Source organism: Talpa occidentalis, unplaced genomic scaffold (assembly GCF_014898055.3).
Source record: "Talpa occidentalis isolate TD23 unplaced genomic scaffold, MPIMG_talOcc4v2.1 talOcc4.8, whole genome shotgun sequence".
Classification (NCBI taxonomy): Eukaryota; Metazoa; Chordata; class Mammalia; order Eulipotyphla; family Talpidae; genus Talpa; species Talpa occidentalis.
Window position 1 is genome coordinate 82,939,174 of NW_023605194.1, and position 144,179 is coordinate 83,083,352.

Genomic DNA, 144,179 nt, shown 5'->3' on the forward strand with positions numbered 1-144,179 from the left:
TTTTAAATAAACACATTAACCCTGTATCAGCTAAATGATTTGCAAATATTTTCTCCAGTTCAGAAGGTTGCCTTTTCATTTTGTCAGTAGTTTCACTCACTGTACAGAACTACTTTAGTTTGATTTAGTCCCATTGTTCATTTGGCTTCTTTTGCCCTCCCCTTGTTTTATTTTTTTCAATTAAAATATGGAATGACTTCAAATTACTGTTTCTTATACCCATGAATATACACCAGAGTAACTTTTAAAATATGGAGGTTTTAAAATATGCTTAAGTCCAGGTTTCACTCTCAAAGAAAGTTGCAAGGGGGTCAAGACTTGGCTATTTTTTAAAAGCTCTTCAGTAACTCTAGTGGCTGAGCCACTGACTTGCACTCCACTGGGGGACTTGGGCTCTTGGGAGATGATTTGGGGGGTTGAGAAGGATTTTTGCAGATTTACTAGAAGAAGTGAAAATTTTGGCCCCTGGACTTTTGGGGGTCTGTCTTGGGTCTTTTTTTTTTTCTCTCTCTATCAAAGTTTCTTTCTCTGCTTTTTCTTTAATTCTTAACTTCTTCTCTGGACCTGTACCTGGGGTTCTGAGCTCTGCAGCTTTTGGGGTCTCCAAAGCATGCCCTTGTCTTTAGAGTCAAATGCAGAAACATAACTAAGAACTACCTCAGAGTTTCCACCTACGTTTTCTTCTAAGAGCTTTATTGTATGGTTTCAGGTCTTATATTAAAGTCTTTAATCCATTTTGCATTAGTTTTTGTGTATAATGTAAGCTAAAGGTCCAGTTTGATTTATTTACATGTGACTGCCCAGTTTTTGCAACACTAGCTGAAAGGAATGTCTTTTACCACACTGTACTTTCTTACCTTCTTTGTCATAAATTGACTATTTATGATTAGGTTTATTTCTGGGCTCTCTAGTCTGTTTTACTAATTAATATCTCCATTCTTATGCAAACACCATATTGCTTTGAATACTACAGCTTTGTAATAAAATTTGAAATCAGGAAGGGTGATGCCTCTAACTTTGTTCTCCTTTCTCAAGATTACTTTATCTATTTAGGATTTTTGGTGGTTCCAGACAAATTTAAATTGCTTTTATTCTATTTATGTGAAAAATGTCATTGGAATTTTGATAGGTTTTGAATCTGTATATTTCCTTGGGTATCATGGACATTTTAAAAATATTAATTCTTCCATTCCATAAGTATGAAATCTTTCCATTCTTTGTGTCTGCTTTGATTTCTTTCATCAAAGTCTCATACTTTTCATTGTGTACGTCTTATGCTAACTTAGCTATTCCTAGGTATTACAGTCTTTTTCATGTGATTGTATGTGGTGTTATTTTAATTTCTCTTTCAGATAGTTTGTTGTTGGTATATTAAATGCAAGTGATTTTTTAATATGGATTTTGTATTCTGTAACTTTACTGAATAAATTAGTTGTAAGAGTTTTGGGTTGGTATACTCAGGGTTTCTATATATAAAATCATGTTGCATGATAAAGAATTAATATCCAAAATACACAAAGAACTCATAGAGCTCCCCCAAAACAAATCCAATTTAAAAGTGGGTAGTGGAAACGAAAAGACATTTTTCAAGAAAAGACACACAGATGGTCAACAAGTACATGGAAAGATGTGCACCATCACTCATCATCAGGGAAATGCTATCAAACCCACAATGAGATCACCTCACTCCTGTCAAAATGGCTCTGATCGAAAGAGACAAGAAACAACAGATGTCGGCAAGAATGTAGAGAAACAGTAACCCTCGTGCATTATTGGAGAGTAAAAGGGTGAAGCCACTAAAGAAAATGGTATGTAGTTCTCACAAACTGAAAATTTGAATTACCATAGGAACCAGCTATTCCACTTCTGAGTATTTACACAAAGAAAGTGAAAACACCAATTTGAAAATATCTATGCACCTTTGAGTTCACTGAAGCTTTACAATAGCCAAAATATGGAAACAACCTAATTGCCTACTGATGGATAAAGATGTGTATTTACATACAAAAGAATACAACTCATCCACGAAAAATGAAGTCTTGCTATTTGTGACAACACGAATGGACCTAGATGTTATCCTGCTAAGTGACATAAATCAAAGTCAGACAAGTATCATGATTTCGCTTACATGTGAATCTAAAAACAAACCAAAAAAAGCAACCAAACACCACAAAATCAGAAAGACATAAAACAATTAATGGCGATCAGAGGGGTATAGGAGTAGAAGGATAGGCAAGATGGAAAAAAGGGATCACCAGTTAAGAAATAAGTTAAAGAGGTATAGTGTACCTGGGAACTTAACCAATAACATGGTATTGCAAATTTAAAATTTGCTAAGATGGTCAACATGTTTTATAATGATTATATATATATATATATATATATACACAGAATTGTATCATATACCTGAAATTTTTATGTCAACTATATTTAGAACCAAAAACACATTAAGAATATATCATAAAAGCCATCTTTACTGAGAAGTGCTGGCTAGTCTTATGGAAGAAACTCTAGAGGCAGAAAAATTTGAGGATCCCTCAAAAATCATGCTTTATCATACAGTTTTGAGAAAGGTACTTGTGCCTTTGTTGAAGTAAAACTATTTTTTTCTTAAGCAGGCTGAAGAGTAGGATTTTGGGAAAGAGGACAAAGGAGCAGAGGGGATGACTTTCATAAAACATACCATTCAGGAGAAAAGGTCAAGATATGAAAATATTTGCTCCATTCTCTGGACTCTGGAGGCATTTGTGATTATGTGCAATAGATTTTTCTTTTGGTTATTTGTTTCATGTTTTTTGTTTTGGGGTTGCTGTTGATGGAAATCTTTTCTGACCTCCACGGGTCTTAATAATAGTGTTATACCCGATTATTACCTATCTCTTCAGCATGTAAGTACTCCGAGGAAATGTTCACTGTCAATATCACACAGCATTTTACCTTAATACATAGCACTATGCCTGGCATATATTAAGCACAAACATATTAAATAATCATTTCATATTGGACAAGGAGATAATGACATTTAGTTATCAAAAAATAAAAGCAAAATATAATTACATGCAGATTAATGCAAAACCCCTTCTACCACCAAGCAATTAATGTTTTACAGTTTTCCTCTATTTTTGAAATGTTAGGTCCTTCCTTCTTACAAGAATACCATGCAGTGAATTTAAAACTGATATATGCATTAGAAATAAGCACAAAAATATCTTTTTAGAGTCTCCCTGGTGGCACAAGGGGTTAAGCACAGCATTGTGAAGCTATCCGCAGCCACTGAAGCTCAAGTTCGATTCCCTGGCCAGCCAGGGAGATACCCACATGGCACAGCAGACCTCTCCTGTCTCACCCACTGCTCTCCTGAGGTCCCCTCAGCAGTGTATTTCAGTCCATCTGTTCTGTTCCTTACTCTGTCTCTGGTGAATCCTCTCACCCCCCGCACCTCTGTCGTGTACCCAGTTCTTGTATGCATAAATAAATAAATCTTAAAAAAAATCTTTTTAGAACAGAATGGTATCATTTTAAGCTGAAAGAGTTTAGAAATCATCTATATGGGTGCTCTAAATTATAGAAGAAATTACCGAAACCCAAACTGGTTTCACCTATTTTGACCAAATTGCATAACTTGTTATTGCAAAAGCAATATAAGCACACAATGTTCCTCATTAACCAGCCAGAGATTTAGGGATAGGGGAATGCTGTGTTTCTGATAAAGATACAGAAAGTATGTATTTGTAATTAATGAGTGTTTTAAACATTAAGAAATGGTTTCTGAACACACTGGACAATTTGAGAAAAACAATTCTACATCGAGTTTGGGCTACAGATTGGAAATTTTTCTTCTAAAGTGTCAATTCTTTAAAAAAACAAACCAAAAGAGGGTGCTCTGTTATTAATTTGAGCCTATTTAATTAGGTCACTTTTACTCTGTATTGTAAAGGTAATACAGTTTACCTTCCAACAGTGTTTTCCATAAACACAAGATTTTGGGGGAAGGAACAAATTGGTAATTATCTTCACTAATGAAATGTGCAATCATTTCAGATTTTAAATGGGGCACTACTTGCATTCATAAGGCCCATTGAATAAATGCCTATTAGGTAGAGTTTAATGGCTTAATGCTTGATTCATGTCTTTTCTCTGTGGTGGATTCTTATTGCATATTCAGGGCAATTATGAAATTTGGTTTCCCTTCCTGAATCCCTGTATTCAGAAATCTTGTTTCAGCAAAATAATGTAAAAGTCAAAATTCCACCTAAAAAAAGGAAACAGCATCTCTGTTGATGATGTTATTCAAGATTTTGGCTAAAATAATTCTTTTTAGAAAGTAAACTCTTATTTAGCATTAACAAGTAACAAATCGTGATTACCATGTGCCTCCAAAGATGATTAGTGCAACACTTCAAACAGCACAGCAATTCTTTTCTATATTTAAGCCCAAACTCAAATTGGCAAACTGTGTTGATAAATTAATGGAGAAAAGCTTCCACTGAGAATAAATTAAAAGTAACCTTGAAAATATTTCATTACATATTCTTCTACAACAAGAAACAGCATATATCAATGTACTAGTATATGCTTCTTGTTCATTTTTCCAATTTATGCACATTGTGTTAGGCTATGAATGCTGATAATGATCAAACCAGTCTACTTTCATAGCATTTGATATTTTTCTTAGTATCAGTTAATAACTTCCAAGAGGGAGAATAAGCTAGTGTACATATGAAATTTTTGTATGAAATTTTCTTATATTTACAAAGTTGGGTTAACACCCTTTGTACATATTCTAAGTTTTACTGTATTTTCCTTTATGATTCAGAAGTTATCAAGTGAAAGAACAATATTGTTTGAATATCTGGCAAGTGAATATTTTTCCCACTACTATATTTACTTATGCATTTTTTCTTTTCTTCTCTGATAATTCCTTGTCTTTCAGGCAGAGACTAAGTGTATCACATGAGTCTGTAACTCAGGTTCACACTTGAAAATCTCACTTCAACTTTCATAAGAAGAGCAACTCAAACCATTTGTAACATTAATCAAAATGTATGTTTGTGAATGTTGTTCTCTTCCTTCAGAAATTTTCCATATTCCTAAAAAGTACCTCCTAGAGTGAAATAACACTTTAAATGAGCATGCCTGTTTATGTGTTAAAGACAGATGGGGAAGGGAAAAGAAGAGGGATAATTAAAAGGAGATGGAAAATATATTGACATTTAAATGTTCTTTTCTTTTCAAATGTTCATCCTACATTGCTTTCACATGTGCTAAGATGAAGGCATCAGTGGAGATATTGCTAATTCATAGCTGATATTGCTAATGGACTCACTAAGAGGTTGATCATTTGCTTCCCTATATGGGACTAAGAAAAAAAAAAATTAAATGGTGTCCAAGGTAAAAAGGGAAACTAAGCAGACACAGCAAAGGAGTTAGTATTGATTCTTGTCTCTCATAGTTAAGAGCAAAAAAGCACTTAACTAGTCATTTATTGTCTCATATATAAGTAGAGCACATTCTACTACCAGAGCCTGGATTAGTGTGATGTTCTGTGTGTGTGTCTACCATCATATTGCAGTACATGGTACCATAGGGAGAAATGATGAGAAGGTGTGTAGGCAGGTCTATGTCAGTAGTTAAGCATTAGAGAGACAGGACACACAGCCCTATAGATAAGATGGAAAGGGAGATAGACACTTAAGCAAAGATATGTTTGAGTAAGAGGGAAACCTGTAAAGAAATAGATTCTGTGATAAGATTTGGAAATAGACTAACATCTGAATTTAATAGTAGGGTAAGATTTTCATCTTCAATGCACATTTTAGAGTTTGTTACCAGATGAAGAAAGAACAGTGTGTGAAAGTACAATGGAAGTACTATGAACTGAGAGAGAAAGAGAGAGAAGATAAAAGAAGGGGAGAAAAGAGTTTTGCGACTGTTTGTATAAAGAAATTGTAGTTTAGGACCAGGTCATGGTCATTGTTTTTTGTTTATTTATGTGCTTTTCTTTTTTTTTTCCAAAAGAACACATTAGGCAATTATATCATATAAATTGCTGTGAGGAATTCTAGAAACCAACTGGAAGCAATGCAAGAATTGACTGGGCTCCTTTCTTCCTCCTGAGCTCTACTGCTCAAGCAACTGCAACCCATTAGGTTTTTGCTAACTATTTTAGCTTATGTAGAAATGAAACCCTGTGGTTTGGGAGTCATTAGCTCAAAAATACAACACTGAATAAAATACAATCATCAGATTGTTATCGCTGAAGAACACTTCGTTGAAGAGTAATAGGTCACTTTCCCATTCATGTCCAGAGTGCGAAAGCCTGGTGCATGTCATCCCCTAATGATGTTAGAAACAAAACACAAGTCAGCAGAGAAAATTCTGCTCACCCTCCAAACTCACTCCCCATCAAACACTGACCACCCCCTTTCAAGATTCTTTATCACCACCCTGGGTCAGGGACACGTTTTTAATCCTTCCACAGATGTCTCTGGCATGATTCCTCATGGCAGAGTCCAGCCATGGACTAATTCAACTGCAGTCTGTCTTGTGATTTCAGTGATTTATACCAATAACTTGCATCATATTCACTAGCCATAAAGTCGAAACAAAGCAGGGTACAGGACAGAATCAGTTGTAAGTCTCTGCTCCTGGTCCCTCTTGCTGTGAACTAGGTATTTTAGGAGGCTAGACCCCACAGCACCAGACAGCAAGCCATGCTTGCAGTCCATGTTGATGGTGAACATACCTGGCCGAGTTATTTGCTGGGAAGCATTCAATGTCCCTTTGCCAGAAATAAAGACTAAAGTGATCATTGCATAAAAATCAAAAGTTGGTGAGAAGGTAGAGAGTGAGTAGATGCCAGAGGACTAGAGCACAAGCAGCAATTCTACATAAACTCTACATAAACTCATTTGCTCTCTGACCTGTCTCACATTCTGGAAGTCAAATTTTGACGAAAGATGGTAAGAGAAGCAGTCAGACTCCAGGCTCCCAGCCCTGTCAGAGGTCCTGAGGAACAATGCCTGGGAAAAAAAAATCTAACACCCACCCAACCCAAGCCCACACCCTACAGCTGTAATACCAGCCATTTACTTTCAAACAATGACAGGCTCCGTGAACTCAAGTAAATCATACTCCTAACAAAAGCTCACATTTATTTCCATGACAACTTTTATTTCAAGTTAAATAAATCTAATTTTTCTTCATGAATTTCCATTTTGGTTTGATCAATACATTACTTCAGTATATCGGGGTATCAGTATATTGGGGTTATCAAGAGATTCCCTTGACCAAACTGCTCTCTGCAAGTGAAACTTTAAAATTCCATTTAGGGCCTCCCCAGTGGTGCAGCAGTTTGAGCGCAGTGCTATGAAGCTGCCCGCAGCCTCTGCAGCACAGGTTCAGTCCCCTAACGGCCAGGGAGATTCCCACATTGCACAGCAGACCTCTCCTTCCGCACCCACTGCTTCCCTCAGCAGTGTATTTTGGTCTGTCTGCCTGTTCTGCTCCCCGCTCTATCTCTGGTGAATCCTCTCACACCCCCATGCCTCTGGCCTATACCCCAGCTCTTATATAAAAATAAATCTAAAAAAATTAATTAAAAAAAATTCCATTTAGAAATTGAAACTAAAAAAACAATCCAAAAGATCAATGAAACCAAGAGCTGGTTCTTCGAAAAAATCAATAAAATAGACAAACCCCTAGCCAGGCTCACAAAGGAAAAAAGGGAGAAAGCACAAATAAACAGGATCATAAATGAAAGAGGAGAAATCACAACGGACACAGCAGAAATCAAAAGAATAATCAGTAACTACTATGAACAGTTATATGGAAACAAGTTCAACAATATAGAGGAGATGGACAAATTCCTACAACTCTACAATCACCCAAAGCTAGATAAAGAAGAAATAGAACACCTAAACAGACCAATTACAAGCAGCGAAATTGAAATGGTAATCAAAAACCTCCCCAAAAACAAAAGCCCAGGACCTGATGGATTTACAAATGAATTCTACCAAACATTCAGAGACAAATTAGTGCCTATCCTTCACAAACTCTTCCAAAAAAATTGAGAAGGAAGGAACAATACCAAACACGTTCTATGAATGCTGTTTTTTTTTTTTTTTTCTTTTTTTTTATAGAGGCATGTTTTTTATTTATTTATTTGTTTGTTTGTTTGTTCTGTTTACACATGCACTGGGTACAGTCAGAAGCGCTGGAGGGTGAGAGAATTCACCAGAGCCAGAGTGGGGAGCAGAGCAGGCAGAAGGACCGAAGTACACTGCTGAGGGGAGCAGCGGGCAGCAGGAGAGGTCTGCGCGCCATGTGGGACCCTCCTCCGGTGGCCGGGGAGCAGCCGGGGATCGAACCGGCGCCGCAGAGGCCGCGGGCAGCTTCGCAACCCAGCGCTCAACCGCTGCGCCACCGGGGAGGCCCCCAAACACGTTCTATGAAGCCAACATTACACTAATACCAAAACCGAACAAGGACAACACAAAAAAGGAAAACTACAGGCCAATCTCCCTAATGAACACTGATGCAAAAATCCTCAATAAAATTTTAGCTATCAGAATTCAACAATGTATCCATAAGATAATTCACCACGACCAAGTAGGATTCATTCCAGGGACACAAGGATGGTTCAACATCCGAAAATCAATCAACGTTATCCAACACATCAACAAAAAGAAATATAAAAACCATATGATAATATCAATAGATGCCGAGAAAGCTTTCGACAAAGTGCAACACCCATTCATGATAAAAGCCCTTGAAATTCTTGGGATACAAGGAACGTACCTCAACATCATAAAGGCCATCTATGACAAGCCAGTATCATTCTCAATGGTGAAAAGCTGAAAGCAATTCCATTAAGATCTGGAACAAGACAAGGATGCCCACTCTCAACACTGCTTTTCAATATAATACTGGAAGTCCTAGCCAGAGCAATAAGACAAGAGAAAGACATACAAGGAATCCAAATAGGAAAAGAAGAAGTCAAACTATCACTATTTGCAGATGATATAATATACATAGACAATCCCAAAAACTCCACAGAAAAACTAATTCAACTCATCAATCAGTTCAGCAAAGTGGCAGGATACAAAATCAACACGCAAAAGTCAGTAGCCTTCCTATACACAAACAATAAATCTGAAGAAGAAGAAATAAAAAAAAAATCCCTTTTATTATTGAAACAAAAAAAATCAAATATTTGGGAATAAATCTAACAAAAGAGGTAAAGGACCTATACAAAGAAAACTATAAAACACTGTTAAAAGAAATAGAAGAAGACACAAAGAAATGGAAAGACATCCCCTGCTCATGGATTGGGAGAATAAACATTATTAAAATGGCCATCCTACCAAAAGCAATATACAGATTCAATGCTATTCCAATCAAAATTTCAATGTCATTCTTCAAAGAAATAGAACAATTATTGATGAAATTCATATGGAATCACAAAAAACCCCGAATAGCCAAAGCTCTCCTGAAAAAAAAAGAAGGGAATGGAGGCATCACACTCCCAGACTTCAAACTCTACTACAAAGCCATAATCATCAAAACTGCATGGTATTGGAACAAGAACAGACATACAGACCAATGGAATCGAATAGAAAATCCAGAAATAAACCCACAGATTTATGGTCAACTAATCTTTGACAAAGGAGCAAAGACTATGCATTGGAGCAAAGAAAGTTTGTTCAATAAATGGTGCTGGGAAAACTGGGTCGCTACATGCAAAAGAATGAAGCTTGACCACTACCTCACACCATACACAAAAATCAACTCAAAATGGATTAAAGAACTAGACATAAGACCTGAAACCATAAAATACATAGAAGGAAATATAGGCGAAACACTATGTGATTTGCACATCAAAGACATCTTTACAGACACATCACCCAAAGCAGTGATAGTGAAGGCAAAGATAAACAGCTCGGACTACATCAAATTAAAGAGCTTCTGCACAGCAAAAGAGACAATAACCAAAACAAAGAGAAACCCCACCAACTGGGAGAACATTTTTGCACCCAACACTAATGATAAAGGACTGATCACAAAAATCTGCAAAGAGCTGATGAGACTCAACAACAACAAAGAAAATAATCCAGTCAAAAAATGGGCAGAAGAGCTAAAAAGAAACTTCTCCAAAGAGGAAATGCAAATGGCCAACAGGCAAATGAAAAAATGTTCAACGTCACTTATAATCAGGGAAATGCAAATCATAACTACCATGAGATACCATCTTACACCAGTGAGAATGGCACATATTAAAAAAACTAGCAACAACAAATGTTGGCGAGGGTGTGGAGAAAAAGGAACTCTCCTGCACTACTGGTGGGAGTGCAAACTGGTCCAACCACTATGGAGAGCTGTGTGGAGATTTCTGGACCTACTAAACATAGAGCTTCCATATGATCCAGCAATTCCACTCCTAGGTATTTACCCAAAGGACACAGAAACATCAATTCCAAAGAGCACCTGCACCCCTATGTTTATAGCAGCACTCTTTACAATAGCTAAGCTTTGGAAACAGCCCAAATGCCCAAAAATAGATGACTGGATCAAGAAGATGTGGTACATATACACCATGGAATATTACTCAGCATTCAAAAAAGATAAACACATGCAATTTGCAGCAACATGGATGGAGCTGGAAGGAATCATGCTCAGCGAAATAAGCCAGAAAGAAAAAGAAAAATACCGAATGGTCTCACTCATAGCAGGGATCTAGAAAACTTAAATAAGGGACCAGGAAAATGAATAACTATAAGAAAGTGAAAATCAAAATCAACAAAAAACTATGAGCCAGAGACACTTTTTGGAGGGTGGGGGGTGGGAGGGGAGGGATTGGGGTCAAAATGGGGGGGTTGCAATTGTATGGGGAATATAAAAATAAAATCTATTATTTAAAAAAAAAAATTCCATTTAGATGGTGCTCTGCGGGTGGGCTTTGGTGTGGTAACATGCACTTCTAGAGGCATCAACCTCCCCCCTCCAAAACATATACAGTGTTGTAAAGCACATGACCTTTAAGAAATAATTTCATAAAATATAATCAAGAAAGATGTGTTACTTTTGAACTTACACATTTACTCTTCTGTTTTAAACAACTACAAAATGTAAATTTTGTTAATTCATAGCTATTGACATAGCTATTCATAGCTATTCATAGCTATTGACAAAATGAAATTGCTTTGAAACCAAAAAATAATATTCCATTTAGATTTCAGTGGAGTGACACATACATGAAGCCCTTTATATTACACAATGTCCTGCACTTGAGATGTCTCAAAATATTTAAAATAGATCTACCATATGACTTAACAACCCCATTCTTAAGTATCTAGCTGAAGAAATAAAAAAACACTAATTCTAGCAGATACATGCACGCCTATGTTCACTGTAGCACTATTACAATAGTCAAGCTATGGAAACAATAAGAGTCCAATAACAGATGAGTGGATTAGGAAGATGTGGTATAAATACACAGTGGGATACTACTCAGCCGTAAGAAATTATAAACTCTCATCATTTGCGGTAACATGGATGGAATAGAAATTATGCTAAATGGTATAAGAAAAAAGAAAGATAAATAATGGATCATATCACTTATATGTGGAATATAAAGAAACAAAAAACAAAGGTCAGATAAAACCAGTCCAAGAACAAACCCTACAAATGTGAGTGTTGAACTGAGACTCCCAAAAGGGGAGCAAGAGCAGGCCTGATGAACGGGAGGACTGGGTGCCTCAGCGGTAGCTGTGGTATGGTGACATACATTTGAAAGGTGTGATCCTGTATTTCTAAATCATATACCCAGTTGAAAACCATTGTTGCCTCATGAAAAATATTTTTAAAAAATTCTGCCAGTTGCAACAACATGGATGGGCTAGAAGGTACTATGCTTACTAAAGTCAGACAGAGAAAGATGAACATTTTATTCATATGTAGTAAAGAAAAAAGTGAACCAACAAGATAAAATAAAATCAAACTCAGACAATAATTACAAAACAGCAGTTACCAGGTGGGAAGGGAAAAGGAGAGGTGGATAAGTAGGGCCAAAGGGGTAAATTATACAGTGATGAATGAAAACTAGATTTTTGGTGATAAGCATGTGTGATATGCAGATGTTGATGTATATCTGCACACCTGAAACATAATGTAAATCAGTTTGTTAAAACAGGAAAACAGCATAGGCCTACCAACAGACATGTGAAGAGGAGCTATGAAGATACACCAAGCACCAAAGAATACCAGGTTTATATTACTCACAATAGCACTACAATAAAAATAGAGAAATGCATAAAAAGATCTAAAAACATCCTTGGCTGAAGGAATGAAAAGACTGCAAACCCCCTTGTTTTCTGCGTGCTTGGAAGCAGCCAGAAAGTTTGGAAGAAGTCTCCTCTTCCACACATCCTACCACACCAAATCTTGTGAATTCTGCCTATAAATCTCCCTTAATCTGTTTCCTCATTTCTGTCATAACCACTTGGCACGGACTCCTGTTATTTGCTTTCTCGGTCACAGCAACGACCTAGTCAACTCCCTCCAGGCCACTCTCCACATGGTAACCGAAATGACAGTCTAAATAAAAATTCAGGCACACCACACCCCCTGGTTAAATCCCTTTGTTAGCTCCCCAGGGCCTTTGGGATAAAATCCAAACCTCGTACTGGGACCTCAGCTACTCAGCCCGCTTCTATTGCCTCTCCTACTATTTCCTGAGTGGGGTAAATGCCAACAACTCTGAGCAAACCATTTCCCTGCTCCCAAATTTAACACATGCTCAACAGGAACTTTCCTCTTACACCTCACTAAGAAAACATCCTTCTTCATTCAGCTGAAATAGCACTTCCTCATGGAGGCTTGCTCTGTATTCCGAAGGGCTTCTGAACTGCCCACTAAATGCTGGGGTTACACCCTGTACCTCAACACTCCATCAAACAAATGTGGCTAACTTTGTCTTGAGTCAGTTCCTTGACCAGGTGTGCCTTATTTATATGTCATTAAGTGTTCTCCACGTCATGCATGTAACTTGAAGAATGACACTTCAGACTTTGATAGATTTTAATCTTTTCAGCACTTTTGAGGGAAAAAAATTAAAAATCACTTCTAATGTCTTTCCCAAGAAAGAAAGAAGGTAAAAAAATAAAAAGGTTAAATTTGAGAATCATTTTCTTTCCTTCCCCTTAAAACACAAATTCCACACTTTCATGGTTTCGCACAGCAGTAGCAACTCTGGACTTAAAGCAAAGATTTACACACACACATACAATGTGCAACTTTTTAAAAACTGGTAATGAAAAACAAATACAAAAAGAGATGTCTCAGGTACAAACTCATAACCACTGGCATCAGCAGCTAGTGGGAATGGAACACCCAGCCCTTCCCCACAATGCCCAGAGCCAAATAAAGCCTTTCCACCAGCACCTGGAGCAAAGCATTCCCAGGACAGTGGCAGGAGAAGAGAGCCAAGGACTTGAGGCAGCCATCTGCGTCACCCCAGCTAAAATTCACCACTGGAAAATACACAAAAACATTCCCTTAGAGAAATATTAGATCCACCTCACTGCTCTTTCTGGCGTATCTTACCTTATTCTTTCCCCTCACCCCTAAATGCTCAAAAACCTCCTGTCTCAGAGGAAAAGCATGCCAAGTCAAATACCATCACAATCACTTTTTGTTTCCCTGCAGAGGGGAGGGAGGACTCATTGCCTGTGGAAATCTCACCTGTTCTTAATGGAATGGAGTGACTTTCCAAAGATCGAAGGAGGCACGCCATTAGAGGCACTGATGAGTAGCTAACAAAACTGTGCAAGAGAACAGCCTGGGTGAAGCCCTTGCTTTGCCTCCAGCTGACCTGCATAGGTGACACTCTCCAGAGGCTCACCCAGCTCTCTGCCATGAGCCTGGCCATCATGCACCAGCCTTGGGCAGTCTCTACTGCCTCTGTATCCAGAAACATCAGCGTTTCCCACAGTTTAAGGTCTTTGTTTTAAAAGCCTGAGGAATAAAAGACATTCAGTCTGAAGTAAAGCAGTGACAAGACTCTAATTGCAAAGAATCTGCATGCTGAATTCCCAGCCTCCCCTCACCTCTGAGAGGAACCACATGCACATCGTGTGGCTCTGTCTCTAAAGACCCACTAGGAGAAGAAAATGTTTTTTTTTTAATGATGTCAATGGTGAAAACTGAGGTGAGAAAATTTAGAAAATTCTGGCAGTTATTCACATTTACTTCACAAAGAGATAAATCCAAACTCTCTCCATCAGCAAAAAGCAGCATTATGTGAAAAATTATGTGTTGGTACCAAGAACATTAAATTTCTATTTTTAAACTAGTCATGTTTGTTAGATATGTTTCCCACTGCTCTGTGTTATTAATTTATACTTTATCATTTCTCAGGTTACTATGCTTATGTTTTTCTTTATGGATTTTTAAAGAGCTGATTATATAGTTCTTTAGTTAATTAGGTCAGTTTGTGACAGAATATAAGAGGCATTTGAAAACAATAAAGGAAAACATTTCTTATGCAAGGTGACAATCAAGTAAATCATGTGAAGAATTTGTTGGAAAGAATGCAAAGCATCATCAGTTACTTTTCATAGTTGGATAGGTTGCTAAATATAGAAAGAAATGCTACACATTTAATCCAATAATGTCTTCTGAGGGAAAAACTTACGATTTTAATTATTTCAATAAGAGTGTATCATTTAGCTAAAATCTTTAGTGAACACATGGCCCCTACTCTAGAAACTGCTCCCACCCATACACCTCCCTAAAATGTGAGCTTGGGTACTTGAATCAGTATCACAAGACCCCCATTCTGGTGGCCAGAACATGTAACCAGGTGTGGGTATCTAACTCAAGGTCATAGCCACAAGCTAACTCACTTGAGTGAAGCAGTCCTCTTGCAAGAATTTTGACACATTTATGACACAGAAGACAGGGCAGTTTCTGACAGACCACTCATAGGTAGAAATTGTAAAGTTATTTTGGGTCATGTGACTCCTCATGAGTGAACAAAAGAGCCAATCTACAAAAACATAAAGAAGCAGAGACTGTAAAACACATCCTTTGAAAGAAAATGTGAAATGGCAGAACGACTTCCCAACCTCCAGCTCAAGGGATAAGAGGTATAAATTTTGGTACACATATATATGTAATTTCCTAGACGTTTCCCTTTTATTTTTCCAATGGATTTTCTTTTCATTAAAATTAGACACCATGAGTTCATCTTGCAGGCAAACAATCCCTGGTTAAAAGAGCACATGCACACACAAATCCCTGCCTATTAGGATAGTAAACCTTTGCCTTAATGAAGACGTTCTTTAAAAAAAAAAAAATCAATGGCATTAAAAGAAAAATTCAAGTTAGATCCAAATTGGTACTTGGCAGTTACAACACTGCCATAAACAGTAAAAAAAAAAAAAATTGAGTCAATTTTCTTTTATTTGTTTTACTGCATATGAGTTAAACATTGATGAGTAGATCACATGATGCAAAGGTGGATCCATTTGTTGGGATATAAACCAATTCAATGGGTAGGGGGAGAAACCAATATGTGGCATTTGATGATTTCTGTGGTGTAAATATTGCCACTGTGCCTAATTTCAAACTACCGACATGACTTCACTGAGCATGTAGCTCAGTGGAGATGTTCATCAGCTCTCACAAGTCAATGCAAGCCAGCACTGGCAAGCACAGATGGACTTAAGTGAAGAACAGAGCAAGTCAAAATAAACTAACATTACTGGTTAGTTCAATATGCCTCTCAGAGAAGTTCAGTCACCAGCTCCTGGTTACATAATAAGTGGCAGAGTCTAAATTCTCCTCTTGTGGCCCAATTTATAAAACGGAGTGAGAATACTGAATACACCCTAGTCATCAGGGTGCATAAGTCTTTAAGAAAACCAGTATCTTCTACTAGGAAGGCCCCACCCCCAAATTTGCAAACCAAGCAGCAGCAAAATAAACCAGATTGATTTTTTTTTTTAGTCTCTAGATCAAAGTCTAAAACAAACACTAACATCTACTGGTTTTAATGGAATCAAGATACTAAACCTAAATATGTGGATGCTTATTCATTGCTAGTTAATTAATATTAACTATAGTTTTGAGCATAATTAAGTTGTCACAAAGCTTGATATTAAGGATTAAATTCACTCAATGCTTTAAAATAACACTCAACCAAAAAATAACACTCAACCAAAAAAATCACTGTTTAATAATAGCTACTTTTCTAGAATTACAAAAGCTAATTTTTCTAATAACTTCTTTGAAAGGTTTGTGTGTGTGAGAGAGAAGAGGGACAGATTGTGGAGAGGAAAAAGTAAATGAAAGGATAAAATTATGAACAGGAAGTTATTATTGTCTGTTGCCCTTTTTTACAGGCACAAACTCAGGGGGGATTAAAAACAAAAACAAAAACACGTGTCTCAGAAAAACTAACCTGCTTGAGCCAACTCTGAACCTGGCCCCTAATCATCCTGCAGTCTTGCAGTCTTTGAACAATTTTCTACAGGCCATGCCTTACTGCCTTCTGCTCCTGTCCTTTCTTAACCTTAGATGAGTCTAAAGCCCTCAAAATGCACAGGTGGCAGGAGCTATCCAAGGATGTGATGATGGATATACTGCCAGCCAAAGAGGAGGCTTATTCTAGCTGTCAGAGTTATTCCTGACCTTGACAAAACCAATTTACTCTGGCCATCAACTGACCAAAGTTGAAACAGGAATTGTTACTGGAACATCTTTATTAATGAGTTCAAGTAAAAGAAAGAAAGAAGCATCATGTGTGAAAGTTTGATTTTAGCCCAAAATGGATGCTAGGAACTAGAAGTGTTTCTCACTTAAAGTGATCTAGGAGTTCTGAGTTAGCATGTAATCTTGTTAACACAGCATCTAGAATCAGGGATGGAGGATTGTCATAGACATAAATAAATGAACTTTTAATTCCCAGTTTGTAACTAAATGTTATAAACTAAATATTTACAACTAAATTCTGTATTTACAATCTAAATTATAATATTGAGAACAAACTAAATTGACATTCCTAATGTCTTCAACTTACTGAATGCAGAGTTCCACCAGTTTACATATTCCTGATCTGAGCAAAAAAAAAAAAAAAAACAGCCAAGCCTCAGAAAGGAAAAAGGTGTTCTGTGAAAAAGCAGATATGGAATGTTCTCATTCTTATAAATGGCTTGCCTGCACAGCTCCCTATTATTCATTAAATAGCTCCTCTGATTTGAAGAACTTTCAAGCCAAACCTACAAGCCTGCAGTATTGCCCAATAAAAACAGTCATTTGACAGGATGAAAAAAAGTCATTCCATCTTCTCTTTAATCTTGATGCTTCCTTCTCTGCCCCCTTTTCATTTACAACAGAGAACGGACTCTGGACTATCAGTCATAGCTCTTCTGTAATGCAGTCCTGCTTCCAGGCAATCCGCACATAGTAAATAAGAGGAAGTGAAAATGTGTACCATCAGCTGATTAGCCACGTATCAATAGATTTAGACTGGCCTAATGTTTCCAAAAGAATTCAGGAAAATTGAAAATGCCCTCCAGTGATGCTCCGAACATGAATGCTTCAAAGGAGCCTGGAGAAACACCTTCCTATTAATTCTTCCAATTTCATAAGGCAAAACCACCCCCAATTCAAGCTAATAAAAATGTTGCAAGTATGTGGGAAGCCAGAAGATGAGAAAACTCAGTCAAGCAAGTTTGATTTTTAAGGCTGCAGAAAATCTGAAGAACTTAGTGGCCTAATAAAGTATCTGCCATCAGGACTGATGTGTTTATGTCCTTGAAAATGCATTTTGTGATGACACAGATAGTTTTCTCTATGTGAGTAACTGTATCTATGCCATCACCTAGCTTTGGCAAGGAATTTTTTTATTCCCAAACACCGCTTGGATCAATAGCAGCTGAATATCATTCAGGATTAGTACATAGAGTTTCCTTCACTTTAGTTTTATATATAAAACTGACATATACAAGGATGGCTTTAACCCTATTAACAGACTAAGGGGTTAAAAGAAAATTTTACACTGCAGATTCAGGCTATCCAGTTGTAGCTGGGTTCTTCACACCAGTCTTTCAATTTTTCCTCCCTCGTTGCCTCTCTGTTATGTTTCTATGTTCTAAAATTTCTCCATTCATCAGACCTTTAGCTCATGACTTCATCATGAACTCTTTATCAAGTAAATTGTCCTGAGCAATCTCAATTTTTCATCTATCCATGTAAATACCTTTATATATTTAGTCACCCTATTTTTTTCTTTCCACTTCTAAAGAACATTCCTTCCTTTCTAGAGTTAAACTCAGTCTGATCCCTTTTCTCAGAATATTCCCTCATCAAGTGATTTCTCCCTTGGTTTTTTTCATTGTTTCCTTACATTTCTTTATCCTCACTAGTCTCAGGCCCAACTCTATACATACAAATCTTCTCCTCGAACTTGAACTCATTTAAAGTCACAATTTTTATTCTCTTCAAGTTCTTATATTCATTCCCACTTTTGTTACAAAAATAGTAACCATTTTTACTTAAAAATTGCAACATACAAAAAAAGTTAGAAAAATTTTGATTTATCTCATTACCCGACATTGGCAAGTGCAATTACGAAAAAGTATTCACAAGTCTATAAGGAAATGTATGTAATAAACTTGATAATACACTATAAGCTTATACTTCATTGACCTATGTTTGACAAATTGCTTTCTATATCAATAAAAATAAATTTATACTCTCACTAAAACAATTGCATTTTATTTGATTACATGGAGTATTTAACCAAATCTCTAATAATGGTTAACTACTCAACTTTCTTCTATTAAAAAAAATGCTGCAGTAGTATTTATATTGCACACTTGTATGATAATAACCCTAAAGTATATCCGTGAATAAGAATCCTAGGAAATAATTCAAAAGAATAGCACCAGACAGGGTGGGGGAGTCACTGCCTCACTATCTACTTGGCTCTTCCACTGTTTACGATAAGGGTTTGGTCAAACTTAGTGAAACTCTCAAAATGAACTGCAAACTTCTCAATATCAAAAGCAGTTGTCATCCTACTTTTCATCATTCCTGATGTCTGTACTCAAGTGGATAATGAGCTTTCCTTTCTTCTTGAAATTCTCTCCCCTAATAATTTCCATGGCCTTACTAGCTCTTTTTACCACCACTACTATTCTGACTTTTCTGCCCATGTATCTGCCTCATTTTGCCACACAGCTCACAGTCCATTATTTCACTCCTAGGTTTTTATTCTAAGTTGATAGCCTCACTGCTCTCTGTTACTGTGGTCACCCCTATTTTTCCCATATCTGTATCTTCAACATACCTTCTCCGAGCATTACCTGCTCCTTCCTAGACACACATTTACTCTTACATACCATTGATAACAAAAATTAGCAGGTTTAAATTCAGTTGTGCCTTTTTGCTCCTCTTGTTGAATTTCCATCAACTTAAATGAGGAATTTCAATTTGAGCTTAAAAATTTCCCAAACCTCTCCCAAGAAACAATAACAACGCATTATTAGCTTTGCCTAACTGCACTGCCCCTGATCCCCTGCTGGGCTGAGTGAGGACAGCTACCCTTTGGGGTTCTGGGTTTTTTTTCTCTGTACCTTTGTCAATGGAAGGGACATTAAGAACTGTTTTCCTAATCAGTAACCCGGCCTTCAAGCTGATTTGATAACAATTACATTCAGCTGATTGACAGTAAATTGTCCCTCTCTGTCTCTCCTCTGTCTTACCCTCCTCAATTTTTCCCAAGTCAGTGAAAAAGCATAACTGAAGCCCACTGAGAGGGTTATGGAAGATCTGAGCCCCCCCAGTGCTCCAAATTCTTAGAAGCCAGCTTAAGAAAACAGGAAGGATATTCACAGGACTATGTGGATCCTGGTGCAATAATTTTATTCTAGTTTTTCATTTTTTTACTTTGCTTTAGCATTTCTGCTGAAGCTCAAAACAGAGAAGAAAGGCCCCTCTGTCTGAGCAGAGAACAGCAGCACTGAAGCCTATGGCAGCGTTGGCAACTTGCTAGTGAAGGCAGCTGGCAGGGGTGGTCGGGGATGTGACAGCATCGGGAAATGCTGTGACAGCACTGCTAGAAGTGGCAGTACTGGCACGGGTGGCAGTGGTATTGGCAAAGCAAAAGTGTGAAGTGAGCAGGAGGCTATGCAGACATGGCAGTAGCCTCAGCAGAAGCAGAGGTGGTGGCAGAGAGAATGCAATAAAATGAAATTCTGAACAATGGCAAGGTCTGTAAGAGGTGCAGACCCACCAGCCCAGAATGACAGATTCTGAGGTGCAGCCATTCACCCATTTTGGGTGTCCCCTAGGATACAAGTGGCACCTTTCCTAGTCCAAGACAGCACATGAGAACATTAGACATGGAAAAGCATTTCTAGGACATAGAAATTTCTTCAGAAGTATTAGTCAATTAAGATATTGACAGGAAAGCACCATTTAGCGTGAGGGAGATATAGCTTGCTTCCATTACAATGCAGGTAGTGGATTTTATTGTTTGAGTCAATAGCTGGCAAGTGTGAGCTAGAACAACATGCACTCTTTCCATTCAACTGACTACAAGAAAATCATTTGCTAGGCTCTGTTTTTCTGAAACTAACTTATTCTTTACAAATCTTTCAATAAATATTCAGGAGATGGAGTTCACTGACACCCCCGCCCAGATGGGAAGCTAATTAGCTGCTGATACCTAAGCTTAGCATTTAGCTCTCTAGTACCAAAAAGGATTTTTTTTAAAGGTGTTTATTTTGAATGTAAAAGATAAACTGGAAAGAAGTATGGATTAAGACCTCAAAACTGTCCTCTCAAAGGGTTCGCTTCTTTTTTTTAATCAAAAGACAAAGGAGATAAATACAAAAATCAAACTATTTGAGGGTTGGTGGGGTGGTGAATTAAGGAGTCCTTGAGGAATCAAGTTATTTTTCACTGTGTTTTTATACTGTCAGCATTTTAAGCTGCTAATTTTCCCCCCATAGATTTTAAATAAGCTCATCAAAAACCTTGGAGCCTAAAAACTAATAACTTAGAGAAAAGATTACTTTTCCAAAAGAAGGATTTCATCCCACTCACTCAGCTTTATTTCCCTACCGTGTATTATTTCAACACAAAATTTGGTCCCTGTGGGCACTAGACTTTGGTTGCAGGTTTGCACCGCTGTTTGCACTTAATCTCCAAAATAAACTACTCAAGATATTGCTGTAAGATAGCAAGGTTGTACTGCAATGGGAAAAGCCATCCATGCTGGGTACAATTTTTCCATAAACATCCTACATTTAAAACATGATTTTGTTCCTGTGGCCACTGTCGCCTCCTCCACACCTGCCAGGCAGCATCAACCAGAACCCATATTCACTTTTCCCTAATGCAGATATGCTTTCCTTTTATTTCAGGTGGAATTTGAAAAATGATTTGTTTTCGTTTGAGCTTGCTCATTTGAGAAGATCCTGCAATGAACACCATACAGATTGAAATTGTCTGAAAACTCAAACAATAAGGTTTGTGTTTAAGGAAACAGAAGTGCCAGCACCTCTCCAACAGGTCTGAAGCAAGTGAGAGGTTTTAAGTATTACTAAGCCACCAGGGCATTTCTTACTGCCAAGGCTTCATATCAAGGAAATACACCTGTGATTCTCTGCACCCCGTGATATGCAATGGTCATCTTACAAGCACTGCAGTTCCAATGCTAATCAATGCAACTGGTTAATAGTTTTAAAGGTCAGAAACAAAATATAAGAACTATTTAGTCTATAGCAAATAACCAGTTAACTGATTTTTCTTCATTATCACATATTCAGTGCCACATAGCTGTAGCCTCAGGAAGACCATCAGTTCCCTAAAAATGAATAGAAAAATTCATCTCTCTCTCTCTCTCTCTCACACACACACACACACACACACACACAGAGAGAGAGAGAGAGAGAGAGAGAGAGAGATTGAGAGAACATTCCTATGTCGTGGCAATTCAATTTGCAAGTTTATCATTTTACATCAAGAGAGTTTTGCTTTGATAGGGCCATTCTCCCAATTGAACACTCAGCTGCAGAGTGCCACTAGAAAACTAAAATTTTTTCTGGCAGCTACCAGGATCTTCTCACATCAGTGCGGGTTTTCTAGAAGTCAGCAAAAATAAGTTTATAAGAACTTTACTTATGCAAATATTTTATCCTTTCAGTTTCCTTCCTTTAGGTGACTGAACTGGGTCTTACCAAAAATCTGTGTACTACATATATAATCTGTAATCTATGTACTATATATATATATATTACTATATAAAATGTAAAAGTTAACTTTAAGCATGTCTTCTGCTGTCATTAAGTCCATCCTCAGAAATAATTTTGATTCATTTGAATAAATGATTCATTCATTCAAACTCGTAAGAGTTTGGGATCCTGTGTGAGTTACTGAAACAGATATTTCAAAATAAATTTGAAAATGCTTACAGTGCACTAGATAGGTGGGAAAGATTGTATCCTCAACTCAAACTGGAATTAAGAATTAATGATGCACAACTTGTTGGATGAATGTACATTGTCACTAGTTTCTAGTCTTCATGTAGTAACATGCTGCAGCTGTGCCTGTCTTAACCACAACCCTGCCTTCTCAAATTCTGTAGGGGATATCATACCTGTTCAAATGCAGGATATAAGCACCTCTACTAGCAGTAGAAGAGAGATTTCTATACAGGAGGGGGGAAAAGGAAAAAAAGAGAGTGGACAAAAGACCAATGGGAAAAAGAATAGAAACAGCTTCAGAATGCATGGCTAAGTCTCTGATGACAACATCAGGGAAACCCATGGTTTTTACTATATCATAATTCATAGATTTTTAAATAATTTAAATGACTCTTTTCTCCCCAGTTGGCCTCATTCTATTGGAATCTTACATTATCACAGTTTTCCAATTACACTTTAGGCTTCGATGTTGGTACAATTATTTTTAAAAAGACAAACGGTAAAACATAAAATGTTTTTTAGCAAACATACACTCAAATGTTTGCTTCTTCAAATTGGTCAGCTGGGAGAGATACTAGGTTTCTTATAACAATATGAGTGGTGTTCAAAATTCTTTAGAATCATCCTTTGGCACGGCCTTTAAAGCGTACAGCATATTCCATATAATAGCCTCAGTGGGAGCAAATTTTCATTTTTTCAAGTTATTCTGTGAATAAATTTGAGATCCTGTTGGTGATAATATTTGGAGTCTTTTATAAGATTCAATTTAGAGCTATTTAAGAAATTACATATTTAGCTCTCTTTGGAGCATACACTGTGTGAAAGGCTGGATATACCAAAATGAATAATAGAGGATTCTTTTGCCAGAATAGTGTGTCATTTGGAGGGAAAGAAAGATATACTAATAGATCATCTTGAAATTCTGCATACCGTGCAGCCTGCTCCTAGGGCACAGGGGTATTTAGCTAAATGTGAAGTGTGGAGCCTCCAAGTGAGGGTTTCTTGGGAATAAAGACAATTAAACAGAGACTTAAGGAACAAGCAGTCATTTAATAAATGGAAAAGAGCAAAAAGAACATTCCAAACAGAAAAGAATGATGTGATTAAAGGCAACTTGATCTGAAAGGAAACCTGAACTCCCAGGTTTACTGCGGCACTATTTACAATAGGCAAATTATGGAAATAAACTAAATGCCCCAACAACAGATGAGTAGATCAAGAAGATGTAATTCATACACACAATGGAGTATTACTCAAAAATCAGAAAAGGGCCTCCCTGGTGGCGCAAGGGGTTAAGACACAACCTATGAAGCTAGCGGCAGCCACTGCCGCACGAGTTTGATCCCCGGCCAGGGAGCTACCCACACAACACAGCACACCTGTCCTGACTCACCTGCTGTTCCCTCAGCAGTGTATTTCAGTCAACCCGCCTGTTCTGCTCCCCACTCTGTCTCTGGTGAACCCCCTCACCCCCACAACACTGGCCTATACCCCAATTCTGGTATGTATAAATAAATCTTTTTTAAAAATCAGAAAAGATAAACTCATGACATTTGTAGCAAGATGAATGGAACTGGAGGGATAATGTTAAGTGAAATAAGTCAGAAGGAGAAAGACAATTACCAGATGCTGCCACTAATGTGTGGAATATAGACAAACTAAACTCAGGGTCACATAAAGACACATAACCCTTAAGTGGCACATAAGGTCATATAACCCTTGAAAGCTGACTATAGGAAAGGCTAATCCAGGGAGTTGAGAGAGTAGGAGAGGGGTGAGAATAAAAAGGGATTTGATGGAGAATGCACCACAGCGGCAATACCTGATAGGGGTATCCAAATATTACTCTCAATTTTTTAAAATAAGGCAAATCTATAGCATAAAACTAAATGCCTAATAGTTTACCCAAGTTAATACATTTTTTTAAAATAAGGGCAGCTTGAGAGGTGGTAAAAAACCATTTCAGGAGCAACTACAGCAGGAAATGCAGAAATTGGTGAGGATAGCAAAGGAGAAAAGACCAGAGAAATAAGCAGAAATTGAGTCAAGGTGGTGGTGGTGGTTTTTTTTTTTTTTTAATATCTCTTTATAGGGGCCTCCCTGGTGGCGCAGTGGTTGAGCGCTGGGTTGCGAAGCTGCCCGCGGCCTCTTCAGCACCGGTTCGATCCCCGGCTGCTCCCCGGCCACTGGAGGAGGGTCCCACATGGCGCGCAGACCTCTCCTGCCGCCCTCTGCTCCCCTCAGCAGTGTACTTCGGTCCTTCTGCCTGCTCTGCTCCCCGCTCTGGCCCTGGTGAATTCTCTCACCCTCCCGCGCTTCTGACTGTACCCAGTGCATGTATAAAACAAAAACAAACAAACAAATAAATAAAACATGCCTCTATTAAAAAAAATTTAAAAAAAAAATAAAAAAAAAAATATCTCTTTATAAGGAGGTGTTTCTAAGGTAAATCAATGAATAAGGTCAGTATTGTGTTTTTAATAATTTGCTCTGAAATGATTCCTTGTGCATCTAGTTGCAGAGAAGAATCCCACTGAGAAATAGAAAAAAAAATGCTATAATAGTACAAATACAAGTGGATAAATTAAAAATCACTGAAGGTCTAAAGTTAGCAGGGTATAATCACCAACTTTATTTCATGGTAAGGAGGTAAACGTAGAGCTTCCATGTTTATGTCATGGAGACTGAACACCAAGAATTCTTGGTAGGGTATTGCAAAAGACAAGAAGGGGGATGTTGAGAAGGGAGTTCTCAGTGGCAAGTTTGGGCCCTCAACACAAAGAAAACTACCACCAGCCACACAGCGTAAGCTACCCAGAAAAACACAGAACGGCCATTCTGCACAGCACAGAATTCAGAAATACAAAGACACTATCCTCATAGAATTTGATTTCAGCAAATTCAGCAGAGAACAAAAAAGTAGCTGCTAATAATATTAAACAGTCACATTGTTTCAGCCACACTTGGAGCAGAAGCTAATACAGAGTGAAGTTGAAGTTAAAAAAGACTATGAGCTGGACCAGAATAAAGACATCTCCCTGAGGCATATCTGCCTAAGGATATCACCAATTCCCAGGTATTATTAATATCAGCAATACCTTTTACATCATTCAAGTTGTTGATTTCCTATCTGTGCCTATGTGTATGTGTCCCTCCTTCAACAATGTATCAAATGTATGAGTTAACATTCAAGTAGTATTTTGTTATCTTTGCTCTCTTTACACAGTCACAACTTCTTTCCATGTCAGTGTGTATAGATACATGGAAACATTTCCACTCTGTTCTTTGTGCTACAGACATTTGGCTGGAGTACTGTTGGAATATGTAGGTCTCCTGGGCAGATGTGATAACTGTTTATAGCCAGTGTCGCAACAGACACAGATATTTTGACAGCAAGCACACTCACCTGGTTTGCCTCTGTCTACCAGATCTCAAAATTTTGTTTTAGGTATCAAATCTGGCTAATCGACCTACAGATTGCAACAGTCCTCCAACAGTGTCTAAAGCACGAAGATAAAAATGTAGATATACCCATAATATCTCAATTATAAGCACTTACTGTTTTTTTTGGGGGGTTGATGTTTTTGACTTTTACTTTTCCAATTTTATTTTTCTATTATTTGATCATTTTAACAGGACTTTTGCATAAAAACACATCCAAAGCTTTAAAAGCTTGAATGTCATAGGTATTACAAAGCTTTAGAGCTCGTAGGTATATTTAGCCTTTAGCTAAATATACAGAATTATTTAGCCTTTAGCTAAATATACAGAATTATTTAGCCTTTAGCTAAATATAAATTTAGAATAATTCTGTATTTCTTCTGTTACTTAAGCTTATCATACATGTTGTGAGAGGTTATGAAACACTTCAGACATTTCTCAGATATACCATGAATAATTATGTCATAAGAAAAATGTTTTTAGGAAATTAAGGAAAGAGTACAATGGTTACACACTTTGGACCGAGAAATATTTAATGTAGTATTTAAGCCATTGCCAACTCAGCTCTATTGCAACTTTAAGGAAAATGAATTTTAAAAAGTATTTTTTTCTTTGGGAAGAAGAAAATATGTACACAAGTAAGCAACACACACACTAAAAGTTTAGGATTATGGATTCAGTTTAACCAACCATTTGAGAACAAAATCTTAGCAGAAACAAGAAGGCCACCCAGGATCTAAGCAGCAGCAGATTTCAGCACATGGTCTTGAAAAGCATCACTACCAATAGAATCTTTCTAAAATACATCTCACAAGCAGCAAGGAAACAATACATGAGGTCTGAAATGTAAGAGAAATGACAGGAGAACAAATAAATGAGTAGATTGTCTGGAAAACACAATTGTAACAATACCTAATAAGTGGGGTTAACAGAAAAGACAAAGAGAAGTAAAATAGACCAAAATGTCAGGTGCAGGGAGATCTGCGTAAATATGGTATACATATCCCCTATACTGGGGATGAGGGGAGGTAAGGTTAGCCATATTGATTCAATTTGACTTTGATTAGTACTTTGTTCTATAGTAAATAATATAAAAATAGCTAAATTAGTAATACTAAATGAGAAAAGGAATGCAGAACTATAATCTATCTAAATGTGGTTTAAAAAGCAATCATTGAAAATGAAAGACAAACTGCTAGAATATAAAGACTAGAAATGTTAACCATAAAAAGCTCATTTGTGTAAATAGCAGACAAAATATCCTTAAAAATAACCATTACTAGATGCAAAAGATGCATGTATAATGATAACTATTCAAACTCTGGAATATACAATTCTAAAGATATATAAACCCATTTACATATTATGAAATTATACAAAGCAATACTTCAAAAAATCACATGCGAAAAAGACAAATTATCCTTTATAATAAGAGCTATAAACCCAATGATAAGCACAATGACAAGTGAGACAAGGAAGAAAAGATATAAATCAACTGAACAATTTATAAACTTTATGAAATTTATCAACATGCATATAGAATACACATAAGTAGAGCCATATTATGTATACAGCCATACAAACAAAAATAAGATTTTCAATATATTTCAAGCACAAAACTACATAAAATATTACTAAAAATATTTGAATATTCAATTAAAAAGTCAGACAATTCTTAATTTTTTAAAAAATATCACGCATATCAAATTCTTTGATATCAAGGTAATTCTGTAAGAAATAAAAAAAACTTAAAATATATATAAATTAATCACAGGACAAAAAGAATTTATAAGGATAAGACTATGAATTAAACTGTCTTCCCCTACTGGCCCTGCCCAAAATCTATGTTCAGTATCTAACCCTCAATGTGGTGGCATTAGAGATGAGGTCCTTGGAAGTAGTAAGGTTAAGATTAGATAATAAGGGTAGAACTCATAATAGGATTAGCATCCTCATTAGAAGAAACAAGAAAGCTTCCCTTTTTCTCTGTTAGGAGAGAAAACTGAGGTTACAACTTCAAGTAGGGAGTGCACTCTTACTAGAAACTGAAGATGCTTAAAGCCTGAGCTCCAACATCCACAACTAAGAAAACAAATTTTTGTTGTCTGAGCCACCCAGACTATGGTTTTTTGCTATGGCAACCCAAGCAAACTAAAACAGACATTTAAAATGCATTTAGAACAGAGTGATAAAAGTCTATGTATCAAATTTATATTCTTAAATGTTTATATTCTGTAATTTAAAAGACTATAAGATTCAAACTGAGACTGAGACACAGTCAAAGAATCTTTCAAAAAAGGTACTCACAGGGCTTCCCTGGTGGTGCAAGGGGTTGAGCACAGCACTGTGAAGCTATCCGCAGCCACTGCAGCACAAGTTCGACCCCAGCCAGGGAGCTACCCACACAGCTCAGCAGACCTCTCCTGCCTTACCTGCTGTTCACCTCAGCAGTGTATTTCAGTCAGTCTGCCCATTCTGTTCCCTACTCTTTTCCTGGTGAATCCTCACCCCCAGCACTTCTGGCCTGTACCCAAAAATCTGATGAGGATTGAGATAGTGATTTATAGTATACTTTCCTAAGTTAAGGCTAGCAGATTTAACTTTTAAGAGTGAATGCCAACTATAAAATGACTTCCAAACCACTAGGAGAGGTGAATATGGAAAGGAGGTCAATGAAAAACTTAGTCCACTAGAAGGCAGAAAAGGATTTACAAAATAAAAACAGAAAGCAGCAGCAACCAAAGTGTGGTAAAAAGATTATAAAATGGAATATCAAAATCTATCTGTAAACACAGTAAAGTTAAATAAATTTCCATTTAAATGGAATGTCATTCAATTTCCTTTTGAATGACAGAGGTTATGACTAGATAATAAGCAATCCATACACATATCATATTACACACACACACACACACACACACACATGTGCATGCGCAACACGTAAAAAAAAAAAAAGGTCCAAAAATCGAAAGTGAAAGGATGAGAAAAGAGATACATGTATTTGTATCTATTCTTTATGCATCTATTAAAATAGCCTCAAACCATATAAAACATGAAGTTAAAGAGTTTTGAGAAAATCTGACAATTCCACCATCATTTGAAATGTTAGCCTTCCTTTTCAGAACAAATGAAGCAAACAAAAAACAATCACAGTAAGAATAAAGATTATCTGAACAACACAATTCATAAATTTGATCATTTGCAGATTGTGTGTGTGTTCATGTTACATACTTAAAAATATATAGTATGAATTGTCTTCAAAATAATGGAAGTTACAAAATTTTATCATAAACTTAACCAGAGTCTCAACAAAAATACAAGTAATCACATAACATATGTTCATATCATAGCCTCTGAATAAAATGCAAAATTAAATCAAGATTACAAAATGAAGGCTAAATAATGCCAGAGACTGCAAGTATTACAAGGTTTGAAAACTTACATGTTGAAGAAAAAACTGAAAACTATGAAAATTTAAAACTGAGTGATAACCAAAACTCTAAAATTAAAAATACATGCTTTGTAAAGGTAAATTTATAGCCTTAAATACAGACATAAAATTAGAAAGACTGGGAAAAAGGAGCGAGGTGTTAAACTTCAAAATTTTAGAAGAAAATAAATCTAAACAAAGTAGAGGGAGAAGAGTGACATTAAACAAAGAACTGTTTGAAATAAGGAAACAAAATGACCTGTAAAATCAAAAATTAGTTTTTCAAAATGATTAATAGACAAGTCTTTAGATACCTAATACTGATTACCTGCAATCAATAGGAATTCAATAATTTAATATATTAGCATACTATGCTAATATATTTGAAAACTGTCAATTCAGTATATTTAGATAAACCTAGTATGTACTTAAGATTCACTTGATAATGAACATATTATTTATGCCACAACATCAATAATAACCAAGACTGAGGAGCTGTCCAGCTCTCACACATGGTTGCTTTGTGTGACCAGATATCAAAAGCCTACAAGAAAGCAGAGATCCCTAAAACAATCCTTCTGAATTGAGGTCAAAAGTGAGTATTTAGAGGTTTCTCCCATCTCTGGCCACCTCCTGATCTTTGCGTTGTTTTTGATGAGAGAATTTGACTCACTAAAGGATGCTACGTAAGAATAGCCAATAAATTACATACATATCCATCTCTTGTATCCAACATTTTGTCCCCAAGATGGAAGACTGAATATGAGGTAATATTTACATGCATAATTCCATTTAATTCTCAGAGAAACTGTCAAATTTCCTCCCTTTACAACTGAGTAAAGAACCACAAAAAGATTCAGTTGCTCAACTAGTAATGGTTAAATCAGATCTCAAAATTAGTCCTGATTACAACCCCAGATTTTTGGTGCCTTGTCCCAAAGATAGTGTACCAAAACTAAGGTCAGGGAAGCCACAGCTGATCAGGATCACTGGGAATGCCTATCCCTGCTCTTATTATGATCATCCCCTATGCCAGTGCCCTGTCACATAGAAAAGTGGCATGGCACAGACTAGTCATTCAACTCACACTAGTTTTCATCTTCCCCTTTTTAGGTGAAAAAATAGAACAGAAATTAGTTTTTCCATCCATGAAAGGTGACTGATAGAGAGCCCTACCACAATTTCATGATAAAGTTAGACTGAACTCCTTTTATATACTTGGAGGAGTCAGAGATGAAGGACCACCCACTTTGAAAAGCTAAAATCATAATGCATATGCTTTAACAGTCTGCTTTCTTATTGTAAAGACAGTCTGGACCATTAGCCACAGACTCTGGGCCAGTACACCTCAAGGGGTACAGGAATACAGACACAACCAGCACCCAAGATGTTTCCAATGTAAGTTGGCTCCAGACATTGAGAAGCACTAAACTAAAAGACTGAGCCTGGACACAGACCAGGCTGTGGTGTGAATGTCTCAATTCTCACATGTTTACATAGACAGAAAGGGTAAATGAGCACTATGCTGACAAATTATGCCAGACTTCAAGGGTGTGGAGTATCCCTGACCTCAAATTACTATGCGGTATTGATGCGCGAAGTAAAAACTTGAAAACCATTTCAAAGGGGTTTCTCAAAGAAATGGGTCTTGTGTATCTACATAGGCATATAAATGAAAAACAGAAAAATAATTACATTTGACACAATACAAAAGCTTCCTGCAGTTTTACCTTGACTCAGGAGTAGTTATAAAAATGATGTCCCAACCTGTTTGCTTCCATCTTTTCTTAAAATTGCCATATGGCCCTAAATAAGATCGTGCAGGAAGCATGTAACACAAAAGTTTCCTGTCACAACAAATACTGCTGTTCTCCTCACATCTTAACTTCCCTTCGGAGGAAATTATTTCATAAAAAAGAAGGTATTTAATCGGAAACAGTCTAAATTACCAAGTCTGAAGTTGTACACATTGAAACTGAACCCTGTATCAATGATATCAAGAAAATAACAGACATTAAAATATAGCTTTTACAGCTATAGATTCACCATTTGGTAATTAAATGGATATCATTTTGAATTCTGATAAAACAATGCACACAAAGCCAACATCTAAATCTTAAGGTGGAAACCCACCTAGGGGTTGGAATGGTACTGAAGGAAAAAACACCAGGGCTTATACATCAACGCCTTGGCTATATCATTTTCAAATGAGAAAATTGAATTGAGAACTTCTAAAATGTTGGCTAGTCTTGGCTCTATCTGAAAAGAGAAAGAGAAATATTCCAGACACTAAGGAAAAGTAGAAAGCATGAGGAAGTATCCAAAAAAAGAAAAAAAAAATATGAGTAAGGAGTCCTTGGATCCTGAGGGAAGTGACTACAGAACACATGAAATCTTATTCAACCACTGTAAGAGATGACAGCCGTGTGCACCAAAGATGGAAGTAGTAACCCGTGAGTATCAGGTTATCCTTCTGGACTAGGAGATAACCTTTTGTGAAATCTCCACTCCAGGTGTTATAGAGCAACCCCGATATTAAACGGGTTCCTGGCTGTGGGTCCTCATCCGCGCGCTTTAAAGGGACTTATGAATACTCTACTACAGACACACGCAAAAGGGTTAATAAAAGGTTTATTTACAAGAGAAAAAGAAATAAGGAAAATGTACAACTCAGGGAGAAAATAGGGAAATAAAGTCTTTAATGCGTCCTACCCGATCCGACGACCTGGAAACCCCAAAGTCACTCTCAGAGCTAGACGGACGCCGCGAGCTGGCCGAGGGCCCCAAAATGGAGAGAGCCCCCAAAGCCCACGTGTCTGCCTTTTGTATCCACCTGGCTGCTTAACCCCACCCTCAGGTCCCAGCCACCTTCCCTTTGGTGGTGATGGGATTTGGAGTTCCCAGTGTCTTTGGCTTTGACCTGGGGTGGGGGTGGAGTCCACAAAGCCTGTATGGAATTTGCTTTGGGGCAGCCTTTTCCCCCTAACACTGGGGTGGGGGTGGAGTCCACAAAGCCTGTATGGAATTAGCTTTGGGACTGCCTTTTCCCCCTAACACAGGGACTTCAAATTTTATTATTTATGCAAATTCTTTGACTTTTCATATAAAACTCAAGTTTCAAATTTAATGAGTTGACTATTCCTTTCTTCTATGTTTAGGATAAGATCTTACAAGACCCATGAGAATTTAACTGAATCAAAATCCCAAAAGAGATATATAAGATCTTATATTGTAATGGCACCGCTGACTCTACAGACGACAACTGAACAAAAAAAATAGAGTAATTCTAGAAAATTCAATCTAGGAAGTAGAAAGGTTACTAGACAATACCTAATAAAGTACAAGAGATAGAATTCAGGTTAATGTTTTGATGAAACCCTGTTAAAGAGCTCAAAGCATTCCCTTAAGAAGCAGACTGTTGAACCTTGTCTTGACAGCAATTTTATTTGACATCACACAGAGCACAGAGGTAAATGACTATTAAAATCACATACCAACTAAAGGTTGCAGTTGATCACATTTTTTTAAGCAATATCCTATAACATTAAGTAGATTTCAGAAGTGCATCATTAAAAATAAATGTGTATATAATACATTGCGCCCCAACTTCAACTCAACAAACTATGGTCTTTTAGCCATAATCACCACCTTCCAGTGAGTCAATGTAATGGCCAACACAAAGGGGAGAAGAGAGGCACCCACTGTATCTCTAGGCCTTTTAGAAACTATGGAATTGTTCCTTTGGCCACATCCAGGCAAATCAGCAAGAAGGGTGATAATGTAGACATCGAGGGGATGTATTCAAAAGGAAGTGCCCCACACATTACCATGGCAAAACCAGACAAGTCTGTAATGTTACCTACATGCTGTTGACATTATTGTAAACAAGTAACTGGAGGTAAGAATCTTGCCAAGAGAATTCATGTTCATGTTGAGTATATTAAGCACTCTAAGAGCTGAGATAAAGTGCTGAGACCCATAGAAAAAAATTATCAAAATAAAAGAAAGCCAAGAGAAAGGTATTCAGATTCAACTGAAATGCCGCCTGCCTGCTCCACCCAGAGAAGCATACCTTGTGAGAACCAGTGGGGGAGCCTGAGGTGCTGGAACCCATTTCTTATGATATCATGGCATGATAGGTGTGCAGGGCAGGAAGGAAGACCTCTGGACTGCGTAAAAACAAATTATATATTTGTAAAATGGTAGCAGTCACTAAGGCAGATAATAGAGAGCAGCAGTGGGAATAGATGAATAAACAAGTAATAACACAGATATAGAAAGGCAAGAATGACACAAGAACAGAGGCTAAAAAGGTGAAGATGACAATGTTCGTGCAAGAAAGAATCCAAGAATGTACCCAGAAAATAGTTCAACTCAGACCTCAAAGACTGAAAAAGGCAATTTTATAGTAGGCAATGAAAAGGGGAAAGGAAAACTAGCAACTAGATAGAGGACAACAAGAGAAGCCGTGGAAGCAGAAAGTAACTCTAAAAGAGGTTGAAACCACGGTGGGACAGGGGTTAAAGTCACAGCACTATCAAGCTATGATCAGCCATGGCAGCATGAGTTGGATCCCCGGCCAGGGAGCTGAGACACACGGCGCAGTAGATCTCCCTGTCTCACCCACTGCTCCCCTCAGCAGTGTATTCTGGTAGATTCACCTGTTCTGCTCCCCACTCTGTCTCTAGTGAATCCTCTCACCTCTGCCCCTCTGGCCTAGACCCCAGTTCTTGTTTGCATAAGTAAAAAATAAATCTTTAAAAAAAAAAAAAAGATTGAAACCAAATGGTGGCAGCCTTCTGTACCAAAGTGGGGTAGATGCACGGAACAAAGACTATTAAATTTCAAGAACATTAAGTTGTATCTGTAAGGCATATTGGCATGGGAAAAGAAGTAATTATGGAGAGAAGGCTATTCCAGTTGTGCAGGAACAGAGATCAAATAAGAAAAGTCAGGTTAAAATGAATATTGGTTAGGTTTATTCAGTAAAGTACCTTTAAAGAGTCAGAAAAAGATTCTTTAATGCACTAAATTATGAAAAGAAAATGAAAAATGAAAGCACACCTGTTGCAGGAATCTTCAAAGATGATCCATTAATTTTAAGACCTTGAATCTGTAATGACAATCAGTCAGTAGCTGAAGGTAATGCATGCTTCGAAGTAACAAAGACATTGTCATGCGTACTCCAGCCTCACACCTGGCCTTGGTACTATTTCTGTGTAGATTTTTCAGGCAACACATAAAAGGACTGCAGCCAGTACTTTTCATTTCACTTAAAATTCATAGCCATACCTTTGAGCAATCACTAAGTTGGAAAGTATTAGGCACTAACTGTATGATGCATCCTGGGATATAGTGGTTTTTTGTTTGTTTTAAAGATTTTAATTTATTTTTGCATAGATCTGGGGTGTAGGCCAGAGGTGGTGGCAGAGATGAGAGGATTTACCAGAGACAGTGGGGAGCAGAACAGGCAGAACTACTGAAATACACTGCTAAGGGAAGCAGTGGGCAAGACAAGAGAGGTCTGCTGCACCATATGTGGATCAACTTCCTGCCCAGGGATGGAACTCAGGCCATAGTGGTGATAGTGCTTAGACTTAACACCTAAGCCAACAGGGAGGCCCTTTGGATGAAGTGTTTTTAAAACAGCAGGCCCCCACCTAGGAAGAACACTGGTCAAAATGCGCATTGTAAACTGTAGCTTCCTGTGGGCTGAACTGTTAACTATCAGAGCAAGGGTCAGTAGGCAGGCAAGGCAGGTTGCTGTCCATGTAGGAGAGATGCCCTAGATGGACAAGTGACATAAACCTCTGAAGCCGCTCTCCAGGGGGAGGTATGAAAAAGGGTTTACACCTAAGTATTGTGTTGTCAAAGAACCAGCTGTTAAAATGATGGCTCATAGATGAGGTTTCTGTCCTCATCTGAATATACTATGACCTAACTTGTATGGAAATGTCCTTGTTTATTTGCTAGGATTCTCTGACTTGTTATGGTGCTGACTTGTAGTGTTATTAACTGCTAAGATAGTGCAATCTCTTTTTTTTGATATTTTATGTTTTATTTATTTTTAATTTAACTTTTATTATTTTTTTAATTTTATATATTTCTTACCTCATTTTTCATTTTTGCACAATGTATGCATTTTCATCTTGGTTATAGTCCCCATACAATTCCCTCTCCCCTTCTTGTTTTGATCCTACTCCTTCTTCCCCCACCCCTGTAGTGTGTCTATGGTTTATAGTTGCTTGTTGATTTTGATTTTTACTTTATTACAATTAGTCTTTTTCCTGGTCTCTTATTTAGGTTTTCTTTTTAACAAAAGACCAAAACAGCACTACAAATTAAGAACATAAAGTAATGTAGAAAAGACATGTACATTACTTTGGAATATAAGCACACAGAAGCTCAGTTTCTCTTTTAAAAGACAGGTAAAGGCCTCCCTGGCAGCGCAGTGGTTGAGCGGTGGGATGCGAAGCTGCCACAGTCTCTACAGAACCAGTTGGATCCCCGGCCACTGGCAAGAGTCCCATATGGTGGGCAGACCTCTCCTGCTGCACCCGCTGCTCCCCTCAGCAGTGTACTTCGTCAGTCTGCCTGTTCTGCTCCCTGCTCTGGTGAATTCTCTCACCCTCCCGCACTTCTGATTGTACCCAGTGCTTGTATAAATAAATAAATAAATCTTTAAAAAAAAATAAAAGACAGGTAAGATGACTGTAAAAAAAAAAAAATAACAGTGACACAAGCAGCTATTTAAGAGAGAAATATGCAGAAAATGAAAAGTGACAAGAAAGTCAAAGATTTAGCAGAAGGAGTAAAAAGAGTATGACAGAATCTCTATCAGGAAATATCAAATTCATGGCAAAGGTATCCTGTGTCAAAGGGTTGTTTTATATTAATAAAAGTGCAATCTACAAAAATATGTCCCGAGAGTCTATATCAGATATCACAACATTAAAACATAACAAGCAAACTTTAAAAAGTTGAAAGAAACATTGTAACACAAGACACACCATCCTCAAGTCAAAACCAAATGGCCAAATAAAAACTAGGATGAAGAGGATTAATAAAATACAAATTAATAAAATACAAATTTTACATTTTTAAAATATTTTAGAGTACCAAAAAATACTCAAGAAAATAGATAATATAATAAAGACCTAGTAAGAATCAATTCTAGTATATTAAAGAAGTTGTTAGAGGACATTTCAGCATAAAAGTGATATTACATATCTGAATGAATTAATGAATGCACATTTAGTTATGTGGGGAAAATGAACTAGATCTTTAGTTAAGCACACATAATATAAAAACAAATGAGAAATTAATAAAAAATTATACCTATAAACACTAGTAATAAAAACAAATGAATATTTACATTATGTGGGCTTGAAAATTTCTGCATAAAATTACCAAGTCTTTAAAAGCAAGATGATATATTTGGCTGCATAAGGTTTGAGAGCTTTAGGGGCCTCCCTGGAGGCGCAAGGGGTTAAGTACCGCACTATGAAGCAATCCGCAGCCTCTGCAGCACGAGTTCAATCCCTGGCCAGCCAGGAAGCAACCCACATGGCGAGGCAGACCTCTCCTGCTTCACCCGCTGCTCCCCTCAGCAGTATGTTTTGGTCAGTCTGTCTGTTCTGTTCCCCACTCTGTCTCTGGTGAATCTTCTCACCTCCCACACCCCTGGCCTGTACTCCAGCTCTTGTATGCATAAATAAATAAATCTTTAAAAAAAAGATTTGAAAGCTTTACTTTCAAAAAGTCATAAAATTAAAAGGTGTGAGACAAATGGCACAAAATATATATTTGAAAAAAATTAATCTAGTATACAAAAAACTCTATTGTGTCACTGTTAATAACTATCCCATCATAAAATGGACAACACACGAAAGACCAAACCAAAATACAATATTTTCAGTAAAACAAATTAAAACACATCAAATAGATGGTAATGAGTCTGTGTTCCTAAATAATCAGAGTGCAAAGCAGTTCAAGGTTTTGAGAAGTATTTCCTAAATATGAGTCCAAGGGCATGAACTACAACTATCCCTTTTACATATAAATTTCACTTTTTCTAAGTTTATAAAAAAATGATTAAAATGCAAATAAAATTTGTTTGCATAACAAATTATTTCTAAAAATAAAATTGTCAATAAGCTAAATAGCAAATAACAGTAGATGGGTCGTTATAGTACATTAATAGAAGGAATATTGAGTAGCCACAAAAAATCTTGCAGAAAAATATTTGATCCCACAAAATTTATGTTCTGTAATTAAATGGCTCTAGATGATACAGCTACACATATAAACATATATGCATGTGTATTTATATTGTGTGTATTAACATACAAATTTTTGATGAATATAAAATGAGATGCTAGTGTTACTTTTGGTTTGACTTTGAAAGTATTCTTAATATCTTTTTATTTATACGAAATTATGTACAATAAACATGCAATCAAAAAACTGAAAAAAACTAAATATTTCAAAATACTGTTATGCTGTTTCTATGTCATGAAATATTCTATAGGCACTGAAAGTATGCTACAAAGAATTGTTTAATATGAAAATACTTGTGTTGAAAAAATATCAGGTAAAATCATACAGTATTATGTAATTTTGCAGAAAAACAATGTACATATTCATATAGTCTTTTTTTTCAAAGATGTACAGGTATACACAAAAATATTGTCAGTGGCTCTGTTTGAATAGGTAGAGGTTTTGTCATTGCAAGAAGGTCATTAATGTTGGGTAGTTTGGTTTCCTGATGAAAAAAGGATTTTATGAAAGTAACTTTTATAACACCCAATTTGCTTAGTAAGACTAAAATAGACTTAAAGTCTGCAATAACTAGTTCTATTATTTTCTCTAAGAATTATACTTTTTCACCTAAAATATCCAGAAATAAATGGAAAATGAGACTGATTAGTATCAGAAAAAGTCTGTAAAGACTCCTTGAGGAACATTTCCATTTTGTTAGCATGTTCATCTCTAGTACATGTAATAATTTCTATCATTTTGCAAAATTTGAACAGGTACTTTTTGAGTTCATGAACCAATAGGCACTGAGTATTTATAGTCATCATGGTAAACAGAGTAATTGTCCCAAGATGTACATCTCCTAAATCCTGGGACATGAGAATATGTTACCTTATGTAATAAAAGAGAAGTAAGGTAGATGACGGAATTATTTCCATTTTTTTTCCTGTATGCATGATACAGAGAAAAATCTTGATTCTTCTATTTTTAAAGATTTATTTTTATTTTTATACAAGAACTGGGGTACAGGCCAGATGCACAGGAGGGTGAGAGGACTCACCAGCGACAGAGCAGGGAACAGAACAGGTAGAGTGACGAAATGCACTGCTGAGGAGAGCAGCAGGTGAGACAGGAGAGGTCTGCCGCACCATGCGGGACCCCCACCGGCTGGCATGGACTGAACCGGTGCTGCAGAGGCTGCGGACAGTCCCAGAGTGGGCTCTCAACCGCCTGCACCACCAAAAAATCTTGATGCTTACAGGTAAATTGTTACAATCACAAAATTTAGTCATTTGTTCAAAAAATATTAATTAAATATCCATTCAGGATCAAGAACCATGCTACACCGGGAGGTAACAAGCCACAAAGAATCAGTTCACACGCAGTAATTTAAACTGTGCACAGTTATGACTGAGATGACAGTGATTTGTTTCAAGTTCTGACAAGAGACGGTGTAATGGCTACATTATACATACATGTATATATGTATACATAACACCAGCTAAGCAATGTCTTATTCCAAAATACCTACTCTGTACCATTTGGTAGTATTTTAAGGATTACACTGAAAGTGTGAGGACCGTTAGTAAAGATTTTTTAATTTTATATACACACACAAACATCTACACATGTATATAAATATATTTTCCATAGTGTTTGTTGAAAGCAGAATCAACCTCCTGAAAATGTCCATTAAAACTTTGCTATGGGAGGAATTCACTCTGAAAACCACAATTTCAATTAGCTGGAATGGGCTCATCCTAATCTTAAAAGGAGAGTTTAGTGTTGATCATCATACGGTGCTGATGGTTGCTTTCATGCTTTTTACTTTTTCTAAATGTGAGCTATTCACCAGAGTTGGTGCCAGATACCCGCCTTCTGGAAGGAAGACTGAAAGTTCTGGGAGAATGAGATAGCTTCTAACATTTAGAAACTGGATTTAGAAGCAATTCTTGAAGAAGATTTGCTATATTCCTTCAGGTTCCTCATGAGAGTATCATTAACAAGGTAGAAATTGACTCAAGAGTCCCACGTGTAGAGAAAATATTCCAATTTACTATTAATTACTCAATAGGTTACAGTTAAGAAAGGAGACTGACTGACTCATCTCAGGCTCTGAGGCCTTGTTTTAACACTCAGCATCTTACATCTAGGGAAACCCCTCAGTCCCTAGCAAATCAGGTCACTAATTCTGTCCTTGGGAATTAGAAGGCAGGGGAGAGAGAAGGAAGAGGTGAAATGGACACAGCGTTCACAAAGGAAAGGAGGGGACATGGAACAGAGCAGCACTTCCTTCCTAACCTTGAGTCAAATGTGATGTTTCACTGGTGATTCAGTGAGGGCAATTTCATTGGAATAACACCTGAGAGGAAAAATCAAACATTATACAAAAATGAACAATCATGTAATATCTATATATCTATGTAGCTATTTAAATAAATATATTTAATTTTTAAAAAGGACAAAACAACACATCTGAGTAATCATATTGGGTTATGTGGTCACACAGCTAGAAACACTGAGGGTGGCTTTCTCCAGTGCCCTGCATGGTGGGGGGATCTGAGTTGAAAAAGGAGCAGTCCGGAAGAAGGGACCCTCCCTGCAGGGAATGGGATGGACAGTCAGAGTGGGGAGGGCAGTGGCTGCAGGACATTCCAGACATTGACACACCTGTAACCAGCAGAAGCCAGCTTGAAAGAGACTTAACCAGTGTTTACATCAGGCTTCCGTTTCATCTGTAATGTCTGCCGAGAAAAGAAGGTAGTACCCCAGATATCAGAGGAGACCAATTTACCTACCCATAGACCCCAATGTTCTGCTTCATCGAGAATATTACATAGTCATATATGCTCCCCCATAGATCCAGCCTGAAACTGACAGAACTCTCTTATGCAATAAAGGCTGGCTATTATCTAGAAGAACTGCTTCCATTAGTAAATTGCACTAGGCTTTAAATCAGATTGTTTACAGAGAAAACAAGCAGGACTACACATTTTCTGCATGTCCAAGTTACATTATGAGTTTCATAGAGTTCATGTGTGCACCTACTAAAATGACACAGCTACACAACGCTAAGAGCTGACCCCAGCAGCTGGTAACATGGAAAGCTGCTTACCACCCAAGTGAGTGACTACAGCTTGTCTCCACTTCCCAACAGTAGCAAAGTTCTCTGGTATTTTCAGTCATCAAACATTTGCATGCCTTAAGGGTACTTACCAAGCACTGTACTTGATTCTTGCTTTACATAGCAAAGGAAAAAAGCTAACAGCTCTTGCCCTCAATTATTTTTTTGACTAAAATAGAGTTCATCTCCTATTTCCTACTCCCCTTGGATTCATGTGAGCAAGGCTTTTTACCCACAGCACTGAAACTAAAAGAAAAAATCATCTAGTGATTTGCATACCCACTCAAGGCCCCAGCATTCTGGCTTAGCTCTTTAATAGCTCAAACCCCCTTTGAAATAGCACTGAATCTCTTTAAATCTAAAGGATTATGTTTTTGAAAGACTAGGATGGGAAAAATCCTTTTTAAAAAAAAATCCTTTTAAGACATAAATCCTATAGTATTTTTGCTTCATTTACTAGAGTTAAGCTGTTTTATATTACTTACTCAAAATACATGTTTACCTATTTTTATAAAATATTCTAGAGACCCAGGTATCAAGTTATATTTTATCAAAATTATAAATTAATTTTAAATAACCTTTTGAAAGCATACTGATTACAGAGCAATAACTGTTCCTATAATGCAACCAAGTTTTTGTAGCCTTCCTTTCATCCATTCTGCACAGCTTGAGTAAGATGACAATTGCAGGCAGTCAGATCATTTTTGTCACAAAGAAGAAAAATGGTTACTTTCATGAGAGAGAGAAAAAAAAAAATGAAAAGGAATCAGTATCCAGCTATTCCATGCAGAGAAATCATACTTTTCGTCACACTCACCAGAAAGTCAATAATTGCTGACACATTGAGAAGGCTGAGAAAAAGCAAGGAGTAATGACGGAGGGGGATCTGCAAGGGATACGCATAAAGAAGACCAAAGCCTTGCACTGATAATGGATTCTCACAAGGCAAGGAAACATTTGTTGATGGTGATACCAAGGTCGGGATAAGATAGCTAAACGTACATTTGTGTGACCCAGACAATTAAGTTATGATCATGCCGTATTCCAGCAGCTAGTCCAGATGCCCTGTGAGGCTGGCAGATGTTAGGACAGTAGGGGTATTTTAAGGTTGGGATCTATTCAACCAGTGGTTGAACAGAATTAGAAAAGCTGTGACTAAACCATTTCTGTAAGATTATGAAAGAGTCATTTCTTTTTCATCTTCACTTTTTAACTCAACAGGCATTGGTATTATAACAGGAAATTTGAATGTAAGCTTAAGTTATTCAGTGAGTCATTCCAACAGTGAGCCAACTTAAGAAGTATTCTTTAAAATGTAAAAGAGTATGTAGGTACCTACAAAACATATTATGTTTGGGACATATTTGAGAAAAAGAACAGCGTCATTTTATTTACTGTCATATTTGAAATTCAACATAAATCAACTAGCTTTTTTTTTAACAAAAGCAGATTCTTATAAGACAAACTATTATTTAAAGAAATATTGTGTTGAGCCCTTTTACAAAAATGAAGACATTACATTAAAGAAAGTAGCACACATTTTCCCTCTGCATATTTGTACTTCAAATATTATGCTGTCTTGCTGTAGAACACAATTATCCAGGCAGATAGATTGATGAACAAAGTTCCCAAATCTTGTCTGTTCTAAACAAGAATAATACAAAAGCATTTGAGAAACACTATTTTTGGTTCCTCTATATTCCTGCTATAAGTGAAACCATCCAATATTTTTCTTTTTCCTTCTGGCTTATTTCACTGAGCATAATTCCTTCTATCTTCATGCACATTGTTGTGAATGGCATGAGTTTATCTTTTTTGATTGCTGAATAATATTTCATTGTGTGTATATACCACATTATCCTGATCCAGTCTTCTATTTTTGGGCATTTGGGTTTTGCCTATTGTAAATAGTGCTGCAATAAACATAGGGGTACAGCTATTCTTTTGGATCATCAGTGTAAAAATAATAATAATAGTACAAAACAACAAAGCAAAAACAGACAATTACAAATCAGAGATATATTGCAGGGGAGGAGGAGGGAGAGCAATCAGAGGGAAGGAGGGAGGCGCACAGGGGACTGTGGTGATGGTGCACAGGTGCTTTGGTAAGGGAAATTCTATGGCGACCACACCTGAGGGGGTGGGGGGAAGCAAATATTGTTTAAAAATGAACAATGGTATAAAAAATAAATAAATAAAAGACTAGAAACACTTTTTTCTGTTCTCTTCATAGCCTCCAAAATGGTTAAAAAGAGTCATTTCCCCCAGTTTTTATAATGTATTAATTTATTTAGGGGCTTCCATGAAATACCAAATAGAAAGTGCATAGATTACAAGGCCCAGGGTATTCATACTCTGAATCGGCATTGAATCCCTTTACTCATATACAGACACAAGAAAGCCCAATTTTTTCTTAGCAAAGTTTACACACATGGGGTTAAAATTTCTAAGGGTCTATAATCTGGTGTCCATTTGTTTTTTTTAAGCTTTATTTATTTATTTATTTATAGATGCGCGGGAGGATGAGAGGATCCACCACAGACAGAGCAGGGAACAGAACAGGCAGACTGACTGAAATACACTGCTGAGGGGAGCAGCGGGTGAGACAGGAGAGGTCTGCCGCACCATGTGGGACCCTCGCCGGCTGGCCGGGATCAAACCAGCACTGCAGAGTCTGTGGGCAGCTTCACAGCGTGGTGCTCAACCACCTGCACCACCAGGGGAGGCCCTGCTGTCCATTTTAGAAAAGAGGGTTCTCTTCAGGCATGGAGTGGCAGCCTTGAGCATTTTATTTACAACTTGCATTAATATAAGAAAATTTTGGGTTTTGTTATTAAAACCCAGAGTGTCCTATCTACCAACACATGGGTCAAGCATGATACAGTAAGCAGAAACTCACTGAGACTCTTAGGCACAGCAGGAAATACAAAAGTCCAAGCCAAAGGGGGCCACAGGGAGAGCCAGGATGAGGTCCTGAAGCAAAATCTCCTAGACCTATGTTAGCCAGAAGCCCAGAATAAGGGTGAGTTTTGGACCTGTGACTCAGAGGCAGAGCCAGAAAAGTTTTCCTATGCCATCAGTTCGGATGAAAAAGATTATTGAAAAGACATGTTGTTTTGCCCTTCAGCAGGATTTGCTAAGGGAGCTGGCCTGGTCATATAGGTTTAAACCAGTGACCAGCTTTCACAGGTTCAAGTTAGCTCGTCCTGCTTTCTTAGACGGTAAACTCCTTCAACCATTGCCATCCATTTTCTCTCCTTTGCAGAGTTGAGTATCATTTTCTGAGTTCATGGCACCCCACATCATGGGTCCAGAACAAGTCCTCGCTTGTGTTCTGTTTCCTTAGATCCCCATTCTCTGTTGTGGGTGTCCGTAGGAACCATTCTAGTGTGTTTAGATGAAGCATTTATATGTGTTCCTGAAATTCTGTATTTTTGCCTGTGTACATATAGATGTGATTTACAAAAACATGAAGTTCTGCTTTGTATTTCCATCTATTTTTACCTTCTCAATCCCAACAGTGTTCTGTCCACCTAAATGTCATATTTGAGCTCCATCCATGTAATTTTCATGTAGCCCACAGATCAAAATTCCTGCTTGATTCTCCAAAAAGCATATCTACATTTTAGCTATCCAATCTCCCATGAGTGACTCATCTCCACTTCACATCATCACAATCAAGGCTGTAATTAATGGTCTCAGACATGTCTCCTATGAATCTAAGGAATGATGGGAATATTTATACAGAAGCAGAGAACTGAGTTATAGATTACTTAATGAGATATAACATTTATTAGGGCAAGGCAAAGCCTGGATACCTAATCAGTATGTACTCCTACATAGCATGAAAAGGTTTCAGTATCTCTGCCTCCCTGAAAAACATGTCATGGTCCATCTTTTGAAATGCTGGCAGTAAAGGGAGTGTGGCTATGCTTAATGGGCTAGCATCAATTTTGTTTTGTTGGGACACAGCCCTGCCCACATGTGCATGGAATTATCTGTGGTTGCTTCATACTTTAACAGACAAAAGTAATTATGACAGAGGTGGTATGACCAGCCAGGCCTAAACTACTTATCATGTAACCCTTTAAGAAAAAGTTTAATGATCCCTAAGAAGTGATATTTTATTGTTGTTTTAATAGTCATCTCTTTGATTAGTTGAATTCAAGTTTTTCTATATAGATGGATTATTCCATTTTCCTTTTTTTTTTAAAGATTTATTTATTTATTTATGCAAGCACTGGGTACAGTCAGAAGCGCGGGACGGTGAGAGAATTCACCAGAGCCAGAGCGGGGAGCAGAACAGGCAGACCAATGAAATACACTGCTGAGGGGAGCAGTGGGCGAGACAGGAAAGTCTGTCACACCATGTGGGACCCTTGCCGGTGGCCAGGGATCAAACTGGCACTGCAGAGGCTGCGGGCAGCTTCCCAGCCCAGCGCTCAACCACTGCGCCACTGGGGGAGGCCCTCCATTTTCCTTTCTTATAACATATATACCCCTTTGAATTTTATTCTGTTAGTATGCAAGAATTAGTTACATTCTACAGAGTAGTTCCTTATCAATACCAGACATTGCAATTATCTTCACTACTCTATCAGCTACCTACAAACGGTGTACATGGTAACCTTCATGATAGGAAAGTCTGAATTTTGGTCTCAAAGTAACCACTGTGGCCTTATTGCTGGTGCCTGACATTTAAGAAGTCCTTTCCCACACAGTATAGATTGGTACCAAGTGTTTTGGGTTTTTTATTGAGCAAAATCCATTAACGCAATAAAGCACATCAGTCAATTTCCTAAATTTCTCAGTTCCTAAGGCTCTTGTTATTTGAACTAATTAAAATGGTTCATATTTGTTTTCAATTATTAACATGTATATGTGTATCTTAGCCTTGGTTGCAAACTACAACGGCATTCTGTATTGCAGTGGTCCAATACTATCTGTTAAAATTATAAAATTAAATGAAAGATTATTGTGGCCACCACAAAGGGGACCCCATGTATTCTATTATACCAACTCCTTAAATCAATTATTAGTATCCTGAGGACCAACTCTATACCAAGCTCAGATTTTCATAGAAAAGGCTGTCAAAAACATTGCTTATAATTTTAGAGAGTACCAAGTTCCATTAGTCATCAAAATTTTAATTCAATAATCAGAAGTGAAATTATCCTCTTGATACATATAGACTTAGCACTTCAAAATTCAAAGCATACTTAAATTATGTTTTCCTCACTAGTTTTGCCATTTCTCTTCAACCAACATGAAAAACAATGATCCATTAAAATGCCTTTATCCAAAAACTTGGGTGGTCACAACTCATATGTAAATTTCTAAATGTTTTTATCTTGCATCAATTAGAGCTCTTTCACTCCTCTTTTATAATGAGAATGTGAAAGAGAAGTTTGAATGTCCCTTTTTCATGTTTTTATACCCATTTGATAGTGGGTAAACTCAAATACACAGTTTTCCCTTGTTTCCAGTCTACCACAGCAGGCTGAGTTTATGACAGCAACAGCAATGGACATATGATGATATTAGTGATTCTAAAACAATCTGCCCTTTCCTTGCTCCACAATAATTCTTGCATTCCTTATGTTTTGAATACATTACACACCAACCTGATAATAATTAGCTAAGTTACAGATTCCTTTTAACTTGGTGTCAAAGTTTTATGGGAGCTTCATTTTGAAACATGCTAATAAAATGCAAGTGTAAGAAACTTTAGCAAACAAGTTTTGGCATTCAGATATGAAACAGCCAAAAAATGAAGAATTGTAGAAAATCTGAACTATGAAAGTTCAAGCGTTAACTGTCTAAATTCTTTTTTATTTAATCAGAAATCATCTATTCTTCAATTAAGCATGTATGTTTTAAACTATGAGGTCTAAGAAAAAAGATAATTACATGAAATACGCCAACATTCATTCTCTGGTAGAGATTCTCTAAGAAGTAACCATGTGGAGTTTTGCAGAATCCACAGGCCCACATAAGATTTACAAAATTTAAAAGAAGTACTTCTCCTTATCGTCATTACTGTTCTAGGAGCTGACTAGCATAAGCTTGTGCTACTCCAAATCAGTCTCACATAACTTCTTGTCTCCAATTACTCCACATATTTTAGAAAAAGCATGCCTTTTGCTCTCCTACAGATTGTGCTGGGGGCACCAAAACTCAAAACCGCAATAGCTCTTTTCTCAGCCCATCACTCAGGGCATATCAGCAATGAGGCAACTAACTGCTGCACCTGCACAAAAGAAAAGTTTTGTTTACTTCTTGGTAGAAAAGGCAGTGAACCCCTGGTAACTTAGTTTTCTCCAGCCATGATGCAAACTTGCTGTATGTCCAACATCTTCCTGGGCCATACCAGGCAGGTCACTTCTGTAAAACCTGGGGCCGTGGAGGCCCAACTGAATATCCTGCTGCTCCTTCTGCTCATTGTATCATGAGCGAGAAAGCCCTTGGTCTCTGACCTGTTTTATTCTGTTTTACTAGCATCCATGAAATAATACCAGACTAGTTTATTAACACATAATAGGTAAAATCAAAGCACCTATCTGACATCTATGACAATTACATTTTTATTTTACTTTGAATTTTGGGCCAACTAATAAAATGTCTGTTTAAAAGCTTGAAAATCTGGAATCCAAAGCATTATGGAAAATCCTACATTTCTAGAAATGTTTTCATTCTATGCTCAATTTTTTAACTTAAAAAAAATTGCATACAGGTACAGGTTTATAAAGCACCTATTTTAAACCACATTCTAAATTTCTTTTCACCCACTTCCTCAAGAGAAAAGTTCAACTTTAACTGGCTTTTTAAAATCAAAGTGAAACCTAAATCAGAACACTGAAGAATTTCTTTTCTCTGAATTTATGTGAGTCACAGAGGTACATACTAGAGTTCCAAGGTTCAACATTCTGCACTGGAGATACCATTTAAGCCAGGAACATGATTCTTGGGGCAACAGTACAAGCTTAGAAGGTGGAAATGTCAGTGAAGGAAATCGATAAAAGACTGTTCATAAAAAAAGATGGGCTTTAAGACAGGCTAGGAAAACAAGAGAAAGGACACTTATGGAAGGTAAATAGGAAGCAACTCCAACCTTCGCAGGTGTCCACAAGGCTAAATGTTACATAAATGAAGTCTTGCAGAGCAGAATGTGTCAGGGAGCAATATGTCTTTCATAGAGGGAGCTTCAGCCAAGAGGGTGCTAAAGATGCATGGAAATGCATTAGAATTCCCAAATATTTTTTGTATTTTATACATGGTTACTATTTTAGCTCATTAATCAATAAATAGCTATTAAACTGCTACGATAAGGCAGGACCTGCTTTAGACTGGAGGTTAGCAAACTTTGAACTGCTGGCCAATTCCAGGCCATCACTCGCCTTTGTAAACAATGCTTTGCTGGAGCACAACCACCCTGAAGGGCCAGGCCACGGCTGTGCTTGCTTATAGGCTACAACATCAAAGTTGAGTGGAGACCACATGGCCCACCAAGCCTAAAATAGGTATTATCTAACCTTTATGAAAGCATCTTCCTGACCTGTGCCCTTGACAACAGATGTACTGTGTGAGCAAAATAAGCCACAATCTGGTCGGAACTTCCATTCTAGTGAGCAGCAGACAATGAAGGAGGATATGAAGGAGGATACAGATAACTTGGGAGCAAGTGGTCAGGTGCTGAGCGGTGCCATGAAGAAAAACTGAAAACAGGAGAAGGGAGATGGAGTTTTTTCTATTAATATGAGGGTATCTGCTTTTTTGTGCAAATATTTTAGGTAATTTAAAAATATCACTCGTAAAGGTTGTTTCAAGTACAAAGTAGTGCTTTTTCTTTCTATTTGAGATTATAATTTGCCTTGATAGAACCAAACTTTGATGTTGTGCTTTCACTGAGAAAAACCTTTTACAGTAAAAAAAAAAAACAAAAAAAACACAAAAACAGCTAATATTGAATCACTATTTAAGTAAAATTACCCTAACAAATATTGAGGTCCTTTTTTACAAAAAGGGTTGACTTGTGACAGGTGAGGATCTAATGGAAGAGATCTAAAAAAAAAAAAAACAAAAAACCAGAAAAACTAAATTTGTAATATAGAATCAGAGGAGGCAGGTGGGAAATTTCCTCTCAATTTTGTTGCGAATCCTCTAAGGAAAAAAAAAAAACTATTGAAAAATTAACATCTTAACTAAACAGCATTTTCTCTGACATTCTGGTCCACAGAGGAAGTCCATCAATCCCAGGAAGTTAGCAGAATTCCTAGCCATCAAACTGGATAGTGGCACAAGCAGGCTCAGTACACAGGGGTTGAGTTTGCAACCACAAAGTGTCATAGTGGAGAGTCCCACTGTCAGCCTCTATCGCCCCCTCACCTCCCCATCCTCCCCACCCCTGTGCACTGCCTAAAGTTTCAGAACCTGAAGCCGTTCTCTGATCATGACACAAACTAGTGTTATGAGCTTGCATTTTTTTAATCAACTAATTAGGAGTTTCCTCATTTGTTCTGAACTTCAAAGGGTCCTGCTGTCGGACACAGGGTTAGCAGTGGCGACAACTGCTCGATTTCAAATCCTCACTTGCAAATACATCTGAAACCTAATCATGGGCATGGGTGAGGTCGTGTGCCATGGTGCCCCACTTCCTTCTCCACGTAAAGCAGTGTAGGTTATTTAAAAAAACTCTTTCATAGGAATGATATAAGAACTAAGCTAATTAGTCTATATAAGTGCACAGACAAGCGCTTGGCATGCATTCATGCTAAAAATATCGTCAGCACTCAAATTCTACTTTTGAAATATGACATTGAAAACATGTAAGAGGGCCTCCCCAGGGGCACAGTGGTTGAAGCTGCCCACAGTCTCTGCAGTGCCGGTTCAATCCCGGGCCACTGGGAGAGGGTCGCACATGGCTCGCAGACCTCTCCTGCCACACCCGCTGCTCCCCTCAGCAGTGTACTTTGTCAGTCTGCCTGTTCTGCTCTCCACTCTGGCTCTGGTGAATTTTCTCACCCTCCCGTGCTTCTGACTGTACCCAGTGCTTGTATAAATAAATAAATCTTAAAAAAAAATAAAAGCAAGCACATAAGATAACGAAGTCATGAAAAATGCAGTGTTCTAGCCTCTGCCACTCGGCTGCCAGCTCTCATCTTCCTGTTCCGCTACCTTTCTTAAGTGCAGAGCCTGACACAGGAACTCCTCACACTCTTCTCTGAGTAAATATTTAGCTTGCTACAAGGCCCATTAATTATAAACAAGGTTCAAATTCACTCAAAGGAAATTCAGTAATTAATAAACAAAGGTTTTCTTTGAAAGTCTGCTCTGTGCTCAGTGTTCTGGGTCAGCTAGTGATCACCCCTGTCAGGCTAGTCGAGCTAGGGGATGGTGAGAGCCATTAGACTATCAGTGTAGAAGGCAGATAATGCAATGAAATGAAGTCCTTCACCATCACACTAAAATCCCACCTGAAAAGATAAAACCAATTTTTTAAATATCCAACAATGAAAATGTTGATCCTTTTTATTAAAAAAAAAAAAAAGAAAAAGCTTTGATGAGATCAAGTTAAGTGTGTAAAAGAGCAGACACCAAGAATTATTGTCTTGGAAAATACAACATAATATGTGAAGTTGTTTGTCCTTCTTTGTAGTTATGTTGATTTTCTTTGTCAGGTATAAGATCAACAGATTTCAAACACAACAACTGAAAGGCTCTATTTATTCACTGACCTCTGGGACCCATGCTTCTCCATAAAAACAGATGAGCAACTCACCTAAAATGAGAACACTTTAACATAGCAAAGTTTTGGGGGAAAGAAATTCAGTATTAGGATATTCGGGATATGATGCCCAGGTTGGGTCACCACCTATGTGCTTCTAGCTTATGGGGAAGTTCATGCGTACCACAAAGAGTTACATATTCCCCTCCCTGCTCTCAAAACCGCTTATAGTTTAGATCCATGACTTTTCACTATGGCTATTTTGCAGGAAAACATTAGCAACATTTGTTATCAATAGCAATTCCAAGCCCTATATGTCTGAAAATCTCTTTAATAATGCATTGCTTCCTAATGATTTTACCAACAAGACAGACATTGATGAATTTCAATTCAGGTCTAGAACAGCACAGTCCACGAGACAGTATTGAACACCAGGCTGGAGAATGGCTGGATTCATTAAGAGTCCAGGAAAGTCTCTCATTAGGTGAAGAATAATGGCGTTGGAAGCAATTTTTATAGCAAATTGAGAATATCACTTCCAAAAGCAAACTTTTCTACCAAAATGGTACCCAGTTTTCTCTATTAATGATTCCACCCCAACATTAACTATCCAATGCACTGATTTATGATCACAGAAACTGTCAATTGTTACTTTCACAATAAACATTAGCTACAGAATATCATAACCACTTAAGGAAACATGATATTCCAGTGCTATAAAGTGACACCAATTGTGAAATACATCAGCAGCGAAAAGATATTAGGAAATAGATCAGTATTTTCACTACTAAACATTTTGAAAGAAAGGTAGAAGAAACACCTTCATGTGTACCAGTTTCCATTTGAAGACCCTATTAAAAACAAAACTGAAAATTTTTCCATTATCCTGGTATTTTTCAGATCATTTTTCAATGATCCCGGTTACTTTTTTGAAATTGCTATTTTCTACTTATGGAAACAGCTTTACATAGTCACTCAGATGGGAAAGTTTGTGATACACCTAATCACTAAACTCACTTTCTTTTTAACAATTCACAGTAATGATGATGAAAATTATTAGTTTCAAGTCATATTTCCAGTCTCTACACAGTAATCATGTGTTGCGTTTTCCTTAAGCACTAATAAGAGCTCGAGAGATAAAGAAAAGGAATTTCTGTATATTTATGCATTGTATATCCCTGTATCAACACTTCTGAATAAAAATAATTACACATGTAAAAGCTATTATTGCATACTACATATTTACTACTTAAGCACAGTTGAGTTAATACGCATTTTATTCCCATTATTCATTCTTTCTGGAGCCTGGCTGCTCAGTAAGTCTTTCTTTTCTTTCTCCCAGCTCTCTCCCTGCCCTATGAGATATCAAAGACAGAGGAATACCACAGAGTATAGCAAGAATACAAATGTATCCTTTTCAGCCCAAAGCAAGGGTTGGCAACTCAATAGATGGTAAATAATTTCTACTGTTCCAAATTCCATGGAGTTCAGCTTGAACTTGCTAAGAATGAGCCTCAGCAGCCGCCGTCTCTAAAACTATAACATATTTTGTAATTTAGGCCACAGTATCTTCAAGTACAGATTAAGTCTGAAAGTGAGGGTATGTATCATTAAAGTGTGTTTTTAATCCTCCTTACTCCTCACTCTTTGCAGATAAGGAATGCAAAGTGTGTCTTGTGGCACCTGTGAAAGACCTTGAGGAAACAACAATAATGTCGAGCTCTTGAATACCAATATAATGTTAAATGGACTGGGAGGAAAAGCAAATGGAGGAGGGAAGGAGACTAGAGTACGTAAGAAGAAAAAAAAAAACAAAAGCCTGACTCAAAATAAGGAACCCAAATGAGGACTAAAAGCTTTAAGCTGTTTTCATAATTAACACAGCTGTGCTATAATTTGATTTTTATTCTAATGACGCCATTTAGCTATGCCTCGAATATTAAAAATGAGCAAAGTATAAAATTATCGATCACTTACATCATTTCTATCTGGGATTTATTTCTTGACTTTCTTTTAAAATAGGTTTTCACTAAGTCATGCATAGTTCTAGGAGTGAAGAGAGAATGGTGAGAGGAAAACAAAATCCTTTTACACCCTAGTCCAACAGTAGTCAACATATTATAGACCCTGTGGTATTCATAAAAATTTCTGATGTTAGAACGCTACCCCAGACCAATGAAATCAGAAACTCTGTGGAAGTACCCAGGCAATGATGCTTCCATTCTTCAGGTGACTGAAATATGTAACCAGGGTGGAGTTAAAACTGCTGTCAAACAATGGTGTCACATGATGCCTGTCAGGCAAAAAAAAAGGACGTCAAGGGAGCTTCTTCCAAAAAATCTCTCATACATATCTTCATGTTTCTTTTTTTTTTTCCTGGAAAATAGCTGATTGTGCCAGAAAGGGCCACCATTGGAATCAACCAGTGCCTCTGAACTTTGACCTCATGGATTCCTATGTTAGTAGAAATGCTAGCAATTGCTTCATAACATCTGAGAAATAGTGATTTCAGAAGTTTTACTGAGAATTCAGAACTAGGTGTTTTACAGTTAATGAATTACCTTTGAATACTAAACTTTCCATCTGGCTTATATGTCACTAATAGTAATTATTTTTAGAAAGGCAGATAATGAATTGAGGATTATATGAAGTACTTTAGTTCTGCATAAAGCATCCTCTGGAGCAAGCTCCCCTGCTTTTACCTTTAAGGTGTTATTGCAGATGTATTTCATCTTTTCCTGACTCCTGCTCCCCCTCCCAAGAAATGACTTTGAAATAATTAGTCTTATAAAAGCAGAGAATCACAGAAGTGAGTTCCATTTTATCTTTGGAAGACGGTGTTACTCCAAGAGGAGAAGTGGAAAGTGCAGGCAGCCCTGGAGGCAGACTCCCAGCCCTTCCTGGGAAGAGCACTGACTGTGGGACCTTGAAAAAGTGGTGTCATGTTCCCCCCTGTTAACTCATCTAGAAAATTAGGGTATAGTTCCTGTCTCATAGAGTCATTATGAAAGTAAAATGACCTTATAATACAAGTAAAAGCCTAGAACAGTCTGGGTTGTGCTGAGTGCTCAGAAAGTGTGAACTCATTATTACTGCCTGGTCATTACACAGGAATTGAATGAATGGATGGATGGATCAAAGAAAGATTATTTTTTACTATTTTTTTTTTAGTTTTATAGGATTCTCATCGCCCCCCCCAAAAAAAAAAAACCACCTCATTCCTTCAAGGTCTCATTCACTTACCCCTAATGGGCACGATGGACAATTTAGAAATGGCAGGATAATCCGTGAAGGTTGAGGCACAGCAAGAAACCAGGGACACATAACAGGAAGTGCCAAAGATAAATCGCCTGCATTTCTCTGTTTTGCATGAGCCAGCCCTGCAGGTGCCTGGAATGAAGCCCAGACTTTCCCAAAGAGCTGCTCAAGAAGCAAAATATTCAGTGGCTAAAACCATAGAGCCCAGAGACCTTAAGAAACCAGAAAAACACTTTAACAGAAATTTGAGTCTTATTCCCAACTACTTCTTCCATGCTTAAGAAATACCCAAAAACATTACACAATTCAGAGTGTACAAATAAGATGCTGACAATATATGAAACAACTATCTTGAACCCTCTTCTCACTTCCCAACAAATAATTTCACAAGCCAAATTCATTTCATCTCATTTAATTGTGCTTGTGGGGGCACCCCTGGTGGCCTACAGGTTAAGTCTCAGCACTATCACCTCTATGGCCTGAGTTTGATCCTCAGCCATGGAGCTAAGCCACATGGCACAGCAGACCTCCTCTGTCTGGCCCGCTGCTCCCCTCAGCAGTGTATTTCAGGAAATCCACCTGTTCTGTTCACACTCTGTCTCTTGTGAATCCTCTCACCCCCAGCACCTCTGACCTACACCTCTGACCTACACCCCAGTTTTCAAAAAAAATAAATTATGCTTATGGCCAGGAGAACGATGAGGAAAAAAGCAATCATTTCAAATTATCATTGACCATTCAGAGTATGTAACTAATTTAATGATGAATGTTTCCCTAAGTGGTGACAGACCTATCAAAGACCCTCACTATGAGAGCCCACAATGAGAATTAATACCAAGCACAGGGGTGGGCTCCAGGGAGCTTGGTGGCCACTGTACAACAAGCAGACTAGCCACAAAGTACATGGAGAATGGATTTCAGTTCTTATGTTCTGAAAAGTACTTCAAGGAGAAATCAATTTTCGACTCACAGTCACCCTTTTGAAATTTGCCTCCTTTGCTCTACTATTCTCACAGCCTAAGACTCCTCTGTCCCTACTTCCCACTCCTGCTCTGACCATACAGAATTCTGTTCCCTTATTCCCTATCACTGATGTAGATGGTCCCAGTACCCTCAGGATTCATTTAGTTTTCTCTTTATTTTGCCTGTCATCAAGCCAGTTCTTTAGAATAAAAGAGAACCTAGTAGGTGACAATTTCACCAGAATTCTTTCCTTTCCCTTAAGTGATTTGGAAAGCTGGGAGAGACAAGTTTTTTCAAGGATTCAGATAAACAATTGCTCTCAGAGCAATAATACAGCCTCCCAATTATTGATAAGAGTTTCAAGTTTCACAATTTAACTTCAAATTTATCAATTGAATTGTTCAATAGGTTTGAATGAATATAAATCAAGTTTAATACTGATGGTCATAAGCTGAATGAATTTACTCTGTTTCAGCTTAGTATTTTAGAATTTTATTTTCCAGGAAGTTTCTTTTTTTTTTTTTTTTAAGTGGCACCTCAAACAGTCTTAAGTTTCAGATGATTGGGACATTTATATATAGTACATTCTCTCACTTGTCTTCCTGGAATTCTTCTCAATTTTGCTGTATTTTAATCTCATCAACAGTCTCCCTTCAGTTGAAATAATTTATTCAAGCCTTAACATCTTAGTTTTTCAAGTAATCCCTTACTTTTCTCTCAGCATTTTGGAAATAAGGGGTATGGGGAAGTGTGAATTTCTTATTTCTTCTCTCCTCCTCCCCCAGAGTTTATTTTAGGTGTTTTTTCTTCATTGCATCTTCAAGAATAGATGGTCTATTTGTGCTCATTAGCTAACTTCTGATTGCTTAGCAATTCCCTTAGGCTGAGTAAAGATCAGCCTTTTTTTTTTTTTGTGCAAATCTAGTTATGCACTTTGCCTACCTGCCATCTTTTCAGTATCATGGGTCCAAGAGGACAGGAGGAAGATGCCAGTAAGGGGGTGGATCCAAAAGAAAAGCAAGAAATCATCAAGACGGGCCCTGCCCTTTTCCTCCCGACAATGTCTGGGACTACCCTATCTCCAGGTTGACGTTCCTGGTATCATAAAATTCTCAGCATGCTTCTGACCTTACAAAAGCCCAAGAGGGGCTGAAGTTTATGAACAGATCCAGGGGAATCTTAAGGACAGGGTGCAGAAAAACAGAATACAGTCTCTGAATCCCAAATAATCTGTTTTTTATCTTTCAAAGTTAAAGTTTAGTTCCATGTAGGGCCCAATTTTTCATCTTATCTAAAACAGCTCTGCTTTCACTTCAAAGCCATGCTTCCAGGCAACTTGTCACAGCCGCTTGTCTATCTGCTCCACATGTTGGATGCCTGTCGTTGGCTGCATTCAGAACAAATGATGCATCTATACACAGGCTACATTATATTATATTAATCACGACATGGGATGTTTATCCAAACACCCTTATTATTTTCCTTCTTTCCCAGTGCAATACAAATAGTTCCTTGGTACATTATTGCCAAGTAGAAATAGTTACAGTAAATACTTCCTATTATCACCATAAAATATCATTAAGTATAAGGTCATCCGGGCTGGGTAAAAGCACAAGCTCAGATATTCTTGCACTTCGAACTAGAACTCTTTCATAAGGAACTGGATGTTTTGTTTTGTTCTGCTCTGTGTTTATCCACACTGCTTCACATGGAGAAGTAGGATGCCATGGGGCAAGATTTTAACCATGCCTACGATTAGGTTTCAGAGATGTTTCAAGAATTGGAGCAGGGTTTGAAGCTCTGAGAGACATGAGCCACCTTGGAAACAGGTTCTGGAGAAAAAAGGACTCTGGGGTCCCAAGCCCGAATGACAATGTGGCCAAAGGAGAGGAGAATACTGAATTCCAGGCACAGAGCATGAGCTGGAAATGGATACTGTGAGCCAATGGTGCTCACACAGGAGGGATGCACCCAGGAAAATAAAAAAGATGTGAAGCAGAAGTGCCCTACTAAATACAAGCTCTCTGGCAATATAGACAGCCCTGCTGAGGGATCACATGACACATAGGAAGTCCATGTTTATCTTGCTTCAGAGAAGACTGCTGAGCATTCCTGGCACCAAAGGAGTTGAGAGCAAAAGTGACTGGGATAAAACAGCAGATTTTTTTTTTCTGAAGGTGAAAGGAGAAGAGGTTACAGAGTACTGTGAAAAATCTTTGGGTCAGAGAAGACAGTATGACTGACAGACTAATTCATGAGTTTCATATAACATCTCTCACATCTAAGGAAGCCCCAGAAAGATTGTCTTTTACTGCAGGGACTCCCAGATTGCAGAAAGCCATTCATGGACCTGATGGAGGAGTCTGAATATCACAGAGGGAGCCTAAACTTTGAGGTGAATGTGTTAATTGGAGGATTTCAGGTTTGCTCCTTCAGGGAATGGTAAATGTGATTTTGTATAGGAGGGATGGTATATATTGATACTTAGTGAAGAGAGAAGAGCACCGTAATAAGGACAGACTATGTACTAAAAACTGAGGCTCCCATCCCAAGGTTCATACCCACCTAAGGACTGTATTTTCAGCCCTTGGAAGACAGGTCCTGTAGCTGAGTATTAGGCAATGGTGTAAACGTCTTCTTTATGTATAGAGAGCCCAGAAATAAAGCCACACTTATTTGAACAACTAATCTTTGACAAAGAAGCAAAGAATATGCAATGGAACACAGATAGTTTGCTCAATAAATGGTGCTGGGGGGCCTCCCTGGTGGCGCAGCAGTTGAGCGTTGGGCTGCAAAGCTGCCCGCAGCCTCCACAGCACGGTTCGATCCCCAGCCAGCCAGTGAGGGTCCCACATGGCACGCAGACCTCTCCTGCCATGCCCGCTGCTCCCCTCAGCAGTGTACTTTGTCAGTCTGCCTGTTCTGTTCCCCGCTCTGGCTCTGGTGAATTCTCTCATCCTCCCACGCTTCTGACTATACCCAGTGCTTGTATAAATAAATAAATGAATAAATCTTTAAAAAAATAAAAAATCAGTGGTGCTGGGAAAACTGGACCTCCACATGCAAAAAAAAAATGAAACTAGGCCACTACCTCTCACCGTGCACAAAAATCAACTCAAAATGGATAAAAGAATTGGATATAAGAATATATATAGAAGAATATATATATAGAAGAAAATAGAGGTAAAACACTAGGTAAATATATATAGAAGAATATATATAGGAAAAATATGTATAGGTAATATACACATATAAATATAAATATATATAGGCAAATATATAATAGAAGAAAATATAGGTAAAACACTGTAAGACATACATCTCAGAAACATCTTTAAAGACTCATCACCCAAAGCAGTGGTAGTGAAGGCAAAGATAAACACCTGGGATTACATCAAACTGAAAAGATTCTGCACAGCCAAAGAGACATTAACCAAAACAGGGAGATACCCCACTGATTGGGAAAAAATCTTTGCACTCTATTCAACTGATAAGGGACTGATCACAAAGATATACAAAGAACTCACACAGTTCAACAAAATAAACAATCCAGTCAAGAAATGGGCAGAAGAACTCAAAAGACATTTCTCCAAAGAGGAAATGCAAATGGACAACAGGCATATGAAAAAATGTTCAACATCCCTTATTATCAGGGAAATGCAAATCAAAACCACACTGAGATACCACCTTATACCAGTAAGAATGGCACTTATCAAAAAAAAAAAAACAAGCAACAACAAATGTTGGCGAGGATGTGGTGAAAAAGGAACTCTCCTACATTGCTGGTGGGAGTGCAAACTGGTCCAACCACTGCAGAAAGCTGTCTGGAGGTTCCTCAGTCTGCTAAAAATGGAGCTACCATACGATCTGGCAATTCCACTCCTAGGGATCTACCCAAAGGACACAAAAACAGTGATTCCAAAGAGCACCTGTACACCTATGTTTATTGCAGCACTATTTACAATAGGTAAAACCTGGAAACAACCCAAATGCCCAAAAAAAGATGACTAGATCAAGAAGATGTAGTATATATACACAATGGAACATTATTCAGCAATCAAAAAGATAAACTCATGTAATTCACAGCAACGTGGATGAAGCTAGAAGGAATTATGTTCAGTGAAATAAGCCAGAAGGTAAAAAAAAATATCAGATGGTTTCACTTATAACAGAAATATAGGGGAACCAAATAAGTCATCAGTGTAAAAAAAAAATAGTAACAGTACAAAACACAACAAAGCAAAAACAGACAATAAACATACTGCAGGGCCGAGGAGGAGGGAGAGGGGATGAGAGGGACGGAGGGAGGAGCACAGGGGACTGTGGTGATGGTGCATGGGTGCCTTGGGGAAGGAAATTCTATGGGGACTCAATCTGAGGGGTTGGGCGGAAGCAAATATTGTCTAAAAAATGTAAAAAATGATAAATGTTAAAAGAAAAAAGAAAAAAGTTTTATATTATTTTAAAAAAGCTGATGTTGTTTCCATCAGCATGTGTTGCTGAATCCTTCATGAAAGAATTAATATCCTATTTCTACCTCCATGGAAAATTACATGAACAAGAAATAAATGTCACCTGTCTTAAGATAATGAAATATTAGGGTTCATCTTATTTAGCAGCTAATATGAATTTAATAAAAGAGTTCATAAAACTGATTTTTTTAGTTACCTGCTTAATCTAAAATATAAGCATGCAGGGAGGCAATATTATTTTTTGCAATTTAATCTGAATAAATACATTACATTAAGACATAAATGATTATAATCATAGAATCTCAAAAATACTTAAGCTTCAAATATATAAGCCAGGTAAGGATTCTTACAGAATTATAGCAGGCTAGGTTTCTTCCACATACCTTTAATATGCTAAGTTTTGAAATATATTTTTAAAATTCATCAGATCTGGCAAGAAAATGAGAAAATCTTCAGATGCCAACAGTGAAATATGCCTAGAGAGTAAACCAAGTATGGAAACCAATGGGTCCCCCAAAGCATATGCAGGATATTTGTTTTTAACCAGCTGAATGTGAAAAAACAAAGCTGTAGGTAAACAAAAGATTACAAGTCAGACAACAACCCTCCAAAACATTAGTGCCCAAAAAAGGTGACACATCATTTGAAGAGTGAACTATTTAAATAAAAATAACCAGGAAGACTATGAAGAAAATTGCTAAGAAGCAAAGGCAGTGGGTAGAAAAAAAAAGTCTCATATGAGAGTTCCTAACGATAACACAAACTTCATAAGAGGTGTAGGATAGGAATTTATATCACTTTTATGACTTATAAGAAACCTCAAGTGGAGAATTAGGATAAATAGTCCAAATTGTGGTACCCTAGATGCCTGAAAGAGACAATCTCTCTGGAAAAATGACCAACTCCAGACCTCAAAGAATTCCCACCAAGGCTTAGTCATCATAAGCTCATAATAAAATGTAAAATCACAATAGAAAACGATGTTGAGACTCATAAGAAAAAAAATCAGACCTATAGGTGTTTAAATGACCAAACACACACTATAAAATTTTAATAACCAATAATTTTAAAGCAAAAGCCAGTAAAAGAATATGTCAAAGGAATAACAAACTATCTAAATTGTGAAGCAGTCAATTTGAAAAGCTATATATGAAGAAGTGAACAATATAATATTGTTGGTAACTAATGGCTAGGTTAAAGAACTTATTTGACAGAGCAGAAAAGAAAGTTAATGAACAAGAAGATGAAGCTGAAAATTAATTCAGAATGTAACACAAAGATACAAAGACATGAAAAATAAGGAGCCAAAGAGGTTAGCAAACATGAAACCCACACTGTGAAGATGTAATAGACCTATTCAGATTTTCAGAAAAAATACTAAAAAGAATAAAGCAAAAACACTAATTCACACAAGAGACTCATAACTGATGGACATAAAATAAAAAACCTCTATCTAAATATCTCAAGCCAATTTCAGCCAAAAAAGTTAATGACAAAAAAAGGACATTTTATAATGATCAAGGGGACAATTCATCAACTGTACTTGATCTTAGCCAAAAGGCCAAGAAAGAATGTTCTCAAATATATGAAAACAATTACCAGAGATAAAGCAAGACATTAACAACAACATACTAATAGTAGGGGATCTCCACAACATCAATGGACAGATTATACACACCATAAAGTAAATAATGAATTAACAGCCTTAAATAATATCACATGGTCTTATTAGACAGTGTCTTCCATCCCAGAAGAAATACATACTCCTTTCAAATGCACACAGAATATTCCCTAGGGTAGACCATACACTGGAACACAAAAAGTCTCAAAAAAAAAAAAGAAAATTGAAATTACATCACGCATCTATTCTAATCACAATGGTAAGAAGCTAGTAATTGACCACAAAAAGAAACCTGGTTTTTGAAGGAAAAAAAAAAAACAGATTTAAAAAAATTCATTTGAATAATTCTTTGTCAACAGAGAAATCAAGTGAGGTATTCAAAATACAGCAACAAGCTAGCAGATCCTATAGGAGATAGCAAGAATGGTATTAAGAGGGAAATACATAGAAATGCAGGCCCATGTCAATTAAAAAAAAACAACAACATCTTAAATAAGCAAGAACTAGAAAAAGATTAAACATCAGCACAAAAATTAAAATTAGAGAAGAAATAAATACAATAAAAACTAAAGACAGAAACGACCAATGTAGCCAACAGTTAATTCTTTGAAAGGATAAGCAAAATTGATAAACCAATAGCTAGGCTCACTAGTAAAAGAGGAAGAACACAAAAATATCAGAAATAAGAAATTACAATAGCTATTACAGCAGATACCATATAAATACAAAGATAAGAAATTACTATGAACATCGATGTGCAAACAAACTGGAGTACCTAGAATGTCAATAGACAATTTTTTAGAATCATACAACCTTTCAAATTTCAAACCAGGAGAAAATAGACAGCTTGAACAGGCTAATCACTAGTACAAAAATTTAAGAATTTATCTAAATTCTCCCAAAGAACAAAAGCACAGGACCAGATGGTTTCACTAATATAATCTACCAAATCTCCAAAGAAGATCTATTACCTATCCTTCACAAGGTCTTCAAAAAAGCTCCCAACACATTATACAAGGTCTACATCACCTTGTCACCTAAATCCCAAAACCAAACAGAGGCAGCATAAAAAAACAATACAGACATATCCCTCATGAACACAGACACAAAAATCCTCAAAAAAAATCCTGACATGTCAAAACCAGCAATATTTAAAGCACCAAAATGGTTATATTACCATTAATTTACAGCAATTTACAGATTCAATGGTGTATCTTTCAAAATCCCAAAGACATTCTTTGAGGAAATACAACAATTTTAAGCTGTATTGGAACCACAAAAGACTGAATTGCCAAACCAATCATAAGAGTAAAGAAAAATGGAGGCATCATGTTCCCGGACTTCTTTCTAACTATACAACAAAATGAAAACAATATGGTACTGCAAAAAAATCCTTCCACACACCAACGGAAGAGAGAGCACAGAATTAAACCCACATAAATCTATCCAGTTAACTTTGACAAATGAGCCAAGATTATAGTGAAGAAAGGAAAGCCTTTGCAACAAAAGGTCTTGAGAAACTTCAGCAACCATATGAAAAAAAAAATAGTACTACATTATCATTTAATTCTGTATACAAAAATTAATCCAAAGTGGATTAAAATCTTGGCTATAAGACCTGCAACCACATATTACATTTTTTAAAAGCATAGCTGATTATACTACTGGATATCAATTCAGAGATGTTTTTAGGAACAAAATTCCTATGCCAAGGGAAATAAAAGCAAAAATAAACAAGTAGGATTACAACAAACTTGGAAGTTTCTGCACCACAAAAGAAACCACCATAAAACTAAAAGGAAATTTATGACCATCACAAATCTAACTACTGGTTAATTTCTAAAACATATACAAAAATCATACAACTCAACCAAGGAAAGGTGAAAAAAATCATCAAAAAATGGGCAAAAGACTAAATATACAATTCAGCAAAGGTCTACGTTCACATGAAACTATGGACATCAGTACTTACTGCAAAAGAAATGCATATCAAAAGCACAATGAGTTGTCCTTTCACCTCTGTGAAAATGGCCCATATCAAAAAGACCAGAAACAACAGATGTTGGCAAGGATGTGGGGGAAAAGAAATATCTACTGTTGGTGGGAATCTAAATCGGGTTAGCTTCTAGACGGAAAGTGGTATGGAGAGTTCTCAAACTAAAAAATGAATCCAGTAATACCTCTTTATTTACCCAGGGAAAAAAAGCACAGCACAAAAAGATTTATGCACTCACATATATTATAGCTAAGTCTTAGAACCAACCTAAATGCCCATGGAAGGTGACTGGATGAACATATTCTAGTATATATGCGCAATCAACTGCTACTCACCATCTGAAAAGATGAAAATGCCCTTGGGACAAAGTGGCAAGGGCACTTTGCCCTTGAAGTGATTATGGTAAGTGAAATAAGCCGGAAAGTGATTGACAGTTACAGATCATTCCACACACTTGTAGGATATAAAACCACCAAAAAAATAAAACTGGCAAAACACAAGAAAGTTTAGACTCTGTGGAAACTGTAGTACTTACCAGAGAAGACAAAAAGAGGGGAGGGAGGGGAGGTGATGAGGTATTAGCACTGGAGCTTTGGTGGTGTAAGAACGAAATACGTGCACCTATGGAGACATGAAGTTGTAATCCCAAAATCATATGATGCAAAGGACTGGCAAATCAGTGAAATTTAAGAAAAACAGATAGACTACCATTAATTACTTTGAAGGGCCCTAGTTTCTCTTGTTTGATTGCATCTATCTCTACCTTTTCCTTTAGAGGTAGCCACTATTTTTATTTTAATGTTACTGCTTTATGCTTTTTATAGTTAAATTCACATTTTTATCAACACAATGTTCAGTATTGACTGTTTTCTCAATTTTGTGAAAATGAAATTCTCTATGTATTTTTCAGAAAATGCTTTCTTGCTTAATCCTCACAGACGCATGTTGTTATAGTTCATCTGTTTTCACACTGTGTCTTACCCCATTGTATTCTTCTAACTCAAATTATCCCTTGTAACTACATATGTGCCTTTGGCTTGTTTCCACTTTTGTTTTAAAGATAATGTCACTTGAACATGATGTAATGTTTCCTGATACCTGTGTTGAGTTTCACCAAGCTGTAAGAGCTGTCTTAGGGTGATTACTTAATATTTGCGGGAAATATAAAGCTACTTTCTAAAAAGGTTTTATCAACTGACACATCAAGCAATAGTATGTAAGTTCTTAATTTTTTAATTAACATTTTTTTAAACTCTTTTCTAAAACCTGGTGATTCTTCCCATAGTGTGCTAGGTCTATGTTGTATGGCCACAAATAATTCAGTTGGTATATTTCCTTGCTAGTTAACATTGAATTTTTATTAACAAATAGCCCTGCTCTCTATATATTCAATCCCCTGCATGTGCAAAGTTTCACAATATCCTTTTTGCTTGACACGTTGTAAGTACTGTGAACACATCTTCCTGTAATATTTTAAACAAGAATTTGTTTGGTTCAAAAGTTTTATGGTTCAAGGCTTCAAACCAGCTCTTGTAATGAATGCTCACTATCTTCTGAGAAAAAGAAAATCATACAATAGCACCATGCCATTTTCACCCAGTTTTAAAGTGCCTGTTTATGCCCTGCCTCTATTCCCCAGTCCGTCTTTGGCTTCATCAGCCAACAAGCCCAACAGAGCTTAACACAGAAGACACATGGTATTTGACTGCTAGTCCCAACTGTGCCTCTAAGAACCTCTGTGACTTTAGGAAAGGTCAAGAGACTTCACTTCCATTCTTTTATTGACAAATGGAGAATTAACAAAATCTCAAAGGTCACTTCCATCTGCAAAAGTCTATTGTTCTATGATATTGTGTCACTAGGTGGATGTTAGCAAAATCCATCCATGCCACGAAGGTATTTTGGGGGAGGGGAAGCTTTATGTTGCTCCTTTATGCTAGTGTTTGTGAAGTCTATGGAAGGGTGCAATCCTCGGTTTTCTAGACTTGTTATAACCTCACCCAAACATTCACGTTGCCTTCCTGACCTTGAAACATCTGAGTTTTTAACCCCTGTTCTACAGTAAATGTTCTTATCCACTGAGATGCTCATTTATCACAGTAACAACTAATTCTTTAGAGAGTGCCTGAAGGTTGACAAGTTGTTTTCAAGTGCATTATTTCATCCCGTCAGTCATCCTGATGTTCATTTTGACTAGGGAGTATTTAGGGCATCTCTCCATTGTCTAAATATCAGTAACACAAGTCATCTTCCATAATAAGCACATGCATGTATGAAAACACATACAATAATTGGTGCCAGTCCTCATGGAGAAGATCAAAGCTCAAGTCACCAGCTTCACACTGGTGACTTGCGCATAAAGGCAAACTACAGGGAAACGCAGTGGGATCAGGTGCTTTTCGGCAAATGTCTAGCTCTGCCCAGAACCACTCTGGAAGCCTCCTCCAGACAATATGGAGGAGCCAAGCTGAACATATGCTCACAGAGGGGGAGTCAGGAAACAACTAGGACATCAACATTCACATCTTGGCATGAGCTACTAACCCTTGCAAACATTTCCAAGTTCTCTCCATAGGGAAGAGAAAAGCAAGCCCCACATTTCAGTGAACTTAGTAACATCTCCCAAAACATACCTTTTCCAAATTCACAACTCCTGAGAGGAATCCACACATGTTATTTCCCAGTTGGCACATTCTCAAAACATTGCTTGTCTTGTGCTAATGTGTTTATTTGCTTTTAAAGGATCGTCTTGCTCACCCACAGGCAGTCAAAAAAACACAGCATTTTCATCCAGCTTGGCTGTAACCATTATCATAACCTTTACTATATCTGCTGACATTCTGTTTTTGTTCCCAGTCCAGATGTCACGTACAATGGAGTATATTCTCATTATGTGCATTAGTGTCCAGGAATGCCAACACAATGCAATGAACTGCTTGATATTTGGAAAAAGGAGGTGATTTTTGTAAATTATTCAAATTTTCCATCAGCCACCTACAAACCAGGGCATTTGCTGTCTACTTAATCTCTCCTGAGCTTGCCCTAGATGTAGTGTACAATTATGCTAAAATTTAGTATAGCTTTTTATTAATCAAATCACCTGAAATGTACCAGAAGGTAATAGTATTAGGCTGTTTTACTACTAGGAGTAGCAATGGTTTTTACCATGCAAATTCTATGCAAAATGTGTAATTCAAGATGTATTCAAAGACAAAACTATATGATCTCACTTATATGTGGAATATTAAAAAAAAAAAAAACTAACTCATGGACAAAGAGACCAGACTTGTGCTTACTAGAAGCAGAGGATGAGGGCAGGGGGAACTTGAGAAGGTGGTACCAACTTCCAGTTGTAGTAAGTACTAGGGACACAATGTACAACACGACAATAGCCAATTCTGACATATGATTCAATGATTTTAGAGGAAATCCTAAATTTTCATCACCAAGAGAAACTTTTCCTCTTTTTTCTTTTTAGTGTATCTACATGAGAAGATATTAGCTGAGCACACTGAAGATATTAGCTGAGATAGTTATTTCACAATATATGTCAATCAAACCATCATGTTCTACACCTTAAACATACAGTGAGGTATGTCAATTCTTTCTCACTAAAACTAGGGGGAAAAGACACGGGGAGATTATAGAGTAGCCAGAAACCATGTAAACATAGGCTTGGAGACCTAAAGCTAGAGCCACAAATTTCTGACCTCATTAAGGAACCTCTGCTTATATTTTTGGGCTTGCTGAAGTGGAGCAGCAGCACATCAGAGAGGGAAATACACATTTTGCACTTCCTGCACAATTTATGCGAACTGAGTTTTTGCCCACACCATTGTTTGAAAATCAATTTTATCCAACTTTATTGATATAACTGACAAAATTTGATAGTATTTATAAGAGGATACATCATGATTCAATATTGTACAATGTGGATTCTTCCCTTCTTGTTATTTAACACATCCATCAATTCACATGCTTATTTTATATATTTATATATTACATAAACAAATTGTTATTAAAAAACAACTTTTTGAGCACATTTAAGATTTAAGTCCTGCCCTTAACATTATGCTGTAAAATTGAAATTGGATATTAACAATGGACACCATATTATACACAAGATCCTTGGACCTCATCCAGATTATAGCTAAAAGTCTACTCACTTGTAGCACCCTCTCCTTATTTTTCCCACCAGCGATTGGCAACAGTTTTCCTACTTTTTTTGAGTCTGACTTCTTAATGTGATTTTTTATTTAAATACTGAACATATAAATGAGAACATATAGTATTTGTCTCTGACTTCTAAGGCATTCAAGATTCATCATGTTGTTGCAAATGGCAGGTTTTCTCTTTCTGAAGAATGAATGCTTCCAATTTTTACCCTTTGATACTCCGTTTTCATTTCCTTTGGATATGTGCCCAGAAGCGGGATTGTTGTGGGATCATATTTTTTTTTGTTTAATTTTTAATTGAACCACCTTCCATTTTTCATGTCGTTGCACAGCTTTATTCTTTTGTTTTATTCCAAGAGTCTTAAGATTTCAGATCTTAAGATCAATTCTTTAATTGATTTTGTGTGGAATTTGTGTATAATGCAAGATAGTGGCCCAGTTTTCATTCTTCAGTTTGTGCCTATCCAGATTTATCAACACCAATTATTGGAGGTACCATCCCTTCCCCATTTATTCTTGGCTCCTGTGTTATAAAATTGACGATTTATGCATGGGATTGTCTCTGGGCTCTATTTTGTTCTGTTTTAGCAATATACTCTTGATGATAGCTTTGTAATTACCATTTGAAATCATGAAATATGATGCCTCCAGCTTCATTTTCTAAAGATTGCTTTGGCTATTTAAAGGAAGTGCTTCTTCTGTTTCTTTGAATGATGTCATCAGAATTTTGATAGGGATTACACTGAACATGCAGAGCCACTATTAATTCTTTCAATCTACTAGATAAGAATCTTCCCATTCATTTGTGTCCTCAATTTCTTTCATAAACATCTTAGTTTTCAGTGTATAAAGTGTTCACCATCTCACTTAAATTCATAAGTATTTCATTAATTTATGAAATTACAAATAGAATTGTTTTTCTCCTTGTGATAGTTCATTGTTATAAAAAAATCAAGTGATTTTTTTTATATTGATTTAGTATTCTGTGACTATACTCAAGTCTTTTCATTTCTAACAGATTTTTGGTGGAATCTTTAGGGATTTCTACATGTAATACCTTGTCCACTGCAAATAAAGACAAGTATACTGCAATTTCTGATTTGGGCATCTTGGATTTGGATTTCTTGCCTTAATGCTCTCTCTAGGACTTCTGGTACTGTGTTGAATGACTGTGGCACAAGTGGGCATTCTAGACTTGTTCCAAATTTTGGGAATAAAAGCTTCCAGTTTTTCACTACTAAGTATAGGTTTATCAGTGGGCTCTTCAATTTTTTGGAAGGTTTTGAGTAGGATTAATGTTCTTTATGCATGAAGCCTCCTGGTCCCTAGCTATGGTTTATTTGGAATGGATAGGGGGGTTAAGTAACTCAATTTACTTACTAGTAATCAGTTCATTCACCTTCTATTTACCCATACTTCAGTCTTGATAAATTTCCATAAACATATAACCCTTTTTTTTCTGATGTGCTGGCATATTATTGTTCATAGTAGTCTCATGATTCTCACATTTCTGTGCTATCAGCTGTACTGTTCCTTATTTTATTTCTGACTTATTTGAATCCTCTTTTCATGAGTCTAGTTAATTATCTATCTTTTCCAGCTCTTAGTTTCACTCATTTTTTTTTTCCTATTGTCTTTAGTCTTTCACCTAGTTCCACTCTGATTGGTTCTTTTTTTCTCTCCTATTAAATTTGACATTAGTTGGTTCTTTTCTGTTCTTTAAGGTGTAATGAGGTGGTCTTTTTGAGATCTTTGTTGCGTCAGGTAGGCATTTCTTGCTACAAATTTCCTTGTTAGAGCTCTTTTGTTGTATCCCTCAGATCTTGTTATGTTATATATTTACATTTTCATTTGTCTCAAGATAGTTTTCAGTTACTAAAAACTACTTTATGGGACAAAACTACTTTATCCCACTGAGTACTGCCTCAAGATGCTTAGTATCTACATATTTCTGAATTTTCTATTTCTATTCCTGGATTTCTATAGAAGTTCCATGTATTTTGATCAGAAAAATTGCTTTGTAGGATTTCAATCTGAAGTGTATTAAGACTTGTTATGCGTCCTAACATGATCTATTCTGGAGAATTTTCCATGTTCACAACATCATTATATGTTCTACTGTTAATGTATGGAGTATTCTGAAAATGTTAAATCCATCTGATATAACATGTAGTTTAATATGGGATTGTTTTCTCTTTATCTTTTGAGTATTTTACTAAAGATGCTCGATTTGTGGTTACCATGTAGCTTATATAAAACATCTTGGTAACAGTCTATATTAAGCTGGTAACAACTAAACTTCTAACGCATACTGAGGTTTCAAATTTCTAAATCTCCCACTCATACATTTTATATTTTTCATGTCAAAATTTGTATGGTATTACCTTGTGTATCAATTAACAAATGATCAACACTATTTTTAATACTTATGTCCTGTAACTTTCTAAGTAGTAATGGGAGACCAACAGAATACTATGTCACTTCCACCCAAAAATAAATAAGTAAAAACCAATCTAGGGCCTCCCCGGTGGCGCAGCAGTTGAGCGCAGGGTTGCGAAGCTGCCCGCAGCCTCTGCAGCACCGGTTGAATCCCCGGCTGCTCCCCTCCCACCAGAGGAGGGTCCCACATAGCACGCAGACCTCTCCTGCCGCCCGCTGCTCCCCTCAGCAGTGTACTTCGGTCCTTCTGCCTGCTCTGCTCCCTGCTCTGGCTCTGGTGAATTCTCTCGCCCTCCTGCAGTTCTGACTGTACCCAGTGCTTGTATAAATAAAAAAAAATCTTTAAATAAAAAAATAAAATAAAATAAAAATAAAAACCAATCTAACCAATTATCACCATCTCCACTGCTACAAACTGAAGACACCATCATTTCTCAGCGGAACTGCTTCCTAGTGAGTTCTATTTTGACTCACATTGCAAAAGTCTACTCTACTCTCCATACAATAGCCAAATAATATTTATATAACAAGAATGGGATTATACCAATCCCCTACTACAAACAAATTCAATGATCTGAGCCTAACTCACCAACTTCAATCCCAACACTTACCACATCATTCACTACACTGGTCACTAAAATTCTTTCTTGCCCTCAAATACACCACAGTCCTCTACATCTCTATCCTCTGCATTTCTTTTTAATCTGCTTATATAAGTTCCCCAAGATCTCTCCCTCATCATTCTGATCTCAAGTCAAATGTCACTTCCTAAAAAAGCCTTCTAGCACCAGCCGCGCTAAAGTAACCCCTTACTTTCTATTATCAATTTTATCTTTGGTTTTTCTTAGTTGTTCTTAAATCTTTAAAGTATGTTGTTTGTTCATTTACAAATGTATTACCTGTCCTCCCCCTAAGACTATCATTAGTTGTGTCTTGCATTTTTTTCTACCTCTGCATTACCAACTCAAAGAACACTAATGAACACATATGTGCTCAAAAAATAAAGCAATTAGTGAAGAAACATCTAAAATGTTTCCAAAAGTCCATGTTCAATTAATTTCATCTGTAAAACATTACCAAATTATCTTCTAGACTTCTAGGAAACAGAATTATATTAGAACATTAGTAAAATTCAAAAGAAACAATTGCTTTGTGCAAGAAAATATACTTGAATGCACAGTAATGAGTGATCATCATTCTGTATTAGCTGTCACATCTTCAGTAAATAATCTCTGCTCATTACGGTAAGGATCCAAAAAGATCTAGTTAGGGCCTCCCTGATGGCACAAGGGGTTAAGCACAGCATTATGAAGCTATCCGCAGCCTCTGTAGCATGAGCTCGATCCTCCAGCCAGCCCCACATGATACAGCAGACCTCTCCTGAATCGCCCGCCTCTCCCTCAGCAGTGTATTTCAGTCAATCTGCCTGTTCTGTTCCCCACTCTATGAATATTCTCCACTCTGGTGAATATTCTCACTGACACCCACCTCTGGCCTGTACCTCAGCTCTTGTATGCATAATCAAATCTTTTTTTAAAAAAAAAAAAAAAGATCTAGTTGGTCACGACACTAGATACAAACATTGTTTATGCCTTTTATATTATCCCCACCCTATCACCACACCCACAAGAAACACTTTATTTAGTAGGGCAGTTTGTAGCTGTCTTCTTTGATTAAAATCCTCAAGAACTTCAACATTTTCACTAAAAAACATGTCTACTTGTCAAGTCATCTGGTGAGATGTGTAAAGCTGAATTGACTGGGGCTCATTTCTGTAACCTCTATACTATATGACTACACACACACACACACACACCCCTAATACACGTAACCATGTAGTCAATCCCAGAATCTAGAGTTAGAGTGCCTAGACTTAGAACTTGGTAGAACCAGTTTAGTTTGGGCAAGTCACATAACTATCATCAAATTCCTTCTCAAAATTGTGGATAAGAATAGTAAGGCAGCTCAGAGAGACTATTGTCATGATTAATCAGACAATACATCTGGGGCAAAACAAAACTGGCCAAGAGGCTGAAGTTGTTAGGGCAGGCACAGGCTAGGAGAGGTCGACCAGATACAACTGATGGGCACTTGGCATCCATTCCTGCCTACCGGCACTCCTATCCTGCCAAGGCTGAAAAGTGCATGCTACATTCCCCAGACACTTCTGTAGTCAGAGTTGTAGATGTAAATTAAACTCAACCAACATGAATTACTCATGAAATTTAGAATGCCTGAGTCAGATTGTATGTCTTCCAGAGGCTCCTTCGGCTAGTAGCAAGTTCATGGAGACATTCCAAACCCAACTTACTGTGTGAAGAAGTGATCTCAGTGTGAGCATGTGACAGAGGCCTCCTGACATCTGCAACTACCAGTGTCTTGAGCCAGTATTCCAAAGCTGACCCTTACTTTAAAAACTCTTCCCCATGTTTCATAAATAGCTAATTTTTTGTATTAAATTCTTCTGTGTGAAATATCTCGCCTGTTTGCTGTATCCTGTAATGAAATCTGATCAATATACATTTAACAATAACAGTGACATGAAATGTCAATACATAACAGGCATTGTTCTCAAACTGCTCCTGTATTACAGTCCTGTGGAGTAATCCTATTAATCTGGTTTTACAAGTGAAGTAATTGTAGAATGAAGCAATTAATTTGCTCCAAATTAAATCATTACTAAGTGACAGAGGCAGGATTTAAACCCAAAAAATGTGATTCTAGTGAAAGTCTTCAATATTTCTCAGAAATAAATACTACAAGGAAATCACCATACAACTTGTATCAACCTATCTTTCTTTCACTAAACAACTATTTAACTAGAAAGAAAGGAGTAACTGGGAAAACAATTCTGGATATTAATTGGCTCAATCTCTTCATTTTGTATGTAAGGAAACTGAGGCTATGAGCAGTAATAAGCTCATAAACTGGTAAATAATTTCATGGTATGCTATACAAGCTTTCTAACTATATGCAGGAGCTCATGATGTTGACTTTTCAGATTTTATTTTCTATTTATTCAAAATTATTTTATTAATGCTGATATGTACTAGGTAAGTGTTAAGTTTCAGATTTCAGCAAGATTCTAACAAAATTCTGGCATCTCTTTTTAATTAAGAAAAAGAGGTCTGTCTACAAAATAAAGCTGAAACAATTTCAATTGATATTTTAAAACTCCCAATTAATGGCATTTCTGTATTATAAATGGCATATAGAAAATTTGAACTATAGCTATTTTAAGTAACATATAGTTTACATAATTAGATCATTTCTATGTCAATTTCTCAACATTCTATATGGCAAAATTTAAGAGCGATCTCCAGGGATTAATCAAGTGCTGTATTTTTTAAGGAGATGTAGTACATGGTCTTTTCAACAAATGTGATATGCATTTTTACCTCTCTAGTAATTAGCAAGATGTGAAAGATATAAAGAACTTGAAACACCCATAAATACAAGTGGTAGAGGCATTTGTGTTCCTAAATTTCTGTGGTCTCAATGATGAGAATGCAAAAACAGATTAACATTTTCATGCAAATAACCTTAGAACAAAAAAATTAAATCTAGCCCATAGATTTTTTCTGTGATATGACAAAAGATTAGCATTTCTATGTTGTTGAAATGACCTTGAAATGAGGTGGATTTTTTAAAAATCTCAGAAGTAAAACTAGGAACTGACTTTGGGGTTTACTTGTTTTGTACTTTTTTTTTTTTAATTTACTTGTACAAATGTAATCTCTTGGCTTGGAATTCCAAATCCCTGATAATTAAAAAGAGAATCTGCAATGAGGTAACATTTCTCTCTCTGCCAGATTGCCCAAGTAGCAACTGGCTAGGCCACAGCAATCATGGAAAATGATGCATACAAGTCCCAGAATAGTAATCAAAATGCCAGCATGTGTTTATTCCTCAGCAGTAAATAAAACCACAATTATTCCCACCCGTCTCAAGTGCATCTCCCTAAGGAAACCAATCCTCCCGTCGCAACTGCAGCATGAGTTTACCTACCAAGGCTACAGGTAAAACAGTGACAGCTTCCCAAATGCCCAGAAAAAGGCTAGCACCCCCAGCACCATCATGTACCCATAAAATACAGATAATTGGACAATTTAGACAACTCTGCACCAGGCTTTTTAGTTTATTGTGAAGTAAATTTTCTCTAGATCCTTATGGACAGGTTTGTAATTAAGAGAGAATATTGATTTCCAGGGGCAATCAGAAGCTATGACATTAGTAGAGAAAGTCTGGGAATACCTTCCAACTTTTAAGTACGCTCAATCCTTTAAATCCATAGTATAAAATATTTCATTATAGATCCATTTATTCAGTAAACATTCATTTATTTATATTTTAACTAATAGCAACTTTAAGTACCAGAGATGAGATTAACAAGAGAGTTTCAATAAAATCCCAGGTAGAAGTTAAAAAGTGTTCTTTTACTGAGATGTGCAGAATGGGCAAGAGGAAATGCCTGATTTCCATTAGGCTCATGGAAAGTGCAAAAACTCTGATGAGTCCCTGCATAATTTAAGTCTCCCTAAAAAAATCTCGAAAACTGAGGTTGTTGGAATGGGGACTGTTTTTTTAAAACAGTGAAGAAAGGAAATATTCAAATTATTCCCAGAAGCTAAGTCAAAACAAAATCACCCTCAACCTGGAGCACCATGCAGTCTTAGGTCTTTTATTGCCATTGCCTCCAAATGACGATGCTTTAGCAATGGCAATAGCTATATGGCCAAATTGCAAAAATTCAGCACATCAAGAAATTCAATTTGCAAAGAGTCTTATTGGATAAGGAATAGAAGATATGCTATTACTTAGTGATCCAAAGTTGCTTTCTGACTTCCCTGGCTTCATGGCTCCTTCCTTTATAAACAATAATATTAGCCAGTAGATATGTTCGACCCAGCAGCGAGTCCCTAGCAACATTTCAGAAAGTTTTATTGCTCCTTCACAATTCTCATTCTATGTTGTACAGTGACTCACATATACAATCCCAGTTTTTATGTTCAGGAAATTGTTTTATTGTTTTTTTACTGAAAATCTGGGAAGTAACTGCTCTGATGCTGTAAAACAAACAAATTTCTAAGAAATCATTCATCAGCAATAGTCGATGACTTGTTTGATGGCTGTATCCAGAGGCAGAGGTCAATGAACTCCAGTTATACCCTAAACAGGCTACTCAGAGGTCAATGAGCTCCAGTTATACCCTAAACAGGCTATTCTTGCTAATGAAAACTATAATTAACAGTGTGTTGGCAAATAAATTGCCAACATACATAGTTAAGTAATTACAGGAAGCTAAAGTGCTTGGTTTAGTTCTTCTAAGCTTAGAGTAAATGATGATTAAATTCAAATCAATTATACATACAAAAAAGGTATCATTTGAGTCTCACCTTTTTCAGCTAGTGGTCTAATTTTTTTTTTTTTTGGTTAACCTTTTTAGCATTAGTGATCTTTGCTTTATCAACTTCCTTTTTTTAATAATCCATTGGTTTTATTTTTTTTTCACAGCTATCATGCCATGAACTCATAGGCAATGGGTTCCAGTGGTTCAGGCTCCTCTCCATGGGTTCTCACATAGTATGCATCTCTTGGTCGAGCAGGCTGACCCTGCAGTTGAACCCAAGTGCCTTACTTTGGTTTCCTTCTTTTGGTTATTTTCTTACATGGGTTTCAAGAAGCTATCTCAGCTCTCAGAGTGCTTAATATGTTCAACATGAAATGAATTCTCTTGGTAAGAATCTCACCCTCCACTTGCTCCTTTACAACAATGCCAATGGCATATGGGGTGACATTAGAGACTTCCAGTTTTGCACAGTAATGTGTGGGGCACTCCTTTTTGAACAGTGTCCATCTCCTGATGTCTACACTATCACCCCTCTTACAGACTTGCCTGTATGTGGCCAAAGGAACAACTCCAAGTTTTTAAAAGGCCTGGAGAACATAGAGCGGGTGACTCTCCTCTTCCCTTTGCGTTGGCCATTACGGTGACCCACTGGAAGGTGGTAATTCTAGTCAAAAGACTTCTCATGGTCTTTAATTTCTGCATCTAAAGTTTTGATTGCCTTCTACAATTTTCCTTTCTAAAGGTAGAGTCACTTTTCAAATCAAACCCAACTGCCATCTCTGTAGTATTCACTTTTTACCACTCCATAATTCAAATACTTATCAATGTGACAGGTTTCTCCTATCTTTCTGTAATTCTCTGAATCTTGGTTAACTCTTCTTTGTCCATGTATTTACTAAAGTCAGTTCCCTAAAACTCCATCCTAAATCTTATGTCCTTTCCTTTTCCCAGTTTACCTTTGAGGACCTTGGCTAAACTAATCTTTGAACTACAGGATTCTCTACATATCTTCATATACTTTTTTTTTTAAGATATATTTATTTATTTATACAAGCACTGGGAACAGTCAGAAGTGTGGGAGGGTGAGAGAATTCACCAGAGCCAGAGCGGGGAACAGAACAGGCAGACTGACAAAACACATACTGCTGAGGGAAGCAGCGGGCGTGGCAGGAGAAGTCTGCACGCCATGTGGGACCCTCGCCAGTGGCCAGGGATAGAACCATCGCTGCAGAGGCTGCGGGCAGCTTCACAGCCCAGCGCTCAACCACTGCGCCACTAGGGGAGGCCCTTCATATACTTTCTTTTAACATAAATATTATTCATATACCTCTGTCCCTACACTGAATTACATGACTTTATTCATCTGACAGGAAATTAAAACATGCTTAGTCATCTGAGTTGGAATCAAATCAAATAACCTAAAGGTGTCCTCTAATGCAACTGTCTCCATTAGCTACTCTCAACACCTATCTGCATTTAATGACATACCACAACACTCTCCTATGGTCAAAAGACGCTAATAATGGTGCCAGATGACATTAGTAAGTCTGTGCTATTATAGGTCAGAGGAATCATGATTCAAAGGACAAAATTGATATAATCTATGTCATTTCTCTAAATTCTGTTTTTCTGGAAGTGAAAGATGCAAGAACATCATTGGAAACTTGTAATAAAGTTTTTGAATAAATGGCTGATGTAGATGCTACTAAAAATGAACAATAATTTAATATACTCAGAATTACAGATTTCCTGACACCATGCCATTAACACTTGAGCTTCCTACCTTCCTGTCCACCAGGAAACAGTGAATATTTCTGATTAAGATCCATCTCATCTAGCCCTTGGTGAGTTTCTGTTCTAGTAGGCACTTACATTTATTTTCCCATTAAAATACTGGAGGGGATACTTCTAAGGACAAGCACTTGCTACATGAAACAAATATAAAGTTAAGAATTTCAACCTGAATGTGACTCCTTATGGCCATGTAATGCTGACTTGAGAACTACAGAAAAGTTGGGTGCCTTGACCCTTATTGAAGTTCAAGTCTCATTTAGAGTTAGCAAAGTACTGAATATTAACCAAGCTTGCTGGCAACTGCAGACAGTGGCAATGTGCCCTTAAATGCTCAGAATGGATGCTTCTGGTAGTGTAAAACCTGAAGCTGGGTAGTGAGAAAGGGAGGGAAATGGCATAGGCACATAAAAAAAAAGTTTAAGGAGTGATGTGATAATGTGAAAGGGATACACTGTGCTAATTCCAAAACCCAAATGCATCCATATGGTGTTGCACAATGGGGGCCTTTTCAGATTAAAAAAAAAATGCCCACATTACTGTTATTTCACATCTTTATAGCATAATAGCCTCTTTGGAGAAGTTTGTTTTTAGCTCTTCTGACCATTTTTTGACTGGATTATTTTCTTTGTTCTTTTCTTTCTTTGTTTTCTCATCAGCTCTTTGTAGATTTTTGTGATCAGTCCTTTTTTTAAAATCAGCTACAGCATTTTTATGTTTGCATTTATATTTTATCTTATTTTTCTATTAGAAGCTGATAGTCTCAAAAAATATTAATTGGAAAGTCATCTCGGTCTGGCTCAAATCCATTTTCCTTAGCAAGGTCCTCGGCCACTTTGTCCCAACCTTCCCTGGAAAATACACTCTTCTCCTGTCCGAACCCTATTCTCTTTCCCTGGGTAATTACATAACAGGGCCACCAGGTGGTCAGCACCTGGGTATGGTGTTCCTGTGGTCCTTGGCTCCTCCTCCCAACAGCTGCCTATACCCCTCCCAGACTAGCTCAATTCTGGCAGCCGGAAATCCTCTCTGAATTCCCAGTACTTCTCTCAAGGCACTTACCACTTCCTTCCTTTTGGCATAGATAATGAAATATGTCTTAACTGTCTTGGTTCCTTGGGAGTAAAACTCTTGTCAGGTCCCTCCCCCTCTCCTTTTACACAGATAGCAGCTCTCAATACAAATGTGTCCCCTCCCCCTCCAAAGTTATTCAAGGGAGGTAATTCACACAGGAATTACAAAGAACTGAATTTCAAGGGAAGGTGATACCCACCTGCTATTTTCTACCTTCTTCATTAAATGCATTTTTACTGAATCTTGCCAACAACTTCTGAGAAAGCAGATCCCTTCATTAACAAGTGACTATATTAATTTTTTATTGAGAGTACCTTCTTCATCCTAGGTCTACGTGGTAACAGATGCAATAGGACCGCTCACTCTGGTGGTGTAGGGCTTCAAAGTGAATACATTATACCTTTTGTTTTCACAATGAGGTAAATCATATAGCTGTATTAATTTTACTAATGAAAAAATTGATACAGACTCAGAGATTAAATGACCTTAGTGAAACTCAAACTCTGGCTCTTTGAAGACAAGTGCTTTAAATTCACATTTACTATTCTTTCCACTTCACAGATAAAGAAAAAAGGCAGAAGCACTAATTCCATGCATAAGATCAAGTACATGTTAATTAGTAGAGGTAAACTGCAGCATTCACCCATCTGCCAGCCAAACACACACTCTCCACTACTGCCACAAGCAATGGTTTACAGCAAACCCTTTCATGATACTAGTCTGTTCAATGTTTAATGTTGACGGGGTGAAAGCATGAGTAGGTGAATAGATAAGCCAATTTTACCTTCATTTCCTAGTGATATCACAAACATAAATTAATGTTATAAGGAAATCTTTGAGAGTTAACAGGAAAATACTAAGTATATCTGAGGACTTTATTTCTTTGTAGGAACCCAATACATTTTTAAAGTTTCCTAGTATAATTAGTAATGTTACAGTTTAATGTCACAAAATTTCTTTATTATGATAGAATGTTTCAAGTACATCTATAAATACCTGAACATTTTTCCTGGGTTTATATAAAAAAGGATTTATTTTCTACCTAATTTTGGATTGTGTAAATCATTCTAGAATTTCCTAAATTGTTATGGGCAGTTTTTTGTATTTTCATCCTAATTCACTGATAGCCAAATCGTTAAAGATCTTTACTGATAAAGCGTTAAGCTTGAACTCTACTTGTGAACATCTAATTAAAAAAAAAAAATAGAAAGTAAAAATAGAAAGTAGCCCTATCCTCCTTGATTTTTTTGTCACTATGCCTCTGCTATGTTAAATTTTTTAGTTTAATCTAATGAAATTTGATGAAAGCCAAACCTATGTGATATGATAGCAAGCAGACCATTAGTAAATCTTGTAGAAAGCAATTGGCCTGCCTGATGGGGCACCTGCAGTTGTTACACTGTTGTGTTGTTTTCTTCTGTGGACCAAGGGAAGGGTATTGAGATAGTCACCAAGAGAAGCAAAAGTAGGAAAGAGGCAGGAGAGAGAAGGGGCAAAAGAAGCCAGAGAAGCCCAGAGTGAAGACTTGTAGGGGACTTGGAGGCCTGCCTGCCTCCTGGCCCCCTGGCATTGCTGCCTGCCATGTACCTGGCTGCTGCAATGCATGTAAAGCTCAATAAAAGCCTGAGAAAGCCACTGAGGGCTCCAAGAGTCCTTTACTAGTCTGCCGGATCATAAATAACCTGCTCAGTGGCCATCCTGCCCCTGCAATGTGCCAAAAGAAAAAGCAGTCTTAATTGTTTTCAATTAGTTTTGAAAAACAGATTCAATCCCTCTGTTAAAGCATAAATACTTATTTTTCTACAGTGAAATTAACTTACATACCCTCAGATCGTGCTCATTTGTGAAGTTCCACTATTGACTTTGCCGTTACAGGTTTATTCCAACATTCAAAGTTAATATCCTGATTGCTTCTGGTTTTACAGTATTAAAATGGGCTAATGATATAATTAACTGTGTGCAATCTGAATCTCCAAAAGCCTTTTAAACCTTCTAAGAAGATGGGTACATACATGGTCATCAGCTATTAGCATGAAAATCAAAAATTGTTCCTCTTTATGTACACTTAAATATTGTCAATGACATAACAATTCTAATTTAGGGATACAATAAGTAGGAAAATTTTAGAAGCAAAGAAAGCTTTTTTGTTTAATAATGGGGGGTGGGAAGAGTAACAAAGTACGAAGACCTGAAAGACAGGTTAGATTATGGATCTTTATTTAGGCAATGCATTATTAACATATTTGTGTAGTTTCTGGTAAGTTTTACAAACATTGCCTTTGAGCCTTACCCACCTCCCAGATAAGATCAAATAGGAAGTAACCTCATTATCCTTAGTAGTAACTTTTGCTTCCATTCTGTGTGTGTGCGCACGCGTGTGTGTGTGTGTGTCTGTCTGTCTATTATTCCCATTCCTGAAAAAAAATTCCTCTGCTGGAATAGTTGGCAAATTCCTGACCATTCTGAAAGAATTCTAAGCCTATTTTCTATGAAGACTCCTGACTTCTCTTCCACCCACAAAGTCAATTGCCATCTCTTTAGTACCACCATTACTCCTTGAGCATGTCTATTATGGTGCTTATCCTGCCATACTGCAAGTATTTGGGTGTGTCTTGCTGTCTAATGGACAGTTGCTTGAGAACAAGAGCTAATTTGACTTTATTTAGCAGTTCCTCAATAAAATCTGTAAGTAGGCAAAAAGTACGTTGATTGATGTATAGATAGAAAGGATGCGAAAGAGTTTCTGCCATCAAGAAATTTAACCATTTATAGCAGAAACAAATCTCAATCCACAATCTCTGGTGAGCAATAACTCTCCTGTTTCTACACTGAGGTTCTCAATCTTCTTTTTCCATTCTGTATTGTCAGTTCATAGTTTTCAACAACTATAACATTTTCCACAAGTTACATCTAGATCCAAGTCCTTGGTGAAGGCTGTAAGTTTTGACCTTTACAGCTATTGTTCATGCTGGCGCCTGTGGGAGACTGTTGTTTTGGCCTTGTATGTGGTGTCGGTCCACAAGACCCCTCAGAGTTGGGCATTCTCATTGCTCCTTCTACATAAGTCTCAGTCATGCATGATCCTCTTCTGCCACCAACTCAAACTATGCATATGGAACCTGGAGCTTTTTATCTCCCTGACCAATCATTCTTGCTCTGAGATAGCTGACACTTCTCTAGGCTTCCACCATTTCCTCCTACCAAATTCCAAGTCATAATCACTAACAGTATTTTCAGAGACTCACCAGAGATTAAGGTATCTTCACTGCACCTTATCTTCTCCTTAGACACAACAGGAAAATATTTAGTATCAGCACCAAGAAATCCTAGCTTGTTGTCATTTCTCCCCCATTTATAAAGTTCCACAAGACTCTGAGTGTTGAATGCAGACATTCCAGAGTAGAAGACATTCTCTGAGGAAAATAAGAGTGTACCATTGAGTTGTACTAATGGTGTGTCCCAAGATACCTAAAAGTAGCCAAAGAGAAGAAAATATGCCACACCTTTAAAATGAAAGATAAGGTGTGCATGTACCCCTATGTTTACTGCAGCACTATTTACAATAGGTAGAACCTGGATGATGACTGGAGTAGATGACTGGATCAGGAAGATGCAGCATATATACACAGTGGAATATTATTCAGCAATCAAAAAAGATAAACTCATGCCATTCGCAGCAACATGGATGGATCTAGAAGGAATTATGCGCAGTGAAATAAGCCAGAAGGATAAAGAAAAATATCACAGTTTTACTTATAGCAGGAATATAGGGGAACCAAATAAGACATCAGTGTAAAAAAAGTAGTAACAGTACAAAGCACAACAAAGCAAAAATAGACTATTATAAATCAGAGATATCCTGCAGGGGAGGAGGAGGAGAGGGATCGGAGGTAGGGAGGAGCACAGGGGACTGAGGTGATGGTGCACGGGTGCATTGGTGAAGGAAACTCTATGGGGACTACACCTGAGGGGATGAGGGGAAAATGTTTAAAAATGAACAATGATGTAAAAAACACAAATTTTTTTTAATTAAAATTAAAATTAATTAATTTTAAGAAAGATAGATAAGGTGTGCACAGGTGAGTGTGCTTCCCTGTGGCAATCTGCACTTGAAGTAGAAAATGTCAGGCTGACCTGTTGATTAGCTGAAGTTGGGACATAGCCTGTAGACTGCAAGTTTTAGGGAACAACTGATAAGCACCCTCAAGGCCACACACACCCTGATGCATGCATTCCCAGCTGACTGTACCCCTTGCTTTAGTCAATAAATGCTCTATAACCTAGTTGCTCAGGGCTCAGACTTGGGAGAGAGATCTCCGCTGGGCCCGCTGATATAAAGCCCATCAGCTTAAACACTGAGCTTCCCTCCTCCTCTCTGAGGGCTGCCTGCTTCCCTCATGAAAATCTGCCATCACACACTGACTGCTGTGAAGCCAGGCCAACTGGCTCTCAGAGACCATCAGCCCATGGCCTGACCGGGGTAGTACAGCTATTACTCTGTCCTTTCTGTTCAGTCCACTTTAATCCTCCGCTTTCTACTTTTCCATACAGGTCTGTTTCTACGCACGACAAAAGCAGTCCAGGAGCCTCACCTAATTAAAGAGGCGATCGTATCACTCTTCCAAATCTGACCTCCAAACTGGGTTTGGTCAGAGGACTGAACTAGGGTATTTTGTCATTATTATTGCCTAAAACTTGCTGAGGGAATAGACAGCATCTAACCAGGAACATTTTACTGTCGGCCTTTCCTGCTCTCATTCCTGTTACTTGAGATTTTAAACGTAGTGTCTAGTTCTCTAACCCTTACTAATATATGAGGAGATTCCAATTACAAAACACAAATTAATTCCCTAGAAAATTATTTTACCTTTATCAAAGTAATGTTACTGACTTATCAATAGAAAGACAAAATCCAAGCTATTTTCAGGAGAGAGTATGAATTTCAAAGAGTGAATGGAGCATTTCAAACTGACGTTACTTGGACAATAAGTGCCATCATCTAGGTTACAGTCACCAGGAGACTACACAGCACAGATCTTTGCTTCATGAGAGTGCACAGTTAACTAACTCATGGCTTCTTTAGGCTGACTTCCAGGTAGAAAAAATGGCTTTGCAACAAAAAAGTCTGATTTTTCCAAAAAAAATTTATTACAACTTGAAATGAGATTACTGAGTTATTCTGCTTACCAAATAGTGACATAGTAAATGTACATTTTACTGGAAGTGAACTGACATTCAATTCCATCAAATCCCCATGGAAATTTTAAAATCACTATTTCCATCAGTCTTTTTCTCAGTTACTTAAAAAGTTCCCTTTTCAGTTCTAGTAAATCAGTTATTTTACTAGCAAGGTAGTTACTGTATAACTACCATAAAAAGCTATAATTAAATATACTGTTTAAATAAAAGACAAAATGGAACTATCCTGAGTGTGGATAGAGTCTGGAGGATACTGAAAGTCTGTCCCAGGCATGTCCCAGCCCTTCATCATGTCACACACATGACCAGAGCATCCACACCTAGCAAATGAACCCAGCCCGCCAAAGGCCATCCAGTATTAAAATCTGACCAATCACTGCTTGAAAAACTTTCCACCAATAAGACCTTCACTAATAGAAAACCTTAATGGCATAAAGCAAGCCTCAGCGTGAACCAGCCCATCTCTTTGTATATGTAAATTCTCCCTGGAAGAAGGAAAAAATCCCATTTTAAAAATAAAAAAGGAGTAAACAGGCAGTAAGTCAATAGCCTTTAAAATGTCCCGAATGAAACTGTGCTGCGGACCCAGCGGTAGACTGGCAAGGCCGTCCCAGGGATGTGAAACTCGTGCAGGATGGTCAAGGATTCGGCGCATAAATGACAGACAGACACACTTCAAGAGTGAAGATCTGAATGTAATGTGCTCAAAATCATCATACACTTTTATACATTTTTTAACAATGGATGATTTCATACAAGTTAATTTTTTCTCAGCATGAGATGCTTAGTAATACATAAGACATCATTTACTTCACATTCAGGTACATGTGATCGATGTTCCATGGCATGGTACACTAAACAATCGCAAGGTTCTGATTATAGGAATCTAAATCTACACAATTATTTTTGGTTACATAGAACAGCATTTCTTAAGCTAGTTTTTCTTGTTTCTTTTCCAATACCACTAATAATCAGAAAGTATTAATATTTAACTACTGTTATATTTTACTTTTAGTGATCACGAACAATGTCTTTTCTACGTAAGCATTTAATTTTTGTGGTATTGACTCATGTGAGAAGCATTATGATTATTCCGAAACTACTTTTACCACACACTATTTTCTTCATCATGCATTTCCTGAAACTGATTTCACACAGAATAGAAAAAGTAAAGTAGGTAAGAAAATAGTATAATTACAGACTGGTTGCTATGTTGCTTCTTATGCAGGAACAATGACCAACTGGTTAATAGTTAAACCGTTTTGTTGGTGACTCCATCAGGCAGCAGCCATGTTCTCAGCCAAAAGAAGGGGTTTTTTTACTGCGGGCTTAATGCCTGGATTAGGCTTACAGGTCTTTAGCCATTTGTCTGATTTGAACACCAAAGATTATTATAATGAAGCCCCTCGGGGACTGCACCTGTCTTAGGTCATCAGGAGTCGCAGACATGCACTAGCCAGTGCCTTCTTTAGTCTGCCCCCGATCTTACCCGTCATTGACTGTCCAGTCCAGCGCACAGGGGAAGGGGGTCTTATTTACTCAGATGTACTATGTGTCTGAGTGAAAGCCTTCCTCTTTCCAGTAAGTTTACTGGCGTTCAGCGGCAGAGGCTGCCGCAAAACTGAACTTGTAATTTCTACTATCAGTGAAGTCCAGGAATTTACAGTTTTAATAAGCACATGGTGAGATTCTTGTAATGCTGGGGTTTGAGAACCACTAACTCAGGAAAAGACCTTTTATGTTTCACCAAGGACTAAATATGCTGTGTACTCCAGAATAACGATATTTTCTTTAACCCACTTCAAGCTAAATATATTTTGAGGGAAAGATAAAATACGTTAGGGAATATTTTATTGAAATTAATTTGGTGAAAATTAAATACCACACAGGAGATAACATGCAGCAGTGAAGCCCAAGTATACTTTCATAGAAATTAATGACCTCCTTCAGTCTCCAAATGCTTAGTCTACTAACGTGACACTATATCAAAAATGACCCTAAGTTCCAGCTATCTATGACAGCCACAATTTATACCTATTTTCCTACATACTGAAAGCTAGCATGGGTTTGTATTTTTTCACAAAGCCCCAAGAGTTATATTAAGATAACCCTAAAATGTTTCGTAAATTACACTTGGTACCTATAGCTTCTGCCATGGTCTGATCTAACAGTTTCAGATGCATGTAGAGTGAACATTGTTCTCACTTTAAAATGCAGTTTTATAAAATCTGGTAGAGGGAACCCATGTTTTTTTCCTGGACCTTTTCAGATGCATCATCGCTAATCCTTCCATCTCAAGGACAGCATGCAGGGCACTGGTAATGAAAGAAAGTGTGATCAGGAAGGAGAGCCTCAGAACAGCTACTCTGCTCTGGCTTTGTGAGGGTTTGGGGGAAGTGTTTGACCTGCTGCCCAATCAGGCCAGCTGTGCTATCCACTAAGATCCAGCTTAGCCCACAGTCTGTGTGCATATGGCACAGGACACCAGGCTGCTGGCAACTGGTATGTTCAGTGGGAAAGAGAAGATACTACAGTCCAGAAATGCATAAAAAGCGAGAGAAATAGAGGTTAAGAGTCTTTCAGAAAGTATAGGAAATGCAGTCTGAATATTGTTACTCTGAAGATTTCATTTCTTGCTGTATTGTGAAAATCTAGAATGTTATTTTTTGATTGGATAACTTTCCAACAGATCTTTAAAGTATCAATATGGGGCCTCCCTCATGGCACAAGGGGTTGAGTGTGGCACTGTGAAGCTGTCCACAGCCTCTGCAGCGTGAGTTCAATCCCCCAGCCAGCCAGGGAGCAAACCACATGGCTCAGCAGACCTCTCCTCCTGACTTGCCCACTGCTCCCCTCAGCAGTGTACCTCAGCCAATCTGCCTGTTCTGCTCCCCACTCTGTATCTGGTGAATCCTCTCACTCCCTGCACCTCTGGCCTGTACCCCAGTTCTTATATACATAAGCAAATACATCTTAAAAAAAATAAAGTATCAATCATATCTTAAGCACACAGTTAATTTAGTATTAAATATCCATTTGGCAAAAAGATTAATAGCAAGTACAACTTCAAAAGATAACAGCCTTTACCATCCACCCAAAATATAGACAAGCAACAACCACAGGAGAATCAGTAGGCACGCATCTGAGGAACTAACAACTTCACAAGTCAGTCATTATTTTAATAAAACTGTTCCCAGATGTAATGATTTAACATATTTAGATGACTTTTCTTTTAGACTGAATGCTATTCCCCTAAGTTAATTTAGCTTATTTTCAAAATTTCCAAGTTTTTTGTTAAAAAAAAATTGATACAGTAGGTCTTAATGTGTTAGCTCCATAGAACCTTGCAAGTAATTCAAGGATGCTAGTTTTATATCAGTATCATTAGTTTTTAAAACTCAATTAACAAGGACAGCTGGAATAGGATTGATGGATTAAAAAGTCAGTGGAGAAAGACAAACCATGTAATACAGAGAAAACAAAGGGATGGACTCAATAAGATGAAAGAATTCTTTTAGATTGTAAAGCCAATTAGTAGTTCAGGGGCACAATTCAGATAAAAGGGGTAAGGTATATGGTGAAGCACAGAGTAGGATTTGTAGTGACAAAACAAAGAATATATTCAATATGAGTAAGTGTACATGTTGATTTTTAATTATGCACACCCAAAACATATTATAAAGCAATGTTACTTCAATATAAAAAAATTAAACTTAAGACAAAAAGGGATTTTTTAGGGTGATGAAACCATTCCTATGAAATTGCTATGGTAGATACATACCATTATATTCTGTTAAAGTCCACAGAATTACACAACCCCAAGAATGGTTTTTAATGTAAACTATATGCTGTATTAATGACAATGTGTCAAAACTGGATCATCAGTTGTAACAGAAGTACTGCACTAATGCACAAGATTATATTTTGAAAGTTAATTCTAATTATAGTTTAAATTTTCATACAATTCAAGGAATCTAAGTAAAGGTTTTAGAGGTGCTAAAATTTTATTGGAGCACAGTGTAGCAGATAAAACTGTGTCACCAAGAAACATACGTTCAAGTCCTTATCACCAGCCCCTATGACTCTAACCTCATTTACAAATACAGCCTTGAAGATAGAATGAAGCTAAACTGAGGTCATACTCAATTAGTATGGGTCCTAATCTCATGACCAGCACCCTTCCAATAAAGAAACGTGGGCACAGACCTAGGCACGCAGAAGCCGAGACAGCGAGAACATCACGTGACAGCAGAGACAGGGACTGAAGTATATCACAAATCAAAGAAAGCCAAATATTGTCAAGCACCAACAGCAAGTAGAGAGGCATGGACCAAAACCTCAAACCTCCAGAAGGAACCAATGCTGCCAACATCTCTCTTTAAGACTTCTAGTTTCCAAAACAGGATAAAGACATTTCTGGATTGTTTTATGCCCATTGGTTTGTGATACCTAGCCCCCAGGTTACTGCTATGTACCCTGCTTTCACTTTGCAAGGCAAAGTTGAATCATTGCTACATAGATCACACAGTCCACTAACTCTGAATTATTTACTATCTCGTTCTATACAGAAAGTTTGTGGATTCCTGAGGTAGAGTAACTGAAAAGCACAAAGTAATTTTAATGGAGCTACTGTTCAATACAAAAATATATTTGAGAAGGGCAATTTATGCTGTCTTCTTTTTTTTTTTTTTTTTATAAATTTTATTGTTATATTCCCCATACAATTGCAGCCCCCCATTCTGACCCCAATCCCTCCCCTCCCGCCCCCGCCCCCCTAAAAGTGTCTCTGGTTCATAGTTTTTTGTTGATTTTGATTTTCACTTCTTATAGTTATTCATTTTCCTGGTCCATTATTTAAGTTTTCTAGATTCCTGCTATGAGTGAGACCATCCGGTATTTTTCTTTTTCTTTTTGGCTTATTTCGCTGAGCATGATCCCTTCCAGCGCCATCCATGTTGCAGCAAATTGCATGTGTTTATCTTTTTTGAATGCTGAGTAATATTCCATGGTATATATGTACCACATCTTCTGGATCCAGTCATCTATTTTTGGGCATTTGGGTTGTTTCCAAAGCTTAGCTATTGTAAACAGTGCTGCTATAAACATAGGGGTGCAGGTGTTCTTTGGAATTGATGTTTCTGTGTCCTTTGGGTAAATACCTAGGAGTGGAATTGCTGGGTCATATGGAAGCTCTATATTTAGTAGGTCCAGAAATCTCCACACAGCTTTCCACAGTGGTTGGACCAGTTTGCACTCCCACCAACAGTGCAGAAGAGTTCCTTTTTCTCCACACCCTCGCCAACATTTGTTGTTGCTAGTTTTTTTAATATGTGCCATTCTCACTGGTGTAAGATGGTATCTCATGGTAGTTTTGATTTGCATTTCCCTGATGACAAGTGATGTTGAACATTTTTTCATATGCCTGTTGGCCATTTGCATTTCCTCTTCAGAGAAGTTTCTTTTAAGCTCTTCTGCCCATTTTTTGACTGGATTATTTTCTTTGTTGTTGTTGAGTCTCATCAGCTCTTTGCAGATTTTTGTGATCAGTCCTTTATCATTAGTGTTGGGTGCAAAAATGTTCTCCCAGTTGGTGGGGTTTCTCTTTGTTTTGGTTATTGTCTCTTTTGCTGTGCAAAAGCTCTTTAATTTGATATAGTCCCAGCTGTTTATCTTTGCCTTCACTATCACTGCTTTGGGTGATGTGTCTGTAAAGATGTCTTTGATGTGCAAATCACGTAGTGTTTCGCCTATATTTCCTTCTATGTATTTTATGGTTTCAGGTCTTATGTCTAGTTCTTTAATCCATTTTGAGTTGATTTTTGTGTATGGTGTGAGGTGGTGGTCAAGCTTCATTCTTTTGCATGTAGCGACCCAGTTTTCCCAGCACCATTTATTGAACAAACTTTCTTTGCTCCAATGCATAGTCTTTGCTCCTTTGTCAAAGATTAGTTGACCATAAATCTGTGGGTTTATTTCTGGATTTTCTATTCGATTCCATTGGTCTGTATGTCTGTTCTTGTTCCAATACCATGCAGTTTTGATGATTATGGCTTTGTAGTATAGTTTGAAGTCTGGGAGTCTGATGCCTCCATTCCCTTCTTTTTTTTTCAGGAGAGCTTTGGCTATTCGGGGTTTTTTGTGATTCCATATGAATTTCATCAATAATTGTTCTATTTCTTTGAAGAATGACATTGAAATTTTGATTGGAATAGCATTGAATCTGTATATTGCTTTTGGAAGGATGGCCATTTTAATAATGTTTATTCTTCCAATCCATGAGCAGGGGATGTCTCTCCATTTCTTTGTGTCTTCTTCTATTTCTTTTAACAGTGTTTTATAGTTTTCTTTGTATAGGTCCTTTACCTCTTTTGTTAGATTTATTCCCAAATATTTGATTTTTTTTGTTTCAATAACAAAAGGGATGGTCTTTTTGATTTCTTCTTCTTCAGATTTATTGTTTGTGTATAGGAAGGCTACTGACTTTTGCGTGTTGATTTTGTATCCTGCCACTTTACTGAACTGATTGATGAGTTGAATTAGCTTTTCTGTGGAGTTTTTGGGGTTCTCTATGTATAATATCATATCGTCTGCAAATAGTGATAGTTTGACTTCTTCTTTTCCTATTTGGATTCCTTGGATGTCTTTCTCTTGTCTTATTGCCCTGGCTAGGACTTCCAGTATTATATTGAAAAGCAATGGTGAGAGTGGACATCCTTGTCTTGTTCCAGATCTTAATGGAATTGCTTTCAGCTTTTCACCATTGAGAATGATACTGGCTGTTGGCTTGTCATAGATGGCCTTTATGATGTTGAGGTATGTTCCTTGTATCCCAAGAACTTCAAGGGCTTTTATCATGAATGGGTGTTGCACTTTGTCGAAAGCTTTCTCAGCATCTATTGATATTATCATATGGTTTTTATATTTCTTTTTGTTGATGTGTTGGATAACGTTGATTGATTTTCGGATGTTAAACCATCCTTGTGCCCCTGGAATGAATCCAACTTGGTCGTGGTGAATTATCTTATGGATACATTGTTGGATTCTGATAGCTAAAATTTTATTGAGGATTTTTGCATCAGTGTTCATTAGGGAGATTGGCCTGTAGTTTTCCTTTTTTGTGTTGTCCTTGTTCGGTTTTGGTAGTAGTGTAATGTTGGCTTCATAGAACGTGTTTGGTATTGTCCCTTCCTTCTCAATTTTTTGGAAGAGTTTGTGAAGGATAGGCACTAATTCGTCTCTGAATGTTTGATAGAATTCATTTGTAAATCCATCAGGTCCTGGGCTTTTGTTTTTGGGGAGGTTTTTGATTACCATTTCAATTTCGCTAATTGTAATTGGTCTGTTTAGGTGTTCTATTTCTTCTTTATCTAGCTTTGGGTGATTGTAGAGTTGTAGGAATTTGTCCATCTCCTCTATATTGTTAAACTTGTTTCCATATAACTCTTCATAGTAGTTACTGATTATTCTTTTGATTTCTGCTGTGTCTGTTGTGATTTCTCCTCTTTCATTGATGATCCTGTTTATTTGTGCTTTCTCCCTTTTTTCCTTTGTGAGCCTGGCTAGGGGTTTGTCTATTTTATTGATTTTTTCAAAGAACCAGCTCTTGGTTTCATTGATCTTTTGGATTGTGTTTTTTTAGTTTCAATTTCATTTATTTCTGCTTTGGTTTTTATTATTTCTTTTCTTCTACTGGTTTTGGGGTTTTCTTGTTGTTCTTTTTCTAGATCTTTGAGCTTTGAGATTAGGTTGTTTCTTTGCGTTCTTTCTTGTTTCTTGATGTGAGCTTCTATTGCTATATATTTTCCTCTTATTACTGCTTTTGCTGCATCCCATACATTTAGGATATTGGTGTCCTCCTTGTCGTTCAATTCAAAAAATTTTTTAATTTCTTCTTTGATCTCCTCATTAGTCCAATGGTCTTCCAGTAGTGTGGTTTTTAATCTCCATGAGGTAGGAAAGTTCCTTGCCTTCTTTTTATGGTTTATTTCTAGTTTGATGCCTTCATGGTCAGAAAAGATGGTTGATATGATTTCAATCTTGGTGTATCTGTTGATGTTTGTCTTGTGCCCCAGTATGTGATCGATCCTGGAGAATGATCCGTGTGCGCGTTGAGAAAAATGTGTACTCCGTTTTTTTTGGGGTTTAGTGTTCTATAGATGTCTGTTAAGCCCAATTGCTCTAGGTCTTTATTAGAGCTTTGGTCTTTACTTATTTTTTGTCTTGTTGATCTATCCATTGTTGATAGTGGTGTGTTGAAGTCTCCCACTACGTATGTGTTTTCTCTGATGTCTGTTTTCAGAGAGGACAACAGTTGTCTGATATATTTTGGTGCTCCTTCGTTTGGTGAGTATATGTTAATGAGTGTTATTTCTTCTTGAAGTATTGTCCCCTTGATCATAATGTAGTGACCATTGGGGTCTCTTTTTATCTTTTTGAGTTTGAAATCTGTTTTATCTGATATAAGTATAGCTGTTCCTGCTTTCTTTTTTGGTCCATTTGCTTGTAGGATTGTTTTCCATCCTTTAACTTTGAGCCTATTTTTATCTTTTGTAGCTAAATGTGTTTCCTGGAGACAGCAAAAGGTTGGGTTTTGTTTCTTAATCCAGGCTGCAACTCTGTGTCTTTTTATTGAAGAGTTTAGTCCATTTACATTTAGAGTTAATATTGATATGTTAACATCTGTATTTGCCATTGTGTTTGTCTTTCCTTTGATTTTATTTATTTATTTTTTAATAACTTTTTTTTTTTTTTTGGCCTTCTTTCATTGTTATTCGTCGCTCTGAGGTTCTGGCTTTAGAACTCCTTGTAGTATTTTTTGGAGTGGGGGTTTAGTTGCAATGAAATTCCGGAGTTTCTGTTTGTCTGGGAAGGTCCATATTCTTTCTTCAAAGAGGAAGGAGAGCTTTGCGGGATAGAGTATTCTTGGTTGGCATCTGTTTTCTTGGAGTCTGTTGACTATGTCCCTCCACTCTCTCCTTGCCCGTAGTGTTTCTTCAGAGAAGTCTGATGTCAGCCTGATTGGTTTTCCTTTGAATGTTATCTGTTTCTTCCCTCTTGCCAGCTTCATTATTTTTTCCTTGTCCTGGATTCTTGGGAGCTTTACTATTATGTGTCTTGCTGTATTTTTCCTTTCGTCGTGGAAGTTTGGTGTTCTTCTTGCTTCTTGTATATCAATTTTCAGCTCCTTCTTCACATTTGGGAAGTTCTCTTCAATTATCTCTTTGAATATTTTCTCTGTTCCTACATCTCTCTCCTCTCCTTCTGGTATTCCTATAACTCATATTTCCTTTCCTCATGGAGTCCGATAGTTCCCGAAGTCTTTCTTCGTTCTTTTTCCTTCGTACTTCTCTTTCCTTCTCTGTTTTGGTTCTTTTTATTTCTGTGTCTTCAAGATTACTTATTCGTTCTTCCATTTCATCTATTCTGCTTTCATTGCTTTTCCCAGAATTCTTTAGTTCTTCCATTAATTCTTTGATCTCCTGCATTTCTTTTACTTCCCTCTTTAGGGACTCAATTTCTTTCTTCTGACCATTGTTTTCCCTCTCTAGGGACTCAATTGCATTCTTCTGATCATTGATTATTTTTCCCTTATCATTGTTTTCCTTTATGACTTCTGTCAGTTTTTTAATCACGGCAATTTTAAATTCTCTTTCTGGAAGGCTCAGAAATTCTTCCAAGTTATTGTCGTTGTAATCTTGGGGCTGGCTTTCTTTTTGTGGTGTGCTTTTTCTCTGGAGAGTTGCTAGGTTGCGTGTGGTTCTTCTCCTCCCTACTGTCTGTTTTCTAATTTGCCGTATGCGTTGGGACACTGTGTTGTTGGGACTTGCCGGCATCTTGGGTGGGCTTCTCTGTTCCCCTCTGGTTCTTCCAGGAGTCATCGGGCGGCTGGGGCTGTGTGCTGGTGCTGGTCTCCTCCTGGTGGGCGGGGCTCTCTTTGATGGCGTCTGGAGCTCACCTCCGCGGCGGATCCTGCAGGGTTCGCCTCAGCTCCCGTTCACGGGGTGTGGTGGCTGAAATAGTTCCTTTCCACTCACAGTCCCACTTGCTGCATCCGTTTTTCTTGTTGGGCGGTTTGGTTTGTTGTTTCCTCCTCTCTGCCGGTCGGAGAGTGCCGCCTCTGTGGGCGGGGGAGGGGAGCAGGGTTCTGCGCTTCCCTCCCTTCTCGTCCTCTTTTATGGCCACTTTCTTCTTCGGGTAGTTTGCTGGAGTCGTCCGTTTATCTTCCGTGTCCCAGTTCTCACTGGGACCTGCCGCTTTTCCTCCCTATTAACTTTTTTTAATGGGAGATCTTACTCGCAGCGTCTCCTCGCCGCCATGTTGCTCCGCCCCCTCTATGCTGTCTTCTTGATGGCCATCATCACCAGACTTTAGTGCTAATTGCATCACTGGAGAGCACAATTTTAAATGAAATTGAGTGCCCAACAGTAGAAGTTACCTTTTTTTATAAATCAGTAATCTAAATTTTGGTTACATTTTCTTTAAAATCAGTTGGAAACCTTTAAACAAAGTAATAAATGAAGTATCAAGGAATCAGCTTTTGAAGCATTCAGTTAACTGCAAATATTGAAAACAAATTTTATAGTAAGAATATGTAATCAATGAAAGAAAATTTAATGAGTTCTAATAGTGTACAATAATTTAATTTTAACATTGTACTTCATTTTACATTGCAGAAGAATCATTCCATGTGTACTTTGCTTTTAATTTTAAGTATGGTAGTTCTGAACGTATAGGAAGAAATTAGACTTAAAAATTTGCAACACCTAAATTTGTAAAAAATAAATAAATAAATAAAGAGGCAACTTAAATGTGATCTCAAAAATTTTTCCAAGAAGTATATAAATATACTGGAGTCAAAAGGACCTGACCAATAAAAAATTTTATGTTCAAATAATTGCACATAAAAATCTAACTGTGAATATTCTCATTTAGGAGAATTTATTCTGTGGTCCCCCAGCACCAATAGTATGGATATATTTAATTGAAAGTAAGATCTACAAAGAAGAGACACTGAAGGTGTCAACAATGTAAAATTTATTCACTATGAAATGCAACTCCATTTTATGTGCAAACTATAATTCGAACTTTGAGGAGGGAAAAATAAAATATCTTTCCAAATTATATCACTGATACAGTGAGATAGATTCATCTAAGAAACTGATTAAATATATTCCAAGAGTGATTTTCCTGCTTATGTTCATTTTAACATTTAGATTATTAACATGAAAACTTTCTGTTGATGTACATGAATACCTATCTTTTAAAAGAATCTTACTTTTGAAAGTGATTTTTAAATAGAAATATAGATCCACCAATACAACAATAGCTAATAAACAAAAAAAAATTAAAATCATGAATTTTCAGGGTCCATTTCAATCTCAAAATTTCAGTTTAGTTAATAATTATGTACTCACCCCATGTGACTATGTTTACTAGATGGTTTCTCAACTTCCTTCCAGGTCTCAGTGTTTTCGATGGTAAGCAACTTCTATTCCCTTGATAGATGAGGAAGCTGACGCCCGAGTGGGCCTTTCCTAAACAAAGTAATATTGAGAAGGGACTGAAGCCCACACAGCTGGACCTTCAGATTCAGACACTTTTTGCTACGCCAGATGGAATATACAAAACCTCTAAGGAGCTGTCATCTGAAGACATCTATCATTATAATTAAACCAGGATTCTAGAAACAACTTTCTGAATATTTCCATCTAATTATCAGTCTCAGAATTGTCATAGGAAGTCATTTTTTATGTTTCAGTTATTCCATTCTGAAGGTTTTAAATAATTAAAAAATAATATTGTTTACTTCCCCAAGTTTCAAAATCTATCATGCAGCACTTCTTGACTTGGGTGCTCTATAATTTAAGGGAAATGTTTGAATAATGTACTTAGCTAAATCATCTGACAGAGATCAACACATCCTGCCTATGATTCTAAACAGATAGTTAGAAATACATTTATCTCAACGAACCCAGCCTTAGTGGACCCTACAGATGAACTAATTTAAATTCTTCCTAACAGGAGAAATCATTATCAGCCTATGTCTTCTTTTTGTTCAGTCCAACTTTGCATTTCAGGAAATGAACACTAAATGAGTTTAATCAAAGAACACTCATTAAACTCTAGGTTTAGACTCTAGGTTGAAGTCTTTTCAGTGAAAATATTTGAATAGAAATACACACCCCATCATACTGTCAGCATTATTTTAAGTCTTCCATTCTGATACAATAAAACTTAGTCCAGCTGAGTAAACTTGAATTTTGAAGGATAAAGGGATCCACAGAAGGGAAAAAAGGCATAATAAAATTTAAAGAGAAAGTATCCATGTGTATCTTTAAGATATGTTTGGGGTTTCTTTTGCATTTACAATTTGCTACACCTATTTTCTGATTATCTTCCATCTTGAGAAAATTACAACATTGACTTAAATCTTATCTTATTTTCCTATGAGTCAAAAAAGCAGGCAGAGTTCAGATTAGCAATGCTGTTTCAGGTGGAATGGGTAGAGGTTAGTCAGCAGAATTCGCTAGGTATCGGCTGAACAAGAGGGTCTAAAATGGTCTTACTCTTCTGATACCGAAACACAGAATCAGCAGGCCTCACTTGATGGAGATACATTCTGAGAAATGTATACTTAGGCCATTTCATTGTTGTCCAAACATCACAAGTAAGTACACAAACCTAGATGCTATGGATGCTACTCCTGGTCTATATACAGTGTAGCCTGTTTGGACCCTCAACAGATATATAGTCCTTCTTTGCCACAAACAATAAGCATCCATGACTGTAGTTACTATACTGGGATCTGAGGTCAGCCTGAGCACCAATGTGTGTCCTCTCAGGTTCTAAAGTGCTGGGGACCTTCAATGCACGCTGTGGTTTAGGCCAGCCAGACTGAATAATGCAGGCGGCCAAAAGGCTTATGAAAAAATGCTCACCATCACTTATCAGAGAAATACAAGTCAAAACCACAATGAGATACTACCTCATACCTATGAGAATGGCCCATATCAAAAAACCACCAACAGATGCTGGTGAAGATATGGGAAAAGCAACACTCCTATACTGTTGGTAGAAATATTGACTAGCCCAGCCCCTATGGAAAGAAGTGTAGAGATTCCTCAAAAGACTAAAAATGGACATACCATATAACCCAGCAATTCTGTTCCTACGTATCTTTTGAAGAACACAAACACACTAATTTGAAAGGAAACCTATGTTCATAGCAGCACTATTTACAATAGTCAAGATATGGAAACAACCTAACTGCCTCAGAACAGATGAGTGGAGAAGGATATGGTACATAAACACAATGGAATACCACTCAGCTATCAAAAATGATAAACTCATGCCATTTACGGCAGTATTATTCTAAGTAAAGTGTGCCAGGAGAAAGGTAAATGCCAGATGGTTTCACTTACATATGGAAACTGGAGAAATCAAACACAGAATCACCCCCCAAATACAAACTATGAGACAGACCCTTGAAAGCAGACCACAGATCTGAGACACACAGGAGGAGAGAAGGAGAATAGGAGTGGGGCAAGGGGAGCGAGGCGGGGCCTGGTGGAGGAATATGGGTTTTTTGGTGGTAGGAAAACTATGGTGGCCCACCTGTGTGGTGAAATCCTACACTCAAAAACAAACAAGGTTGTTTAAATTTAAAAAAAAAAAAACTGAGTAAAAGAGAACAATTTGTAGTCATCTTTAATCTCCCATGCTTACCTTGTTTCTCCGAAAGAATTTGGGATTACTTACACCAAAAAAACTGTTACAAACTATGGAATGTCATTTTTAAAATGTCAGGAATTTAGAAAACATTTGTTGATGTTTGACTAATTTTTTAAAAAATAGTTTATTCTTTTAATTTAGGTAAGATTTGGGTCCTCCCCATCAGGTACCACCACTGTCTTTTTTAATTTTCTTGTTTACACCACCTCCTTAACAATGAACATCAGCCCTGACAGCAAGCATTCTGCTGTTATTCCTAACTACAGGATTCAAAAGTGTTCTTCTAACCATTGTGCCTACTGTAGGAGTTCTGCAGGTAATCGTCGGATTAAGGAAGGTCACTACAGTCCTCATTTTCTAAACTTTTTTAACTGGATATGAAATTAGCACAAATGCTACTCCTACACTTATTGAGATTATGAGATTTTTCTCATATTCTTTGAACATGGTTTATGGTATCACCTCCATTTCTAACACCAAGTTCATATTGAATTCCTGAAATCCAACTTCATCATGATCTATTTGTAAGTTCAATTTTAAATTACTGTGATTCAATTTCTAATTTTTACATCTGTATTTATGAGGTATTGGCCTATATTTTTCTGGTTCATTATTATCTTTGTCAGTGCTTATTTGGGGTGGGGGCAGGTGCAACAGGAGAACATTACTCTTTTTTTCCCTTTTTCTTGCCTTCCCATTCTCAACAATTCACTGCTAAAGCCATTAGAGGGGAACAGAGCAAGTAAACATTCCTGGTAGCTCAAAGAGGTCAGAGACTGAGAAAGTGAGGAGGGTGTTTATACAGTAGCCACGTCCCAGCAGAAGGTGTCAACCTGAGCAAGTTGAGGAGGCAGTTAAATTTCAACTTTCCTCTTTTCTATTAGACAAGCACCCACATTTATAAATTTCCATCCAAGTGCTTTGCCAGGGGCCCACAACATGTGTAGAGACACACACACACACAACCACGCACAGGGGAAGGTGTATTTTTTCCTTCCTTACATTTTAGTTCTCTATATAATCTAGTTTTTCATTATGACTTGTTCCATTCATGAATTATTTAGAAGACTTTTTTAATGTAACAATCTAAATTAGTTATGACATAAGATAAGCGATGATCATCTAAAAATAAAGTGGCTCAAAAAAGAATGTAGTTTACTTCTGTACCAGAGGTAGGTGGGCAAGCCACATTGTGGATGAGTTTCACTCCAAGCATTTGTCCATTTTGCTCCTCTCTCAATTCCTGGGGTGCTGCCCTCCTTTGCAAAAGAAAGCTGCCTAACCACTATTCCATCTGCATGCCAGCCCACAGGAGGGCAAAGAGAAAAATGAATTCAAAGTCATTCCTTTTTTTAAAACATGCCACCAGGAAGTTTCACCAGGCAATTCCACCCCTAAATTTAACCTCCAGACCCAGCGCAAGGAGGCTGACCACCATATTCCCAGCTAACCCTGAGCCAGATCTGGCTCTGAAAGTGAGGAGAGGAAATGGAGGCTGGAGAATAACTAGCATTCTCTGCCAAGGGGTGTTTTAGTTACCTTAGTGCTAATCATTTTGACTCAATTATATGGTGGTAGGAGACTGTGGTCTGCATAATCTCAATCATTTGAAATGTATGGATGGCACAAGCCCTCCTAAATGGTATATTTATGTAAATGTTTTCTGAGTGAGTTCTACCTTCCTCCATTTTTTGTGCCATGTTCTACAGATGTCTACAAGATCAATATTACTAATTATGCTGTGCCAATCTTTTATATCCTGAGTTATTGTCTGATTGAGCTAACAATTACAGAGATGATATATTAATTAGTCTCACATTATCAGGGTGAAACTCATTTTTTTATGCTTTTGTCAATTTTTGTTTTCCAGATTTAGAAGTGATTACTAAGTACATGTAAGTTAATAGTTGTTTTACTTTCTAGGGATTGAATGTGTTCTTTAAGTTGTGCCTAGTCAGCATTATGTTACCCACTGTCTGATCATTATACATTGGCATCATCTGTTATGATTACTAGAAGTGGCAAATGATTTATCAATATCTTACTTTTTTAATTGAGAGATAACTGACATACTCATTTCAGATGTGTGACTTAATTCTGTATGTGCATATACCAAAAAGTATATATATGTACATACTAAAAGGCACCACATCTATCTAATTAAAATCCATCACCACATATAAGTACCAATTTCTTTCTCAGGATGAGGACTTCTAAGATCAAGTCTTGGCAATTTTCAAACATGCAATATTATTAACTACAGTCACCATGATACAGTACATCTCCAGTACTTATTTTATAACTGGAAATTTATAACTTTTGCCCAGCTTTGCACACTTTTCCAAGACCCCACCTCTCACAGATATCTAAGATGGTTTTATTTTCTTTAACTCAGACAACCCAGCAACAAAATAAACAATCCAACTAAAAAATGGACAGACTGTCTGGATAGCCTTTTTTCCATCAAGATATACAGATAGCCAACAGGTACATATAAAGGTATGCATTATCACCAATATAAGGGAAATGAAAATCAAAACCAGAATGAGATGATCACCTCACAACTATTAGAACATGTATTGGGAAAAAGACAAGAATCAACAAATGCAGGTTGAGGATGTGAAGAATAGGGAACCCCTCAACACTACTGGAATAAACTGGAGTATCCACTGTGGAAAACAGCATAGAGTTACTTTTTTTTTTTTATTCTTTTTTTTTTTTAAGATTTATTTTTATTATTTATACAAGCACTGGGTACAGTCAGAAGCACGGGAGGGTGAGAGAATTCACCAGAGCCAGAGTGGGGAGCAGAACAGGCAGACTGACGAAGTACACTGCTGAGGGGAGCAGCGGGCAGCAGGAGAGGTCTGCGCGCCATGTGGGACCCTCCGCCGGTGGCCGGGGAGCAGCTGGGGATTGAACCAGCGCTGCAGAGGTTGCGGGCAGCTTCGCAACCCAGCGCTCAACTGCTGCGCCACCGGGGAGGTCCTAGAGTTACTTAAGCTAAAAACAGAACTGCCATTTGGTATGTCATTTCCACTTCTTTGTATTTTTCCAGAGAAAATAAATCCAAAAACACACTTGCACCATGTTTATTGCAACAACAGTCATACTAGTCAACACATGAAAAAAACTAAGTGCCCATCAGTGTATGAATGAACTAAGATACATAATGGAATATTATTCAGCCTAGCAGAAAAAAAGTCCTGCCCTTTGTGACAAATGGATGGGGCCTGGGAGCATCATAAGTGAAATGAATCAGAAAAACGGGAACCATGTATTTTTAACAAATACGGTTTCTTTTTTTCCCCCTATGTTTTCTGGTTTGGACAAAGCATTCAACATTTCATCCTTTCCCCTTTCTCAGGAAAATCCTGGCCAACTTTATTTTGCATATTACTGACTACCTACACAAATAATCAAATGCATGGAATTCCACTCAAACTTTAAGCAAGATACCAGCCCCGTCTCCATCACGATGCAACGCATCCTAAACTGCCTCACGGGTCAGTTTCCCCTCTCCTCTTTGCTTCCTTCAATAAATTCTCTCTCCCTTATCTTTCCCTTCTCCTAAATACCTTGAAATTCTTTTATTTCCTGCCCTCACTCCCACACACGAGGTTGTGCAGAGATAATTTATACTTCCTGTAATTTTCGGTAAACCGTAGAGAACCATATTATTACTGGGTAGTGTTAATTAGCACTTGTACTTTTCCTCACCCTTTTTCTATTTACAAACACAGCTACATACTCGGGAGTCTTCACACACAAAATAGGGTTTACTGATCACTATTTTCCTCATCTTTCCTCAATTTCAAGTCTACAGATACATCTATTGTTTAATTGTTAACTCTATTATTTTCCTTTGCACAATCCATGGGTGGTATATTAGGGTAGTCCCTTAGGCTTTTCCATTAATATTCAGATGCTCTTCCTTCACACACATCACAGAATTGCATGACCCTGCTCCCGATGAAATGAGGCATGGCCACAGGACTTGCTTTGGCCAATGAAATGCAAACACAGCTGACAAGTTACTTTCAGGCTCATTCTCTCCTACCACTAAGGTGATCATGAATGTATTAAAATAGGTCTTCCATTGCCAGAGGCACTGAGCAGAGATCCACGTTAACCCACACAGAAAATATGCTCAGCATATGAAACACGCTTTTCTTGTGTTAAGCCAGGGAGATCTGGAGATAGCTATTTAGCACAGCAAAGCCAGAACTATACTGATGTGCACTCTAAAATCTTTCATAGCCTCCAATAGTCCTGTCTTTAACAAGGAAATGATTCCTTGGCTTCATGTCAGCTTGGCTGACAGTATCATTTACTCTCATGTGTGAATGTAACTCCACTGTTTTTGCTTCCATTGTTACATATGTTATTTCACATGTATGAAAAACCAATCTGATTTTTTGCAATCTATCTGTACTGCCTGGAAAATTTTTATTCCATATTTGTTTTGATTGTTACTCTTCTCTGTTCAACTTTTATCTTCTGGAATTTTTCACCCATAACTCCTGTATCTATATTCCATATGTTTTATCCTTTCCCTTCTGGTCCACAACTATTTTCACGCTATGGTTTAACATGTTTTTTAAAATTTATCTTCCAGGTCAGTAATTGGTGTCTCAGTTAACAGTCTTCTTAGTACACAGATAATAAAAATTATGGCTTTAAATGCAAAATGTTTGGGTTCCCATTGTATTTGAATCTCCTTAAAAGGTAGTTATTAATTCAAGTTTTCATCATCTCCTGTATCTCCACTACACTGGCTATGTGATTGTTCTGCTGTATTTCTATGGCTTCCAGCCTCCTTTAGTTTCATTATTATGTTTCTTCAATGACTCGTTGAAAACCTTCTCTTGAAGTATTCTAAAACACAGCAAACTTTGAGCAGAAGGTGAAAGAATCTCTACTGGAAGAGTCCTTTATACCTTCTTATCTCCTGTACCCTCAAGACTGACAAGACTCAGCCCATACATAATCCTCCTCGAGTTCTAAAGCTCAGGAAACCATTTAAGGTCTCCAATGGTTTTACAATTCCAAGAATATGGCTAGTCCATTGGAAAGTAAATGACACAGGTATTCAGAGTTCAACTTACAATTGAATCTAGATGCTCTCAGGCCTCAGCAGCCAATATAGATATGAAGATTATAATCAGAAGACAAGGTAACATGAACCAAATGAAGAATATCCTTTTCCCAGTGTCTTCAACTTTGCTCCCCATGATTCAGGTTACAGACCAGAAGTTACAGACTGCCTTTAAAGAGGCATCCGGATCACCCATTTCAAAGTAACTAACCACACTTCTCCAATGCTACACAACCCTATCATCTCCTTTAGAGTACTTACTAGTAAAGCATCTCCTTTACCTGTGAATTTGTGGTAGTGTCTCACACACACAAACACACCATAAAAAGTGACTTTTCTGCCTAAAATGAAATATAAAGTGTGTGCCTTAAGGACATTTACTGGAATGACTGAGTTTGCCTCCCTCATACTTCCCAACCCTTTGACCCTAAAAACCTACTAGTGAGATACTATTAATTAAAAGCTGTCATCATTATTAAATTTTCCCTAAGAGTATAAATTCTCAGCTATTTCAAGAGTTCCTACGTTATACTTTTATTTCCAATGCCTGGTTTAGAATAAAATCCATTTATTCAGACATTGCTCACAATTTGTTCTCCTTCCCTATATTTAAATCTGTTCAGAGTTATCATTAGATTAAATTACATCCCAAATATTTATTTAGATTGGACTCAGGGAACATTCTATACCCTTCAATGTCCAAAAAATGTCATTCTTTCACCCTCATAGGTGAATGTGTGTATATAAAATTTGTAATTACAGCCCTCTCCTTTCTATTGTCAGTAGATGTTCTTTTACACTGTCTTGCCATATTAATTATATTTCCTTTGCAAATAAGTTATCTCTCTTTTAAAGATGGTAATATTTTCTTTAGTCCTGGAATTCAGGAATTTTACAGAGAAAAAAACCCACTCTAGGTGAATATGAAAGAACTAGTGAGGACGGGAATGCCATGCTGGTGCATGCTGCATTAATACCAGGGGGCAGCACCTGTGGGCATCAGCAAACATGATCTCCAATCCCAGCAATGCCAGGTAAGCCCAAGGGCTGCTTAAGCTGAGTCTCATTAAGGTTCCTCCCAGTGATCACATATATTCAGACTGACTGAGCTAAGAGTAGAAATCAGAAATGTTGTAAGAAATTCTTATTATCTGAAATTCACAACCAAATAGAAGTCTGTCATAATGTGCAACAGAACTTAACATACTTCAGCTTATGGTTTTTAATTAAACACACCAGCTCTAGGCAAAGATATTTCTTCAGGATGCAAAAGCAATTCGAAAACAGATAAATTCTCAACTGTATTAAGAATAGAAAATAAAAATAGTAAAGACATTATACTGAAATTATCTCAAGTCTCTCCCTGACTATTGCCTTCAGTTTTGATTACCTCAAAACATAAAAGACATAACAGATATAACATCTTTCCAAACAGGGAGGAAAACCTATTTGAGTATTGTGTTAAGCTTTACAAGATACTGGAAATAATCTAGTCAGTTGAGAAACAAAAAAATCTAAGACAAGGCAGATTTATAGAAAGTAGTCAATGATGTGAGAAAATTACAGAAAACAAATTTCTTCCAGTTAATAGTAAGGGATCTCTCTCAAGTCAGCTTAGGTTGAAAAATAATGCCTCTGAAAACCAATAGTCTAACATTTATGGAATATTAAAAGCAATTAATTACACCATATAGTTTTTGAAGAGCAATACACAGTTGCTATAGCAACAATCATCAAAATGCTCCTTCAATATTTAATTGAGAATGTTGTCACTTCTCTACTGAACACAGAGAAACAAAATAACTTCCAAATTGGGTTACCCCAATTTTTTGACATGTACATTTTTTTTTATAGAGGTGACAAGGCTTACACATTGTACATGATTTGGAGTACAGAATCACACCCTTCAGGCATTGTTACCACTCCACATGCACAACCAAGAAACCCATAGTCCATTGTGCCCCCACTTTGCTCTCCCAACATATAAACACTTTAACAGTAACATTATATTCTAATTACCTGGAATCCCAGACACACTCCCTTCAAGTGCACCAAAGTAACAAATGTCCTCACATTCCTAGCTTATGTCACTAAAATTTCTGCACTCTAGTAACAGCACACATTTGGTTTTTACCACTGGTATTAAAAATGGCAACATCCTGACTCAAGTATTAATAGGCCTTATTTCTAATTCTCAAACATTTCAAAGGTTTGACATTCTTATAGAAAATGCACTTTAAAAAAATATGTTCTCTCTAACTCAACCACAATGACTTCTTTGCTAAAGCCATTAACAAACCAACATTATGGGCAAAAAAGAAAAAAATGTTTAAAACACAGCTCTAAGCAGTAACATGCTTAGCTTTAATGTATGCTTAACAGGAAAAGATACCCAGTCCTCCCTAGTAATGGAGATGATTCATGGGGGGATAAGAAAAGCCACCATCCAGCTGAGTTATTTGTGGCCTTCACCCCCTCCACTGCCTCATTTCCTTCCATGATTTTTAGGTTTTTTTTTTTTTTTCAACAGAGTTAGATATAGAGAAGCCTTAAATAAATTAAGAACCCAAATTTAAAAAAAAAAAAAGGAACAAGCTTCTGAGAGAACAGATGCAGGTGCATCTCGCATCCCTACTCCAGAGTCTTTTGCATGTAGAAGATAAAAACAGAAATACTACTAGAAGACTAGAACTATCCACTAGATAATTATGATATAAGTGTATAAACAAGGTCAGTTTCAACAGCCATCTACTCAAGTGCCAGGCGGCTGCCAAATCCTTCCCTCCCAGGAAACACTTATGAATAGCAGATAATGAATTGTTTAGAAAAACAGTCTCTAACAAGTCCATGAGAGAAGTCATTAGTGTTTAAATTCTCTCTTCCCAGATAAGAGGTTGGCTGAGAATTTCCAACTTTTTCAAACTTCTAGGCTCCAGCCAGCCAGCAAGGAAGCTCTCAAGTGATCAAGCCTTAAACGAGGGAGAATACTTTTTAAAAGTCACCGTGAGAAGTTTCCTAACTGTGCTTTTCCAGAATTATGACAGCTACACAGCCCGAAAGAGCCACCTGACTGAATGAGCTAAGATGTTGGATGAAATATTTAAAATGTGCTTTGTAAAGAGCTGAGCTGGCAGAAAGGGAGAGAATCTTCAGGTGCCAAAAATAAACACTGGGAACAAGTGAGCCCCTCAGCAGCTTTCCAGGGAAAGGATCTTTTGCTGCTGGACCCAAGCTTCTGCTGAAGGGTGGAGAATGGGGAGCACCAGAGGGACGTTTAGCCTGGAGCTCACCAAATTGGGAAGCTATACAGAAGACTACCTAGTTTCTCTGGAAAAGCTGCAACTCCCAAGGTAACTCATCCTCCATTGTAGGGTCACAATGTAAAAGCTTTACTGATTTCTTATGGCTGCTATAAAAATTACCACAAACTAGTTGCTTACAACATGGATTTATCTTCCTACAGTCTAGAGGTCAAAAATGTAAACTCAGTGTGTTGCCAGAACTGTGTTCCTTCTGAAGCCTTTGAGAAACTGTTACCTTCCCTTTGCCAACATCTAGAAACCTACTGGTTTTTTGTGTCTGGTTTTGGTCTTTGGGTCATGGTCCCTTTGTCCCATCACTCCAGTCTCGGATTTCTATCACCTGACCTGCTACTTCCTGACGTCTCTCCTCTAGTGACCCTGTGAGCATGCTGGGTGCACTCTGCTCAGCCAGAATAATGTCCCCATATCAACATCCATACCAAGGTCACACCTCCTAAGTTCCTTCTGCCATCAAGGGGCATGGACATTTAGGGACAGAGGACCATTACTCGGTCTACCTCAAGGTAGTAAAGCTGAAACTTGCCGTTTCACTGAATAAAAGAAACATAAAGCTCCTTTGCAGTTTACTGGCCATCACAGTGGTCTGCAGCTTGTACTCACGCCCTCTACGTAGCCCAACACATTCAGAAAGTTTAATTCAAAGTGGTCATGCACAGGGAATAGCAACATTGGACTAGTGATAGGCACAGCCTCTTCAGGGTACAGAACCTCATCTCACACTTCAAAGCATTAGTCCAGCATAGTCCAGAAAAAATTTAGCTCAGACAAAATAAATATGGAAATGAAGCACCTGGAGAGGCTACAGAACCAAGATTCAGCCAAAATCAGACCTACTAAAATTGCAGAATATAAAACCTTATTTATTGTGTTAAAGAAAAGTAAAAGATATTGTCAATATGAAAAAGAGAACATGATGAATATATATGCAGATTTTTAAAGTACTAAAATCCAGCTCTTAATTTTAGAAATGAAAAGAATACTTAAAATGTAAAGTCCAATGGCGTAAACAGGTAAGACAACTAAAAAAAAGTGAACTAGAAATCTGACATTATACAGATAACAGATCAAAGACAACTAATGAAAAAGATACTGAGACAGGATGAATAAACTATAAAGTTGTTAATAAATGCCAACAATAATATTTTAAAAAAAAAACCTATACCGAAATAATGCTGCAATAAAACTAAAGAACCCTTAAAAAAAAAATAAAAGATCCTAAAAGCAGTCAGAAATGAGAAAAAAAAGATCTCATCCAAGTAATAGCCATTATACTGATGGATCCCCCAAAAAATAAAAGATAAAAATCATTAAAGTTGAATCTCAATATGCTAAGACATGAAAGAACTCCCGAAGGATACACTTAGTGAAGAAGGGAAAGGATCCCAGCAGGAACAGCTCAGAGAACGTAAGCCAAGAAAGTGATGAGCAAGGGAAACTACCACTGGCAGTGTAAACACTAACAATGCTTAATTTTGAGGGAGAGAGCATGGATAGAACTAAAATATTGGGAGGAAATAGTGTAATATTGAGGTGCATGTGATCCAAGTTGGAGTCTTCTCAGGTCTTTAATCTGGAAGAGTAAACGCTGATAAGCTTATATTTTATTAAATATGCATGTTAAATATTTTAAAGTCCTTAAAATGGACCTAAAGTATTTCAGTTCTTAACAAAAAGCAAAAATAGAGAAGATTAAGGGGAAAAGCTCAGGCAAAAATAAAGAGGAATGAAAAGAGATGGGCAGACATCACATAGTAAGATGTTTGGATCAAATTGTATTCACCATTCACAAATGGACTTATATCTGGACTGCAGTGCTCTAGTTGACTGGCAAAACTTGTCGCGCTGCATTAAACATAAAAGCCAGGGGAGGATTCTAATCCAAATATGTAATGACTGGGAAAGTACTGGGAGCAATCCAGAAGGATTTGCCAGCCATTTAGAATTGCTGAGGTCTGACCAGTTATGCCCAGTGGTAACACTGACCAAACATCAGTCCACGTAGATCCAATGTACTCTTTTTGTAACTCACATCAAAAACCCTAATACCTAAACATTGAAAAAAGACATGGAAGAGGTACCAGATACTCAACAAAGTAAACGATGTTAATATCACACAAAACTGACTCTAAGACAAAAAAGTACTACCCAAACTAGACAGTCCTAATTATGGGAAGTATACAGTGTGTTACCTTTTCATTTCTGTGTTGCCTTTTCACTTCCTGTTCTTCATTGCAGCCAAGCCACTCCCTGGCGCAGATTCCACCACTGACTGCAGTTTAGCTGCTTACACAGGACACTTGTGCTGCACCTCCCCCTGCAGTGACCCTTAGGGCTAATGGCTTGCGCCACGGTCCCTAGGTCCGGCTGGGCAACCAGGTCCGGCTGGACAACCAGCGCGCAGGAGGAGAACAGCAAAAAACCGCCCGAAGACATAGATAAGATGGAAGCCTGTTGAAAGATAACGACCACCAGGAGCCAGTACAGGAATGCTGTTCGCTCGGAAACTTATCTCACCTTCTCTAGACCCACAAACTTTATTCTAATACAACTGTCTCTCTAAAATCTTTTCTCTTTCTCTGTTTAAAAGGTCATTGGTTTGCCGATTAAAAAAGAACATACGAAATCTAATAACTAGGCTGATTCAAATGAAACGTTACTAAACTCTGTGTATTAATTGAACTGCTAGCTTAATAATTTCTCCGTTGTATACTTAGCCTTGTTTGTATTAATCTAAATAATAAAAATATTACATTGTGAAAAGTAAAATTCACCCGTGTTAATTAATAGTAATAGTGAGTAGTTAAAACAAAAAGTAATCATATAAAACAAAAAGAAAAATTAATAGCCTAACTACTTAGGAATGTGCCTGGGTCCAGATGTAAATCACTGCCCTGTCAAAGATAAGCTAAACCTATAAGCAAGCTGATTTCTTCACTGATGTTCGCCATTCCTATGCTTTTAGAAAACATATATATACTGGTCACCAACTCAAATAAAATTACACTCAGATTTTCACTCTTGAAGTGTGTCTGTTTGTCATTTCTTTAACCAAATCCCTGACCACCCTGCGCAGTCTCTCAACCCTGAGACGGCCTCATCGCTCACTGCTGTGCTGGTCCGCGGCACACTTGGGTCCACTGAAACCTTTCTGGGCTGGTGCCTACGCATCACCCATGCTGCCCTGTCCAGGTGTGTGCAAGTCTGTGGCATGCACACAACAATGAAATCACCCACTGACATTCCTCAGGATGCATCACTGCCGTTACATAATGAATCTCTGTATTCTGAAATTTGACAAGAATGCCCCATCAAACTCTTGATCTATCCATGGGTTTGTCACATGTCAGCCCACTTGGTCTTTGGTTTATAAAAAGAATGGACAAAATTTCAAAGTTAAGCCACCATCATAGTCAGGTTGCACTAGACTGCAACTGCTTCCTGCATTGCAGTCAGACCATCTTTCCAAACAGCTGTAGCATTTTATCTGCCCCTCACGAGATTCTGTCCTTCCAGGGGAGCATGCCAATTGATTACAAGTGGTACCATTGACTGCGATGTACTTTAGGGCTAAGAACTGAGGTGGGCTGCCTGGAAGTCACTGGTGCAATTGTATCAGATGTCTTTACTCCACATCTCATGTGCTTGCCAAATAAAGAGGGCAATGCATTACATTCTGCTCTTCAAGAGGTCGTTAGCTAAAAATGAATTGAAATCAGAGAACTCAAAGGGAAAGAACAATTTGCTCTGCTTACAGTTTCAATAAAGAGGAAAAATGCTTTGTGTAGATGCCAGCAATTATCCTGTATATTTTATTATAATGCAAGCAGCCAAGCCTGGGTAGTTAACACAATAAAGGGAAATGAATAAATCCCTGTCCTGTTATCTTTCAGATCCTGTGGATCTGTAAAAATGTATGGGAAAAGAATGTTCATCAAATGACTGTAGCAGGAAATGTTAATGCTCAAGAAGCCTTAGGAAGCCCTAGAACCATTTAATTCCTCCTTGGCTGCCTGCTGTCAGTCAGACATTACCCCTTTAACTGAAAGTCAACGTGTTTTTCACACACGACAAAGAAAATTATAACTTTCTGCACTGATTGACAAACAACTTTCCTAGATTATCCTTATTTGTAAACAACTATTTTTTCTCTTCATGACGATGAGTGCTAGAGTAAACAAGGATGGGACAGCTAAAAAAACAGTGACAGATTACATGGATGGAAGCTAGGCAAGGGGGCAGGACAAAGGGGCAGTGGGAGTGATAAAAAAGGGGCACAGGGGCCTCCCCGGTGGCTCAGTGGTTGAGCACTGGGTTGCGAAGCTGCCCGTCAGCCTCTGCAGCGCCGGTTCGATGCTGGCGGCTGGCGAGGGTCCCACATGGCGCGCAGACCTCTCCTGCCGCCCGCTGCTCCCCTCAGCAGTGTACTTCGGTCCTTCTGCCTGCTCTGCTCCCTGCTCTGGCTCTGGTGAATTCTCTCACCCTCCCGCGCTTCTGACTGTACCCAGTGCTTGTATAAATAAATAAATAAATCTTAAAAAAAAAAAAAGAAAGAAAGAAAGAAAGGGGCACAGGAAGCTAATAATATGCTCGCTTTCTTGTGATTTTTTTTCACAGATGTGCCTAATTCAAAATATTGGAAATTTTACAATTTAAGTGTGCAATTTATTGTGTAATTTATAGCAAAAAATAAATGATTTTTATTTTTTTAAAAAAATAGGGTTGATAGAATTAGAAATGTGCCAGTTTGTCAACCCAATGAAATAACTCCAAACAAGAATCATCAGCAGAAGACGGATCAGTACCTGGAACTACATTTCATCATCACTCAAGTGGACAGCCAGATACTGTGCCTCTTTCCCAAGCATCCAATACCACACCTCCCACTTTCCGTGGCCCAACAACTGAACCTAAATATGATCAAGGCTCCAGTCTACAACTGACTTCTATTCATAAGAGAAATGGGGGAACAAGTTCAATGAAATAAGGAAGCAAAGGCAAATCCAGAATGTGGCACATTATATAAGACATCTGACCAGTTTCTGAACAAAATCCATCTTGCAAAGAAGCGACCCAAGAGGAGGGTAAAGGTCTATTCTAGATAAATAAATAAATAAAAACAAAGGCTAAAAAAATAAAGTAGACAAGAAGGTAAAAATAAAAGATGCTGAAGGGATTTAACTTAAGCCACTCCTTGGAATTTACAGGCTGTATTCCCCCCCCCCCCCCGCCCCGTGCATAAGACAACTGGAGTAGTTTGACTCTGACCTGGGTATAAGTATCAGGAAGCGGTTATTATCACCTTTGTTAGGTGTGCTGTGACATTTTCCTGATGTGCAAAACAATGCCTGTAAAAATAGTTAAAAGACACAGTAGTACCATGAAGTCTGACATCTTCCTGAACATACGAAAAATCTAAAACCTGGTAAGCAAAATAAAAAGATAAAAATGCAAAATCATAAACTCTGATTCATCTGGCTGATGGATGTGTGTTCTTTATACTGAAGTTACTTTGTTCATGTGTAAAGTATTCCAAAAAAATTAATGAAATTGATGTAATGAAACTGAGAATTAACCAGTATTATAAAATGATCTGAATTCTTACAGAAATTACATAAATAAATGACCTAAATTGTTATACTGCAAATCTGTCTGACTTCCTATACAATAAAAATTACCAGAACTGGCATTACCATGTCTTGTTGATGTGCTTATCTGAGCACATTTCCAGTGTAATCACAGAAATAGAGGCTTTAGAAATTCAATCACTGTGCACGATGGGCGTAGAGCCTTGTGTTCAATATGTGTATCCTCACACGTACCATAACCACTTTTTAAAAACTCCCACTACACACCAGGCATTGCCCTAAGCAATTTACCTGTCTTATCTCTCATTTATTCAACACTTTTAAAAGGTGGCTATTTTTCTGTCCATTTCACAGAAGCAAAAGTGCAGATTCAGAGAGTAACTTGCTCAAGGTCACAGTTCCTAGGTCTTTCTGAAAGCAGTCTTCCCACTATTTAGGGTAAGAATACTGCCAGACTACTTTCTACAAAAGCACTGATTATGCAGATTCTAATAGTTTCTTGCCAAAGAAATAAAGACGACCAATATGCAGAAAGCTGGAAAACATTTGAGACATTTTCAAATTTATTCAAATGGACTTCACAGTGTTGTATTTGGTGTCCCTGTAACCAGTTCTGCCTGGGTTCAAACTCCAGCAGTGCCACTGGAGACCTTTGCTGTTAATGGAGGACCTCAGGTATAACTGAATTCTCAACATAAGCACCCTCCCTTCCACTTCATAGGATTGGTGCATTACAGATCCTAACTACTCTTTGGTAACCCTCACTGCCTTTAATAATATGAACCATGTATTGCTTTTCCTGGCCCTAGGCATGGTTGCCCTAAATCTTTCTATACAAAATTCTGTGTTTAACTTAAACATGATGGATAAGTCAGGGCAGGGCTGCTATTCTCGAGTGGCTAGCATGGGCAGCAGCATTTACTTTCAACATTATGTTACTTTAAAAAGCTGCTTTAGGGAAGCTGCTTCATCCACAGTGCATAGATCCTGCCTTGCACAGATCCCTTCCCCATCAGCAAACACTGAGACAGAGCAGCCATGGCGGAGAAACCGCACTGCACGTCCTACTCACTGAGAGTTAAGACATGAAGCTTGACAGGAAAAAAAACCCTGACAGCCATTTGGAAGGTGACTTTTTTTGTAAATTACAGTCTTTTCTTGTGCTGTAACCTAGGAAGCACTGGATTCAGGTATCTAAGATTTGAACCAATACAAACCCTTCCAAAGACCTCTAGAAGTTTTTTGAGTTAACATTTAAATCAGTGTTTGTCCATGGGGAAAACACTCTGAGGATAAAGATACATTTCACTCTGATTTCTAGAACAAGAAAATCAAAATGTGTTTCCCATAGAATATTATCTGTGAGCATTATTAACTAGCAGAAACCCACTATGAAGTTCAATTTGGCCAAAGTGTTAAAAGTAAACTAGCTTAAAATAAATTTAGGGTATCTCCCACTCTCATCTCTAAAGTGGTACTCATGTTCAAATTTTCTACTTTTTATTAGTTGCCATTTTTATGTAACTCTAGACAGTATGAAATCATGGGCTCAACTCACAGGAAAGTGAATGTGACAAAAACCAAGGTATTTGAAACACAAAATGCCACCTTCTTTACTTTTGAAATTCCATCTCTTGATGTCACATTTGGAATGGTGTGCAGGATATGAAAGACAATTATGAACTCCCCTTCCATGCTCAATGAAGGTTTCTACTTTCAATAAAGATTTTTCCATTTTCACAGCTCTAGTGAGTCAGCCACCACAGGTTCAGCTCAGGAGAATTAAGACCAACTCAACATACTAAGTCATACTTACAAGTTCTCTTACACTGCTGATGGGAAAGCAAATTGGTCCAACCAGTATAGAAAACTGTGTGCAGGTTTCTCAAATTACTAAAAATAGAGCCACCATATGACCCAGTCCAGGAATCCACTCCTAGGAATCTACTCAAAGGACACAAAGACATTAATTTGAAAGGAAACCTGCACCCCTATGTTTACTGTGGCACTATTTACTATAGCCAAAATATGGAAACAGCCTAAATGCCCAAAAATAGATGAATGAATCTAGAAGTGGTATATATACATAATGGAATACTACTCAGCAATCAAAAAAGATAAACTCATGCCATCTGCAGCAACATTGATGGAGCTACAAGGGATTATGCGCAATGAAATAAGTCATAAGAAAAAAAAATACTGGATGGTTTCACCTATAGAAGGAATAGAGAAAACCAAACAAAGGGTCAAAAAAAGAAAACAAAACTTGCAGGCAAATTATAGATCTGAGGCATAAGGCAGGGAAGGGTGAGCAAGAGAGGTCAAAACAGGAGAGGGAAGAGCACAAGGGACTGTGGTGACAGTTCACAAGTGATGTGGTAGTGGGAGATTTATGGGAATTATACCTGAGGGAGAAATAAAGTATTATGCAAAAATGAACAAAGAAAATAAAAAATGTCAATTAAAAAATCTTACAAGTTCTTTAAGGAGCAGTGGAAAGACTTGATACAACTCGAAGAGCTGCCAGTATTTATATTTGAAGCCATCACTCACCAGGGATTGAGACTTATCAAGAAGATGGGAAAACTTTCTGAATTGTAGACCATGGATAGGATAAAAATGCTATATGCACTGATATATATCATGCTATATGCACTGATACCCCCAAAGTGAACTAAAGTCCCTGTGGATTTTTATAGACTTGGAAAATAAGAATAATTCACATAGACCTTAGTTTAAAACACTAGAAAACAATATAAAGACAAGACAATGTTACAGAAATTACATTACATATCAGGGCAAATTTTTGCAGATCTTACTAGATGGCAAAAGAAAAATGTTTATACCTGTCATTCATCACTGAAATACTGGCTGTCAATTTACACATATATAAAAATCATAATGGGTACTTATCAAAAGTTTTGAATCTAGGAAGCCAGTCTTTGATTTAGCACACCTTGAAAAGAACCAGAACCTGAATTTCTAAAGGCTCTCCCAGCAACTACAATGCACATGATCTGAGAAGTGTGTTTTGAGAAACATTTCAGTAATAGAACACACACAAACTGCACTTGCAGTGAAACTAGAGAACAAACTAAAACTCAAGCTTTCAAATATATATATATATAGAAGGGCTGCCTCCCAGTGGAGATCAAGTAAAGCAATATGCCTGCGGAAGTGAAATGGGGAGCAGAGGCCAAGCTCAGGAATGACCATCACAGTCCACTTGTTGAAGCCAAGAGTTGCTGCAGACTCATATCATGGTGAGGCCAAAGTTGGGGGGTGAAAGAATTCACTAAAGAAATAATGGAGAACAGATTTATTGATGTACGCTGCAAGGAAACAGAGACAGGAGACATCTATGCAGGAAGAAGAGTTTCAGGATCCCATTTACAACCTGTTTTCACAGGCTTTTCATGAATGGGGAAGTTGGTGTCTGCCAGTTCTTAACTATTGGGACATTAGGTTTCAACCGGCCTTCCACACAGGAGTGCCTGCCTGTTGTCTGCTTTTCCCAGAATTTCCATAACCTCTATTGGTCATGTGGCCCCACAGCCAGGTTCCCATGGCAACTATCAGTTTCCCTTTCTTATCTATTGTGTGTCTCCCAGCACTGTTGAGCTTAGTAAAATGCAAAGACTAAGTTTTAACTCTATTAAACGCTACCCCAACAAGGGTCACACACTAAGGTGCAAACTCCAAGTTCCCTTGAAGCAAAGGAGAGCAGGGGTACCGGAAAACTAGGCTCCATGGGTCCAGATGTGGCTTTGAGAAAAAAGCCAACACAGCCCCTTAGGTAAGCTGTACCTGTGAAAATAGTGTGTTCCAGGGGGACAAACACTGAGAACTAGGGTAAAGTGTTTATTTTGGCTTGGAAAAAGTTTAAACAAACTCTCACCAAAAACATTAGATGAGAGAAATTCCATCTCATGCAGACTTTGGTCTCAGTTCTTCCCTAACTCAGTTCTTCAGTTCATTATCCTGCAATACCCGGTCCAGGAAACATTCACATCTTTCAAAGACGGGCAATCAGAAAGAAAGAGAGGATCTATTGAAAGGTATAATAAAAAAACAGGCCATGACCCTCAGCAGAGCTCTTTGGCCATGAAGAGGAAAAAAACTGTTCACCCAAGGTCAGTGTGGTGTGATGACGTGCATCTGACGAAATGTGATCCTTTGCCCCTGAATCACATACAATGTTGTAAACCAGTGTTATCTCAAAAAAAAAAAAAAAAAAAAAAAAAACCTTTCGTTGTTATCAAAACTTTTACTATGTATTTTTAAATAGAAAATCAATTGCCTCTGACATAAGAATACAGTGCAGAGATGAAAGGAGAGTTCAACTGAGTTGGAGGAAAAACTGCAAGAGATGAGATATGACAAGCACAGTGAGGTAATGTGGGGATTAGATGGCAACAGACCTGTAAGAGAAGCAAAAGCAAAATTCAAAGAATCACAAGAAGAATAGACACAGTTCAAAATACAGAAAGGAATACAAAGAGCAGAAATGAAAAAGGGAGTAGAATGAAATGGAAACAAATGTTTCAAAAAGAATCAGAAAATGATTAAGAGAAGACATATGTATAGTTTACTATCTAGGAAAAAAGAAACCTGAAGTGAAAAAAAAAAAATTTGAAGGCGTTCTAAAGGGGTACATCATGTCCCAAGGAAAACTAATACAGAATTGTCTAGAAAAGTTAGCATATCTCAAAGATAAGGAACCATTTGAGCCATCAAGCAAAAAAACCAGACTAAGTTACTTATAAGGATAATAAAATCAGGTTGTCCTCCACTTTCTCCACAGATCCATCTAACTCTACAGGCCAGCACAATTCATACAAATTCCTTAAAATTTAGAGTATGAATCAAGAATTTTATTCCTAGCCATGTAAGTTTGCTGTGATTTCTTTGCCTATACTAAGCATTCATCTTATATGTAATTTTGCTGCTTTTTTGTTCTTAAAGTGGATCCCCAAAATTGTGTTAGCTTTGCAAAACCTGGATCTGACACCAGCGAGACAATCTACTATAAGAAGCCCCACACTGATTATATGTGCTGCTGAAGCCAGCACAAGGAGCGCCACCATTAAACATGTTCTGAGCCACAGACCAGCCAGCGAAATGGCTTCTTCTGTCTCCCAAGTCTCCTGCCTCATTGGCAGAAACTCAACAGAACCACCGTGCTGTGAGGGAATGTGGTGAACAGTTTCTCCACATACAGGGGCAAGCATAAAAGAAATCAAATCATCTACAAAAATACCTAAGGAGAGCCCAGAAAAATTAGGTCAAGTACTCATAATAACCATTGCAGGACTAAAGAGGTTTTCTTTCTTTTATTGCCTCTTATAATCAACACAAGGATTGTTATCAATGATGAATTAGTATAGGTACATCTTTTAAATTGTGTGCCACGTGATCACACAACTCATAAATACATGTTTAAGATTCACTGCAAGTATTAATAGAAATACCAATGACCTAGTAATCATTTTGAAACTAGAGGCATGCAACCATTGTGGTAAACTAGTTAATATGATTAGTACCATTATCTAGTAACTGTATCCTTTTCCACAACTGCTCCTTTCTCCCTGATACTAAGTGAATGCTCAGGCATACCCCAAAACTATTCTGGTTCTTCTAGACAAATAAAAAGTTACACCTCCTCCCCATGACATCTCAGATTGGTATGTATATTTTCAGCATCATGTGATAATCAAAACTTCAAATTAATTCATCCCCAACATCAAGCAAAACAGAAAAGAATATAAGCAACTGGGACTGCATCAAACTAAAAAGTTTCTGCACTGTCAAAGAAACTCACTACAATAAAAAGAACCCCCACTGAACAGGAGAAAATACTGGCACACTGTGTATCTGACAAGGGGCTGATCCAAGATTTACAAAAAAACTCATGCAACTCAACAGAAATGAAACAAATAACTCAATTAAAAATCAGGCAGAACACTTAAATAGCCACTACTCCTAAAATGATCAATGGGCACCTGGGGAAAAAAGGCTCATCATCACCTATACTCAGGGAAATGCAAGTCAAAGCCACAATGATGACACCTCTCACCAGGACAATGGCCCTTATCAACAAGATCAGAACCCAGTCCGGGTGAGGATGTGGAGAAAGAAGAACCCTCTTACACTGCTGGTGGGAACATGGACTGGTCCAGGGCCTATGGAAAGCAGGATGGACATTTCTCACAATATTAGAAGTGGAGCTAAGATGTTAGCCCTAATTCTACTCCTAGGTATCTAAAAGATTGCAAAAACACTAATTCAAAGGGACACATGTATGCCTGTGTTCACTGCAGCACAATGTGCAATAGCCAAGCTATGGAAACTCCCTAAATGCCCCAAGACAGCAAGTAGATTATATCATGTATACACAATGTGTGATACACAATGGAAAACTACTCAGCTATGAGAAGGTAAAATCTTGCCATTTATGACAACATGGATGGAACTGGAAGGGATTATACTAAATGAAATAATTCAAAAGGACAAAGACAAATACTGAATGGTGTCAATTACATGTGGGATACAGAGAAACCAAACAAAGGATCAGATAAAACGAAAGCAGTTACAAACACTAGAAATCTGATGACTGAATTAAGGCTACCAGATGGGCAGGGAGAAGGGGAACAGTCAAGTGAGGAGGTGACACAATTTTATCCTCACAACATCTCCTATGTAAGTAAATGAGGAAGCTGAGGACCAACAATTTAGGTCACTTGTCCATTGTTTAGACAGTGACAAAAAAGATTCTTTGACTCAGGCGTATTTTTTTTAAAAGATATTATTTATTTATGCATACAAGAGCTGGGATATAGGCCAGAGGTGTGTGTGTGGGAGGGGGTGAGAGGATTCACCAGAGACAGAGTAGGGAGCAGAACAGGCGGATAGACAGAAATACATTGCTGAGGGGAGCAGCGGGCGAGACAGGAGAGGTCTGCCTTGCCACGTGGGTCAGCTCCCTGGCCAGGATTTGAACTTGTGCTGCAGTGGCTGCCAATAGCTTCATAGTGCTGAGACTTAACCCCTTGTAACACCAGGGAGGCCCCAGGAGTCTATATTCTTAACTGCTACCTTCCACTAAAGGAAAAGTAGAGTTCTAAACAGACTTTTATTAATTAAAAACAGTTTGGAAGCAAGAAGATCAACCCAAGATATCATTAATAGATGGGAGAGGGAGATTTGTTGGAGACAATAAGGAGCTGTGAAAAACAAAGAAGAAAGTTTCATAGTAAGACACTCTTCAGACAAAGTCTAGACAGCAAATGGGCAAAAATGGCTACATTGCTCTTGTCTCCTTCCATCCCCCCCCCACCCCTGCCAACAATTGCAGTTAGATTTTAGACCTCTCAGCTAGTCCTAACCTGAGGCTACAATCAGCCTCAGTGATGCCAAATGCCTCCCTGACTCTTACCCACAGTCTGTCCCCAGGTTCCCTCTTGCTCTGACACTCCTAGCCCAGCTGTGTCTCCAAAGTCTTCCACCTTGCTTTGACACCACCTAATCACCTGCCTCGTCTTGAGCCCCATTCTCTCCATGCTGTTCAATTTCATGACCTCTCCTATCTGCAAAATACTCTAATCCTATCACCTAAAATTCTTAACCTGATATTTTCTATTTTCACTCACCTTTTCCTATTGACCCTAAAAATCCTCTCTGTTATCCATCAATCCAAACTATAAGACATAGAAGACAAATTTGGAAGCCAAAAAAGAAGACTCAACCTAGCTCCCAACTCCAGAATCATTTAATTTGTGAGCAGTAAATCAGACCCCAAAGATCCCCAACACCCAATAACTGTCAGGCAGCGATCACAATCCCCCAACCTTTTATGATGATACAGGTTTCCGCTATGATCTGAAAGCAGACTGTTCCTATTGGGTATGATTTTGTAGATTATTTTTGGGATCTGACAGAACATCTTCCTATAAATGAATGGTAATAGGGTTTCCAGACCCAAAAAATAACCTACCAAATCATACCAAAAAGAAACATTCTACTTTTGGGTAGGAGGGGAAATCTGTATCAAAAGCAAACTCCTCCTGAATACTCAAACTGCCTTAGAATTGATTTATATAAATACATTAAAAAATATCTGGCCCCTCAGAACTCACAGGTCCTACACAAAGAATATAAAAATATGAATCTCCCTAATACTAAAATGTGCACATATCCAGGGAGTTTACTTTTTTTAGTTAAAATACGTGCCAGTTCTGAGAAAACTATCAGAATTGCAGCTTGTTTACCGCTACTTCAAACAAAGGCTTGTCATTCTCTTTAGAAAGAAACCCCCTTGAGTTAAGGTGGAAAGTGGCTTCAGTTTCAATACCAATCTCCTGAGATGCTCCATACCTACACGCCTTTCCCTGCCTTTCCCTTCCTCAGCAACCTTTTTTGCAACTCAGCTCTGACATGTGAATATGGCTCCTAACTCAAGACATGCTGGGGCTGTTGTAATTTGCATCCTCACATTAGGAATCTCTCTGTGCAGACATGTACTGGTCTCATGGCAGATTTTCATGAATGCAACAATACAAATGTTTCCCTGCAGCATTCATTCAGCTCTGTCCGTGAGAAAGCAGGTCACTTGGCTTCCCTACCAGGCTCCCCACCATCAAGTCAGGATGAAGGCAGAAGTGACTCAGCATTCCAAACAGACCAAACTGGGCCAGGAATCTGTTCTCCAAGGTGAATGCCAGTTCCCTGATGGTGATGCTCAGACGTCTTATAATACCTACAGCTAAGCACAATCCAACTGCATTAGGGAGCTATCAACTGGAGCCAAGTACTTAAAATGTGTTATCCATGGGGCACATGGTATTCCACTTTCCAAATGGTAAGTTATATGCTCCACAATAAATAAGGCTGACATTAAAATAAACAAATTGGCATTATCACCCTAATGGTACCACAAAGTAAATACTGAGCACTGCATCCCACAGCTCTGTAATAAATAAGTAGTATTGCCAACTTAACCTAGAGTTCACACAATTTGGCTATGTATTGAAAGTCCTTGGGTACAAGAAAAAAAAAAATGTAGACTCTACTCTGTCAAAATGAGTTGGTGATAAAGACCCTTTGACTTTAAATGTACACAGCAGGTTCTGAGCTACTGAAATGCTAAGACAAAGTCTTGAAAACACTGGTTGTCTCCATGTGATTTCTAAGGCATGTCATGCACTGGTCCCTCTTTTATAAGCTCCCAAGTCGTAGCTCTAATCTGGTAACAACTCTCACCAGCATGACAGAACTTGGCACATGACGTAAGGGGTGTGCCATAAAACAGGACCTGTTATAAATACCTTTATATTTTAAGTGATGGTCATAAATATTGATCCACATCCTATAGCCTCCCTTAAAAACTGCCTTTTATTCTGGAAAAAAAAGTATGCCAGTTAAGAAGAAATGAGTATTTTTTTTTTAAGAAATGAATATTTCATTTACAGATGCCGCTAAAGAAAAAAACCTAAGCAGTAAAACTTTATTTTGAAAACTTCTAGTGGTGTCATGTAAATAAGCAATATATATGAAGAATGATTTAGCTGGATAGTCACTACAGTGCTATTAACAATATAAAGTAAACAATGGAACAACTTTCAGTCAATGCTATATTTGCATAAAGTAAATGAATCCATTCTGAGAATTTCTTCAAGGTTGCAATTATGTATCTATCTACTGGAGTCTTCCTAAATTATGAATTTAGTGATTTAAACAGGGAACATGTCTCCAGACCACAATGAGTCCACTTCCATGGTAAAGGAAATAAATGTTTCAATTGTATGTCTCCCTTAAAGAGGAGATCTGATCTCCTATCAGAAGACTGAGAAAAAGCTGCCCCAACTTCAAGCAATTCTTGGAAATTCACCTTCTGAGTACGAGGACCAAGAAGTTCCTGATCCTTCCAGGTCTTTTACCAACAAGGCCTTCCACATAAACACACAAGCTTGAAAGTTTCCAAAGCCAAAACAGGTTTGGAAGCACTCAGCGTGCTGTACTCAACTGCTTGACAAGCACTGCTGATTCCATCATCTCATTCACCCTTTGTTGTCCCTCTTTCTCACCATCACAGGTTGGAAGGAGGTAAGTATATACTTAGAGATGAATTCAACAACTGACTCTGAAAATCTGACCCTTACCGCGATGACTGAAAAAATTTTACTACTTAACAAAGAATGTTTGGAACATGTTTCTGAAATTCACATTTTCATTCATTTTGAGAAATTCAAAATTACATGACAATCAGTTATAGAAATTTAGTCATCAAGTGTATGTTAAATATTCAAAACTATGAAGATTTTAAAAATCATTGATTTTTAAAAGTGAAGATTTTTCTTCAGTGGCATCCTTTGTATTGCTGAAGGCAACACTAAATCACTGATGCCTTTTGGTAAGTCTGACACGTGACTCATACTTAACATTAAAACATGTCCTAGAAGATGTTTCCTTTCAAGCAAAATGAGTTCACTTAAATATCCTTGCAAAGATTAATATGCCTAGGTTAGCAGCAGTCTAATAAAAGGTTGACCCGTGTACAACCAGGGTTTGAACTGCACTGGTCCACTTACACACTGATTGATTTCAGTAAGTATTATAAATGCATCAACCATTAACCTGCAAGTAAGTACCAATTTCTTTTTCACATTATCTTCATTTTGACATCCAGTGTTAGTGATATATATAACATCTATAGTGTTTATATCATGTAAGGCAATACTGATGTGTGTACTGACAGAGGATTCATCTAAATATAGCCAAGAGAGCTGATTTCCCCTACATGAAGTCCTTCAAGTATATCAATTACCCAGTCACATCATTGAGTACCTCCTGAAGTTTGCAGTTCCCAACCGGCTCATCTGGTTATTCCATTCCTGTCGGAACACCAGGACAGAGTTCATGCAGTTGGGACCACAGTTCTGTCAGGTAGGATGGAACCCAGAATTCACTGCCAACTTCTAGCACAACTGGAATATCCCTGTGTGTGAGATGTATCAGCCACTTTGACAAGCACAGGCTCCAGTCGGGCAGCAAACAGGTGTCCAGGACTGGAGCGTCCAGGGCATTCTTCCACCAGTATCTGCTGAGTATCCTCTGGCCTTCAATAGTGAGATGGCCCAGATCCCACTGGTGTGGCTTGTGAGCCGCTTCTTTCTCGGCAACAATGTCTAAGTGACTGATATTTCCCATCTTAGCAGCTAATGGTGTGTTCATGTACATCCATAATTATGAAGTCCTTCCAACAGGGACCTGAGCTGCTCCTGGGGCCTGGCCCTCCTCACTGCAGCCCATTTCCCACCAAACCCCCAGCCCTACCCAGCCTGTGCTGTGGCACATAACCCTCTCCTGGTATGCAGAAAACCCTTCTCCCCAACAGAGCCTCTATCCTCCCCGCTCAGGATGGCAAAGCCTGCACAGACAGAGCCTGAGGGTGGTGCCAGCACCCTGGGAATCCATGCTGATCCTGCCAAGCGGCTAAATGCTGTCCATGAAAAGCACTAAACAACTGAAACCAATCTCCTGCATCTGTCAGCCAAAAGTAGAAGCTCCATTCAGCCACAAAAGAATATGAAGAAGGCAGGTTTACAGGAAAAAACAGACTGTACCTGCCAGTATCCTCCTTGAGGCAAGAACTTAGGACCCTTCCCACACCTAAAAATGCAAATCTAAGTGATCCCTCTATAAGAATTCAGTCTGAATAAGTACCTGTAGAATTCCATTGGCTATTATCAATCGCAACTGCCTGAAGACATTTTGATAGCTTTAAAAACACTAGTAATATAATTTAACTGGTATCGTTACTTATTTCCGTAAATATTTTAGGAGAGCCACTATGCTTGACTGTCATTTTTCCCTCACGCAATGCTGCTTAGTACAGTATCTTTTTTTTTTTTAAATAATAAATTTTATTTTTATATTCCCCATACAATTGCAGCCCCCCCATTCTGACCCCAATCCCTCCCCCACCACCCCCGCCCCCCAAAAAGTGTCTCTGGTTCATAGTTTTTTGTTGATTTTGATTTTCACTTTCTTATAGTTATTCATTTTCCTGGTCCCTTATTTAAGTTTTCTAGATTCCTGCTATGAGTGAGACCATCCGGTATTTTTCTTTTTCTTTTTGGCTTATTTCGCTGAGCATGATCCCTTCCAGCGCCATCCATGTTGCTGCAAATTGCATGTGTTTATCTTTTTTGAATGCTGAGTAATATTCCATGGTATATAGTACAGTATCTTTTTAATGAATAGTTATTGATCCACCTTAGTATTTAATATTCTGAGAGAAAAAAGTCTTTCTTATCATTAAGCCTCACAAATAAGTATCAGAAAAGGACAAAGGATTGTCCTATTGTAAGGAGAGGATTAGCTGCTTATTTTAGAATTTTTAAAAAGGAATTATATAGATTTTCCCCAGAGAAAAAATTATTTTCTGTCTCTTCAATTTGCACATTTGTTGCTTCAAAGTTTTGGGGCAGCTTATAATACAAATACTGAAATTGAAGTTTTAAGAGAAATAGTGCAGTCTTACTTTTTGATAAGGCCCATTATAACATTGGGATCAAAATGCAAATTGTAGTTATTTGCTTTAAGTGGTTTCCATTAAGATAACACAACTATTTTCCTTTTTCATTTTTTGGTCAAATCTTCTCATAATATATACCTAGCACCATAAGACACAGTGTTATTATTTAGAAAATTACTTGTACTCCTAAGTGTTTTTGTAGATACTTCATTATTCTTTTCTAAAATTCATTTCCACCATTTCCTCACTTGGATATATCAATTGAGACCTAACTTTTGCTATTTGGGAGACTAAGTTTAGAGTAATGAGACTACAATTATTTTAATTCCCTGTGGTAACTGAGGTTTGCTGAATGATGAAATATGTCATCAATTCTTTTCTGTTCCAATAATCAGGAAAACACATTACAAAGAAATCAGAAAGCCTGTGCATCTCTACTTGTAGTACTGAGTAGACTTTTCATACCAATCTCCACCTAAGACCGCAGTTCTGCCTGGTATGTTGATAGAGTTATTAACATGGCCATAAGTGACCACATCCATTTAGAGCTTGAGAAATGGCACCATCCCAGTATTTCTCCTATACCACCTTGAGATCATACTCCAATTCAAGGCCTTTGATAAATGGAAAATCAAAAGTCCCCCACCCCACTGAAGAAATAAACTAAAAGGGTAGTTGAGGTCACACCAAGTACTTCACAGCTTTCCTGACTATATTTTCATTTATATCCACTAAAAGCAAGCACAAATAGCCAACAAGAATCCAAGTAGTAATAAGTAATAGAACAAAACCAGATCAACTCCCTGAACCACAACCCAGAGTAAAGAATTGCTTGATACAGGGGTAAGGGCTAGTATTACTATACCTAGATCTGGATGATTTTGAAGACTCCCAAAACAGTGGTGGGACACAGAAGAAACCAACAATTTCACAAAGACTCAAATCATACTCAGTACCTGCTGAGACCATAATTGTATCAAACTAGAAATCAATTATGCAAAAAAAGAAGGAAAATGTGTTCATATACAGACTGAACAGCACACTACTGAAAGCCCAATGGCTTAAAGAGGAACTCAAAAAAGAAATTTAAAAATACCTTGAGACAAATGAAAATGAGCACACAACTACCTAAAATTTATGAGACACACCAAAAGCAGTACCGAGAGAGAACTATACGTAATACAGGCTCACATAAAGAAACAAGAATGAGCTCAAAAAATAACCTTATCTCTCAATTTGAGAAAGTAAACAAACAAATCCAAAAGCCAGTAAAACAAAAATAATATCAAAGCAGAAGTAAATGAAATAAAAATTTGAAAGATATTCCAAAAGATCAAAAGCTTTCTTTGAAAAAAAAAAAAAAAAAGCTATTTCTTGAAAAAATAAATAAAATAGACACACCACTAGCAAGACTCTCCAAGAAAGTCAGGGAGAAACTCCAAATAAGTAGAATCACGAAACGAAAGCAGGGAAATCACAACAGATGCTGCAGAAATTCAAAGGATAATTAGAGAGTACTGTGAACATCTTTATGCTAACAAGTTTAATAACCTAGAAGAAATGGACAAATTCTTAGAATTATACAACTTCCAAGTTGAATGGGGAAGAAATAAAAACCCTGAACAAACCAATCACAAGCAAGAAAATTCAAAAAGTAATCAAAACTCTCAAAAAAACAAGAATCCAGGACTAGATTACTTCTCAAGTAAATTCTACCCAAACTTCTAAGATGAACTAATGCTTATCTTGCAAAAATTCTTCCAAAAATTCTTCCAAAAAAATTGAGAAACAATTACTTTCAAATGCTTTTCATGACGTCTATATTACTCTGACAAAAAACAACAGAGACAACACAAAGAAAGAAAATTACAGGCCATGTAATCTCCCTAGACACAGAAGTCCTGAATAAAATTCTAGCAAACCAAATTCAACAATACATTAATAGGATTGTACACCATGACCAAATGGGACTCATACCAGAAACAAGGATAATTCAACACCTGAAAATAAATCAATGTAATTCACCACATCAAACAAAAAGATAAAAGCCATACGATCTCATCAATAGAGGCTGAAAAAGCATTTGCTAAGATCCAACATCAATTTATATTTAAAACTCTCAAAAGGGCCTCCCTTGGTGGCGCAGGCAGTTGAGCGCCGCACTGTGAAGCTGTCCGCAGCCTCTGCAGTGCTGGTTTTTTTTTTTTTTTTTTTTTTTTTAATAGAGGCATGCTTTATTTATTTGTTTGTTTGTTTTGTTTTTATACATGCACTGGGTACAGTCAGAAGCTGGAGGGTGAGAGAATTCACCAAAGCCAGAGCGGGGAGCAGAGCAGGCAGAAGGACCGAAGTACACTGCTGAGGGGAGCAGCGGGCAGCAGGAGAGGTCTGCGCGCCATGTGGGACCCTCCTCCGGTGGCCGGGGAGCAGCCGGGGATTGAACCGGCGCCGCAGAGGCCGCGGGCAGCTTCGCAACCCAGCGCTCAACCGCTGAGCCACCGGGGAGGCCCTGCAGTGCTGGTTTGATAGTGGCCAGCGAGGGTCCCACATGGCAAAGCAGACCTCTCCTGTCTTGCCCGCTGCTCCCCTCAACCGTGTATTTCATCAGTCTACCTGTTCTGTTCCCTGCTCTGTCTCTGTTGAATCCTCTCACACACACCCCACTGCGCATCTGGCCTGTACCCCGATTCTTGTATAAATAATCTTTTTAAAAAACTCTCAAAAAACTGGGGGTAAACAGAACATACCATCACATAATAATACTATATACAGGAGATTCAAACCTCATTATCATTCTCAGTGGTGTAAAACTAAGCTTTTCCACTAAGATCAGTACAAGAAGATCTAGTACAAGAAAAGGATGTCCACCTTCACCATAGCTATTCAACACAGCATTGGGAATTCCAGTTAGAGCAACTGACAAGAGAAATATATAAAAGGAATAAAAAATGGGAAAAGATGTAAAGCTATCATTATTTGCAGATGACATAAAGAACCCTCATGATTCCACAGAAAAACTGAAACAATCAGTTTGGCAAAGGGGCAGGGCATAAAGTCAGCACACATAAGTCAATTGCCTTCCTATATACAAGCAATGATAGAAGAATAATTTAAGAAAGTGACCCCATTAACAACAGTACCAAAAAAAAATTAAATGCCTAGTAGTAAACCTAACAAAGGAGGCAAGAGATCTACATAAAGAAAACTGTAAGACATTGTTGAAACAAACAGAATACACAAAGAAGTGGATAAATATTCCCTGCTCATGGATTGGAAGAGCCAACATTGTCACAATGGCCATCCTACCCAATCCAATATACAGATTCAGCACAATGCCAATAAAAATATGAATGGCATATTTCAAAGAACTGAAGCAAATACAACTGAAATTAATATAGATTCATAAAAGACCCCAACAACAAAAGCAATCTTGATGAAGAAGAGAAATGGAGGTGTCACACTTTCAGACCTCAAGCTGTATTACAAAGCCATAATAATTCAAACAGCCTGGTACTGGAATAAAAACAGACACACAGGGCAATGAATATAACTGGGAGTCCAGAAATAAACCCACACAGACAGCTAATCTATGACAAAGAAGCCAAAAAACATGCACTGGAACAAGGATAGCCTCTTCAATAATGGTGTTGAGGAAACTGGAAAGCTGCACACAAAAGAATGAAACTAGCCCACTATCTCACACATACATCAAAATCAACTCAAAATGGATCAAAGAATAGGATATAAAACCTAAACCATAAAACACATAGAAGAAAACATGGGCAAAATATTTCATGACATAAGCTTTAGTGATGCCTTTACAGATTTGTCCCCCAAAAAAGGAAAAACAAAAGAAAACAAACAGCAAGGAATGTTGGAGACCTCTAAGGTATGAGTTGCTGAGACAGGGAGAATGTCCAAGTCGTGACTGGAAGACTGTTCAACATGGGCTAGAAGACTGGCCCATGTCCAGACAAAGATGTCCTTTTCTGAGTCAGCAAATTTAAGCCTGAGGAACAGGCAAGATTAAAAAGGGAGCTGAATACACCTGATAATGTAGAACCTTGGTGGTGAATGTGTGCCGGACAAGGCTAAATACTAAGAAAATGATTCACTGTCCCATAACCAACATACAGGGAAGGGGGACTGTTTGTATCAATAAAAACGAGTTGCACCTGGGATGCCTGAGCTCAGGATAAGAAGCCTTGTGTTCCTTGGGTCCCACTTCTCTTAAGCTCTATTTTGCGTCTGTCATTTCTTTATTCCTTGGTTCTTTCAGATTCCTCTCTCAAGCCTGTTCACCGAAGCTGGTCTCCAGCAGGGACTACCTCAACTAAAAAGCTTCTGTACAGTGAAACAAATTGTAATGAAAACAAAAAGACACCCTACTGAATGGGATAAATTATTTGCACACCATACCTCTGACAAAGGACTGATATCAAAGATACATAAAGAACTCAAGCTCTACAAAAACAAAACAAATAATCAAGAGATGAACAAAAGAACTAAACACACTTCTCCAGAGACAACATTCAAATGGCCAGCAGGCACATAAAAAAAATGTTTATAATCACTTATTATTAGAGAATGCAAATCAAGAGCACAATGAGATATCATCTCATACCTGTGAATATAGCCCGTAATGAAAAGACCAAAAATAATAAGTGCTGACAAGAATGTGGAGAAAAGAGAATGTTCCTACACAGTTGGTAGGAATTCAAACAGGTCCAGCCCTTATAGAAATCAGTCTGGAGTTGTCTCAAAACTTTAAAAATAGAACTGCATTCGACCCAGTAATTCTACTCCTAGGCATCTACCCAAAACATTCAAAAACACTAAATTCACACTGCCATGTTTATTGCAGTATTATTTACTCTGGCTAAATTATGGACTCAATCTAAGTGCCCCAGAACAGATGAGTGGATCAAGAAGGCGTGTGTGTACACACACACACACACACACACAGAGGAATACTATTCAGCAATTAAAGATAAACTCATATCATTTGTGGCAATATAGATGGAGCTTAAAGGGATAATGCTAAGTGAAATCAGTCAAAAGGAGAAAGTAAATACCAAATGTTGTCACTAATATGTGAAATATAAAGTAGCTAAATTAAGTCATATAAAGACAAGTCATAAAAAACTAACCCCCAATAGCTAGCTACAGAACTGAAGCACCAAGATGGACAGAGGGTGGGGGAGAAGTAAGACCAAAGAGGGAGGGAAGAACAGTGGATGATGGTGGTGGACTATGAGTAAGTTGGTGGTTGGTGCATTATAGTGGTAATACCTGTTGGAGGTATACCAACATTACCACAATCAAAAATAAGCGGTGGGTTTTCACTGAAAAAAAAAAAAAAAAGGCGTAGATCACTGTAACAGCACATAAAATGTAGAAGTACCATCACATTAAACTTTCATTCACATTTTAACTATTTCCAATAAATTATATGGAATAGCAAGAATTTGTGTAGATAGGTAAAGCTAGATAGGATCTTTAAAAATATTTTCCAATGTCCAAGGAATGGTTTTCTACTTTAAGCTTTCCCCATACCAAATTGCACTTCTTATAGCCTTGTGTCTTGTTCTGCACCAGTAAGCTGAGCAGTTGATAAATGCAATTGGATTATTAAAAATCTTATTTTCCCTTGATTATATTACAGTCCCCAACCAATGACTCGACGTATGGTATTTAAATAAGTTTGATTAGAATTCTAAGGGTTATAAGCTGCAAATCACATTATTAAGTTATTTTCTAAACTCCGAGTGCAAGTAAGTGTTAAACACTGGACTCTACTTCTAAGCCATGACCAGCAAATGCACCCAGCTATACACCATGAAAAACCATAATCTCTCTAACCATTATCATCCAGGATAGAATGAAATGATACAATTTTCTCCTGAATTGGCCCTCAAGATTAAAGTAATGTAGTTAAAGAGGAGCATTCTAACAGCTAAGGGATAAAATAATCAACTCATTTATTCAAGAAGTTATTCGAAGCATATTCTAGATTGTAGGACTTTTCTAAGGAAGTACTAAATTGAAGCTATCAGCTCACTCATTTAAGTGGTTTCCAACACATTTAAGAAATTGATGTATGAAGAAATGCCTTGAGGAGACTTTTTTTAAAGTTTGTTAAAGTATTTTGCCTTTCCCTTTATTTACTGTTACCTGACTAATGATAAAATCTGAAATGTAGTAGAGTTCCAAGAACTCTAATACACCTTTTATGTTATAGCTAGCAAAGACTTAAATATTTACTATCTGGTCTTCCCTGGTTAGCAGGGAAAAATATTTGCCAACCCTTGTGCCAAACTCAAGCCCAAGATCTTAAGATCCCCCCTGTTGCATTGTTTTGGTTAAATGCAGACTTATACAGGTATTGGATAATCAGTCTCAGCTTTCAATATCTGCAGCTCAAATATACTTCTAAGAATCTACAGTCTCCTGTGAGCTGTCATAAATTTTTACACATTGCTTAGAAAAAATGTTTTTACACACTCCTTCTCTTTAAAATTGTAAACCTTCCTTCCAGATGCAGGCATGATATAGGCTCATCTGACTTGTAAGAAAGGTAGGCCTCCATCTTGGAGCTACCCAACTGATTCCACTTACCCACAGAGTAAATGATTATGCAATCACATTTTAAAATATATTTTCACCTATGTAGCTAATAAAGCAAGCTCTAAATTTTCAGTCATGAATCTCAAGGACTGGAGACCATCCATTTTGTGCCATTAAAAAAAGTAGGTTTCTGGGCCACCAAACCCTGAGAGGACAAGAGGCCAGCACAGAAACAAACTTCTAAGAGGCTGAGATAGCACATTGGGAAGGAAAATGTGGAATAGCTGTTTATAATTCTTCCCTGTATCCCCTTCATCTAAGCAGTAATAAAACCACAGCTGCTCGCCCATCCATCTTTCTATCCCCCCCCCCCTTTTATCCTTTTTCTTTTTCTCTCCTCTCTCCTGGATAAAAAGCATAGAAGCAGTTATCAGACAGAAGAGAAATAGAAGGTATCAAAGAAAAGAATCGGTTTAGTTCCTCTCTGCTCACACCCTGGCCCCAGCCCTGCCCCAAAGGCTGACACTGCATTTATTTTGATTTCAACTAAACTGTAACTCGACACAAAATAACACCAAAAAAGCAGGAAAATGCCCTAGTGAGACACTTCAGCCACAAGCGTTATGTAGCCTCACTAATTAATCCGAAGCCCAAAGACTAACACTTAGAAGCAATTAGGGCCAAACCAAAAGGAAATCATACTGTTTTCAAACAGGAATGTTATAAATATGGAAATCCTGACCTATAGCTCAGGGGTCTTGTCAGTATTCAGATTACAGTTTGGGTCACACCAGGAAGAAACAGGTAAAAAAGGGCATACCACACCGATTAAGAAGAGGATTCAAAAATGTAGCCTGATCATCAGGAGAAATGACCTTTACCTCTGGCAGTAAGTCACTCTTTAGGGACCTAAAATAAGATCTTCTCCACCAGCAAAGGGAGCAGCAGCTAGTATTTGTACCCCTGGGAAATTTAAGTAGAAACAGAATCTTCAGCTCCAAAGGACAAAGATAAATAAAAGAAAGCTTTGAAGCCTAAAAACCTGAGGCTTCTTCACATCCATGTCTCATTATACTTTTCTATCCCTCTGCAATACAGTAGGCCTAATTAAAGGAGTAATTAAAAGAACATCAGTGGCATAGAGGGAGGATGGAAAGCAAAGAGAATAGAAAGACGACAGGGAGGTGGTGAGAAATAAAAGAATAAACTAGATACTCTTACAGTACAAGACAAAAGCTGGCTGGAAAATAGGGCTGGGTTTGGGAACCAAATGGAGTAGTAAAGAAAGTGGGAGAGAAACAAGTTGATGAGGCATGAAAAAGGAGGCAGCAAAGGGCCAAGAACCAAAAAACAAAGGAAAGGAACAGAGAACGAGAAAGAAGTGAGCAGAAGCAGCCGGCAGGCAGAAGTAGAAGCAGAGATGAAAGGAGAAGAGGTTAACCTAAAAGCAGAGGGCTACCAAAGGCAATTTTAAAGATACCACCAGAAATTTGAAGGCACAGTGAACATGCTATTGTTTATTTTTAAAAATTATCTAATTCCAAAGAAGATACAGATATTAAAGAATTTAGGTTCTGGGTGAGAAGAGAAGGGTGAGGCTGAGATTTGACATGCTGGAAATGATCATTCTGAAGCACTCAGGAGAAGACTTATTTCAGCATATCTGGCTGGAAAGAGTGACAGGAAAAAGAATCATCACATGTTGAGAACAATGTTCATTTGACATGCTCTAGGGTAGAAAGCGTATTTACTGGACATTCCACCTGCTGCAAGAGGGAGAGAATGAAAAATTGCATTGTCTATGCCACTATGTGCCCAGCACAAAGTAGGGGCTCATCAAATATTTATTGAGAATGAACTCATCTCTTTTATTAATGTTATGAAATAAATATCATAGGTTAAAGGACATTTGAAATCCCAATGCGAGGGTTGTGAGAAGCAACTCAATCTTTCTGAAGCTGTAACCAAGAGATATGAGCGCAGATACCTAAAAAAAGGTCTACCCACTTGAAGTATTATATGTAGGACAAGAGCGATTTATTTGTTTGTTCTCAATTTTCACTGCCTACCTGCAAGATGGATATTATTATCCACAACCAACAGTTTAAGAAACTAAGGTTCAAAGAATTTCCATGAATTACCCTGTGGCCAAAGCAGACCTGTGAGGCATGGTCGTGTCTACCAGACAAAATCCCGCAATGCCAGGCATTCGGTCTATTTTAGTCTCTGCTATTTCCTCTTAGATAAAGGCTTGACACAGAGAAACTAAGCAAACACATATTGAACACATAAATGAATACCTATTTATAATCAGACAACAGAATATGCCTAAGAAGAAAAATCCATGAACTTGCCAACCAGTCTCATCTTAAATTCATAATGGTTAACCTGAAAGTGGGCTTTAAGCCTTGACATATTCCAAGTTCTTGCAGTTCGTTTTATACAGTTTTAAAACCATGAGTCAGGATGAGATCACTTCAAAATGAGTGTAGGGAAAATAAAACATATAAATGTTTACAAAGTCAAGGAGATGAAGGAAAAAGAGAAAACACTGAGAAAAAGGAGCTGATGGGTCAAGGCAAAACACAGGAGAATGCATGTCCTGGAAGCAAAAAGAAGAGTATTTCAAAAAGTAGGCAAAAATTGGTGGATTTTTCCAAAAAAGGTTTTCTTTGCAGTGCTCTCAAGATCAGCACTTGTGTGCAAATACACGGTACCGGACCTTCCAGGGGGCTTGGAGACTGGGCACCCCTCGATAGTGAGCACAGCTGGTCTCCAGGCAGCACCTGATCCTCATCCTCACACAGCCTCCTCTAATGACTAGATTTACCTCACCTGCGGGTGGAGTGCAACTTCCCCCAGCCCGGGTCACCAGGCATCCATTAAAGCCTCACTATAACCTGCCCAGAAAACTGGCATCCACACCAAACAGGCCGCAGGGATCAGCAAATGCTTCCTTCTCCATAGACCGAGTATCACTGGGCCCAGGTGGAAACCGCCTCAGTACTCACTTGGGTGTGGTCCAGGCGCTGGCACAGTGCCCCCACCCCACTCTTGCTCGGGGAGCATCAGATGGCACCGATTAGTCCTCTTGGCGGCAGCAGATAGTCTCTCACTGACAGCCCCTTGGTCCCGGAGAATTTTGGCTCCAGGGCTCGGTATTCTCTCCAAGCCGGATACCTAACTCTCGGTGATTTTAACAAGCACAAAGATCATCCTTGCAGTACCCTGTCATTTCAGTTCCTCGTCCTCATCTCTTCCAACGACGCTGCTTGTCCACACACGGCATGTTTATACCCTTGAACTTGCCAACACCAGGACCTGAAGCTATACAAGCTCACATACGACACCCACACACTCCCCGCCCCAAGCTGGGAAGCAGAAACACCAAAAGGCGGGCGAGAGGTGGGGGGGCGGGGAAAGGAGGGATTGGGGTCAAAATAAGGGGGTTGCAATTGTATGTGGAATATAAAAATAAAATTTAAATTTAAAAAAATAAATAAAATAAAATTTATAAGTACCCTAAAAAAAAAAAAGGCGGGCGAGGGAGATGGACGGATAAGGCAGATGGATACAGACAAACATGTAAATAACAGAACTGGAGGTGGGTAACGGTTAGGTCAGACGCTTGCGCTTAAAACTGCACGGGACTTTAAGAAGCCCGCAGAGGACCAAGCCACTTTGGAACCCGCAGGACACACAGGCAGCCCCGCGGCCTCTCACCACTTCCAACCTTGAGAGGCAGGTGCCCTTCGTCAAGGAACAGAACGCACACCTGATCAGAGGTGGAGAAGCTCAGCGAGGGGCCAGGTCCAGTGCGGTGGCAGGTCCAGCTGTGGCCTCACAGCAAAGACTCGACCAGCAGACAAGCTACCAGGAATGGGAGCCACACCACCGCCCAGCTCAGCGGCCTCACACCAAAGCAAAACGGCTCCTGCGGGCCATCCACCCTCCTTAAATAGACAGCGACGCTGGGCACTGTGGGAAGGCAGTTCAGCTGCGCCATACTGACTAATTGCAAAGTGAGCCTCCCCTTGCTTTTTTTGATTTCAAGCAAGATGCTCTCTGGCAACCAGCGCCTGTCTTTCCAGTGCTTTCCCTGTGGTACATGGTCTGTTCCAACGGTTCTTTGATCCCCCTCGAAAGTGCCCAACAATCCTGCTTTGGTTTGTTTTTCAAAGCGTTACGCTACACACTTTATTTTTTTGATTATTTTTTTAACTTTATATATTTTTACATCATTTTTCATTTTTGCACAATGTATGCATTTACATCTTGCTTATAGTCCCCCATACAATTCCCACATCCCCCCTTGTTATGGAAACTACCCAAATGCCCCAAAATAGATGACTGGATCAAGAAGATGTGGTACATATACACAATGGAATATTACTCAGCATTCAAAAAAGATAAACACATGCAGTTTGCAGCAACATGGATGGAGCTGGAAGGGATCATGCTCAGCGAAATAAGCCAAAAAGAAAAAGAAAAATACCAGATGGTCTCACTCATAGCAGAAATTGAAAAAACCTAAATAAGGGACCAGGAAAAAGACTAATTATAATAAAGTAAAAATCAAAATCAACAAGCAACTATAAACCAGAGACACACTGGGGGGGGGAGGGGAGAAGGGAGTAGGATCCTCTAGGCTTTTTTTTTGTGTGTGGGACCCTCGCCGGCGGCTGAGTAATGAACGGGAGCTGCAGAGGCTGCGGGCAGCCTCTCAGCCCAGCATTCAATGGCTGCGCCACCAGGGGAGGCCCGGTTATTTTTTTAAGAGCTCTCTCAGTCACCTTGTGTCCTCCAAACCCAGTTCATAATTGCAATCACTCCCTTCATTATGCTCACCTGCTAACCACCCATGGCTGGTTAAATTCAATTCCACTTAGACCCCTTGGCCGAAGGATTGCAGGCAAACACACCACCGTGGGGATGGGGCTTACTTTCAGTGACTTTTAAGTTCATCTACCCCAAGGCGCACCTCTCCAGCAGCCCTGCTACATTCCCCAAGGACACGCAAACCATCTCATGTCCTCGATGTTTCATACTTCACACTCAACACACATCCTGCAGGTTCTAACACTCAGCTCCTGACCTTGCTCCTTATTTGTATCTTTTATCCATTACTGCATAATAAAACTCACTAAAAGGTAGCGGTGTAAAACAAAAAGCATGAAACTCACTTTTCTGTGATTTGGACATTTGTGACTTGGTATGGTGTGGTAACAACACCTGAACAGAGAGAGTCTATACCTATAAATATATAAAGAATTATAAACCAATATTACATCAATAAAAAACATAGTTTTTAATATGTAGTTGTTTTTTATTCTCAGCAGGGTTCACTTGCAGATATGGGCCTCACTAAAATTGCTGGAGAGGCTGAAGCAGCCAATCCACATGGATCTTCATTCTCCATCAGGATTCCCAGTATAACAATGGAAGCTTCCAGGCATCTCAAGGGCTGGAAGTAGAATTCAGACAACTTTATTTCTGCTGCATTCTATTGGACACAGACATTGTAGAAAGAGACTGTGCAGAGGCAGGACTGGCCACAGTGCAGGTTTTCTGATCCCATGCAGACTGGGTAAAGGAGGAGTCAGAGTCCTCAGTAGTTTTGCAGGTTTTTTATTGGGGTTCACTAGGCATATGGCAGGCTATCTGGGCTCTCTGGCGTTCGTTCTGCTGCTTCTCGGCTTCTCTTTCGGTCTGCTTCGACTTCTGCTGCTGCTGCTGCTACTGGCGTCCTCGTGACGCCGCCCTTAAAAGCACAGTCTTATGCTATGCCATCTACCTATGCCCACACCCTATTCCAGGTGCCCATCATCAGGCATGCATTCAGGACAAGGATCCATCATCTATCCTGATGGCGGAAGGGCAGAAAAGCCTGACATTTTCTTTACCCTACAGACATCATCTCTTGATGAGAGAATTTTTAGACATATTTATAAGGTACCACATTATGTGGTTAGTCATGAAAAGTCAGTGTGTCACAAATAGGGATGGAAAGCAAAAAAAGAATGCTACTACATTCATATGTGGTATATGCGTTTCTATGTAATAAACGTTCTTTTATAAATACTTATTCTGTACTTTAAAACTTGATTGAATCATAAGTATTTGTAAGGGCAGGAACGGGCACAGTGCAGGTTTTCTGATCCCATGCAGACCGGGTAAAGGAGGAGTCAGAGTCCTCAGTAGTTTTGCAGGTTTTTTATTGGGGTTCAGCGGGTATGTGGCAGGCAGGGGTGCTGGCTGGGGGGCTGGGAGGCCTCCCAGCCCCCAGCAAGTCTTCACTCTATCTGGGCTCTCTAGCGTTCATTCTGCTGCTTCTCTTTTGGCTTCTGCTTTGGCTTCTGCTTCAGCTGCTGCTGCTGCTGGCGTCCCCGTGACGCCGCCCTTAAAAGCCCAGTCTCAGCCCAGGTGAATCCCATCTACCTATGCCCACACCCTATTCCAGGTGCCCGCCATCAGGCATGCATTCAGGACAAGGATCCATCATCTATCCTGATGGCGGAAGGGCAGAAAAGCCTGATATTTTCTTTACCCTACAGTATTCTAAGGTAGATTCAACACACTATGACCCATGGACCAAATACACACAGTAAATAAAGTATTTATAAATAAAGTTTTATTGGAACAAAGTCATGGTCTCATTTGATATGTCCATGGCTATGTTTACACTTCAACAGGGGAACTGAGTAGTTGCAACAGAGATTGTATGGCATACAAAGCCTAAAATATTTACTCTATGGCCTTTTATAGGAAAAAAAAATGCCAACTCCTGCTTAATAGCATCATTTTTCCAAGTGACTATTGTTTCTACAGAATTCTAACAGACATACAAGCCTCCATTACTCAGATCCCATAGGTTTAATGCAAAGAGACTGCTTCAACAGAACCACCCCTTAGAGACTCAGTCCTTCATGTTCTAAGAATTTTCTTTGGTTGACTTTTCAGAATACAATGAAATATTTATTTCATATAACAATAGAACTAAAAGTCAACTGCAAAGACCACTTAGTACAGCCACCTATTCAAATACCACTAAACCTAAGAAATGCATAAGACCATCTCTTATCTGCTATATCAAGCCATTAATCAAACATGGAAGAGAAATGCTTAAATATGGTTCTTAAGCACTATTAGACTTCAGACTCATCTGGGAAATTTACCACAGGGGTGATTTGCAGGCCCCATTTCTCAGAGATTGTGAGTCAGTAAGCAGCCAGAAACCTGAAAGAAGGACCATAAACCTGCATTTTTTCAAATATTTTTTGAGGTAACATTGCTTTACAACATTGTATATAATTTAGTGGTATGGAAGCTCCCCTTTCAGGCAATATTACCACACCACACACCCACCACCGAAACACCAATAGTCCTCTGCATTTGTCCACAGTGCTCGGTTCCACTGCATCCTCTCACCTCCCACTCCCAGTCTTGCAGTCCAGTTCTGTAGTCAGCTCCTACTCCAGGGTTTGTTTGTGGAAACCTGCATTTTCAACAAGTACTGTATTGATTTTGATGCTGGTGTTCTAGAGACTTTATTTGAAGAAACTGAACTAAATAGGGTGAGGAGTCAGAAGAAAATAGAGCTTAACTACTGTTTTTATTTTATTTTCTAGGGGGGAAGATACAATATCCCCATAGGTTACCAGGTAAATAATAAGTAACACTTCCGGACCTCCCTAGTGGTGCAAAGAGGTTAAGATGCCACCTATGAAGCTATCGCCGGCCAGGAAGCTAACCCACATAGCACAGCAGACCACTCCCGACTTGCCCACTGCTCCCCTCAGCAGTGTACTTATAGGGTAAGGTAAAAGTATCAGGCTTTTCTGCCCTCCCGCCATTAGGATAGATGATGGAACCCTGTGGTCCCGAATGCATGCCTGAAGGTGGGCACCTGCAGTAGGGTGTGGGCATAGGTAGATGGGATTCACCTGGGCTAAGACTGGGCTTTTAAGGGCGGTGTCACGGAGATGCCAGCAAAAGCAGAAAGCAGAGAGCAGAACCACGAGAGCAGCAGAGACCACCTGAGAACGCCAGAGATCCCAGAAAGAGTGAAGACTTGCTGGGGGCTGGGAGGCTGGCAAGCACCAGGCAGCACCCCTGCCTGCTGTGTACCTGGTAAATCCCAGTAAAAGCCTGCAAAAGCCACTGAGGGCTCCAGGACTCTCTCCTCCTCTACCCGGTCTGCTGGATTAGAGATCCTGCACTGTGCCCATTCCTGCCATTACAGTACTTCAGTCAATCTGCCTGTTCTGCGCCCTACTCTCTCTCTGGTGAATCCTCTCACCCTCCCCACCCCCACACCCCTGGCTTGTACCCCAGTTCTTGTGTGCATAAATAAATAAATCTTATAAAATAAAAAGTAACACTTCCTTAGAATTTTCACTAGAGTTCAACAGAAAGCAACTGTTCAGCACTTAGGAATCTATTATAAGTTTACTTTGTTCAACCTCCCTTATGTTCTTCCTGACTTATTACATGTTTAGAAATACTCAGAACTATTAGACTTTACTTGGCATGCTGGAAGGCACTCCTCTATCCCTTACCCCTTAAATCCTGTTCTAATATTATTTGCTGAAATTTCTTAAGCAAAACATGTAACATGGAAGAGTATTGAAATTACGAAGCCCTAGATGTGATTCATCTAAATATGTGTCTGCAATCTTAAACCAAAATTCTTGCTTGTAACATAAGGTGATTGGACTAACTACTTTTTGCCATACCTCATAAATTTGACAGTCTGTGATCTTCTGTACTTTATATTTATGTCAAAGCTTGAAAAATCAGTTTCAATTGTTTACATGCAATAGTTATTTGGAGAATAATACCTATTTGGAGATTTGTTTAAATTTTCAATATCCACAAAAATTGTGCCTATCTTTTGTAAGTACCTTGATTTACAAAAAAAATAGGCAACTATAAATTGACACATCAGAGAAATAGTATTCCCTTTTTCCTTTTAAATCATGAGCACATATGAAGTTACATTTCATTACAATTTCAATCTTATATGGCTATATCATTGGAATGTTGCTAGTATCTGATGATAATGTTGGCCATTGCCTCACCTATGAATAACAGATGTCTTAGCTGGATGAATTCTCATTCCATGTCAACTATTTTGCTACTATAATAAATAACATTCAAGAAGAGCTATGTGGAGAAAAATGAAGAATTTTGTGCAGTCCTTTTCATAATATAGATCTGGAAATCACAAAATTGTTCTCCTTTATTATATTACATTTATATAACACCTTAAATATAGTTTAAATCCCATAAAAATTGGAGGCATTCAACTGATGCTTGACAGAACCCTACTAGGACAGGGCTCAGTTTGGAAGAAAAACAATGCTCCTGTGATTATGATTTTATAAACAAAGTCGATTGCTTATTGTTGTTTTTTTCCTACTTGTATCTATGTGCAACAATAAGCCAGTGATTTCCAACAAAGGCATCAAAAAAGCCTACACATCAGAGACAAAGCAATGACAGGCTTTTGAAAGTGGCAATGAGTATCACCAACCCAGCAGCCATGACTTTCTGAGCAGGATACTCCTGAGCAAATACAACAGCAACAGCAGGAATGGCCGCTGCAGTTTATACACCACTTTTGAAGTACCAGACACTATCCTAAGTATTTTATGTATATCATCTCATTTAATTTTCATAAAATGCAAAACACCTATAAAGACGGTATTATATCCCAGTTTTTGGCATGCGGAACCGTTGTTGGAGGTTAAGACATTTTGATCATAATTCCCCTGCTAGAAAGAAATAACCCCAGAGTGGATCTGGCTATAACTTCAGGTCTGTCTTCTCCACTCAGATAAATGATTTCCTTCTTCTTTCAGAGGATTCACTACTCATCAGTTCCACTCTCTCACCCAATATCTCACCTTCCTCAGAAATCCACTGTCTTATGCTGAACTATCAAATTCCTTCACACAAAGTAGGAGCTAATAGTTGCTCTTTTTCCTTTCCTCCCTACTATACAGGACTACTCGGGAATGACTCAGTTCCTCACTGTCTGAAGTGAAAGCTACATGACTGATGAACATATTCCCAGTGAAAAACAACTGATGAAAACTATGTTAATATGTACTTGGTACATTTACATTTTTTACATGAACTTCCTGAAGACAATATACATGCTCTAATAGATTCTCTTCAGGTTATGTAACAAGCCAGTGGTAGAGATGTTTGGGGTAAGATCTTCTTGAGTCTGCCACCATCCCAGCTGGCTCAGACTAAGGAGTTTCCAAGGGGCCATTCAGACCCACAACTAGATCAATCCAGTGACCTTCCCTTAGGGTTGATCCACTAGTGCAAATATAAGATATGTAAGCCCATGTAACCCCAAAACATACTTTTCATATTGTTATAGGACAGGGAGAGGGGCAGCCCAAGCCCCGCAAACCTGCCTATTCTAAATGGGTTCTGCCATCCGCCGCATCAACACAAAACACATGAGACTAATGGGAAGGATCTTTAATAAAACTAGGAAACAATACAGGAAAGGCAAAGAACCTAGTTTCTAAATGAAGCACCCAAAGTTACCCGTCCCCTCATGGGTAAAAGTCCATCCATATGGGATCGGCCCAGAACAAGGCCCCAAAGCCTGCTAAAAGTCTAAAGCATCTTCCAGTGGGGACCCACAGAAAAGGGTCACAAACAACCGGACAAGTCCGGAAGGAAAAGAGCAAAATCAACATCAAGATAAAAACTGCCATTGTCACCTCCCCACGGGTCTCACCCACATCTGTGTCACCCAGTCCACGACCACGTGTCTCTAGGCTCCATGCGCCTCTTCCAGGTCTCCTGGCTCCATCCTGCTTCCTTCCTCAGTCTCTTCTGCAGCTTCTCCTCTTCCTGCTCAGCTCCACCCTCCCTTGGGTGGGGCAGGGGACCTCCCCCTTTCCTGGGGACCACCCTGTTACAATCCCCCCTTTTAATTTTTATTCCACCATATCTATGGTGGCACAGATCTCATGGTGTAATTTTAGGAGACAGTCTTTTTTTAGGGTTACAATGTGTGTAAGAGAAGCAACAATTAGTCAGCAGCATCCACGAAGTTTTTGTTTTGTTTTGTTTTGTTTTGAGTAACCAGGATCTGCAGAAAGGTTGCAATTTTTTTTCCAGCAAAGCTAACTTGTCACATTTTCTCTCCCCTTGATACCAACATGGCATACAAATAGTGGTAGTAATTTTTTGCTACTTATCTTAGAGTCTGTTTTTGCATAACTTCCATAGGGATTTTGTCTGTTTTAACAAAAAATTGGACGTGAGTTTGATTGTGTGGCTTTGTGTGGAGTTCTTCCAAAAACTTGAAAAAGAGCTGAACCAAGAAGAGGAGAACCTGTTTGCTTTGTTTGTAGGGTTCCAGAGACCTCCAAAGAAGGTGAGGAAGCTTGCCTCCATTGGCAGGACTGGACAACCCGGCCAACGAAAATGCCCTGGTACCCTCGAGAAGAGGAAAGCCCAGGTGGAGTCTGATGAGACCAACTTTATACCTGAAGCATACATCGACTGGATGCCACCGGTTCGCTCTGATCCTGTATGGAGTATTTCAACAAAGCCAGCTAAAAATTGCTGTTAGTTATTTTCTGCCCTGTGATTTTATGCAAAAATAGGAAAAATGGTTTAAAAGTACATTTAGTTTGCAAACTTTTGCTTTGCTGTTAAAAGTTTGGGATCAAGGTTGATAAAATTTGTGTTTTATATAAGTTGAACCATTTTAACATTTTTTCCCTGTGATTTTGATATATTTGCTATCTTGTTTTAGCCAATGCTCCAAATTTTTTCTTTTGGCTTGGATAATGGACTATTTTTAAGTAATGAAACTCATACTGGACATTCATGGACAATGCTGCTGACTAATTGTTGCTTCTCTTACACACATTGTAACCCTGAAAAAAGACTGTCTCCTAAGATTGCACCATGAGATCTGTGCCACCATAGATATGGTGGAATAAAAATTAAAAGGGGGGATTGTAACAGGGTGGTCCCCAGGAAAGGGGGAGGTTCCCTGCCCCACCCAAGGGAGGGTGGAGCTGAGCAGGGAGAGAAGAAGCTGCAGAAGAGACTGAGGAAGGAAGCAGGATGGAGCCAGGAGACCTGGAGAAGGCGCATGGAGCCTAGAGACACGTGAAGAAACTGTGCTTGTCTTTTGGTTGTGGACTGGGTGACACAGATGTGGGTGAGACCCATGGGGAGGTGACAATGGCAGCTTTTATCTTGATGTTGATTTTGCTCTTTTCCTTCCGGACTTGTCCGGTTGTTTGTGACCCTTTTCTGTGGGTCCCCACTGGAAGATGCTTTAGACTTTTAGCAGGCTTTGGGGCCTTGTTCTGGGCCGATCCCATATGGATGGACTTTACCCATGAGGGGATGGGTAACTTTGGGTGCTTCATTTAGAAACTAGATTCTTTGCCTTTCCTGTATTGTTTCCTAATTAAAGTTCCTTCCCATTAAAGTCTCATGTGTTTTGTGTTGATGCGGCGGATGGCAGAACCCATTTAGAATAGGCAGGTTTGCGGGGCTTGGGCTGCCCCTCTCCCTGTCCTATAACAATATCACTAGTCATAGTTCATCTTGAAATGGTCAAGGAGAGCCTGGCTATAATCATTGGGACGTTATATAATTACATTTTGCAGTGAGTTTACATTTTCTTTTTTCCTCCCTTATGTGGGTTTCTATGGATGGAGACTAATTCAAATATTTAGAATTTGTTTTAATAAACTTACACAAACTTAATTTACTAGCTTCACTTGTCCATATACAACACAAGTTGCTAATGAGATCAAGGTGGTTTTTCACTGACTTTGTGCAAAATACCAGTGATTTGAATTTCAAGGTAAATAAACTATCATTTGAAGCATTGTTTGTAATTTTATTTTTTTGTAAAGATTTATTTATTTATGCATACAAGAGCTGGGGCACAGGCCAGAGATGCTGGTGGTGAGAGGATTCACCAGAGACAGAGTGGGGAACAGAACAGGCAGACTGACTGAAATGCACTGCTAAGGAGAGCAGCGGGCGAAATGGGAGAGGTCTGCTTTGCCATGTGGGTTGCTCCCTGGCAGGTCGGGGATCGAACTCATGCTGCAGAGGCTTCGTATTGCTTCATAGTGCAATACTTAACCCCTTGTGCCATCAGGGAGGCCCTGTTTGTAATTTTAGATGAGAGAATCTGGTCAAGAATTTCTCTGTAAGCTATCTGCCCTTGCATTTTTTAATATCTGTGTCCTATGTCTTATAGAAATTCTGTTTTCACACATAACATAACCATGAAAGTGGGAAATACAAAGAATATTTTGGGCTACAGCAGTAGGTAATAACAGAGCAGTTTTCATCTGAAATTTCTGGAATTACTTTCACAGAAAAATATAGCACTTGATGACAGTTAGAATGTCATTTTTTATAGAACTAACTTGCCAGGAATAACAAAATACAAGCAATAGATTGAGATAATTTAATGTCCAAATTAAATAATAAAATATCTAGACACATTCTAATGTCTTTCTTATAAATCACAATTTTTATAAGCACTTTTTCAAGTCTGGGAGGCTCTCTTTCCTGACTCCAATGCTAACTGGGGAAATACCAAGAGAAAGGAGAAATAAACAAATTGGTATTTATTAACACACTGCTTTTGCAGCTAATGATATTGAACAATTGTTCCCAGCTCCTCCTGGACTGGTCTCAAGGAAGTGGGAGTGGGGTAGGAGGAAAGTTGAATAGGGGTGAGTACGAGAAGGAAAGCTGAAAATTTTTTCAATCACTTGCAGTTAGTAATTCCCTTCCTCACCACCATCCCCATAAAATACTTCAAGTCATAAATACTGCACAGGTAATACTATGCTATCAACACTAATAGAAAATAATGGGCCAGTGAAGGGGATTAGGTGTAGAGTTCTTTGTAATTAATATTTCTCTGTATCATTTAATGAGAAAATATGGTTTTTGTACCAAATTAAATTTTCATTACTATATGACAAATATTATTATTATTTATTTTATTCCCAGAGAGTAACTAGGGTTTTAATTAAATAATATACTATTAAAAATTAAATGTAAAGACAGAGGCGGCACTCTCCGACCGGCAGAGAGGAGGAAACAACAAACCAAAACGGCCCACAAGAACAAACGACGCAGCAAGCGGGACTGGGAGTGGAAAGGAACAATTGCAGCCACCACACCCCGTGAACGGGAGCTGAGGCGAACCCTGCAGGATTTGCCACGGCGGTGAGCGAACGGCTCCGGGCGCCAATAGAGAAGAACAAAGACCCCGGGAGACGGGCACACAGCCCGGGCTGCCGGTAAGCCTGCGCGGAAACGCGGCGCGCTCGGCGCGCTTGAAAAGCAAGTGCAGACCTGGATCGCGGCTGCCCAGTTACCCGTGCCTGCGACCTAGGCTTGCGGGGAGACGCGCGGAGGTCCTCACTGAGGTGAAGGTCCCTCCCTGAGTGAGCAGGAACCAGGCGCCCAGGCACGGGAGCGGTGCAAAAGGCGCCATT